This window comes from Argiope bruennichi, chromosome 1 (genome assembly GCF_947563725.1).
Source record: "Argiope bruennichi chromosome 1, qqArgBrue1.1, whole genome shotgun sequence".
NCBI lineage: Eukaryota > Metazoa > Arthropoda > Arachnida > Araneae > Araneidae > Argiope > Argiope bruennichi.
The window spans coordinates 67,713,046-67,857,224 of record NC_079151.1 but is presented as its reverse complement, the minus strand read 5'-3'; the positions used below and the strand labels follow the sequence as shown (position 1 = coordinate 67,857,224).

Sequence of the window (144,179 nt, the reverse complement as noted above, 5' to 3'; positions counted from 1 at the left end):
GCTTATTTGATTAAACCGAAACTTTCTCACATAACAAACGTCAAAAGTTCCATAATATGCTCACAATGGATATTAATCTGCGTTTTTTCACTAGGGAAAAGGGGAATTTGGCATTACAATTGAACATAAAGCAGCATATGCTTAAGCAATACACGGCATGCTCAATAAACTTAGTCATATGATTATAATGTAACATACACTGGGTTTATTAAATAACATGATGGAATTAGGATATAATTATGCAAGCAATTAATTAACTTTGCACTTAGAAATCTAGTCACTTCGAGTAGCTTATAATTCAATCAAGATTTATTTCGACATTTCTTTGCTATATAGAAACATATAATCCTCTCATTATTCCAATTACTATCAAGATTTATAGCTGATTTTTCTGCAATCGCCTTTGTTGTTTATTTCAATTAATGAACTGTATTAAACAAGGAGGGAGACAAAGAATTTGATGTCTCCTGTTCAAGGATTAGTAATCCAAATTTGTTTGAAAAAAGGAATTTTTAAATATCATTTTAAAGGAAGAGTGAAGACTTTTTCTGGTTATTACAAAAGAAAAAAAAAAAGTGAAAAAACCTGGTACCTTAATAGAGTAAGAAGTGTTTCTGATAACTTTCCAGAATCATAAGATTTTTTTATTAGTTTTTATGAATAAATAAACATCGTCTAAGATTATAGAGTTGGCATTAGGTTCACTAATCTGGATGGAAAAAATAAGATATTATATTAAAAACTGAAAGAAGAATAATGAAGTAACGTTCTACTTTCTCATACAAGAAGAGAAAGTATTGTAAGATTAAAATAAATATATAAAAATCGATCCTCCACATATTAGATTTCTCCGATTAACAAAAAAAAAAAAATAATAATAATAATAATAAAAAATAAAACACTTTCAGAGTTGTATCTAGCTAAATGTCAAAGGAATAGTAAATGGTTGCAAAGATGCCACGGACTCTAGTCTTTGTGGGTGCAATAGAGACAAAACATTAGTGTTTATTAGCTTTTTGAAATTAAATACAATGAGGGACAAAAAAAATAAAGCCCTTTTCCTGGTGCCACTGACTTTTGTTATGCCACTGATGGCAAAAGTTAGCGAAAGATATCATTTACATATCAGGCGCCATCTACTCTAGTGGCCTAACTGATGAATAAATACTGCGACTCATAAACAAAAAGCTAAATCAAATTTGATATATGAATTTTACCTCAAAGTTGTAGTTTTCTTTTAATTCTATGTGAAATTTAACAACAGAAGCCTGTCTGTTCGTCCATGTATATGCAAATGCAACAACTCAAACTTGAGATTAAAGGTGACATTTGGTCATTTACTAAAGTTATAGATATTCATCAAATTTTGAACTATATCTTTAATAAGGTTTACTGTCTGTCGATCTATGCATTCGAGCGTATTTGTATTCCATAGATCAGATACACAGCAAAAAAAAGAATGAAATTAAATATATGGGTTTCACATCAAAATTATATATATTAAATTTGGAGATATATCAATCGAAAGATGAATGAATTTCAAAATGAATGAAATAATGTACTGTATTTCACAATATTGTGGAATTAAACACAAAGGCGCCCGTATTGTGTAACTATTTTGGAAAATCGAGGGAAGAAATCTTCTTTGTGTTATTCTCTGTACCTCATTAAAATGGCTCATAAATGTACGTTATTTGCACAAAATGTTGTATGATATTTCTATGATGATGTTAGATATTTTGAAATCGGGACAATATCGTAAAAATGTAACAATAATAAGGGACGTTGCGAATTAATAAGATATGGCGCTCCTGTCATGTATCTCCAAAATGGGACATCAACCAAAGTAAAAGTAAATTAAACTTATTTTTCTTATCTTCCAATATAACTTCATTGCGATGAATTCCAGGTATTTAGAAAAGCATCCAAATTCTGCCCTTAGTTTAAAACATGCAAGCTAGTTCTAGGAAATGAATGCTTATAAATATTACTTTAGAATGAAGATTCAAAATGCAAGATAAAACGCGCATGGAAATTCAATTAAAAGAGATTGAAAAATTTAAGCGTAAGATAAGGCATTAATGCCAGGAGACTCACTGCAATTACTTCCGGATTACTGAAAATCCTACTGAATAAAACACAAATTGATTTGCTGAGATAGATTTTATGAGCTGATCTCAAGGAGATTTTGAAGAAATTGAAGGTGACTTTGAAGATTTAAATACATTTTGGATTGACCTTTTAAAATCTAAAAGTAAATCTTATGAAATATACACGTTGCAGCTGAAATTAAATGCTGCAATTAGTTTGTGTATATTATGTATTACTTACTGCAAGTCATTTTATTTATAGCAACGAATTCATTTTTAAAGATGTTCATATACATGTTAATTTTTAATAACAGTAAGTTGGCGCTCCACTTATTCATAACCAGCGGATGAGGTTTCCCCAAAATTTTCTCGCTATCCCTCTAATAAAGATATTACATTTAGCATGGCATTGGCGTACTATACTTATCAAATAATAACCTTTGGCATGAATTTAGCATTCTGACTGAATCGATCGTGTGATCCTTGACTAGTTTTCTGGCAAATCCTGTCCTTTGGCACATTTGGTTAAATCCCTGGTAGGAGTTTAGTATATAAAAATGGAATTTGTATTTTAGACGCATCTTTACCAGGCAATTGAAACAAAAATTTGAAACATAACTAAACTTGTAATCGAAAAAAGCAAGTAGTAAGTGTAGCAAATTTGATATATTTAAGTCATTACATTTTTGAGTTCACAGGTTTCTGAAAATACAGACGGACAGATGGTTAACCCCCCCCCCGTTGGATTTTACTCAAAATTTGATAGGGGTCTACACTATAGAAATTAAATCTGTGTACCGAATTTCATCTATCAAGTTACCTTTGTTTTGTACATATCGTGTTAACTTATATTCGAGTAACCGGGCAGACATACTCTCTCTGAACGGATTTTACACAAAATTTGAAAGAAATCTGCAAATTTAGGGTAAAGACTGTATACCAAATTTCATCCACCAAGCTCAAAGTGTTTTTGAATTATTTTTGTTGCACACAGACGGACCGATAGACAGGCATTTTTTAAAAATGTATTTTTCGAGCTCAGGTAGGTCTAAAACGTGGAGATTCGTCTAAACTTCGAGTTCGAAATTTCTGAAGATTACAATTTTTTTTCTATACGATAAAGTAAAAATGCAACTAGTGCGTTCTAGTTTAGGTCGAAACACTTATGATTTTAATGAAATGTTAGAATAAATAAAATTGCAGATAAATATATAAAAGTCACGGAACAGTCTTGTTGGAATTTGATACAAATGATGGCTCATGGTAAGTGCATCTGCGCATACTACCGTCGCGCCATCTGTATGAAAAAAGAGTTTTTATGTAAAACAGTGAGTTGAGTCACGACCCCCGTCTATCGGGGGTTGTGGTTGAGTGGCGAGCAGCCGGGAAGAGATGTGTGTACCATCGGCTCTTGTCAAATTGAGTGTGGATTAAAAGTGAATTTCAGTCATCTAAATGAGCATTAATTTATTTATTGAGTTTGAGTTCTTTTCATGAGCAACGACGAGAGTAAGGAATAATTATTTTTGTTACCTTTTTTCTTAAATATGAAATATACGCTTTTATGTCTCTGATTCAGGAATTTTGTGAAACCAATTGTTTGTCTCAACAAGCCAATGAACATGTCGATCCAGTCTAACTTTAGATGATATGTGCTCTGACGTTTACCATGTGATTACTGCGTGTCGCGTCATTTGACCCCATTCTAAATGTCTGGGATGGAAAAAGCAACCGCTTGTGACTGAAAATAAAATAGACACTTCTCTTTCCCATTTTTTTAAAACTTTATTTTATAGGAATCGTAAGTTGCGGCTGCAGATATTTATAAAAACTTGCATAATTCATTAATAGAAAGAAGTCTCAAATTATTCAAAGTAATAGTATACTCATGTGCTTTAATTGCTTCACTAAAAGAAAATGTTGATTAAACTGTTAAGTAAATAAATAAATAAAAAAACAAGAAATAATGGTCTCCTTAAAACTTTCTCGTTTACTCTCACATAAAGGTGTTATCTGCTCGCATAAGTTTGTGGACTTTACGCAACACCGTGAATGCCACAAATGCTCATATTTTTATTTTCAGAGTTCCATACATGACGATTTTGTTCGTAATAACATAGAAAAGGAAACTAAATATGCGTTTTGGTTGTTATATTTTCGAATGATCAAAATCTAAATTTGGCACAGAGCTGTAACTTTAATAGCAAGATAATATAACTTCATTTATCTAAATTATTTCGTTTTTTGGTGTATTGCATTCAAGTGAACGAAAATGTACAGACCAACAGGTGGTCAATCCACTAAAGGTTTAAAATCTAAACTCGTAAGGACTTCAGATGCTAATATTGTGTACCAAATTTCATCTAAGTTGTTGCATTCTTGAGTTAACGCATTTACATGGACGTGGAAGTACAAAACGACTAACGGTCAAACTCTTGATAGATTTCATTCAAAATTCCATTCTACATTTAAGCAAATCTTATCAATCTAACATTAAGCGTTTTGTAGATATCGTTTTCATCTTCACTTGGATAACTATAGAGGAGGACTTCCTGTCGATGAATTTTCGATGAACAAATTTGTTGTAAACATATACCAAACTTCATGTATCTAGCTCAAAAAAATTTGGAAGTCATCGAGTTCATGGACAGATAGAAATGAGTTTCCGAGATTCTGGGAATTCTTCAACATCTGGAATTCGAGTTTTGACGATTATAACATTTTCTCTTTGTCAGAAAAAGTAATAAATAAATAAATAATAGATTTAGAATATTAACTGCATTTTTGATATTTATACGATTAAAGCATTTAATGCGTCTTCAGACTGGGTTGTCCAACTTGGCAACTAGCAAAATTTCCTTTTTACATTCACCTGCATTTCCATTGCACCGAAACATAAGATTGCATAAAAATATTCTTAGAAAAATTCTCTTCTGACTCTGCTATTTTTCACTTTGCATTTGTCCGGATATGATCTTCCTCCTTTTTCAAAGAAAAAAATCATTTTAAGAAGTTTCCGCACAATGTCTTATGCATCTGAGGAAGCGGATATCACTGCCTTTTCTGAAATGATAATGCAGCGCCGTTTCTTAAGTAGACAATGTTTTTATTTTTATCCATATCTCACTAACTAGAGCTATCTGAAATTCGTTTTTTAAAATGATATTTAATATTTGATATTATTAAATCTTCAGAATAAAATGATATAATATAATATAGAAATAAAATCAAGTATTGAGATATTCATAACTGACAAAATGAATGGATTTATTACCTTTTTTTATTTTTTCGAATAGAAGAGAAATAGTAAGAGAAGATTTTAATTATCAAAAAATTGGAATTCGAGATTTTGACGGATCTCCACTTTCCAGATATCGTTGAGTCTGAAAACCAATTTTTAGAATTATGTTTGTCTGTGAACCAGATAATTCAAAGACGCTTTGAATTATATCGATGAAATTTGGTATATGATCTTAATACAAAATTTGTAGATTTCTTCCAATAAATTCCGAGAAAATCTGTCTGTCCGGCTGTTAACAGCATAGCCACAAAAAGTAAAGAGCAAACTAGATAAAATTTAGCACACAGGTTTAGATAATTATTAACTAAAATATTAATTCATATTAAATTTTGAAGAAAAAAATTAAGAAATCTACCTTATGTCCTTCTGTACTTTCTCATACTCGTATACGTAATAACTCAGAAAATTAAATAACTCACAGTTATTTAAATAAACGAAATTTGATTTTGGTACTACAATTGCAGCTCTGTTAAATCTTAGTTTCAATCGATCGGAATAAAGAATTCCAGAAATATATATTCGATTATCAGATACTTGTGTATCAACCGCATATTAGAGATTAATCGACAGAAACAAAATAACCAAAGACCTTATCTCTTGAGACGGTAAAAATTCTTGTCTGAAGCTAAAAAAAAATCTATATTTCGTAACTATTGTTCACCAGTGCCCGGCAGTGATTCAGGGTCTTATTCAAGATTCACAATTGTATGCGGATGGAAAGAGATAACATCCTTTTTAGAGAATATATGAATAGGAGACCACTACAGTTGAGAAAATATTTGGAAAATTGCATTTTAAATCAAATTCGAGGAAATTATTCTTTTTCGTAAAAATTTTAATGACTTAAGAGTTGTCTCACACATACTTTATTATTTACATGCTTTATTTCCTCTTTTGATTCTTTCTTCACTTATCTTTATTCTTACATACTTTTTTTCCCCTTTTGAAATACATTCTTTATTTTACCTCTGTTTACGAAATAAAATGGCTATCACTGTCGATCACATTTTAAGGAGGAAATATGAGGTTAAAATAGTGTTTCTAATTTAATGGCATTTAATTCGATTCATCTTGTGGGCCGCGGTGGCCTGGTGGTAAGGTCTCGGCTTTAGAACCGGATGGTTTCAGGTTCGTGACCCGTTTCCACCGAAGAACCGTCGTGTAAGGGGGTCTGTTACACGTTAAATCCGTCATGCCTGAAGTCCTCCCGCTGGTGTGGTGTGGAGAGGGGGGTGCCAGCTCAGGTATCGTCCTCGACATCTGACCGCGGTTCAAAATGACGAGGTTCGTCCCAAAATAGCCCTAGTGTTGCTTCAAACGGGACGTTAATATAACCAAAGCCAAAACCAAAGAAAATCGATTCATCTTGTTTCTAAATGGCCCCAAAAGAATTTTAATCCAATTTATTTTATCAGAATGGAACCTCAACACAGGAAAATTTGAGACTAGTTCAAAAAAAAACTTTGCAATATACACACAAAAAAAAAATCAAAAAGACTAGAAAAGAAAATTATTAAAATAATTGTATAAAGTAGGTATACATAAGTACGTATAGAAATAACTAATAAATTTTATTGTTATTCTTCATTTTTTTACTGATTAGAAAAGTAACAAAATGTAATGTAAGGGTTCTTAAGAAAATTGACTCCACTTGCAATTTACGCTACAATTGTGGCGAATTCACAAATCGTACATATGCACCCATTAGTTCGAGCCTTCTGTAAGAAAGAAGCATCACTGCTAGGAAAGACAGCGACACAAATGTTTTGAAATTTATTTATATTTTGAAGTTTATTATAGTGTGGTATTTAAAAAAAATATCGATACACTAGCTCTGCATGATGTGCACTCATTCATGCAGTTTTCTAGAAAGCAAGAAACTGAACTTTTTTTTTGAGACCTTTTGGAACCACCACTGCTAACATTTATTGTAAAACTCTATGAAAATTGTGGCATGCATTCCAAAATGAGTTGATCATCAAGATGACGCCGCAGTTTAAGTCGCATGCTCGTGCCAGCAGATTATTCATGCGATGCTCGAACTAACTGTATTCTTTTTTTTTTTGAGATTTATATATGTGTTTAATTAACAAGCATAAACTTCTTCTTAATGCTTCCTTTGAATAAAAATGTTATTTTTTATACCAGTTATTGAACTGAATATTATGGACAACATTCATACCAATATATATATATATGGATGGCTCAAAATCAGTTGACCATGCATCTTTCGCTGTTATTATTGGAAAAACTTTTTTCTTACAGGCTGTTTGGTTTTCACAGCGGAGGTGAATGCTGTTTTATATTCATAAGAGGAAACTTTTCTGACTTGCAAAAACATTTTATTATCTATACTGATTCGTTAAGTGTTTTAATGTCACTAAAATCATTTCATCTAAATCTTTATAATATCCTTTGATTTTAAGAGTTTTAGATACTTTTAATACCTTGATGAATTTATGGAATCCCATTGATTTATCCCATGGTACCATCGTATGTTAGAATTTTGGGTAATGAGAAAGAAGACAAGACCGCCAAATTGGCGACAGCTCCAATAAATTTGACTTTACCAGAGATCGCTTTAACCCCCCCCCCCATCAAAATAGCTAATACAGTGGGATCTTGAGATAGAGAACTAACTCCACGCTATCAAGCAACTTTTAAAGTTTTGGCCTTTACTAAAAAATCGAAAAGCAGATACGTTTATAACTCGATTACACATTGGACATATTAGATATACTCATCTTCATCTTTTACTCTGAGAACAACCACCAACGTGCTAGCGATGAAATTATCAAATGCCATCCACCATATTTCGTCTGAATATTCATGATTTAGTGCTCACCGCTTGCGATATTTTCAAACGCTTGCGATTTCTTTGTCAACTTTACTTAACAAAATCCCTCATAATAATGTTTTTGAACTTTTAAAATCCATAAAATCTTATTCTCTCATTTTACCCTTTCTAGGGCCGTGGAAACTATGCTTCCCACCAAAATTTATCAATTTTTGCATGAATTTATGTAGATTGGCATCAGTTCTGACAAATTTTTTTAGAAAGACAGAAACTTAGAGGCTAATAAGCTAAATGAATCCCTTTTCTTATTCTAATTTCAAGCCTAAAAATATTTTAGCATAATATGACTAGAAAAAAATGGCTCTTTAAATGGTTAAATTGTGTTTAATTTTTGGAAAGTTTCATCTACAGCCATTCTTAGTAACATTTTTACTCTCTCATATTGCTATAATCAAATAAAATATAATATAAAATATGCGCAAATAAAATATAAAAAAATCAAATCATTCATAAAAGGTGGTTGCTACGCAACGACTCGTTACAATCTTTTACTAGTAAGTATTTCATCATCCCGATTACAGTCTAGACCTCATTTCCTTTTGTTTTGTTTCCTTTTTTTTATTGGCAACATCCGCATGATTGAGAAGTTGCTACAAAATTATCTTTCTGGTAAGATATTCACAGGTTTCGATTTTATGAAACATGCTGTTTGTTACCAACTGTTTTTTATCACAAAATTTCACCACATTACTAATCGCCAATAAAAAAATGTATTAAATTCAATTTTATTCACTCTAAGTGCATTCTCCAAAAATATATTGACTTCTTCTCTGGCTTACTTCTCAACCAATCCTGTCTGTTTCTCAACAAAATAAAAATTAAAAAAACCCACTTTTCGCCCACCTTTTGAAAACCCACACTCGAAACCATAATGACACCCGCTGGTATACGCCCCTCCTCGTCATATCGACCCCTAGAAGAAAGTGTTGAAAGGGATCGACACACGAGAGCTGAGTGACACTCACACCATAATGAACTGCCAAACTCTTCTGGGGAATCCCATCAGGCTGTCAGAAATCGATTTTCCTGCAGGTGTGGGGAGGAGAGGCCGTGGTATTATCGTCTGGTGGGATGGGGGATAGTCCCATCGCGTGTCGTACAGAATCCCAGAATGGACAATAACTCAAAGCGGAGATAGACATTAGCCAACAGAATGTAAGGAGGAAAAATATCCGCATCTTGTTGAATGATGACGGGGTGGAGAAGAGGTGGGGAGGGAGAATCGATGGAGATTATGTTCGCCTTTTCCGGAAAAGCATACATTTTTTCCCGGATATCCGTAGTTACTCGGTTTTTGTTTGGTTTAGGTCAAGTGACCAGAAAACTTGAAGGAAGTGAAACAGTTTCGGGTTTCAGCTCTTTATTCTGGATTGAATTAAATGTCTCAATTTTCCCTCAACAATAAATATTTAATTTGTTATAAAATGATAGCTTCTAAAGAGTTAAAAATTGTTAGTTTCTAAAGAATTTTTTCTAAATCTTTATATGCACAGAATGCAGTTTTCCTGATATAACGATTATGGATGTATGAACTTGAGGTGGCGGGGGGGGGAGGGAGAGTAAGAATACGGCGAAATATATAACTTATCTCTTTCTGAATTTTTTGAAAATTTTTAATATAGTATTTCTGGATACTTTTTTTTTTTGGAATAATCTAAGACCGTTCATTTCCAACTAACATCAAAATTGTGAGCGTCCCATCATACAGCTGATCAACAGTCCGTCATGCCGTCCATGATTTTCTGTATTTTACAATGTTATTCATTTTTCCTTCTTTTTTTTTTTTTTTTTCGCTTCAATTAGTAATCTCTATATAGTTTACCCACAGCTAATGGCTTCAAAAATGTAAAGAGTTTGCTTCTGTAAACATCAACATTTCTCTTCAAATTCAAGCCATTGTCACCATTTGTTTTAAGTATTCTTGTTCCCTTCATTGAGTTATTACTTCGCCAAAACATTAAATACAGCTGTGAAATTCTTTGTGGGGATCCTTGGATGATTTGTCGTTTCTTTCTTTCTTTTTTTCCTCTTCTTTTCCTTCCATCTTATGCTCATCCAACTGGTTAGATAACTCAGTGTCACAGTCACCCGGGCACAGGATTGTGTTATGTTATTTTACGTAACATGGATACATCAATATTAATCTACCATATAATCATAATATAAATCTACCATATTTAGAACTTATTATTCTAATAAATTTGAAAAGATATATTATTCTGATCTATCAATAAGATATTGATTTGATTAAGTTAGGTTAGATCTCGGATTTTATTTTTATCCAAGCATTGATTAAAGAACCATTTCGTTATCTCTAACAATAACAAATCAATCACTGAACAAAGCCTGTTTACGACAATATGCAATGATTCATCTTATTCATTGGGAGAAAGCAATTATACTAAAATATCACTGTGTTTGTTTTGTTGAAAGAGATTTATCTTCTAGAACGATGGTGGCAAGACTATTTAACTGATTACATCGAATTGCCATGTTTTTAAACGCGAAACTAAATGAAGACAGTCGCATCGCATACGTTTAGATTAAGGAGAATCGTGGAATCCATAAATATTTCAGATGTTCATTTAGTTGATTCAAAGCATCAGTACATCATTTACTTAGATTGTGGAGAAATTTAAGCAATCAATTGGCTAATGAAGCAATCTCATGATAGAAATTCGCCTGTTCAAGATATCGATTTTGGTAAAGATTCGCTGCATATATTAGGATTATTTGATTTCCGTCAAATGTTTTAAAGTACCTTCGATGTGGAAAGGGAAATTTTCCTGGGGGATGTTTTAGTAATTCAGGCTTGTGCAAAATTTAAAGTCCGAAATATTTTATTGAAATAACGAATTGAATCGAAGGAATCCGGGATTTTGCAAATTGTATTTGTTGGAATGGAACTTAAAAGGGAATGGAAGATGATTTTTAGTAAATCTGATATTTTTCGTTGTACTATTTAATTATTAAGTCCAACTTTTCTTAATTACTCTACTATTTTGCTTTTCTGTTATTTATTTAAATGACATCTTTTTCAGAAATATACTGAAAAATCTGTGGATTTTTAATCGAATAAATTTACATTTATTCGATTGAAAATCCATAAAAAGCTTGATGTGTTTATAGATTATGTGCAGGTTTTGTATCGATTAATTCAGTTCATAAAATAATTTCAGTTCATAAATTTGAGATTGTTTCATGCTCATATGACGCGCGAGTAAGATGATTAAGAGGTAAGATAAAAATGTTCAATTTTTAATGAACCTATTGTTTTATTTATTAAAAGCTCAAATAGCAACATTTAATATATTTTTCTGAAGAAATTATTGTTCCTTTTCTCCAGAAATCAATATTTCAAATAATCTGAAATTTTTTACGTTCGTTTATTTAACAACCATTTGTGGCTTTAGTAATAAGATGGAATGATGCCAAAAATTAGATGATTGAGATTTTTCTTACATTAAAGCATCAATTTCTGTTTCAAAAATATAGTTGAAAAAAGTATATCGCTCCTCAAAAGAATTTTACATTTCAAAGTTTCTGGGAACTACGGCAATATTTATTCTCAATTTTTATTTAATATTTTGCTATTGATATTACAATTCCAAAATGCTTTTTCTTTATTTTTAAGCCCTAAAATTATTCTTAGAAATTATTCAGAATGAACTGTCGAAATATTTCATTTTTAAAAAAAACTGTTTATTATCTTCGTTTGTTCGAAATACGGTGAATTTCTCTGCTTTCGCTTTAAGAATTGTGCTTATCACAACTTTAAAATAAATAATCTTTCATTTTTTTACTAAAATATTTCTGAAATCCACGTTGTTTATTTAGCATTATAACTATTCTAATTTCCACAGAAAAGTTATGTTAATTATCTAATATTTTGTGTTGTCTCAAATATCGTTTTATGTCTTCCATTTTTTTAATGAATATCCGCATATTTTTTTTATTTCGCATTTTTTTCACATACAGAAATACTTGAAGAAATAATAATTATATTTGTTTAAGCTGCATACATTTTTGAAAACATTTACTGGTGAAAATCTGCTGATGTTTTGATTTTTCGTGACTAAAGCTTTGGTCATAAAATGCATTTCTTTATAACAATATAGAACATTTTGAGATGTCATATTTACTTTTAATAACTAGCATAATCATGTCTACAATGAGAAGATAACCAGGATTAGGCAGTGAAGTCCCAGTTTTCGGACCATACCGCATTTGTCTGAAATGTGAATCAAACACCATAAATCTGTATTTACTTAAAAGCAAATGATTCATACTAAAAAAGATAAACAACATTTAATTTTAAAATGTTAGTACAAGAATTAAAAACATTTATTTTTCTTTTATCTTTTATAGAATATAATCACCCGAGTATAACAGATGAAAATGAATCAGTCCGGAGATAAATAATAAAAGTACTAGCGAAACATATTGATTTTTTTTTATCTCTTCCTTTTCCTTTTTGATTTTTAACAGTTTGTATTGATACTATTTTTTACAATTCCTACTATTAGCTCACACTCTCGCTATATATATCTTGTTCAAATTTTCAATCGTTAATAAAATATTTTTTATTCATTCACTCAAGTTCAAATACATTTTTTAAAACTTTTAGGGGATGACACTTGATGTTAATACAGTTTTTTTCTCAAATATTAATTAATTAATTAAATTTGTCCAGTAATTTCTATTTGGTCCCCAAAGTCTTAATATTATAATTACTATAGCCACTTAATATTATAATTTTGTCATATGCATATACATATTTATATTAATTGTAATTATTTAATAAAAAGTAACTAAAATTTAAAAAAAATTTGTTGACCTAAGTAGGAATTGACTTAATATTTCTTTTTTTATATATTACTTGTTTTTTAATTTATACTGCTTTTGAATCTATATTAATTATCCTTACTATCCATCCTACACTAGAAGATGTATCGGGTTATTCTTATAGTATTACAAATTAAAGAAAAAAGTTAGTTTAGTTTAGTTACATTAGCTAACTAGTTACATTTTTAAAGTAACACTATAGAATATAAAAAAATATGGCCATAATTCTTTATCTGAGTTTAAAGAATTCACAACAATCTATTGCTTAGTGAACTAATTAAATATGAAAAAAAAAATTATAAAAATTAGTAACTTAATTTATTAACTTTAGTTACTAACAAATTTAATAACAAAAGTTACTGCATTTGAATTCTATAATGCCATAATAATCTATCTATTCACTATTCACCTAATGAGTGTACTGGCGCATATTTTAATAAGCTTGATTTAGATGCTTTAATATTAAACATTAACTATATGCCTTAACATTAACATTGCAACACAATGTTCTAATGCCGTCTATTCAAATCTTCCTATAATCGTTTTTAATCTGCAATGTAAATACGAATAACACTATAATAGAAAAAGATTTAGCAAGATATTACATTAATGAATATTTTTACGAAAGTAATTAAAAAATATTCAAAACGTCCATTTCTTTCACGTAATTCATTACATATACTGTTAGATAGGGAAGAAAATTTCGGTTTTGTCTCCTAATTATTGTTTAAGTGATATATGACTAATGAATTTTTTAAAAATATATAATGTAGCAGTATTTTTGCAAGTACATAGGAAACATGGAGGGAAAGTAAGTATTATCAACATAATGGATAGTTTATCTTATGACTTAAAACGAGCAATTCTTGTGTATATATAAATTTATTGCGTGCATTTCGGAAACTGCTCTAACGATTTAAATCAGGTATCTTTCCAGAAAAAACGAGATTCTACACATGATTTTTTTATAACTAAATACTGATATGCCGCCATACATGACCTCCGTACGCGCAACAGAGATGGAGTCGTGGTTAAGGTTTCGGGATTCCCACGCGCTTTTCTCATGTTCGCTCCTGTTTTTGCAATTCATTTAGATTTCGTTTATAACTTTAAACGAGCCATAAGATAGGATTTTACTTATAATTAAAAAAAACCCTGCCAATTGATGTTTGGTTTCTCAGGTATTAACAAATTGAATTCTATTTTAAAAATTTATTATAGCGTTATTCTTGTTATGAGCGTAAAATTTAAAGCGCTTCATGGCTAAATTAACCTAATATTCAATAAGTCAGCTAACAAGAGACATTCGTAATTATTTGTATTAAGCTTGACGCATAATCAATTTTTAAAACAAAATGTTTTTTTTTTTAACCATTTTAACAATCTTATAACAACTTTTAATCCACACATGGAACAAAACATTTTTCCTCCCTAAAAGCATGTTTTCCCTCCAAACTTATTTTCAAAACTTACTCTGTTCACCGTTTGCTTTTATCACTATGCACATGATTGCTAAAACACCATCATTTATTTACTGAAAACCTACTTTCCTCTTTCACTTTTCTTATACAATGTTATAGAACATTCTAGAATAAACAGGGAATCTAGAAAAACGCTCCAGTGATGGAAGGGATGCTTTGTCCTGAATGGAACAGATTAAAGTGACTTGGCAGATCCCCTGACTTTCCAGACCTTGATATCTCAGCTATTTATCTTAGTTGACTCTCTTCTAGCTGCGCCGCTTTGAACTCGACCAGCAATAGACCAGACGGCGGCCGAAATGGCGGATCGATGTTCATTTCAGTATTTTTCAAGGCGACACATCATCGCTCAGTCGCCACCTTCAGCGAACGGCAATTGTTCCGGGGAGAGGGAGGGATTTAAAAGAATATAATCAACCCATCCCCATAAATCTACCCATCTCACCTAATGCACACAGTTGGCGGTGGCCCATAAAATGATGGAATCGGGCTACCTAATGAATGTTTGGGAATTTCGAAATGGGACCGATGAAGAGGTTGAAGATATTAGAAGAGTATAAAAATATTGAATTCTGTTGGAATGCTTTAAAATTTCTATAAAAAAAATTAGTATTTATTTATTTTTTGGACTTTGTTAGGAATAAATTATGCAATATGTAATATCAGAAAATGAATTAAAAAAATCATGTGTCAAAAAATAAAATTTTTTTTTAATTATACATCAAACTATATTTAGAAATTATATGTAAGGTTTGATATTGATGATATTAGAATTAATTTTAAAATTTTGATATTGATGTTTATGATGGATTACCTGTGAAAAGTATAAATATTTATTATCTTTCAATATTAATAATTTTGAGATTTTTTTAACTAAGTTGCCAATAATAAAATGAATTAACATTTTAAAAACTGCCAATAATGATAGTGAAATAACCGCGACAAAAAACACATTTTATTGTATTATAATTAATTTATGAATCTGAATCTTTATTTGTATACTTCAGAAAAGATATACAATGGGTTTGATAGCAAAATCGTGGCCTAGAGCTCCAGACCAAGAGAGCTTCATTAAAGATCAAAACCCTTTTCCACCAAAAAACTGCAGTGTAAGCTGGCCCGGTGTTCATCAAATTCATCGAAGTTCAGCACTCTTCAGCTGGCTTGGGCAGGGCATTGTCAGGCCAGCTGTCGCCCACACTATCTGATCACGGCTGTAAATTACGATGTCCGTCTCAAAATAGTCGTGGCTTTTAAAAAGGCGTAAATACAATTAAACTATATTCTATGAATTATTTATTTATAGAATATATATTTACTGAATTATTTATTTACTAGAATAATGATAATAATAATAATTCTCAAGAATTCATAATGAATTAAAACATTGAATTAGACTACGACATTAAGCACAGCACACTCCTTATGATGTATGAATACAAAGGGAAAATATTTCCACTGGTTTAAAATTACTTCCCTCAAAGGGTTACATATGCTGAAGGAATATATAAATTTATAACTTAAAATTTATTATAAAACGATGCAAGCCAAATCAAAGGCATTACAGAAATAAAAGTATAATCTTAAAACTTTGATGCAAATGAATAGCAATTAGGAAATAAACACTTAATGTATCAAAGTTTTATCCAATGGTTTAAATCTTCGCCGTCCTTTAAATTTTAAAATAAGAAGCAACGCTCTCCAAAGCAATTTCTCGCTAATTGGCCCCATTAAACTTCGGTGAACAGGTACACGAATTGCTGCAATTAACTTAATTCCCGTTTCAAGAAACACACACCAGTTTTCAATTCGAAAACTGCATGATTAGTTAAATAAACAGGTGGTAGGTTTCCTTAAGTTTATCCTTACAGCATTAATAATTATTAGAACACTTCAAATATAACAGTGAGATTTATGCTGTCAGTTATTCACACGGCTGTATTCAAATGAGTTGAAAATGATTGAATTTTATGTCTTTATTGATTTGATGATAATTACACAGAGCAGGTGGAAATCACTTTGAAGTAGAAATTTATAGCCGGCATGAATCTAATGAGTCACTCAATAATAATTCAGAAAAGTTTTATTTGTTTAATTTAATATGATACGGATAGTTTCTAGGATATATGATTTCCCATTAATTTAAGAAACCATATATCAGTTTTTTCTTTTTGTTTCAAATTTTATATCACTTGGGAGTGAGAGACATAAGTTTATAGATAAGAAGCTACCATATTATATATAAATAGTCTTGTGTGTATAGAAATGTTATGGGGACGAGATATCTCTATTCTATTACGAGACCTACATCCTACAGAAGGGGCTGTGGCACGATGGTGATAGCCTTAAAGACTTCAACTCCAGTTCCCTCTACTGTGACGATGGTCATTCAGTTTACCCCAGTTGCCAAGGCAGTACATGGGTAGCTTTCTCGTTATCACTTTTTCATTCATAAAGCATGCAGTATATTATATTTATAAAAAAATTCGACATCGAGATTTTGATGAGTTTCTATGTTTTAGAAATATTTTGGTCAGAAAAAAAATCCTTTTCGTCACCTTCTTGCTTGTCTGAGAACAATGGGCATAATAGCTCAAAATCGAAAAAAAAATCTAGATGAATAAAATTTGGTATATGGTCTTAACACGAAAGCATTCAATTTAGACGAACTCTATTTAAAAGAAATCTATCTGTGTGTTCACTTTACTTCTTATGATTACAGTAATGTAACATAAATAACGATGTAAATATATAAAGTTTGACGTATGAATTTCTTATTAGAATAGTAAATTTGTATCGAATTTTGTACAAAATTTTTTCTTCAAAAAGTAAATTATCTAATAATCTGTTTATTAGTGTGTATATAAACTCTTACAATAAGCATAAAGTTAGATCACTAAATTTTAGTATACTGTTCTTACTTGAAAATTTTATATCTATATCTCATTTGGCAATAACGTGCTCTTCTGTTTGTTGTATTTGAATATGAAAAAGCAATTATTGAGTCATATTATTCGAGTTCACATATATGAATGAATTGAAAAACACAGTAAGTATAATTAATGTATTGGTTATTCTTCACTAAACTGCAATATTAACCATAAAAACTATAATATTTTTAAAGGATATATCATATTTTTCATTATTCGTTTTTTTTCCAAGTATACTTTTAGAAATATATTTTACAAAGCAATATAATTGGAAACAGTGTTTCTTGCATCCTCCAGTGCGTTTATTTGGCATTTTCTTAGATTAAATTCACAATAAGCTCCTCTTCTTTTCTTTCATCAAGACCAAAATTTTTTGTACAAAAGTTGTTTTCTTTTTTCAGGAACTTAATTGAAATGCTTTAAATGACTACTTGTACAAGAAAAATATGTTACAGCTTTTGGAACTTCTAAAATATTCTGTCAATGTTTTTGATATATCTTTAAAAAAATGAAACAAGAGAAACTTTAATCACTATGTTTTGCAGTTGCTACTATATGATTAAAGAATGAATTGAAATCCTTAAGGCAGTTGGGATATTCGTTATATTTCTTGTCTGATTCTTAAAAAATGAAAAAAGAAATTTGTGATAATGCACATCATTACCATCCACCAAAAAGTCATTAAATGTTCAAAGCAAGCTATTCTCACTAACTCTCTTTTGGAAATTGAAATGATCTGTTTCAATTCCCAATTTTGATGAAGCAAGTACAATAGTTACATTTCGTTTACAAGAAAGGTACAGACATTTGGTGGATCTTCCATTCTGAAGAGCATTATTGTCATTTAGCAATAATGGAGTCACGAAATAATGAAAACATACATTTGATTGATCGTAATGAAAGTGGTGTTTTCAATGAAAAGCAAAATTAAGAATTTATGATAAATCACCTTTTTTATTTATGTTTGCTTCTTGCTTAATTCGAAAATTTGTTTCTATATTCTACAAAATTTTATTTATTTTGATTTTTTATTTAAAACTATTAAATTTAACTTGAAAATTATTAAGCCATTAAATTAGCTATTAAATTCCTTAAATTATTGAATTTATTAAACTATTAAATTAAAACTACTAAATTAGCTATTAGATTGAAAAGTCTAATAGACTCACTAATAGATAATGATGCTTTATATTGCACAAAAAATGAATATATAATAGAAAATCACATTTAGAGCTTGTACAAAAGCAGCACTTGCAGTAAACAGCATCACACATATAGCAAATTGCGATTTATCAATCAAATAGAGCAAAGCTATTAAACATTTAAACTATTACATTTAATTTCGTTTAAACCTATGCTATTGAAAATAATAGGGATAAATAAATACTGATCCTACCTATTGGCCCTACCGAGTAGGGATTTTTAAGTAAAAATCCCTACCCTCAACAAAAGATTAAAGTTCAGACAGTAACTCAAGGCAGAATTTTATAGGTTTTAAGTAATTTGTAATCAAACTGATGAAAATTTCTTATCTACAAGAAAATAAAGGAAAAGAACTTTTTTCAAAGTATATTTAAAAGATTCCAAGGCGAAACAGCTCAGAAGTTGAATGTGCTTTGTTACAAAGAAAAAGTTTAATTAAAGGCGCTTATTTAATAAGACAAGGAAATACATGTTAAAATTTCATAAACTTAGTTCTAGTGTAGATAACTTTAATTAAAAAATTTATCTTCATCTTAAAAAATGCAGCAGATTTTTTTTGTGTTTAAATTTTATAGTAGACGCCGCTAATACCACAATAATAGACGTCGCTAGTAGTAATCCTTTTAAATTAAAACCAAAGTAGTCTCTATATCTACATCTAAAATATTTTTAAAATAATACAATTCTATATATACGCAAGGATAAAAGGAAAACAGACCAGGCAGCATCATTCGTATTACACATTTGTTTTAATTAGAAACAAAAAATTGATATCATTTGCAGAATTGAAAAATAATTTCATACATATTTAATTTTTTAAAAATTTCTTTAAAAGTTAAGACACTAAGTTATCAAGCGTTCTTTGGATAAACCTTTCATAAGAATATTATTCAGCAAAAGATTCAGCGCGTATTAGACTGATCTTCTTGATGGATTTACAGATTTTGTGGACTGTTGGTGGTTTCTGTTTAGGTTCCTCTTCATCGTCTTTGTCCTTGTTTTATGCCTTCATCTATTTCATTTATCTGTGCATGATAAATTTTTCTTCTGCAATTTTTAATTGTCTTCCAGTTTGCGTCAACTTAGAAGCTGGCTTCATAATGTTTTTTGGAAAGATCTGTTGACTTTTCAATGAATTAGGTTCATAATTTCGAATGATTCTAAAGAAACTTATATGCCAAATCGACTGGACATCGATATTAATCACCGATTGTTCGTTACATCCACGATCATCACAAACTAATCACAGATCAGCAATTACTTTTAAAATAATTACTATGACTTGATGATGTTAAATGCACATTAAACTTTTGTTTTATTCTGAATTGGAACTCAAAACTTCTGTTTCATTTAGGAACTCTGGAACTGAGTGGCGGGAAGCGAGATCCACACAATCAAACCTTCTGTACAATACTGTTGTTCTTTAACAAATAGAAAAATCGACGTTCTTTTAACTCGGCTACTAGTATAGCAGCTCGATGACTGCTTGAAGAGGCTTCTTGCTCACGAAGCGAGCACTAATATATTCGCAGTGCTACTATATTGTATTTATTTATCAGTTATAGTCAAAATACTCGAAATTTAATTCCCAAAATTTGCATTTTTTTTTTCTAAATCTGTTAAAATTTTATGATCTGAATTAGAAAACTCCATATGTTTATCTTTTCTCCTTTTTGAAATCCATAGATATTGATTTTTTTAACACTTTCATTGCGAGATACGTTGAAAGTGTATTCGCGAGGGATGGGATAACTCGTCCTCTACTCAAGGTTTTTATGTATTATTGCAGCTCATCTTATATATATATATATATATATATATATATATATATATATATATATATATGAGCTCAGAGGGTGGGACAAAGGCGCGCCATTGCCGCGATGAAAGTGTTAATTAAAATTAATATTTTTTGTTTAAAACTTTTGACAGAGGTTACAATGGCGTTGTAAGATTCAGCTTTTATCTTGAGATAATTTTTATGTTTCACCAGGTGCAATATAACAGTTTTTGAGCGGGAAAAAAAACAAGCACCAAATCAAACTAACTTTTTATTTTCTTGTATACGTAGTATAGAGGAAAAATAGTAATCGTCATAAAATTCGAATTCGAGATTTTAACGCATCTTCATGTTTTAGACTTCCCTGAATTCGAAAAACACATTTTGGGAAAATGTCCCTCTGTTTGCCGGAGACAAAGATAACTCAAAAACGCTTTGAGCTAGTCCGATGAAATTTAGTATACAGTCTTTATACTAAATTCGTAGATTTCTATCAAATTTTGAGGAAATTTATCTATAGGCTGTTCGAGTATAATTTAACAGGATAATTTCAAAACGTAATCAGCAGTGTAGAAAAAATTTAGTTCAACAGATTTAGCATCCATAATATCGACACCTGTCATATTTTGAGCCAAATCCAACAAGGAGTTGTGACATTTCTGTTGACTTGTACCTTGAAAACATTTAAATGGGGTAACTCACAAACGCAGTGACTTAAATATATCAAATTTGATATGGGAATTTGTGACTACAAGTGTAGTTTTGTGTCAAAGTTTTGTTTCAATCGGTTGGGAAAACACGCATCAAAAATACAAATTCGATTTCTGAATACTATTAACCTCATGCGTCAAAAAAAAAAAAAAAAACTCGTCAGGGTAACATGGTGCATTCAATAGAAATGTTAACACGCCAAAGATTAATATTTTGTAGCTATTGTACGCCAATGCCATGCAAGGCATTCTCTGGGATAACATTTTTAATACAGAATATGCGAGAAAGTTTTGGGAAGATCACTCCTGCTGGTTTATACTAGATATTTTTATTATTTTTTTTTTTTTGCTTCTAAAAACACATCTTTCAAGAAGTAACAACTGAATTACATAGAAATTACTTGTACGTTCTTTTAGGATAAAATAACATTCTAAAGAATGAATTAAAAGAAACAATTATTATCTCATTAATTCATTTATACATTTCCCCCTCTATAAGACTTTTGTAATGTATATACACTCAAAATTTGGAATAAAAACAAATTACTTATTTATTTATACTTATTGGCCTATGAAAAGAAGTTGTTGCATGGCAATATCATTTCCAGAAATCTCTCATCAGTCAAACACTAAAAACAATGTGAAATTTCAGCAGAAAACCGCTTTTTATTGAAATTTAAATAGTATATTAGCATGAGCTAATAAGCTTCTATGTGCCATTTAAAGTTAATCTTTAGTTTTAAGAGAAATTTTGTACTTGAATAAACAAATAAACTCCCTTTCCCGTGTGAACTTTTAACGAAGACATTTAAATTCATCATCATAATAAATGAATAAAAAAACGTGTGAACTTGCCTTTAAATAAAAACATTAATTCCCTCTACATCCCTCCCTTAAGAAGGAATTAAAAATATTGTCATTCCGCTTTGTGGCAGCAGTTCTTTCCTTAGGGCATTCCATTGCAACGGTTTCTGCTAACGTTAATCTTTTTTAAACAGTTTCACTTTCACTATGATAATTACCTAGAAGTGAAAAGCTGCCTTTAATATGGAGAAGATAACGAAAATGGAAAGAATGCTTCATTTAACCGAATGCGCGGAATTTAACGAGACATCACTCTTTCTTGACCCCAAAGTGAACGTGGTATCTTCTCATTAAACCTGAAGAATTGCTAAACACGACACGGTTTAAGTCGATAATTTTTCCGGCGCCTTAAAGTAATAAAGGAAGTGCCAAGTTTCATACATTTTGTTCAACGTTAGCTCACGTGAAGGATTTAATTGTTAGTTAGTTAATAAGTTTGAAATGATAACCGGAGATAAATTATTAAATGTTGACAAGGGAATGTTTATTTTAGTTCAGATGATTGAAAAATACTTTTGATGGAAATAAAGCGAAAATGTCTAGACTGTTATTTATTTATTTATTTTTCATGAAGAAGAATTTATTCATTCTTACATCCATCTACTGTCAATTTTCAGTCAAAATTGCTTACCATGATTAATGTCAAAACATAATAACATTGTGTAAAGTATTTAATATCAGAAATGTCTAAAATATTAATTAAAATTTCATTATTACTTTTTTCCTTAATCTCTATCTTTATTTTTTTCTATATCAACCACTAATAAAGATGATTCTCTCTCTCTCTGCATGTGTGTGTGTACATGTTGGTGCTCCTTAGGCCAGATCATTTGATTAAGAAAAATTAAACTTACACATATATACTACTGAGTATGGAAAATGTGCACCTTGTAGGGAAGCTTTTTAAAATTTTAATTAATTAAAAATTTACCAAAATTTAAAATTTTTTTCCTCTATAATGTCCAAAACTATTGCTGTGCAATAATTATTCTTAAATAATATGAAAATTAAAAAAAATCTGTCTTACATAACACCAATTATTTTATCAAATAATTTTTTCTTTATTGTTAATTAATTTTTAATTCATTTTAATTCATTCGTAGACAAAACTAATTAAATTTTGAATAATTTTTGTTAGATAGATAGGTTTGTACACTGTGTCTTAAAATTTACTCATTTATTAAATTTTATTTATTACTAGCCGCCTTTGGTGACCAGCCGGTTCGCCAATCTTAATGTTTGTTAAAATTTTAATAATTAAATATTTTATGTAATTCCTACTTTAATAGCTTCTTCAAATTTTGATAGTCATATAATTCACTCATAATATTATAAAAACCTTCAGTCATAACGTAGTATGTATCTCTCTAATTTTCTGTTAGCTCCCGTAGAATTTATACTTTAAATTAAAGTGAAAATATTTAATCTGCAATTAATATGATAATATTTTTTACTGAAATAAAGTATTTTTTTATAATATGATTACTGATAATAGAGTCACTGAGCGTTTAAACTTTATGGGCACTAAGGAATATCTTTCTTAATTTATATAATATTTCACGAATTTATCAACAAAAGTTTCTCTGATTCATCATGAGCAGATCGTTACATTAACAATATTTAATTTTAAATGCATCAAACACTAAGAAAATAAAATGAATCGTTTAAAATAATCGGTCGAAAACAGTTTTAAAAAAACTACTTAAAAAACGATGTACTTAAAACTATAAGCATATACAAAAAATATATAACTAACATAAATACAATTTAATTACAAAAGCATGCAACTAACCTAAAAATAATTTAAATCATTAAAAACAGGTTAAAAAAAACTACTTAAAAAACGATGTACTTAAAACTATAAGCAGATACAAAAAATATATAACTAACATAAATACAATTTAATTGCAAAAGCATGCAACTAACCTAAAAATAATTTAAATCAAGTCCTCAATCAGTCACAACAATCAGAACACAATGCGCATGCGTGATTTTTCAACGCCAGTTACGGTAACGCAAATGCGTGAATTTTTCTACGCCAGTTGGGGTAACGCTATGCAGATTAGAAATTTTTAATTTCCTTTATTCTTTTTTATTTTAATTCAAAAGTACTTTAGAATAAATATTACTCGATGATTACAAGTGGAATTAAAATTGGTATCCAGGCTGTTGAATCAATTCAAAATAAGTAATACTATCACCAAAAGTGACATATTTGGCATTAAGTGCAATATGATGTTATCAAGCGATGGCTTCAGAGCATTCTCGTTATTTTTATTCTCGTTATCTCGTTACTGCATCTGGGTTTTGATTTTGTGATATTAACGTCCCGTTTTAAAGCAACACTAGGGCTAATTTAGGACGGACCTCGTGATGTTGAACCGATATCAGATGACTAGAACGACACCCGAGCTAGCAACCCTTCTCCAAACTTCCAACCCACATCAGCGGGTGGACATTTGACCCGAATGGATTTAGTGTGCACCAGACCCGCTTACTCGATGGTTCTGCAGTGGAATCGGGTTTCGAACCTGAAACCCTCTGGTTCCACTGTCAAACCTCATCACCAGGCCACTGCGGCCCACAGGGCATGGGAAGAATTTTTAGGTAAAAAATATAGAGACGTGTAGTAGAAAGGAATCTTTACGTTCGGCGACAAGAACAGGGTGTCGTTCCTCTGAGCATATCACACTGCAAGGTCCTTTTGTTGTCGATTCGTACACATCATTCTTGGTTCAACAAGAATGAGGCTATGTTCTTTTTACTGATTAATCAAGATTCAGCACACACCCATAGAATCCAGTAGAGTGATACCCGCAGAACCTTTATTTGGAATGAACTTGGAGCTCGCTATCCAATACAAGGGAAATCGATCATTTTATGTCATCATACAGATATTTTAAAAGTTATTAGAAAACTTTGTTATGCACTTATCTTTTTAGAAAGCATCTCATTTCATGCTTATTTCATTTTTTGCAGACACGTATGGTGAAAATTCCGCTTTTCCACGTATAAAAGTAAACTTAGCCTTTTTATTTGAGCTTTTGTTAACGTGATGGCAGTTGTAAAATGCTCATTTCTCCTGTGCACACGTAACGTGCTCGTGCAGAATAAATTTAACTTTATTTTGTAGGAAATAAATTGCTGAAAAATATGCTTAAAATATTTTTCAAAGATTAATTAAAAAAGAAACTTAATTTACATGTTAAAAAATTGGAATCAATGAAAAGATAATCGTTTAAATTTTAAAATGACGTAAAAATTATTTTTTGTACTGAAATGTTTTCGGATGTTATTTCTGGAAAATGTCAAAATCATGATTAATTGTCAATTAATTAGAATTCTAATAAAAATTTCACATAATCTCTCTGAGGTGCACATTTCCATCTTCCAAAGTATATACATGCCAACTTCGGTAGCTGTATGGCAAACGGTCTAGCTTTCAATGCGCCAGTACACACACACAGACATATCCATCTTTATTATGAATAAATGTTGAAATAAGACATTTTCATAAAAATATTGTCGTTTTAGCAGTGCTTTTTACTTTTTAGTGCATGAAGTGTTTGAAGAGAAAGTACTATAATCGTGAAAAAATACGAACAAATGATTTTGACGAACCACCACCTTTCAGACATCTCTGAGAATGAAAAACGAAATTTTGGAATTATGATTGTTTCTCCATGGACACGATAATTCAAAAACGCTTTGAGCTAGATGGCTGAAATTTGGTATGCGAATTTTGAATGAAATCCAATCAGAGGAAGTCCGTTTGTCAGGCAGTCCGAGTACAAGTTCACACGATAATTACAAATCTAGGAGAGCTATGTGGACCAAAAACCTGGTACAATATAATTGTGTAAATATAATATTAATCAGAAATTTGTAACAGTAAAAATTACTTTTAAAATGACAGTCTAGCAATGTGTAGTTATAAAACACACGAGAATGTAACAAGAACCTTGAGAGCCAGCGTTTAATACGCCTCACCTGGAGAATCAAATAGTCGATTTGGACTTAAGGTTGGACCTTTCTAACAAAAATATAATTTTACTTCAGTAAAGAATTAAAAAAATAGACATCAAATAACTGTTGCCGTTTAATTTTTATATAAATAAAACAAAATGAACATGCTTTTATATGTCAATTAAGAACAGCGTATTAATGATGTTAGGAAATAAAATATTCAATGAAAACCAATGAGAAAAAAAAATGATTACATCAAGAAATATAAATATTCAAAACATATTTAAACGCAGGTTTATCATCGAAAGTATAAACCCATATAAAATTTTAAATCAAATCTGTTAACCGTTTGACTACAACAGTAGTTTTCAATTTTGATTTTAATGAGTCGGAAAAAACAATATTTAATATTAATAATGTTTGAAATAGTCTATTAATAATATTTAATATTAATAATGTTTAAAATAGTCTATTAATAATATTTAAAACTTTATAACTCGGTTAGATTTGGTCGCAAAAAAAAAAGAAATGTTTTATTCATTTAAAAATTGGACTGTCAAGAATATTTCAATGAGTATGATTCCTTAGGACCAAAAATCTGTACAAAATCTAGATTTCATAATTGTTTCAGAAGTAAATTTATTGATTGAAACAAAATAAAATACAATTATTTGTTTTATTCAAATTCTTTTGAAAATAAAGCTAAAAAATGAAATTTATAATGTTTTGGAGAAATTTTTATCGGATAATTCTTCGAGATATTTCATAAATTATAAAACAATATTCTGTAGTGTACGCAAGACTTCAATACTGTGTGATCCAGTTTCTGTTCTCATATTTGAAAAAAAAATATATGTGTTATTATATTTGTTTGTAATTAAAAAAAATTGTTGAACAAAAACATGTTTTATTAATTTAAGTTTATTCACTTCTGCTTCAATTTAAAGTTTTAATTTTACGGGATCTCACAGAAATTTAGAGACATATATAACCCAATAAACAAAATGGCGTAAGAAATCTATAATAACATGAGTTATACAACAATCAAAGTTTGAAACTTTAAAATATTTTGCTGAAGGAGCTAATAAGAGACTTAGTTACATGAAATATTTATTTGAATATTTTAATGACTGTTAATCCCGAAGAACCAGCTAGTCGCCAAAGGCTGTTAGGTTGAAGTACTAGTATCAGAGTACTAAGGCATATATCCTAACATGCCTTAGGACAATGCATGTCATACGTTGAAAACCTTACTGGATTTTTATAAATTTGATTTAAATAAAAAAAAAAATGTCTATTTTATCCTAATATTTAATGTATTTTTTTCAAGTATAAGAAAATGCCAATATAAATAATGATAAGTTCTTTTTATTTGGAAGAGTATAAATTTGGTTTAAGTGAAAAACCACATTTTAAAATGTCAGATTTTGCATTTAAAGTTGCAAATACATTTACATGTTTCGGCGATTTGTTTTACAGGCAAATAGTTGAATCCTAGACAATGCTTTAGAAAATGTGCAAAATTTTTTTATATAAAAAAAATATTTCGCATTTTTTTACATATTTTATAAATTGTTCAGACATGTGATATATATGTTTACGTGACATGTATTTTTTTCAGATTTATTACTCAATTTAATGTTTTCCCAGAGAAAGTGGAAGGACAGAAACAAACAAAAGAGATTCTGTTCCAAACGTTCTACCAAAATATTGAATGAATAAAAGCATTCATTTTATGAGCAGGGACAGACTTATAAATTTAACAGCTGATTAGTAATAGGATAAAAACGAAAGCTTTGTCAAGTTGCTGTAATAAATCAAAAGAAATTAAGCAAACAAACAAATTCCCAAAAGCTTTAATGAGATAGCAAATGAAATCGAAATGTTACTGATGAATCGGAATCTTATCTTGGCAAGTCTTGTCAGAAGAGCAACTACACTCGAAACTAGAAATGAGATGACATGTGATTACCGCATCAGGGTGAAAAAGAACCATCGCTCGAAGCACTCGATAAACGGAATTTATTTGTTATGCTTGCGGAAATTCTGGTATTAGATTTTTTTTTTCCTTCTGCGTTTTAGTTGGTACGATAACACGAAGGAAATTTTTGAGATGAGAATTTTTGAAAACGTCAATCCATCTTAGTTCATCTTGATAACTTGTTCATAAAATCTTGAGAGGTTTAAGGATCCTAAAAAAAATCTCTTATCAGAATATATTAATGAATGCTTTGTTTTTTAGTGTACTCTTGACGCTTTTAAAGCTCTTTTTAAAAATGACGCTTTCTTTCATGTCTTAATACGGTTATGTTATTTTTCTAAATTTTTGAAAGAGATGGTAAAAAAAGGAAAATAAAAATTTGTGATACGAAAAAGTTTGAATCACTTTTAATATCTGCCTTAGATAAATATTTGTGAAACTTTAATTATTAATTTTATTTTTAATTAATACTGTTTTTAATAAGGTTTTTGAATTTAATTCAATTTAATTTTATAATTCTATTTTAGGGTGCACCTCGTGAGTTTGAAACCATGATCAAGTGAAGAGGGCGCAACCCTCTCTCTGAACTTTCACACCTTACCAACAGAAGGATGTTTTTTGATAGGTTTTGCACCATGTACATAAAAATGCTGAATTTATTTGGATGTGTAATCTGGCCCGACACACGTCAGAATGGATTTTAAAAATGTTCAAAATGTGAGAATCCGATTTTCTTTCTTTTATTTTTTTATCACACCTAATATGAGATAAAGTTTCTGAAATAAGACAAAATGTAAAAGTTCGCTTGATTGAAAATTGTTTTTACATTTACGAACATGTAATGATTAAATAAATGACATTTAGTGAAATTATTTATAATGTAGTATTAAATTATATCGGAAAGTGTCGTTGTCATTTTTTCCTTTTTTGCAAAGTAAAAGGACATGTTTAAAATTATTATAACCGATCATTTCAATAGCCTGTTGCTTTGAAGTCTCTCTTGGAATTGAAAGGATCGAGTCTGTAATTCGAAATACCCAAATAATGCAAATGACACTGATATAGCACTTTTTTCTGCAAATTTATATTGCCGTATTGAAAAGAGGCAGTCGACTCTCCACGACCTAATGGTCTTAGCACTGATCTTTCAATCAAGTAAGTTCGAATCCCGCTAGAGGCAATGCGAATCTGTGTAAATCTAGAGTCTGTGTAAATATTTAATTCCTTGATTTTATGTTTTCCTTTATTTCATGTTTCAGAAGATTCTGGACATTTCTTTAGTTTACCAGACAAGTGTTCTGGACTTTTCTTACTGTCTCCAGAAAAGTATTCTGGAACTTTCCCTGCTAGTATAAAAGCTGAAGATCTGTCAGTCACTGTGTTCTCAGTTCAGAGTTGAGTTAATAAATTGGTTTAGCTCTACTTCTTGTGTGTATCATTGAGTTCCACACTAAAGAACCTACGTGAAAATATTTCTAGAAAAAAAAATTGAAAAACCCATCTCTACATAAAATGTATATTTGCCACATAAAGCCATTGAGCGAAATCCAAACTTGAAATGTCGATTTTAGAATCGCCATTTTGCAAATATATATAATGATATTGCGCAATAATACTTAAAGAACACACGAATTCTAAACTGAAAATAATAAAGATATAAGATTTAAACCAATGTTTTTCTGAAATTCGGACCTCAGGAAGCAATAAGCAGTAGATTCTGTTTAAAGTTTTTAACATGATAATGTCTCACTATTATTTGTAAATTGCGCCTGTTAAAAAGTGGGATGCAAAATTACATGATGAAAAATTCGTTGAAAGCGAGCTCTTCAGAGCAAAACTTTGGACCTAAAACTACTAAATGTAATATATAACTAATTTTTGGTGCAGTTTGTATTCACTTGAACCAGAGAGAAATATTAACCTTTGGCGTAAATTTAGCATTTTTACTGAATCTTTCCTGTGATCTTTGGCGAATTTTTTGGCGATTAATCCCTGCATGCGATTCCCAACGCGTTCCAGACGCGTTTTTTCCAACAGATTGTAACAAAAATTTGAGACAAGATTATACTTGTAGTGCCATATTTGATATTTGTTGTTGTTATTGTGCAGTTTTATTGGCGCAAGAGCCATTCTTGGCCATATTGCGCCAAGCGTATGTCATATTTGATATATTTCAGTCTTTGCCCTTTCGAGTTAACGGGTTTATGCATTTCTGAAAGTACTGATCAACAGACTGATGATTTTTAGTTGTATTTGGCTCAAAATTCGATATGCATTTACTCTATAAATGTTAAAACTGTATGCAGAATTTTATTCATCCAGCTCTCTTTGTTTTGTAATTATCGTGTTAATATATATTAGAACAGCCTGAAAGATTCCCCATTGAACGGATTTTGCTCAAAATAGACATTTGGAATAAAAACCATATATCAAATTTCATCCATAAAGCTCTAAGAATTTTTGAGTTATCTTTGTCACAGAGAGACAAACTGATAGACATTTTTTTTTTTCAAAAATATCTTTTTCAAACACAAAGAGGCCTAAAAAAAAGAGATTCGTCAAAATTTCGAGTTGGAATTTTTTGACGATTACAATACGAGAAACTGCATATGCGAGAAAGTAGAAAGACTTCTTTAAATAATTTTATTAGACTGTAATGATAAAGTAATTCAGCATCCTATCATTTTCTTTCATTGACTGAAAAGCGTATTATTGCACAAAATCTGGTTCTACATTGCATTTCAATTCCATTTATATTCACTCAAGCTGAGACGATACTAAATGCGTTTTTGTGTGTTCTTTATCACTTCCGTATAATTAAAAGTAAATTTTGAAAAATAAAATAAAGATAGAAGAATCAAAGCCTAAAGTACAATGTGATCACAAAGACGTTCTCTGAATACAAAAATTATTGTAAAATAACTATTATAATATGCCATATGATGCTGCAAAAAGTTTATAAATTTTTTAATAAAACAACTTATGTCAGCAAATTTCAATTTGAGCACTCGAAGCTCGAAGAATGGCCCGAAGAATTCGAATACTCTCCAAACATTGTGCAGCATTTCAGTTGCCACACTAATCACAGCATCTATGATTCTAACTTTGAGTGCATCAGCATTTTTAATTGGCGATGAAAACACTCCAACCTTTATGTAAGTCCTAAATCGACATTGTTATGGCCGAATGGAATTTATGGAATCAATAAACATTTTAAAGTTTTTTCTTTCGTTAACGCCATTATGATAATAATCGAATGAAAAGGTCACGTTTTTTTCAATAGTTGTGCTATCTGTTGAATAAAAAGAACCACGCCCATTTCATAGTAAAAATTTAGCAGTATTATATTCAATGGTTTTCTTTGTGATTATTTTTTATAATCAAAGAACATTTTTATGATCATCCTAAGTTATTATGCTACGATATTCTGGAGAATCTCTTTTGCTTTAATTTGTTTTCAGAATATGTGAAAAGCAATTTTATTAAACAAACAAATAAAAAAAAGAAAAACCTATAACGGTTAGTTTGCTAAAAAGAAAGGAATGACAAGATGTCGATAAAAGACAGGACGATATCATTATTAAACTTTCTTCTTTTAAATGTTTTATTATAAAATAATATATATATAAATATTTGCTTGTCGAATTATTTAATATTCACTTTTTCTCCGAAATATTTAGTTTAAAAACAGTTTAGAAAAATATATAGAAAGTTTAATAGATATCTGTCGAGTATTTCCATTACTTATGTTTAAATTACAGATTTTTATATTATTGGTGAAGAATACAACTGCTATTGTTTTTTTTTACTTTCTCGTATACGTAGTATAGAGAAAATATAGTAATTCTTTCCACGTTTCAGACTTCCCAGGGTTCGAAAAACACATTTTTGGAAAATGTCCGTTTATCTGTCTATCTTTGAAAGAGATAACTAAAAAATACTTTAAGTTAGACGGACAAAATTTAGTAAACGGATTTTACACTAAATTAATATCAATTTTGAGCAAAATTTGCCCATTGAAAATCTGCCTGTCCAACTATCTATATATACGTTAACACAATAATTACAAAAAGAAGACAACTAAATAGACAAAAATTTGGTATACAGATTTAACATCTATTGTGTACACATATATGCAATTTTGAGCAAAATCCAACAGCGAATTGATTGACTGTCGGTCCATACTTTCAAAAACATGTAAACGCGATAGCTCACAAACAGAATGATTTAAATGTATCAAATTTGGTGTGTGATTTTGTGATCATAAGTGTAGTTTTGAAACAAATTTTTGTTTCAGTCGGTTGGAAAAAATGCGTCTAACAGACAAATTCATTTTTCAAGTAATCAGGAATTAATTAGTCAGGAATTAATCGCCAAAAAACACGCCAAAGATCACACGAGAGATTCGGCAAAAATGTTAAATTCCGGCCAATGATTGATATATCATAATTATCGTAGCTAATGCCATGCAAGGTTTTCTCTGTGATAGTACATTTATTAAAGAGTATGCGAGAAAGTTTTGTAGAGACCATTCATGCCAGTTTTTCTGAGTTGATCTTTAATTCATATATCTCAGACGATTTGTTTTTTTCTTCCAACTAAAGTACATGAGAAATCCACTCTTTTTTTATCCCAAGTTACCTAAATAGAAGGTCCCAAAAATATATGTGCATTAAACACATATGAATTTATTAAATATCAAAAATATATACGATAAATTCAAGAAGAATTCATTTTGCATTTTACAATAAAATGTTTTTGATTTGTAAGAAACCGACCGCAATCGTGCGTAAAAACCCGCTTTAAATCTTACTACAACGCTGATTCAAGATTAACTCATGAGACAAAAGCCTACTTAAGATAACCGCTAGTTGTACAGCTTCCGTTTTCAGTGAATCATTCTGACCTTTCAATTCGCCTTTGGCTCGCTGCTGTTTTGTTTCAACTTGGTAACGGCTGAAGATCAACTCAGAAGAAAGGAGGATTTCTTTCCTCATTAGTACATCTTTTCTTATTTTTTTGCGTCTCGGTAAATATTTTGAAATCTTCGCAATCGGACTTTTTATTTTTCCGCCATTGAAATAATTTAACGGCTCTTAATGGTTGTTAAGAGAAATTAAATTTACAAAGTTAAAGCATTTAACTTTTATTTCTCTTTGTCTTTGAATGTCGACAGACGGTAGAGTACTAGCGAGAGAATAAACTGTTCGATTTTCGAAGTTAATGAGGTCTTCTTAGACTGAAACTTAAAAAAGTATTATGTAATTTTTTTAACAGAATGAGACAATCATTGAACTAGTCCGAAGGGCTTCATTAGCGATAAAAAGGGCAAATAAAACATCCCAATCTCTTTTGTTTACTGAAAAGGCGGTAATTGTGCGATCGCGAAAACTTAGGGAGTATAATACTTTCCTAATTGATTTACTCCTAACTAGGATTTAGTGAAGTTTTATTGCAAGAATTTAGAGAATTCACAATGTTTAGAGAATTTCATTAAGTGAATGTGTTTTATTTTTGGGTACAAGTTAATCAAAAACCTCATGAGATCATATTCATCATTTGATTTTAGAAAATAATATGTATATAGACAAGACATTCTTAGAATCACAATTTCGATTATAAATATTTTTTATCGCAATGCAAGATATATCAATAATTGTGAGATATACGAACCCACAATTATCTTTCGTATTTAAAAAATAAACTACAGCAATTGATACAAAAAACTTCGAACTCGGAATTTTGATAAATCTACACCTGAAATCTTCTGATTTCCCTGAGTCAGAGAGACAAATTTTTAAAATTATATCTGCTTATTTGTCTCTGAACATAATAACCTCAGAAAGCTTTGAGCTAAACGATTGAAATTTTAGGGGCAGTCTTTATACTGACGTTGTAGATTTCTATTAGATTTTGAATGATATCGACTCACAGAAAGTCTGTCTGGCTCATCTAGTACATATATGCACAATAGGTGCAAAACGCAAGTACTAGATAGATAAAATTTGGTACAGAGATTTAACATCTAAAGTGCAGCTCCGGATCAAATTTTGAACCAAATCTGGAGAGAGACTGACCATTTGTCCATCTGTTCTTTTGCATGCATGTAAACGGGATATTTCAAAACGCATCAGCTTGAATGCATTATATTAAGTATGTGATCTTATTGTTACATTAGCAATTCGCTGCCAAATGTTGGTTTCAATTGGTTAAAAAAATGTTCAAAAGATATATTTGTTCACTATAATACGAAGTACAATTCGAAACTCTGAAATAAAATTCGAATTCGCAGCTTTGAACACTCGTGGCATTCGCGGCTATAACAATGTTCTACAATTTTATGTAGGGAAGAAAGAAGGGAAGGGGGAGGTAATACTTTTCTTACCGTTATCAAAAAGTATGAAAACAATTTCAGACTGACAACTCCCATTGGTTTATTAAAGTAGCCATTTCATTAATGTTATTTGTCTACTTATTATCGTTCAAATAATGGATTCAATTCATGCTCACGTAATACACATCCAATATGCCACAAGAATTAGTTAGCTCTGAAAAAAAAAAGGATTTGATGTCTCAGCATGGCATTCTTTCTATTTTTAATTACTTGTTTTTAATATTTTAAGCATAATTTTCCATAATATATTTCATTGTTCAAGTGAAATTCTAAGTTCACATTGTTGCTCATAATATTTCCTCTTGCCTCTTCTTTTCCATTGTTGGGATCAAAATTTGAAAGCTATGTTTATTTTTCCATGTTGAATAGATAGAATTAAGACAAAAGATTTTAATAATTTTTTGATATTTTGATGTACTTAAAATTAAAAGTTAAGTTCAAAAGCAGACATTGGTGGAAAATTTTTGAAGTACTTCCCATTCAAAATATTGCTTCTTTTTCCTGTAATATCGAGAGCAAAATTTTGGCTTTGGATGGTTGTTGAACTAATATAAGGCTATGAAAATTTGAAGTTTAAAAATATTTTGCTTAGGAAACAACTGAAATCTTTAACAATCTTTGATTCCTAGCTCAATCAGCTAATCGCGAAAGGCGGCAAGTATAGAATATATTTTGCTTAATATTCCTAATAGTGATTATACACGAGAGTCTAAGAAGGCAGATTGACTATTCATTAAATGAAGGTGTTTTTTTTTTAAAAAAAGATTTAATATTTAAATGGTTTATAAAAAGTAGATTTATTTAATTATTTAACCAATTTCTCTGAAAACATTTTTTACCAACTAATTATATACAGCATGATCAACTTCTCAAATGCGATCAACCCTAGGGGAGCATTTCTTCCAGATCACAAAATATTTTCTAGGGCTGGGACCCCATGATGACTTTTTTGTACTAATGTACTGACTTTACTGACTGTACTGTTTCTTGTACTGACTTTTTCAGCACTCACTCGATGTGCCTCGAAGTCAGAATTTTAAAGTACAGAAAAATTTAGTTAAATTTTTTTCTGTTGTTTGGGATGATTTTTATCACATATTTGCCCGTAGTATCGTTCTCATTGATTGCAAGAAAAAAAACAGAGAAACACCTCTGTTGTTTTCTAAAAATTTTTAGAAAACAATTTCTTCTGAAACGATTAAGATTTAAGATTAAAATTAAAATTCTTCTATCCAACAATTTGATTCTGTTACCTTTAAAAAAATTATATCTTTATCAGATATTTATCTTTATTTTTTTAAAAAGGCAAAATATCTTTTTTCATTGATTTTTAATTAATTGTTTTCTTAATTTCAGAAATTTTCTCCTCCTCGATTCCGCTTCAAAGAATGTGGATCAGCTGGGTGAATTTTTACTTCGCCACAGTTTTCATTTTGTGTTATTTGTTTCAGTTTTTATTGGGTTCAAGTAATAACATTGTCGTAAATAAATAAATAAGGGACAATAATTAGTATTATTTTTTTCTGTTTCTATATCTTTACTTTGTGTTATTTTAGTAATGATATCACAACTTAAGCAGAATTTAAGTTTCAAATTTTTTTTTATGTTCCCATTTTATATCCATGTTTCCAGTACAGAGCTATATAAGTGAAAAAAAAACAAAAACAAAAAACAAGTTCATCTTGAAGGAAACTGTGTCTAGTAATTCTGTTGTAAGCAGCAATTTTTATATAAGTTAATGTAGAATAAAGCATTTTATAAATAAAAATAAATAAATATAATGGTGGTTAAAATAATAAATATAGTGGCTATAAATGGTTAGTTAAATTTAGAAACCATGCTTCTCATACATTTTATATTCTATCCGACTTACCAAATTCTATTCAACGTAGCACTTTTGGACAAAAAAATATTTATGATAGCATTTCAAAATAATAAAAAAATAGTACTGCTTTGTATATATTTCTAGAAAATTTGTTTTCAGAATCATCTAATTTGATTATTGCAAATTATATATTGCAATTTAATATATATTTAGAGAATAGTCACAGTTTTCAATCTATACTTATAATAAAGCTCAATGTGTGTGTGTGTGTATGTGTGTGTGTGTGTGTGTGTATGTGTGTGTGTGTGTGTGTATGTGTGTGTGTGTGTGTGTATGTGTGTGTGTGTGTGTATGTGTGTGTGTATGTGTGTGTGTGTATGTGTGTGTGTGTGTGTGTGTGTTGGCGCTCTACAGGCCAGACCATTCAACCTACAGCTACCAAATTTGGCACGTGTATACATTGGAGGCCGGGAATGTGCACCTGGGGGTTATTTTTTCGAATTTTTAATTAGAATTTTATTTATTTACAAATTAAGTGAAATTTTGGCGTGTTTCTGCTATAACTTCCGAAAATATTACCGCAAAAAAAGATTTTTACATGAAGTTAAAGCTCAAAAATTTATCTTTTAAATGATACCAATGTTTTAGCCTTAAAATTAAATTTCTATTTTTAATTAATTTTTAAATAAATATTTTAACTATATTTTTCAACAATTTTTTTCGTACAAAATAAAAATAAAATTTAAGCTGCACGAGCACGTTTTGCATGCATGGGAAAAAATTAGCTTTTTTCAAAGTGTTGCCATCACATTGATTAAAGCTCCAATTAAAAATAAATTAAATCTTTTTGGAAATGAAATCTGCAAAAATATAATTTTCGTCACGTGTCTGTAGGAAATGAAACAAATATGAAATATTATTTTTTCTAAAAAATAAATTCAAGAAAAAATTGTTTTATGATCTTTTACACTCTCTATATTATTAATCCAATAAATCAGTTTTATTTTAAGGCAAGTTTTGTTTAATATGAACAGGATATCCATTCAAATCAGGGCCACACAGCTAATTTGTAAACCTTTAGTAAGACACATATCTGCTAAAATGGTCTAAATGAAAAATGATTATATTTTATGTAACTTGATTAAATAAATGCTCTAATAAATAACGAATTTTTGATTTTACATAAAGCTTCTGCTGTGGAAATCACGATTAACAAAATGTTCTTGAAACACTAATATTTTAAATAAAAAGAGTTAATTTCCAATCAATTAAATCAATAATTTAAACTGACTGATTTATGAAAATTTGAATATCACTATTCAATAAAAAAAGGATAATTTTAGATTTTCCATCGATCGTTTCAAAGAAAATACGCCAATCAGCGCGCAGTTTTCTCAAGATTAACTGGCCTAAGATTATGAAAATGTTGAGTTTTTCTAAATTTTTAACATTCAAAACTTTATAAGTCAGTCTTAGTTGATCGTGGAAAATAGAAACATTCATTCATTTATTTAAAATTTGGTGTGTCCTGAATATTTCTCAGAATCTGATACCTTACTGCATTAAATTTAGACTTCATAAGACTTTTCTTATTTCTCTTTTCATTCTTATTATTCTTTCTTAGACTTTTTGAAATATATTTATATGTCGGAACAAAATATTATTATTGATTTCATTTCAATCATTTTGAAAGCAAAACTAAAAACTGAATTTTATGCTGAATCTGAGAAATTTTTGTTGAATTATTCTTTGACATATTACATAAATTATGAAAAATATTTTGTAGTTCACATAAGACTTAAACACCGAGCGATTCTGTTAGCAATACTCATATTCAATACTAATAATAATAAATAAATAACAATAAAGATGATAAATAAAATAAAACGCTTGGTTTTATTAAAAAATATCTTTATATTAATTGGAATTTCATCATTTCCACTTAAAATTAAAGTCGAAGTTTTACCGGAAATGACAACAAATTAGCAAAGTATATATAGTAAATTGAACAAAAACAACAGTATAAGTTTGGTATGACTATCAAAATTTGAAGATTAAAAAGGTTTTGTTTAAGAATCTATTAAGAGACCAGTTACTTAAAATATTTAGTTGAAAATGGTAGCTAGCGGTAATACTGGCGAACCGGCTGGTCGCCAAAGACGGCTAGTTATAAATAAAGAGTGCCAATGTCGGAAATAGAAAAAAAAAGAGAGAAAAAAAACATTTTTTTTATGTAGTAGTCATGTGCCATGTATTAAATTCAACGTCTTTCCTGTATTTTAGGATGAAGAAAGAGTATTTGCTCAGCCTACAAACTGATGATCTAATTCAAAAAATAAAACAGCACTAAAATGATATCACGAAAGCAACAGAGTCAGGATACTCTGTGAAAGCTTTTAGACAATTGCTTCATCCCAGAGGATCGATATTTTCTATCTGCCGTCCGATATTTTCTGCCTGATGCTGCACTTAAGGCTCCCTGAAAGTTTTTCTTCCTTTTCCGTGTATTTCAAGGATGCTTCAAAATTATTTGATTCCTCAACCGTCTTTTATAATTCATTTTTATCTTGATTTAGATAATTTGGCTGACAGTCAAGTCTTTCCTTATCCATTAAAAAAATTTTCTTTTATTTTCCACTTATCCTTATTTGGCAACGACCGGATTTCCCAGGAATATTTATTTTAAATTTCAGTTATCTCTATTACTCCTGATATTCATAATTCCTTCAAGACTATTTTTGTGCATCAAATTGTGATAAGCATTAAAATTGTGTTATTTTGATAGACTTACATTTTTCTGTTATTTATGTACATGAGTATTCCTTTTGGATTCAAGTCAAATGATATTATAATATCATTAATATCTTAAATTCATTTTTAAACGCACTTTGTCATTCGCGGTAGTTAGATTTCACATTTTGATTCAGCATGTAAACTGAGCAGATAATAAACAAACTTTTCACCTTCAAATTTCAATAATGGTAAAAAATCAGGTGATTAAATGTTTGATGAAATCTGGAAATGTTTTGAATTTCCTTTCAATAATAATTTTTTTTCTTTAAAAATTGTGCAAAAAAATATTATTTTTAAAAATTCTTAAAATTAAGGAAAAAAATGGCTTGATATGTTAATTGGTATAATTAAAAAGACAATTTAAAAAATGACTAGAGAAATTTTTACTTTAATTTCTCAAATGCTTTACTTTACTTTAATTATTTACTTATTTACTTTAATTTCTTAAATTAATTAAAAATCTAATTAATTTGTTTAAAATGTATTCAATATTATCTTTCAGAATTTATTTTTGCCATCTTGTCACAAAATTTATTTTTGCGAAATCTATATGACAAATTAACGTTCTTGTCTGTTCCTTCTGTAATGCAACAATAACACAGACAAATAAAAAAATCACAAGCCGAATTCTCATACACTAAAATACAAAGGGATTCATAAAAATTAAAATTAAAATTACCGAGAAAATATATAAAAATAGATGATATTCCCTGCAGCAGTAATCTAATCCTCTCGGAGTCTGTAATAACATTTATGTATGGACTCCCGGAAATAGCTACAATCTATTGAAAACGAAACAAACTCAATCCGCCAAAAAAAATCAGTAATTGAAGAGAAAAATTCAGAGAACAATGAATTTTGATTAATGACTTTTATTCATTTCAAAATCAATGTCGATTAGAACAAAATATACGACAGCTCAATTCCCGACAAAGCGGCTGTGATGTACTTAATCAAATTTTATGTAAAAAACAAATTTCAATACTTTTGTTGGTCTGATATCTTCAAAAGCCATGTAAGCTAATTTCCAAAAGCTATGTTGCAATAATTTACAAATTACTTTTTAAACAAAAATCTTGGAATATACTTATTATTAAAACAATCCAGATATTTTCATAAATAAAACATGATTATAAACTGAATATGTAAAAAAAAATTACAATTTCTTTAAACTTTTTGATTTGCTAAGTTTTCCAATGAGGAATATATTATGTGGAAACCTGTTGAAGAGATAGTCGAACAATAAGTTTGCTTTACAAAGAAGACCTCACGCTTGCGGACTATCATGACCTTCAAAGGTTTGCCGTCTCCATTCTTATATTATTCCGGGTAACATAAATTAAGGTGTTAGATTGTTTTATACGAGAAAGTAGAGAGGAGATTATTTTCACATGTTTAATTTAAATTCAATGCAATTTACATAGAAAAAAAGTCATAAATAAAAAATAATGCAAATGCAACATTAAAGTTCATTTGAACAACACAATGTATACAAAAATTTAGAAAACAATTCTTTTAAATTAAAATTTACGTTTAAATAATTTTTCCGAGAACCAAAAAGCTAAGAATGCGCCTTCCTTTGATGAATTTCCCCTACTTATTCTTTGGATTTGTAATTAAGTAGACTTCAAAAATAGTTAAAAATTTTGTTAATAACAATAGTTAATTAATTTAAATTCCATACCATTTCATAAAAAGGAAAACGATATAAATATTAGAAAATAATGCAAATGCAATGTCAAAATTCATTTGTAATCCAAAGTATGTAATAATGCAGAGAAATAATTTCTTTTAAATTAATGTTTACTTTTAAATAATTTTTCTAGAGTAAAAGAGATAAAAATGCACTTTTCTTTGATGAATTTTCCAATCTTATTCTTTGGATTTGTAATTGAATAGACTTAAAAAATAGAAAACGAGCTTGATTAAATTATAGCTAAGGAAGCTTTTTAGCATAAATGAATAGACAAAGAGCAAATTCAGCAAAAGTTGAAAAAATGAAAGAAAGGCGCTTTCAAAGGAATTGAAGAAATAAACTATTTCAACGAACAAAAGAATAGCAGGGATGCTTCGTAATTTTGTTTCCGATAACATCGAAATGCATTTCATTTCGAAAGTTCTATTTAATTTTGATTTTCCCTTCTAATTTAATAGATATTTTCCATATAAGCAATTTTTATTTTATATTGGGAAAATTCTCGAAGGAAAATGAATAAAAGGAAAATAAAAGAACGGAGAATTGCACTCGCGCTTATATTGAATTTCTTATTAAAATTAAAATGCTATTTTTCGATGTTTTTCTTTGTGTCACAAAGAGAATGATGCAATTTTTTATAAAAATTTATAAACGAAATATTTTACAAGCAATAATATTCTTTTGCATAAAGTCATGTGACTTTTCATAAATTTTAAATTATGAAAATTTTTTTAAAAAGAAATGCAAAAATGTCTGCTTGTAAACTGATGTATGCGTCATATGATATGTATGATTAAAAAAATTGTTCAAAACCCTCCTTAGATCAGATTATAAAAACATTAACTGCAATCAATAAACATTTCAACAGTTCTCTACCATTAGCATATTTCCTCTTGGCCATTTACACTCTTTTTAATTAAGAGTGTAAATGGTATTATAAATGGTATTATAAAATAATATTATATTAAGAGTGTAAATGGTAAAGTATTATTAAAAAAAATTACGTTTTTTAGTCATACCAGTTTGTTTCTTATATTTTAAAATGCTTTTGTGTGTAATGTGTTCCTATTATACAATTAAGTGCAAATTTCAAAAATAAAATAAAGATAGTTGAATCTAGCCTAAAATATTATCATGCTATGAGATTTCGGACCAGATGTCATTTTTCCCCCCAAATAATACCGCTACTTACGGATAGAAGTCTCAATTTTATATACCGTGCATGAAAAAGGCCATTTCAAGCCTGGACCGACTTAACCGTGAGTCCCATACTTACTGAACATGGCAATGGCGGACTTAGTGCAAAAGAGTTACTATATGTTATTAATAAAAATGATTCAGGGCGGCTTTTTTGAGAATTTTTTTTCTAAGAACAGAATCGTGATAGTTTTACTTTCTCATATTTAAAAAGTAAAAGTATTGTAATCGTCAAAGGACTCAAATTCGGGACAGATCTTTCTGTGAACACGATACTACAAAAATGCTTTGAACCAGGCGGATGAAGTTTGGTATATGTATAAACATCCAACCAAATTTGTAGATTTTTATCAAATTTTGAATGAAATCTAACCACAGAGGGTCTATCAGTCTAGCCATTCGATTATAATTGAACTCGATAACTCCGAAATGCAAACAGTAAGAGAGATAAAATTTGTAACCAGATGTAGCATTTAAAATAAAAACTCCTAACAAATTTTGAATCAAATCTGTTAAAGGGTAGTCCATCTATCGGTCTGTACTTACATATACATGTAAACACAATAAATCACCAACGCAATGATTTAAATCAATGAAATTCGATATGTGGTCTTACGATTCCGAGTCAAATTGTGTTTTCAACTGATGAGAAAAAAAATTGCGAAAGTGAATATTTTTACTGAATCTATCACGCAAAAATGTATTTTGCACGATAGATTCAGTAAAAATATTCAAGCCGAAAATCAACATTTCTTAACTATTATTCGCTAATTTCTGCAAGGCCTTAGTCAAGGTAATTTTAGGTGGGAGAAAAGATGAAATTTTAATTGGGGGAGTTTGCTAGAACCTCTCTGGCTGTTTGGCTGGTTTCATATGTTTCCTGAAAACTCAAAGCTCTAAAAAAAATTGAGATATACGCTAGTAAATCAAAATATTATGTGTAAAATTAAATATTACATGTAAAATCGATAATATTTAAACATCGAAAAAATGTATGAGCATTTCAATGGTTTTGTACGACCCATACCTATCAGTGACCATAATGAGTCAAGTATTAATTAAATAAAAACAGGTTTAATTTACTTAAAAGTACATTAATTACCGCATAGATAATTTCTTAAATATTTTATTAAATTTCATTTATAGGATGGTATTTTAATTTAATTATAGTAAAAATTATCTTATACATTAACATAATAATAATTTCTAAAATTTTAATAATTTTTATCTAACAATTATTTCAGATTTTTTTCTCTTTTTTTAAAAGTAAATTTACTTTTGTGTTAATATCGTATCCAATAAAATCAATGCTTCACAAAACCAACAAAGATGTATGTATTTTGATTCCTCGTGCACCATAAAATATTATAAATTTGACAAACCTAAGTGATATAAATTAATCCATAAATTTTTCTGATCTTCAAGCCATCAATAATGAAAGTGAAATCTTAAAATACAGAATTGGAAAAAAAAATGACCAATAATCCAGTTTTGAAACTCTGCAATGAATGTTAAATCTTTATTAATAATTCAAATTTTGAGAAATGATTAAGATTCACTGCAATAAAAGAAAGAATATTCGATAACGCTATACAGTTATAAATTAAAATTTTTGAAAAGAAATTCATAAATCACTCCACTTTTTATTCTGATTTCATAAATCTTTTTCAGGAAGCGTAAATCGTTCTCTTTCCAAAAGACGAGCGCGAAATTTACGCATTGTGATTGGTTTTCCGTAATCGTTTGGCAGGCTGCCAGAAATTTTGTACCATCGTCCTTTCGGCTCGGTCGCTACTTCACACCACAACCAGAAGGGAACATTTCTTCGTTTCTTTTCGCAAACGTTACCCGATGGAGCGATATGACGCTAAAGTGATATGCTAATTTGACACCACAGCGGAAATATTTGGATTATTCCACTGTCTAGGGAATTTTGATCCAAACATATTTCAAAGCTGGTGAGTAGTTTGTTTTTCCTAACAAAAAAATCAATTTACTTCTGTGTTAAACTGCATTCGCAATATGTGATTTAATTGTTGATTTTCATCAATATTCTGAAAAAAAAATTTATTATAAAAATTTAGAATAAATTACAAGGTATTCATTTTTTTTTCTCTTTGATGATATATTATTTCTTTTGAATTCTAGAAGTTCCAATCCAAAAACTCGGGAGTTTATTTTGTATTGGTAGGAAAAATAATTCGAACTTTTAAGCAATACAGTATTGAAAAGGGTTAAAAAAAATTTTTATGGCTTCTAAATTTTTTTCGTCTTGCTTTGGCATTATTGATTTTTAGAAAGTTACTTTTTCTACTGCAGTTCTTCTGAATCAAGTTACTTCTTCAAGAATATTCGTTCATAAAAATCGTATTAGAATATTTCTTAATAAGCTAGAATTATTTTTGAGAGTGTCGAATTTCAAATAAGATTTGAATTTAGAATGGTTCTCCCAGATATCTTAGAAATACAGCATTTGAAACGGATTAGAACACTAAGGCTTCGATATGGAAGTATTAGGATTTATGTCGTATATAAGAAGTATGCTTAGTCAAATATTTTAAATTCTTGTTCCTTTTATTATTTTTAAATTTCTTTTTCATTATCATTTATCTGGAGAAGATATACTGGAACTTCAGGAGTTTTTGAAACTTTTCAGAAAAATCAGAATTTTCAGATTCAGCTAATTTAATGGGCAATTCAATTTATTGAAATCTCAGTAACAGATTTTTTTTCCTTGGATTAGTATTAAAAAAAGAGATCTAACGAGTTTTAAAGAACTAAAAAGTATTGCGTGTTACAAAAACTTTTTGTCTAATCCGTGTTTATAAAATGATTTAAAACTATTGCAAAATGAAAAAGAAAACGATTTTTAAACTAATTTATTTATTGAAAAAAGGAAGCTGTAACAAACGTCTGTGGCAACAGATTTGTGTTCGTAGAAACATGCGATCCTTTAGAATTCTTATGCATTTAGGTTATGAATTCTTTAAATTCACTCGAAAATTCACATTTCCCACATATTTAGAATACTTTAGCTTTTATTTTAAGTTCTCTTTAAAATTATAGACTAAAAAAATTGTTTTTATTTAAATTCTGAGATTTCTGTTTCTTGAAGTGATATTTAATAATTCAGAAATGAAAATTTTTTTAAATGGCATGTAATAAGATTTAATTAATCATAGATATGTAAGAAGCAAACTATCATTGTGGAAATTTCTGATTCATTATTGCAAATTTTTCCTAAATATGTGAAGTTAATCTGTTGCATAATAAGCTACTTATTGCACAATAATTAATTATGGTAACGAGCAAACCTGGATTATTCTTTTCGGAAATACTGAATCTTAAAGTGCGTGTTTTGGACTTGGTTATTATTTGTATTAATTTCAAAAATGATTTATTTTATTGGAACATTGAATCCGGATATCCATTTTTTTAAATATGTTATTTTAACGCAAAATATATTATATCAAAAATCATACCACTAATAATATCTTGTTGGTATTGACTTCTGAATTTTCATTTCCTATCGCCAAAACTAAATTTTCGTTTCTTAGTGAATAAAGAACTATTAACTTCATTTCAATGTACTTCGAAACTTTTTGAAATAGAACCATTTTCTGCTGGCATACGAGATCAATAATAGATAGAATTTTTAAATGCAAAATACTTAAAATTTAATAAGAATTTGTATTACCATGTCATTATAGTTTCACAGTATATTTGTAAACGGATGTACTGGATGAGTTAGATATGAAAAGTTTGACTGACGCAATCTGCAGACCCTTTTTGAAGAAAACAATCAATTATGATGAAAAACTGGCTTATGCGATCTACCCATGTTCAGATTTTATTTTGGAATCCATCGTGGATTTTGAAAGTGAAATAAGGTTTCCACCATAGCAATACGTAAGATTCCGTGCAGTTAGGTGTAAGGTGAAATTCAAATTTGACATTTTCCATGTGAATGTAAGTCACGCGAATACAGATGATTACGTGCATGGTAAAATTAATCAAACATAACAGGCTATCCGTAAGCAGAATCCGTACAATTCTGAAGTTCCGGGAGGAATAGCATTCTGAGAATTAAGCAGTGCGTTAAAACTGAAAAGGCATAATTTTATTGAATATTTTCCTTTTGAAGAAATGGTTTTATTTGAAAAATTCTGTAAAAGAAATTTATAAATAAATTCATTCTTCATATGCAATAAACAACAAATAAATACTATGTTATAAAAATATGTTTATGTAGTCTATTGTAATTAAATGAAATAAAATAAAACCTGAATGAGGTTATGGAACATGACGGAGATGATTATCCTTTCAGTACTTCAACATAAACAACATGTGAAGGGACAAAACATTTTAAAAATTAAATGTGTGGAAATATAATAACAATTAGTTTCATAAAAGTCTGCTTTTTTAAAAAAAATTCATAAAAATTATAAATGATATGCTGCATATTGTAGAAATATTCTTTATTTTTATGTTATTAAACATTCTTAGTGGTTAATTCTTTTAACAAGTAAATTATAAATATTAAACAAAAAGCTTTAAATATTTATAATTAGGAATTATAAATATTTTTAGTTAATATCGATCATTAACTTTATGATTTCTCCATCAATTGAGAAATTAATAAGTCATTAAAAGTCATTTTTTTAAAGCATTAACTATTACAAGGATATATATATATATATATATATATATATATATATATATATATATATATATATATATATATATGCTCACAGAGAAACATATTTGTTTGTTTTTTAAATCTACTCTCGATAATGATTCAATGTATAAAGAAGAAATTGGGCAATTTATGGTGATAAAGGGACTGATCATATCTCTAGTATATTACCATAACAAGAAAAATGGCGTGCACAACAAATATAACAATTCCGAGGAAGCATAAAACAATGAAATAGTCTGGTTGATAATATCTCGTGTAATATTTATTTCTTTTCTCCATTTTTTTATTGTTATTTGTATTTATTTATGAAACGTAGCACTTGCATTTTATTATCGACTTAATTTATATTTTGCTGTTGTCCTAATGGCATTCAGTCAATTATTCAAACATTTAATACAGGAAGTTCCGTCTCTTGTATCTTTTTGTTGCCTTTGTTTGATCGTAAAATTTTTATTCCAGAAACAAAGAATAATCCTTGATACGATATTTGAATAATTTTTAGATATTTTCATTTCATATAATTCTTATGGGAAAACCTATTTTTTTGATGAAAAGGTTTCATATCATTTCTAAATTAAATTATTGGATGATAATTTAATCTATTATGGTAGTGCATAAGTCAGACAATTATTCTTATTGCTGTTAAAGCTTTTAAAAAAGGATCACCTCAAGTACAAAACGTTAAAAAAATTATACTGTCAGAATGAAAAAAAATTCTATGTTTAAGAAACTTCAGAAAAAAAACTTTAACTTTCATCAATCATATCAACTTTTCTGAAAATATCGTAACATTTTGTTCAATCCAGACACATTGGGACTAGGATATTTTTACCCTATTTAAATGAATGCCGCATAAAATGAGATAATACCCCTATATAACTTTTACTTCATTACTTTAATAAATTATTGAACAAAAATACAAGTTACAAGAAAGTAATCAGGATATTCTTTCTTTGCCCATTGATTATCGAAAATCGTTGATCCAACCATTCTTTCGACACGAAAACCTTCCAACCACGTAAACTTTTGCATATGGCTGTGTCCTTTCTCTAACGGTCGTTTCTTAGGCATTGGATTCATTTATTGTAAGAGACGCACTTTGGTAGATTTTGGTACATCATTTAGCTCAATGAACGCTTGTAATAAATGTTTAGATTTTAATGTCATCCAACAATGGAATTGTTCCTGAAAAATTTTAAATCCTTCTTTGATATTTGCAAAAGACAATAAGAACGATGTGAAACAGTTTGCTTTATATGCTACGCACGTTGGATGGTTTAATGCAAATTGTAAAATAAATTATTTTTGTTTCTTCCATGGGCAACGAGAAATGACTCATTAGCAGGTCATTTCTCTTTGGTCCAATAACAGGCTTGAATATACTGATACCCTTTGGTCAAGTAGCGACTTCAGAATCGGGCAATTTATTTGGAAATGCTTTTGGTTCTGTCGTAATGAAATGGTATTTCATTCCAATTGTACATTTAAATTATGCATTGGTTTATTAGTTTGAGATTCTCCTTTGTTATTTGGTCCAAATAAACGGCTACTTCAATTGATCGAACGGTTCGGATAGTGGAATTAATAAAATAATAATAATAATTAATAGACCCATTCGTTCATTTGATACTTGATTCAAATAAATTATTAATTCAATTAATTGGTTATCAGGAAAGCAGAATCTATAAAATTATATCAGAAATATTTTCATTCATTTCGAAAAGTTTTACTTCAGTAACAGTGGTGGATTTTAGCATTTTTAAGTCCTAGGCATAAAATGCATACATTATGATGACTCTTTTTTAATGCGTTGATTAGTTTTACTGTATGCTTCAGCATAATTTTTTGTTTTTCACTATGATTTTTTGGGTTAATCTTTTATTTTAATACAAGATAAAGCATAAAAATGTGCATATTATTGCTTATTTATTTATTATGACTACTGATTTAGAGGCATCTGTGGCAACTTCAGGGCAAAATCCTTAAAAAGGAAAAATCTAGCTAACGTCTTCCCTGCCCGATAGGGAATTCATTTAGTGTGGAGAAAAAAACATGACTGATTGAGTATACAAGCGGTAAATAGTTGATAATAATAACTTAAATTGGATCTAGACTTATTACCTATATGTGTTTGATATTTTTATATGTTGATTAGGTGTCGTTCCTGTGCCTGAAAAATAATTGCAATGATGTAATAAATAATTAAAAATCAAAATGTCTAATTATTTGAAACACGCAACAACAGAAATGTATATTTGACCAAGCATTACGTTTATTTACAATGTTACTTAAACAGACATTTTACGTCTTATAAATAATGTAATAAGAAAATACACATAATGAAACAAATAGGAATCTGATCTATTATGAGTGTTAAAATATTAATAATATCATAATATTTCATGATTCATTTTTTTTTGCAATTTCTTTTCTTTTACTACATTTTAATAACATTCTTTAATCGACTTGTTTGCCCCACCCCATCCCTACATGGTCTCTCTGCCGCTCAACGCTCTTGGCAACTGCCTGGTCGGAAATCCGCTACTGCTCAACAAACATCCAACAGGAAGATTTCAATTGCAAATGCAGTTTTAACGATTACGTTCTTGCTTATAAAATGCAACCAAAAAATACGGAAATATTCTCAATGTAATTCTTTGATTTTACTTTTTTATATTCGTAATTTATAAAAATGTAGTGTGGTGGCATTTCAGCATTAAAGTGCTGTAATGAATTAAATAATTCCAATTGCTTTGTATTGTAAGCTATGTCAAAACTTTCAAAAATCTTTTTATATGTAAATTTTTGAAAACTTTTACTTTATTAGCATTGACTAAATTTTTTTCCTTGATTTTTTTTTTTTGGGAGGGGGGACATGTAATAAGAGATTCAAAATACGCAGTTCCAGGATTGATATGCTGCGTATGATAATGGAAATTTCTGAAATGTTTTTATGCATAGTTGGCAAATAGTACTGGATTTCACAATTAGTATTAATATCTCGGATACTTCAATAGGACTATTTTTAATATTAACAAAAGTATTATGTTGTAGTCAAATTGTACAAGAAGACATGCATATTCTCATCCTTAAAAATCTCTAGCTTATTGTATTAGAATTCTATCAAAGATATTTTCGAGTAATCTAGGTTTATTCTATAAATGTAGTTTTTGTGATATTTTGCAAGAGAATTGAAATATTTAATCAGCTTGTTTAGCTTGTGCTAGGTGTGATTTTCAATAATATCTTATAGAATTAAAATTAAATCATATTTTCAAAAAGCAATTTATTCTTGTTTTCTGCTTTCATTCTTCAAAACAATTGTATCAATTTTTGATTTCAAAATATTTTATCTTTATTTTAATACGTTTATTTTGCTATTTATTTGATAGCGTGAATTTCTTTTTTTAATTTCAGAAAAATATTGGGAGGTATTTATTATTTTTATTATTAATTATTCCTTATTCAATTTCCAAAAAATAATAACTCTTTTATGTATGATCTTTTATGTACAGTTTAAAAATAAAAATATGTTTTATTCTCAAAATTTACTGACTATAATTTTTTATTTTTAACTGGCATTCCACCATCAAAAAATTCAACACTTCTTTATATTTCTCTATATTTTGTTACATTATTCTGTTTTCCACTCATTTTTCCTCTTTCAATACAATTTTGCTACTATTTGAAAAGAACTAAAATTATTTTGCGAATTTTCCAACTATACTCTTGTTGAAATTGGGAAGAATTTCACTTCCATTTGAAGCAAAATAAGCTTTTCCAAAAAGGTGTCCCTGCAATTTCCAGTACAATTTTTTTCAAAGGAATTCGATCATGATTTGGATGACAGTAAGACTTTTATTTCCCAAGCAATCCATTTTGTAACTATTTCCTTTCGGCGCCCTTTTTCTTCTGATAGGAAGTTTCGCAAGAATTACTTCTCCTATATATATATATTTTTTATTTTATCTTTCAATGATTTTTATGTGTTAGAATTTTTTTATTACATAAACGTTCTCACATCCAGAAAAATATAATTGGAAAACTTGTCGTTTGTTTTAGTATAAAAAGATATAAACATAAAAAGGAAACCATAAAAATAAAAAAAGAAATTGCTTTTTTCGTTTAAAATCGAAGAGCAAAGATTGAATATATTTCATGCTTTTTTCAAAAGCTTTGTTAAGTTGTAGACTTTTTGAATATTTTAACTGCTGACTTAGGAAAGTAATATGGACTTATTTTATAGAATTAATATTGAAAGAAATGCTTTTTAGAAGCTAAAAAATTGGAGTTTTAAAACTCTCCTAATCTTATTAAAAAGAGCAAACGGAAAATAAGTTTTCTCTTTCTTAATGCTAAAGATATTTTTCAAATTTCTTTTGCCGAGTTCCATTCAATTTTTTATAAATATTCGGTTTAAAACTGGAAGATTTGGACCTAGTGATAGATTTTGACATTTTTAAATAACTTATTGTAAGTATTTACAAAATATATTTCTGGAGTTTTTTATTATTTATTTAAGCAAGAGCAATGCAATTTTAGAAAGTAAACTGGCGTTAGAATTTATTTTTTAAAAGAATCGCTCAAACTCTCCATGTTTATGGAATCCTGCCATTTTGGAAATTGAACTTAAAATAATATCCGTTCTCTGAATAGAATTATTTAAACAATTTATATAACACACCAGCAGTAAGGCATCTGGATATCTTCAAATTTTTTATTTCTGATGATTCAATTTGTAAACATGAGTTGTGTTTTCCTGGATGTTTTATGTGATCTTTATTAAATTTCAGGGTGAAGTGATTTAATTCTCTACCGTTCTATTCTGAAGCGGAGAAAAATAAAGATAATTGAAAGCAAAACTTGAAAATTCTTTCCCTTTAAGTTCCAATAACAAAAATAAACTTTAAGTTACTGCCGAAGTTTCGATTCACTTTAAGAACAACAATGCCATAAATCTGGTTAATAAAATGATTAAATTGCTTAGAAAGTAAGGCTTTATGACTTTGCTTCGAAACCATCATGATTTTCATGGGAAATAAAATGGTTTGTATTCACCCCAAAAGAAACTTTCTTAGAATTCGTTATTTTATTAAGCCAGTTAGAAACGTTTCTCATCAAAGTTTGTTATAATATCAACAAGCTATTATTTAACTGACTTTTAATTCAGTTTCCTTTAGAGTTGCCATTTAAATATGACTTTGCTTCGAAACCATCGTGATTTTCGTGGAAATAAAATGGTTTGCATTCACTCTAGCAGATAATTCTTTAGAATTTGTTACTTTATTAAGCTAGTTAGATATGTTTCTCATTAAAGTTTGTTACAATATCAACAAGCTATTGCTTAAGTGACTTTTCATTCAGTTTCCCTTAGAGTTTCACTTTAAATAAATCTGCTATTTGTTACAAATTGTAAAAATGAAATAAATGGATTATTCTTCGTTATCAGAAGTTATTCAAATAATTTATTCTTGTTTATTCTATTTATGCAGACTCTATGGGGAAAGAGAATAAATACAATTCTATGGACTCGGAACTTTTCTCGCATTTGCATTTAAATGCCTTTTCAGCAACCCCGGGAACGGTTCTTTTCAAACAATGTTCTTTGAAAACGATTTGCTTCGCATACGTTTGATTATACTATATGCAGTTCTTTCCCCCGGGTCTCTTTCTTTTCAGTTTTCGCTGTTGCTCCTTGGCTGCTGAAACGACAGAAGCCTCTTCAGATATGGATTTTCCATTCAGCATCATTTTGAAGGAGAATGAAGATATATCTAGTATTTGTTTTGAATAGCGTATTCTATTCATAAAGATGCGGCTACGTCTCTTGTTTACTCTCTGTTTTTCGGACACGAATAGGAAATGATTTGGAGGGCAAAATAGAAAAAAAAAATATTGAAGTAATGATTCAATTGATGACAACATTAAGACGTGACTTTTTCTATTTTTCAAACAAAAAAAGTAGTTCTGTTTAACAGTTTTCCAAAAAAATAAGAGAAAGTGAATGGTCACGCGTTTAGGTTTCGTTTTTCGCTATTGAAAAGCTGCATAGGTTTGTTGAAAGGATATTTTTTTATGATTATAAACTTAACTCACATTTATTTATCTAATATTTGATTTTTTAATAAAAACAGATTAAAAAATTTTTAATGAATTGTATCGCACAATGAAATATTCCTGTTTTAAATTGATTAGTACTGTTTCTTTACTATCATTTGATTTCAGTCAGAATTTCAGAACATTTCAAATAGGGTTTAAACAAAAATCGACCTTTTGAAAAACCTATTTTCAAATTCAATATTTTCAAAAAATCGGTTTTAGCCGGTTTTCGGAATTTTTGTCAAAAAAATAGAATAGGGAAAAATATTTTATTTCATTTATATAAAATAACAAAAAACGAAATAAATATCAAAGTCAGAATATAAAAAAATGAAAGATTACATGTACATATTACTTACACAAAATATCAAAAATTTCAAATAATATTAATATTGTTTTCATTAATTTTAATTTCTCCTAAGAAAATAGGATTTTTAAAAACATAAAATAAAACAGTAGCTAAGTCTTGTTCTTATTTTGGACACATTATTACCCGAAATTAAAAATACTTGGTAACTAGGTACTGAGCTTGGTTTTATAGTTTTCATGGTATCAAATAACAAATCTAAATTTTTTGTTCTTTTATTCGTTTCCTCAAATAATGAAAATTCAGCGTTCTGTGTCTTTGAATTTGCAAGTTTTTCTTCAGGGTCTTCAAGAAATTTAAGAATTGATTTTTCCATAGTTTCTTTTTAAAAAGCATTACTCTGATGAGTAGTTTCTTCGATTAACTCTTCATCAGAATCGGCTTCCACATAAGAATTTGGAAATAATCGAGATAATATCTTTCCAGATAACTTAATAATTTCGGTTTTTGAAGCTAAATACACTAGATTTCTTCGCTGAACTATAAATGTTTTATGGGTTTCACAAATTCAGCAAAAGAGTTGCTAATTCTACTTGTCTTCTTTCTTGATTTCGTTCTTCTAAAGTATGTAATAATTTCAAACTTATTTCAGTTTTTAAAATTTTAGTTCATTTAACAGAAATTCACATATACCTTCACTTGTTAATAAATTGGCATTTCGTCGCCCTAAGCCTTCAGCTGCTAGACGGTCCTAACAGATAAAATTCAAAATATTTGTTTATTTGTTTGTTTTGAAGAAGAGGAACATCCAGGCATTTCGGAAACCGGTTTTCTTAATTTAAAATTCGGTTTTCAAATGTGACAAATTTGCTTTAAACAGCCGGTTTTTTAAAACCAGGTTTGAAAAACCGACAAACCCTAATTTCAAAAGTTAGCTAAGAAGCTATCTGAAGGGGCTTATAATATTCTCTTATCTAATTAATTTGATAAGATTAAATAAATAAATTTAATCCAGACCAGCAGGAGTATTCTCTCCTATATTATTATATCCTATTTCCTATATAGGGCAATATAGGATAATGGCCATTTTTTCGGTTTTTCTTATTTGGGTTGCGTTGATATCCAGATTTGCTGTATTAGGTACAAATTTATACTTATACTTGACTGTTCCTGCCGTTTTTGTTCCTGATACAGCAGGTAGCAGATGCTTTACCCATCGGAATCGAAGTGGGTCTGAGTGAATATCTGTTCCCCACTTGAGCCTAGACTATTTGCTTATACTGGCGAATGGTCAATCCCTTTATGAATTTGATTGCAAATTTAATACTATACTTCAGATATTAAATTTGTGCACCAAATTTAGCTCTCTTCAGTTTTGTAATAATCTTTTTAATTTATGTGCGAACAGCCGGACAGACAGACTTCTTCTGAATAGATTTCATTTAAAATTTGATAGAAATCTATAAAGTTGGTGCAAAGAACATGTACCAAATTTCTTCCGCCTCGGTCAAATCGTTTTGGAGTTGCCACACACACATCTGTGCCTTGTTCACAGATAGACATAATTCCAAATATATGTTTTTCAGACTTATGGATTCTAAAAAGTGGAAATTTTTCAAGATTCGCATTCAAGATCGAATTTTTGATTTCGAGTTCGAATTTTTTAACAGTTGCAATATTTTATCTTTGTATTCTTCGCATAAAGAAAAAGTAGAAATAGATACTGAATGATACAGTTTCATTTTTCATATAATTAAACTGGCACTTGAATTAATTCAATGCATTTAGTAAAATATTTTGATACTTATTTTACATTTTAATGATCGCTTGGAATTAGTTTTATTCCTTAGTTCTACAGCGCATCGTGTAGCCATTTGGCTGCATTTTTTTATTTCCATTTATAAGCTGCACATGGTTGATCCAAAGGGCCACAATGAATGCTTAAAAATACTTTTTTAAATGCTTTTTTTTATAAATTTTTTAGAAAAGACCGATATTAGGCAATAGCGGTACTAGAATTAGATTTAAACTGGAAACTTGGAAAAATACCAAGATGTTTATTGTATGAATACTTCTACCGTTAAAAATACTATTAAAATATTTTTATTTCGCACTATAATAAATATACTGGCAAAAAGAGACTTTTATTTTTATTGCAGATTTGTTATAATGTGACTTGTATCGATGGGACATTGTTTAATTCATAATACAGCCATAAAGCACATTTAATTTATTTTTTTGAAAATTTCATAAAAAAATAATTAAAAGTTTTTAAAAATAATTTTCCTAAATTATATGCAACTATTCATAACACAAATGTATTTTTCCCCAAATAAATAAAGTCACGCATTCTGAAATTAAAATTAAAATTTTGTGTTTTAATTTGGAAACTTATTTTTAAGTAGTTTTTAAAACCTTTTAAAACCATGGAAGAAAAAAAAAACTTTCCGAAACTCTATATTCAAACTCTCTGCTACGCAAATTATTTTAGCATGAAATCGATTAAAAACCTGCTTCAGTTTTTATAATTCTAAGAGCGATTTTTCTTTTACTTTTAAGAAATCACCTACACTTCATTGAATTGAACTTTTTAAGAACCTTAATGGATTCTACGGGGTCACTTTATTTCGAAATTGTAATTAAAGCGACTGACTTCCTTTTTTTATTAATACTGGCAATTCCACTACCTCATTAGCGACATCAGGTGAAGAACTTTCAGAAATTATTGACGAATGGTTTCTCTTCACACTAAAGTGTAATGGAGCGTTCTTCCACTTTTCCTCCCATTTCTCTTTTTTCGTTGACGCTTGATATAAAATTAACCATTAAAGTAAGTATGGCAATTTATTTCAGTAAGATTAATTTGTAACTCTCGCTCTCATCTCTTATGCTAAATTTTTAATGCAACTGAAACTCGGTGCATTAGGCGTAATATGTTTTTAATGAACCGTTTTTGCCGTAATATAGATGCCTCATATTTAAATCTGTTTTATATTCTTAAGAATTTCAAATATAGCATTGTGTCGATGGTATAATCATTTTGAATATTCATGAGCGTGCAGGTATCTAAAGAAATGGAACTAAAGGAAGAAGGGGGAAAATATGACTTGTTTTTAATGAAAGTTTTTCTTTTCTTTCCTTTGAATTCTACTGAAAATGAGTCGATCTTCCTTATTCAGTGAAATATGTCGTTTTTTATGTTAATTTTTTCAATACGAAGTATGTTTTTTTATGCTAGTTTTTTCAATGAGAAGTAGGTAGTTTTTTTATGCTTTTAAACTGCCATTTAAGTTTGAAAAAATTATGACAAATGGACTGAAGAAATAACGAGAATGGAGGACGCTGAAAGTACCATAATGCCAATAAATTTGCTTGGATTTTAATAGAAAACAAAATTTTGATTGATGTGATCATAAAAAAACCTATAAGAAACTTATTATCTTATGACTTTAAACGAGCAATATATATATATATATACTGAATGTGTGTGTGTGTGTGTGTGTGTGTGTGATATAAAATAACATGTTAAACTAAGTACATTCATGATATTTTTATTTAAATAAAAAATACTAGTTCATTTGTAGGTAAGATTGAAAATTATTCATATGTAATCAGTACGTGACTCGTATCTAAATATTTTCACCAAACAAAACACGATTTTATTTTTTTAAAAAGTTCTGAGTGAAGTTCGGTTTTCTAGATATTTAGAACTATTTCTGCTTCAAATGATAGTATCAGTAAAATTATGAGCCAATTAATTTCATAGTTGAGAATTCTTAATTCTGATTTCTTTCTATATCATAGAATAAGAATTGTAGTGCTTTAAACAAATGTGGATGCTTTTGACTAGAAATTTCCAAACTTGATGTGCACGCATCTTGGGATACTCAAAACTATGGTTCATAATAGTGAGGGAAAACATAAATGATTCAAATGAAAAAAATTTATCCAATTTTATTTCACAAATTTATATGAAACTTGAAAACTATGCAAGTCCAAAAGCCTTCTGGGTACTAGTGTAGGAAGCGTGCCAAGAGTGCAACGTTAAAGAATAAAATATTCAATATCTTTCACGAACATAAAACTTGTTGAAAGAATATATGCATCTTATGAGCATATTAATAACAGGTATTGCAATAAGCTTGACGTAGTTGCAGACATGAAATTACATTTATCTTCATTTGAAACTACTCGAATAGTTAGCCAGCAGAAATTGAAAAAGTTGAAAGATGAGAATTTTATATGAGACAGCAAAATTTACTTACGGTCGTTTATAATGTAGCAAAATTTTGTTTAAATTTTTCTAACAACTTGATATTTTATTTTAATATATTTCATGTTCATTTTTGATTTAAAACATTACTACCTTTCTTTTAAAAAAGCTGTATTCGAAGCAATTGAACTTTTTACAATAAATATATGTTTTTGTTAAAATAAAAAAAAATCGAGAGATGTGATTTAAAAGTTAATTTGCCAGCAAAAAGATATTTTACATTGAAAGGACTGTAAAAATGTAATCAAGAACTGTTAAAATGAGAAATAAAATTATTTATTGATTGCTGAAGACATAACAGATCAACAGGTAATTGTTGCTTCAAAACTCCTTTCCATCATTCGGGGCCGACATCATCATCATTTTAATTTTGAACTAATCGCCTTAGGCGACCAACTGTTTTATATAGTTGGCGCCGGGAATATTGGTTATATCTGAATTCAGATAAATCGTTTAGATATAATTTCATGTCCATGATTCCGTCAAATTGTTTGATACAAACGCCGTCTTAATTGTCTTGCTTAAGTTATGTTTATTGTGTATATGAATTATTCTAATGGGATCAGTTTCATGACATCGTGCCTATTAAAACTTTAAATGTACAGTTCATCTATTTTATGAATTTTGGGATATTGTAGCTTCACTTTTTTATCCATCTGGTAAAATATAGAGATATTAAACAAAACGAAACAACGAAAAACAACAACGAAAAAAAAATCATGCGATCAGATAGTTGATGAAACAGCTAATATTAATATAAGGCATAATATCTTCAGCAATTTTCATAAAAAAAAGCCAAAATTTCTCTTAATTTTTATTTAATTAAGATTATGGCGAATTTTTTTAAATCCTTCCGAAATGCATATTTTCAAACTCCAAAAAATATATGTGCCGAGTTTCTTAGCTCAAAGTCAGACAGTCTAACCTGTAATATGTTTTAATAACTTCCTTGGTAAAATATTTTGAAATTTCAGATATTGATAAACATATAAATTATTTTCGTCAAACAAAATCCACCAAATGTTACTTTAGAAGCCTTACACCAATATGTACATTTCACTATGCACTTCCCTAATTTTCTATTTACATTTTTATACATCCAATAATATCGAAGAGAAAAGCAACAGCATATGAAAATGGGCACCTTTTAATTTTTTTTTTACATTATGGCTTGATTCTAAAGTTAAGTCTTAATTTAAATACAATAAATTTCAGAAAATTTATTAAATTCATAACTTGTACTGAAATCTATACTACGCATGAAGAATTAAATCAATTTTTCTTATATTGATCAACAACAATAGAAAAAAGTCAAGATGAAACATTAATAGCAACAATGAAAATGATTATATTTTCATACCAACATTGAAATATATCGTTGTGCAGTATGTTTATAATATATTTTAATAATTTGTTGAAAAATGAGAAATATATACTTAAACAAAATTGGTTATTTTTGAAGAGATAATTTTTATAAGTTTTAAGCTTATGTAAAAATTATTTCTGTGTCATAATAATATTTTCAGAAGTTTTCGTAATAAATATGAAAATTTCATTTAGTTAATTAAAATTTTTAAAAAATACTTCGAGGTGCATACTTTCTCCCTTCAAAATATATAAGCGCTAAGTTTGTTAACTCTAAGTCAAACTGTTTAGCACAGTAGATTATTAGTAGTAAAGAAAATGTTGCTAATCGTATGTCGTGACACACAGATGCGTTTTTATTATTTTAGTCGTTTTTGGCAACCATCTGATTCGCCAGTGTAGTTAGTTATATTTAATTTCAGTTAAATATTTTAGAATATCCTCATATCCAGGATTCTGTCTAATTAGACCTTAAAGCCGTGTTATTTTAATTGTATTACTTATACACTGTGTGCATCGACATTTCTGCTGGATACTAGTCCTATGATATCATAACTTTATTAAAACATGTATGTGGCTCATCTATTTTCTAACTTTCACCATATTGCATTTTTTATTCTTCTTGTCATTGCATAGATATTAAACAGAATCTTTCATCTTTAGCTTTCAATAATGAAAAAAAAAATCACGCGATTAAACATTTGATATAAGAACAACAACAAAAAAAAAAACTCTTTGAATTTTCTCTTGTCTGTTGCAATTCATTCTTTCTATAGAACATTCTAAATTCAAATGCAATCTATTGTTAAAAATTAGGCAAAAAACCATTTTTTAAAAAAATTGCTAAAAATTAGGTAAAATTTGATTATTAAATTTGTATCATTAAAAAGAATTTTTTTTTAATTTTTAGGAAATTTAAAATTTATTTCTGTACAATAATATTTTTGGAACTTATATCACTTACAAAAATTGCGCATAGTTTTTAATTCAATTAATTTAATTTTTAATTCTAATTAAAATTTCAGAAAAATTGCTCCAAAGTGCGTGGCACATATACCTTCCAAGTATATATGCCAAATTTGTTAGCTGTAGGTCAGATAGTTTGGTCGGTAAAGCACCAACACACACACGCACGCACGTATACTTTTCCCTTTATTATTAGTAGAGTTAGAGATTACGAATTAAAAAAAATAATTGAGTTATGCGTATTTGCTTTCTGATCTTATTTTCAAAATTTAGTAAATGAATGTTAAATTCCTCAATTTAGTTTTATTTACAGCTGCTTATGATGTTTGCTCTTTCTTCGCAAAATTTTAACTTTTAAACTTTTTTAAAGTTTTAAATTGTGCAGCTTATTCTACTTAAATTAGATTCATTTGCCTTTTGATATATGTGATTTAGGTATATAAAATTTGCAATCGATGCATTTAATTATATTAAAAGACACTATAAATGATCTTCAGTTCAAAAATCTTTTTTTTTCTTTTTTCAAAGAGCCGTTGAGATTAGAATTTTGAAAAGGAAGGATGAATTCCAAATGACAGGATAGAAATATTTCAGAAGACAAAATTGCAACAGACACTTCGGAAGTAACAAAAAGACATTGATTTGATAAATTTTAATCCTAATAGAGGATTTTTGCTTAAAATAAACTTAGAAAGCATTTGAACTTGACAGTAAACTGCATGGGATGTATCTCAACAAAGGCATTATCTCCTGAGTTAGGTTTTTTTTTTCTTACGAAGATGGATCCGAAATTTGGAGCCGCATTATCATTTTTAATTTCAGAAAGAATTATTTTGCTGTTTTAACTTCAATGTGCGATGATGAAGGTATATTTATTAAGAAAAATATGGTTTTAAAATGTTTATCTGCTTCTTTCATTTAAAAAAATAAGTTTTTTTATGGAAGATTTTGTTTCGTATTAAATTCTACTTTCAATCGCTGTATGGTATCAGCGATATAGTTGTTTAATTATAACGTACTGTTTTGAAGCAATACTGGGACTATTTTGGTGTTAAATAATAATTTTTTCAACTGAGATCAGATGACGTGGACGTTATCTAAACTGCTAACCCCTCTCGGAACTCCTCTGCCACACCAATAGGAGGCATTAGATACTCAATATCAGATTTAGCGAGCACTATTCATACTGCACTATGGCATTTCGTTAGAACCGGATTTAGATTCTAGAATCATCTGATTGGGGAAACGAAAGCTTAACAGTCACTAATATAAAATTTTTAAATAATCAAACGAAATTAAAAAAATAGTTTCTTTACTTTGTACTATCCTTTATGAGAGGGAAAAGGAGTATATCTACAAAGTGCACTTTCATGCAATATTTGAATCTTGACTTTTTAATTTTATACAGTATTTATACACTGTATCTTTGAATCTTGGCAGCTAGTATGTATTGCTGCTTTTTTGAATCTTGACTGCTATTATTTATACACATTATTGAATAGTACAAACTAGTTTAAATCAGAACACACTCTAAAGTTTTCATGCAATATTTGTATGTTAAACCCTTAATACGTCCTTTTTGTTTTCTGATCTATCTTTAAAATTTAGTAAAGAAATTTTAAAAGTGCTGTTTTGTAATAATAATAAAAAAGAAAATCAGTCCCATTCTAATAGAAGTTTTTTTCTACTATTTTATTGCTAAAATAAAGTTATTAAGTTATATGCATGTAATGAAATTCCAGAAATTGCGTACATGCAATAAAATAATAAATAACTTTATACCTGCGAGTCGGAGGACAAAACATCAGTAGCTTTCAATTTTACATTTTTTTACATGTGGAATGGTATGTTTTACGCCTCCTTAGTTTGATTTGCTTACAAGATTTGACTTAAATCATTTTTCTGCTCTGCGAGAAATCAAGCAACCGTGATACAAACTGAATAACTCCTGTTTCTTTTTCCATCTAATTTATTTTTTAAAATTGGCAGCTGTCTTAGAAAACATCTGGCAATGGTTAACATGTTCCTGAAATTTGGTATCCAGTGAAAGCGATGGGCACGTTTTGCTTACATCATCTATATATTTATATAACAAATTAAGCATTCAAATTGTTTAGTTAAATTAATTATGTTACTTTATTTCTTTTTATTTAATCTTATTTTCTTTTTCTATTTACAGTAGAATTCCAATTGTCATTATTAATATACGAATAGTTGATAACTGAAGAAAAGAAAAAGAAATTAAGTTTTAAAAAAAACAAAATTTGCTTGAAAATTGCTTTTATTAACGACAATATTCTTTTCTTTTTTTATATTATTGCATACTACATTAAAATATTTTTTCTTGAACATATCAGTCAAAGTCAGTTGTTTTGCTTTTTTTTTATTCATTTTCACTCGGGAAGATTTTTGCTTAAGAATTTTTTTTGATTACCTCCTTCCTTCAAAGCGATTTGGATGGTTGGTGATCCAAATAGTTCGAGTTCAAATAATTAGAATTTCATTTTATTTTTTAAAATTGATAATAAAGTAAGAATGTTCTTGTATTTTCAACATGGGTGAAATAATTTATAATATGTTCCGTCTATGTTTCCGAATCTTAGTTGTAAAGGAATTTCATTAACATAAGCATTTAAACAAATGATATTTCTTTGTCTCTTTAAATAACATTTAGTTGGAAATTATTATTATTATTATTATTATTATTATTATTATTATTATTATTATTATTATTATTATTATTATTATTATTATTATTATTATTATTATTATTATTATTATTATTATTATTATTATTATTATTATTATTATATTTCATTTATTTATTTATTTTTACCGGCGTCCTTGTATAGGGGTATCGCATTTTCCCCGTGATCTGGGCGTCTTGGGTTCGAATCCCGGTTCGGGCATGGTTTTTCTGCATCTGTGTTCTATCTGTGAGGTGTGTGAATGTGCCCCCATGTAAAAAGGGGTTTTGCAAGCGAATGTGTGAGTTTCATCTTCATATGAAATAAAAGTCAGACTTCTGCCCTCGGGTGCTCAGGGGTTTTTACCCTCAGAAGCTACTGCATCCCCTTTTCGTGGTAACGCGGACACGACATCATCTTTATTTTTTTTATTAATTCTTAAAGAGAAATCAGTTATAACATAAATTTCTAATCCTTAGTTTCCTTCTGATAGCTTATCAAAGGAAATGGTTTCTTTTGTATTTTCATAGCTTTTTCAACAAATTTACTTTAAATTATTCTTTCAATTGAAGGTGCTTTTATTTGCCTTAAAAAGTAAGCATTAAGTATAGTGCACTTTCGCGCGTGTTTTTATATTTATGAAAACGATGCGACCTTTTAATCAGAGCCTAAAAGCTTTTCTGTAAGAATTAAATTTTATACTTAAACTGTGTAACAGACAAAAATGAAGTTTAACAGGATTTGTTCGATTGCGCATTTTTCTCATTCTTTCTATGATTCGTTAAGAAGATTATTTCGAAATATTCATCAAAAAAGATTAAAAGTTTCGGGTTTTTTTTTGTCTATCCCCGTACAAGAATAATTGAATTTGTCTTGGAAGAAGATTAAAAAAAGAATGCTAATGCACATTAATAAGGAATCAGATTCTTAATTTTTGTAGTTAATTTTAATATACTGAGATTAACAGAATTATCATTAAATGAATAAACAATTGAATTACATCTGTTCTTTTAATTCTCTACTGTAGAAAAGAATTAATAGAGTTAAATCAGTTTTTTTTCAGAATATTTCATTAATGATTTCGTATATTTTTATAAATATATTGGCGATACAGTGATATATCGTAATTAAGATCCATTCCATTTTATAATCTAAAATTTCATGTGATTTTCCGATTATTTTTTGTTGTTGTTATTTTTATGGCATTTATTTCATTAATTTTATGTGGCATCTTTGAGTTAAATTAACCCTGATATGGAAAGAAAAGAGAGATTTTTTTAAAAAAATTCTTGTTATTCTCAAGTAAATGATCCCAGCCTCCTACAAATCCGCTGTAATTTAATGGAAAAGTATCAGCCGGTGATGCATTCTAGGCACGAATTTTTATTCCTGCGGAGAGCGCCTTATAAACGGTTCTGTTGGGCCGCAGTGGCCATGGTGGTAAAGTTTCGTCTTCGGCAATTTAGTGTTCGAGACCTGATTCCATCGAAAAACCGTCGTGAGCGGGTCTGGTGCACATTAAATCCGTTGGACCAAATTTTCTGCTGCTGGTGTGGTGCAGAAGTTTGTAGAGGGGGTGCCAGTTCGGATGTCTTGTCATCTGACCGTGGTTCCAAATTAGGAGGTCCGTCCCAAAATAGCCTAGAGTTGCTTTAAAAACGAGACGCTACTATAACTAAGCTAAAAAGGTCCTATTGCATCGGGGTCGAACACTTTGTCGCTGATGTGGCGCGGAGACTCGAAGATTGTTCACAGGTATCGTCCTTATTATCTGACCTATAGCCTATATATTCTTACAGAAGAGGACATAAACCGAATTAAACGAAACTCCAAACTATTCCAAGGACTGGCAAGGAGAAAGGAATGTTAAATCTAAATTCTTAATAAATGCATTAAAATGGTTTGTAACATTGCTAATGTTAGTAAAATTTAATATATATATATATATATATATATATATATATATATATATATATATATATATATATATATATATATATATATATATATATATATATATATATATATATATATATATATATATATATATATATATATATATATATATATATATATATATATATATATATATAACGAGACGCATATTAAAAAAAGAAAGAAAAATTGATAATAAGGGAAAACGTCTGTCAAAAAATATTTTTTAGCAATTTAGATTTATCAAAATTTGTTATTTCAGGTAAATTATGCTAGATTAAAATTAATTTTTATTAGATTAGAATTATTTTGTTAAGAAACTTTATTATATCGCTTATAATTTGAAAAGTAAATTAATAATTAATTAGATTAGATCTATTATTAAAAATTTTGGAATGATCAATGTTATTTAAAAATTCGTTTATTTTATTTGAAATATATGTGTACCATTTTAAATTTTGAAATTCATTGATTATTACTTCTTTAATTCATCTAAGAAAATAAAGATGAAAGAAAGTAAGTTAGAATGATAGCATTGGATTTAAAACATTTTTTAAAATTATTTTTATTCAACATTCGTCCCTCCTCTTTTAAACATAGACATATCAGACAGAAATCAATAAAATTATTTCAGTATCGGTCCAATGAAAAAAAATTAATTGAAATTTCTGCTCTCCCACCAATTTTACCTCTGCTTTCTAACTGACCTTTGCAGAAGAGCAATTTTCCCCGAAAGTTAAAAGTAAACAAGAGAGTACTTTCTCCACCGGTATTCTCCTAACTGTCCTTCGACACTTCTGAAATCAGGAACATATTTGTTCACCGATATTAGTTTACACAAGGACAGCCTCCCGAACTCGTCTTATGAACCCCGCGGCGCAATCAGCAGATAAACAGACACCTCGACCACTGATATTGCGTCTCTTGTGGTATAAGGAATTTCCAAATCAAATATTCATTACGACTTGATTAACTTCACAGACGGTTGGGCTGGAAGGAGATTTCTGACGAGTGGGCTTAATTTATATATCAAAAAATTGCAGATGACGGTTTTCATAGTAATATTCATCTAAAAATAAAATTAATTGATTGCATGAAATAAACTTATCACATTCTGAAGATAACAGCTCAAATCTGCATTTTCGTGTTTATGTGTAATATATTCCTATTAAAGATTACAGCAAAACCTGGAGGCATTTATCTTTTTTATAGTTATCTGTTTTATTATATTTATTTATTTATTTTCATTTTCTGAGCTTGAATTTAATTTTATCATAGTTAATAGTCTCTGCCTTGTGGTTCCCGGTATCTTATCTACAATTGTTCATCATTACATGCTTTGTTGACATCGCACTTATAGCAATTCGTTGTATTTTTTTAGAACATTGAATGAATAAAAAAATATTTATTTTGTCAACACTCCTTTTTTTTGACAAATAAAAATTTTAAGAACTTAAATAAAATAAATATTATAGCAAGAGCATAAAAGGTTTGTTTTGAACTAATCTAGCAATACATTTCAAAATTAAAAGTACGATTTAATTTTGAAATTAATGATAAAAAGTATGTATTACTAATTATTTACAATCTTTTTCTAATTAAGAATTTCTTTGCATTTCAAACTTGCACTTTAATTCTTATATTTGAAACTTTATTATTTAATTATAGATTACATATTTTCAAATTATCTTCTTATTTAATTTAAACATAAATTTAACAGAAGTATATACTTTCATACAAATAAAAGTTTGGGAAATTTTATTGCTACAAGAGGTATTTTTGAAACCCTTCTTTATGTTGGAAAAGAGAAAGAAATGTCAATGACTATATTATAAATTGTACGTAAAAATAAATTTTCAATAAGGATGAAATATCACTTGATTACCACAGAAGTAAAAATAAAAAGATGCTTCGAAACATTGGCATTAGCGAACACTTGACCGTCCATTGACTACAGTATAAGCTTCGAAGTCATATACAATTTTAATCAATTAGCAACTGAAAATCTTTGGTACGAAATGATAATTTACGAACGTTCACTAATTAACACCCTTTATTTTTCTTACATTATCCTTAAATTCTCAGATTCATTTTACTGTAGTTTTACAAACCAATTACAATTCGTGCCTGTAACACCATCTTCAATTTCCCCTATATTGCCTAAATTTCATTGCATTTATTCTATGATATGTTCCTCTCGGTATTACCAAATTTTTTCATATTTAATACATACAAAAAAAATATTGTACTAAAATATGTGTCTGTAAGTGTAATTTTAAAATTTCGAAGAATATATATACGTTTTAGACGTTCCCAAGTTACACACATTCTTAAAATTTGCCTAATAATGAACAAGATCATTCAAAAAGATATAAAGAATATATCGCTATAATAAAAGTTGATTACAGATATAAAGAATTGGCGTAGATAAGTATAAAATATAAAGAATGATCTAAGAATTAACTCTATTTATTTGTATCAAATTTTGTTTGAAATCCATCTACAAGATGTCTGTCGGTCTTATAATGTTTTTGTGAATAGTAAAAAAAAACCAGATACAGTTAGAATGGTTATAGTTTTATCATCAGAATTATAGCCTGAGTAAAATGCTGAACCAAATTCGTCTGCAAGTTGATTGTCCGTCAGTCTGTATATTTATATGTATGTCAATGCGGTAACTTAAAAATACAAATTACATAAATGAAATTTGTTGTAGTAACTCCAGGAAATCTGAAGCTGCAATCTTGAGCCATTATTATAGATTACTGCTATATTTTAAATTTAATTGATCGAAAAGAAAGTATCCAAAATGTTTACTTGGTTTTTCTTTATTATATTATGAAGAAAAGAATGCGCCATGCAATTTTACTATACTCAGAAGTCTGAAGAAGGAGTGACACTCTAATTTTCAATGTTGCTCTTCTGCTTTTCACCATTCTTCGATTATGAAGGCAACTCCTGATCTTGTTCGAGGTCTGCAGATTTCACGCAAGTGTGTGAAACCTTTATTAAGAAATATATTATAAAATTCAAGAAAGGAAAAGTCAGGAAGAAGAATTATTTTTTATGTATGTATGGAAACGTATTCTTTTAATTCAATGAATTGTAATTTATTTTATTTTTGTTTCATTGATTGTATCATTTTATTTGATTTATTTCAAGTCTTTTCAACAACCTAACATATCCAATTAAAATAAGTAATTTCTAACATGAAATGAATTTATTTTGTAGATTTTTTTTATTAAAATGTCACAAACTTCAATTAATTGTCGATTATTTTTTATGTTTTATGAAAATGAGCACTTTAGTTAGGAAAAGCAAATTGAATATTAACGATGCTTCAGTCATCTGGGATGAATTTCTTTTCTAAACTTTTGCCATTAACTTTTGGCGATAAATGATTAAAATTTAATGACTTTTCTTTGTTTTAAAGCCATCCTTAGTACTAATCTCACTTTAAAATATATGCAATGAATAAAAACGATTGATTTTAAAATGCTGCATAATCTTGGAAAAGTAATTTGATTGTGCAATATATTTATTAAAAGAATTTAATAAATGCATTGTAATTACAATTAATTAATGAAGTTAAACATTAATTAATTTGTAACCATTTAATTAATGTATTACAATTAATACATACTTTGTAAAATTTGTATTGATTTTACAAAGCTAGAATGGTTATAATTTTATCATCAAAATTATAGACCTTATTTAATTTTTTTTTATAAAAAGCAATTAAAAGTTCTCAAAGAAGAGGATGAACTTTTAAACTCATGAGTCTACAGTATATATTTTTGTTATTTAATAACTACTGCATTGTTAATTCGGTGTTGTATTGTTAAAGAGGACTAGTGGGTAGCGTTACACATAAACAAATCACTACCAGCGGATTGATTTTGGACGAGGCAAATCAAAAAGGATTCCAATTCTATTTTTTAATATATATTTAATGCTGTAATTGCATTTTGTATAAAATAATTGCATTACAGAAATGCATTATTTTAAATGAACTTCTAATCCGATTCTTCTACTTACAATATTCGTTAGATCTCTGTTTGAATGTTTGCCGGTTTACTAAAAGTATACTTTATTTAGAATTGGAAAATATTTCTTCTTATATAAGATTTCTTCAGAACTGAACTAAAAAATTTTGAATGCTTTCTTCATTCCTAGTTGTATTCTGCTCTTTTCTTAATTTGCCTAATCGCAGATCTCAAAATAAATTAAGCAACAAAATGTAAGCAGACATGCATTGAAGAAAATTATATGCATTTAAAAGAATTATAAATCATTTGTGTCATGAAAATGAGTCTTTGAGTATTAAAAGCGCTTTGTATTTATCTTTTCATTCCCTCATTTTTAAAATCTATACATCTCATTATTTTCAATTCAACTATATTGTTTCATTTCAGTTAGGAATTTTAATTAAGCTAAAGGTGACTTTTAGTTTAAGAATTGAAGGTAATACTCAATCACACGCGCTTATAGCGCAGTGTTATCTTTATACAAGCAGAAAATTACTCTTTGTTACATTTGGCCTTGAATTTAAACTATCGAATAATATGAGATTGATAATGGCTTAAAGTGACGAAAGAAAGACCGATTACAATATGCGTTATTATTTAGCGGAAATGGCGGCAATTCTTACTAAATCTTTTTATGCATTCGTTTTTTGTCCAATTCCTTGAATGGACTTCAGATTGCATAAGGGCGTGAAATGCGAAAAAGATTTTATTAGCAAATATTATACTTTGTTCCTGGTACTCAGTCTTTGATGCGCATAGTCATAGGAGAAAACCACTGTTTAAATAAATGACTGAATATTTCATAGTACATCTGGCATCAAAACACATATAAAATATGTATAAGTAAGATGTTTAAAATCTGAATGATTTAATGAAAGTGAAAGAAATTCACAGAAAAAAAATGTCAATAAAAAATGACAAATTTCAAATGCCTCTTTAAAAAGTTTAAATAATAGGCAATGGCACAAGTTTTGATCAATGCAATTTTTATTTTTTTATTTTTAACGAAATTGATACATTTAGGAACACAATGATTCACTAACATATAACTTCTTTGATTTAAGGGGCATAATTTATAGAGCTGATTGCAATACTATTCCAATTATTTCGACAAACTTCATATATTCAATAGCAGTGCTGGGATTTCCTATAAGTTACGCAAGCTTTAGTTTATTATTCATGTTATGTATAATTTTAATGGTGTTCCTACGAATGTTCATGTTTCGAATACGTGAGGTTCGAATAAAGGACTATTCGAATTTTACAGATTCAGATACATTTATTTTTCACTCACATCACAGGGCATCACAAGACAGATAGATACACCACCAACTTACATCGTTCTACTAATAAACATGTTAGGCGCGCCCTCTAGTAGCGGAAATTCGGAACAAATGGACTTATAAAGAGCCCCATATCTCAGATAATCAAGGATCTTATCAAGTCTAAATCCTGCACTGTTCAGTAATGCATTATTCACTTAAAAATGCATTCTCTGATCTTGAAGAGAATAATTTAATAGGTTGACTGAAGCACTACCGCAACTGTTTCAACGTAATTCTCATATTCATATATTCAATCAGTGTCAAATATTTTCTTCGAGAGGCAATTTTGATGGGAATAATTTATACAGCTGAATGAAGCATTATGTTAACTGAACGAATAGAACGACTTTACTTCGTCTTGAAATTATCTAGTCCCAACTGGACGATTTGTTCTTTTCTCAACCAGGGAGGCTGTTGAAACCTCAGTCATCTAATTTTCTGTCACCACGAATGCCTCTTTATTTCTATGAGTAAGATCATAAAATGTTCTCATTTATCAGTTTCATGATATTATTTATCTTACTGTGGGTACTAATTATTATTAAAAATTATCTTGCTAAGCCATAGTGACGAATTTAGGAATTTTACGATCCTAGGGTGTGCGTTTTATGAAACCCTTCTTTTAATAAATTGGTCATTTTACTTTTACCTTTCAGCTCATTTTTACTGAAATTAGCATGATTAACATAATAATATATTAGATAAATGTTTTATTTTACTAACTTAGTGAGGTTGTCTATATTATTATTTATTATCATTCTTGATTGCGAGGAATCTACATTTGTATGCAATTATTTTCAAGCAGAATCTCGATGTTAATATTATAATAAGAAAGGGATTATAAAGTTTATAGAAAAAGATGGCACCTTACTAATTATGATTGATAAAATATCAATAATATCCTAATATTTCATAATTCACATAATTCTTATTTTTTCCAAATTCTTTTAATCAACCTACTTGAGGTCCCTTCTTAGCTCAGTGGCCATAAGCAGCTGCCTAGTTGGAAATCCGCCAATGACTACCTGAAACAATTGTTTTCTTACAACGCTATTTGCTTTTAATTTACCTGATAAACAATTGAGACTCAATAATTAATATCAAATTTTTAGTGATGATGTTGTAGTGAATAGTTTATAAGCCAGTTAACAGCTACGCTGCACGAGCAATTGTTTTTGTATTGTGGTCATGTTACTCGGCTGCAAACCACAAGGTCCCACGTTCTATCCTATCTGAATTCAATCCTCTACATTGGTGACTCCGGACAATGAACCTTCAACCTTCGTACAGCTGTTGTGGCGCCATCTACCCGCAACCAAAGTCATCAGATTCACTTGACGCAGCAACAGCATCAGCAACCACTCACCCACACACGCTCGCCATAACGCTTGATGCTACTCAAATGGGTACAGGTGCATTAGAATCAACAGCTAATACATCACCACTCAACAGCCATATCGTTCGTCTCACCTCCGACTCACTGAAGGGAGAGTCTGTAGTGAATAGCTTATAAGCCAGTTAACAGCTATGCTGGACGAGCAATTGTTTTTGTATTGTGGTCATGTTACTCGGCTGCGAACCACAAGGTTCCAGGTTCTGTCCTAGCTCAATTCAATTCGCCATAATGTCCTTGTAGTAACGTGGTATCTCAGTGTCAAGGTCAGAACATTGTTAGTTCCGCTAAGGTTTGCCTGATTTTTCAATTTATCTTCAATACTGAAACGGTCTCGTTTTGGCTTAGTATGAGATGTTAGAGAGCTTGATATCTTGGATTGAATGTTTGAAGTGATTATCATCTGATCACTTCAAAATGGCAAGGCTTCTCTGCAGAGTAGTTAATTTTTAAAATGTGATTTTTATCCGGTTAATCGATAACAAAATAACAACAATCAACAAAAATAATCTTTGTTTATTATATACTGCCTGACAAAAATCATAATGCAAAGTTCAAGAAATTCAAATCTAACGGAATGAAAATTCGAAATGCAACATTGAAAAAAAATCGATATGTCTTTACATTAGTTTATTCAGCAACTAGATTATACCTTTCTTGAAATTAGCAAAACGTTTAAAAATAATTTGTTCCTGTATTCTTTTTAATAATTTGTTCCCGAATGCTTTTTATTGTAAGAGAAGAATAGTGCATATTATATTCTGCGAATAACAAAGTCACTGCAGGATCATAAAATTAATTTGCAATTTTAGAAAAATGTAATAAAGTCAAAATATTAGGGAAATAATATTTCTAAATTCATGCAAACATCAATACCATGGTATTTAATATCCTATGAGTTGTTTTTAATGTCTATGGAAAATTCCAGTAAAAGAAGCACATTAAAAATCTACCATTTAAAAAAAACTTAAATATTTTTAATTATTTTGTTTTATGTTATTCTAATTACTGAATTGAAAATATATTAAATATAACTTCAAAATAAAAACGTTGTCTTTTACATATAATAGTCGATAAATAACTGTTCATTTCTATTTATGTATTATATCATTCCTCTTTATCATCTTTATTTTTAGTTTTTCTGTTACATCGGTTTCTTTTTATCTCTTTCATTCTGCAGTTATACCTTTACAAATAAGTTATCAGAAAGGACGTTTAGTCCTTTTCTGTACCAGAAGCTTTAAAGCAAATACGGATTATTTCACAGCTGTTTCGTACTGTTGCGCAAAAGTATTCTTTGGATGACATGGACGTCGGAGGCACACTTTCTTATGAAATGATTCATCGCGTCCGCTTGTTTTCTGGCTTTAATTCTTTTCCTCGTTCATGTGAAGAGTTAAGTCATCGGGAAAAAAGGAACGGTCGATTAATTTTTTGACTCGTTGTCCTCGAAAGCTGTTGAGGCCTTTCTTTTTTATTTTATTTTATTACTCACCATTCTTTTCTTATTTTTCATCGTCATCTCAGTACAAGTGTAGTTTTTAAGAAAATTGAAAACTTCGAATGTTTCCTCTTTTGTTTATCTTGATTCCCAGTAAAGAATGGCACTTACAGTGTGTGGTAAAAATGATTGTATTTGTGTAATGCGACCAAATAAATACATTCGACTTTCTTGAATATAATATTATCTAAAAACATTTAAATTCTTCTTTATTAAATTACATTATTGAAAAATATTCTTTACCATTGACTGCTGTTTTTCTATTAATGTTTTTCGTCATTAATTTCAGAAGATATTCTAGAAAAATATTTTCATACTATCATTAAAAAAAAATTTAAAAATTTCATTTTTAATTATGCTGGACTGAGTATTGAGCGTTTTTTAAAAATTACGTTTTTCTAATATTTGATTGTAGCTCTGACAGCACTTAGTACTGTATTTTAATTAAATTCATTCCTTTTTTTCTAATTTTTTACAGATATTGAGTTATACATTCTTTTAATTATTGAAATTAAAGAATTAATATTTCTTATATTTCAGTTTAGCCACTTCTGGCGACTAGTTTTTCCGACAGTAATTATCGGTTGCTAAAATTTTCAGTTTATATAAAATTTTCAGTAGTTCACTGTTAATGAATTCCTATTCAAGGTATTTTTAAACTTCCGTCAGACATATAGGATGTATTATTTTTAAAACTTTACACTGTTTTGTTTATTATGAAAAACATCTTTCTAATTTTGTGACATCTCACTTAAAATCTTAAATTTAATTTAACAGCGGATAATCCTTCAATTAATGCAAATATTTTCTTGCCGATAACAAACATTTTTATTTTAAATAAGAGAACAGAAAGTAGAATCGTTCAGCAATGAAGCTCTATGTGCACTATAGAATCTTTTTTAATAATTTATGCAATATCTTAGAAGATTATTCAATAATAATATCTTTCATTAAACAAAAAATATCTGCGCAATGCAATAACGGAGCAATGTTCAGGTGATAAGAACGATAATGCATTTTATGCACATTATTATATTCCACATTTGTGTGTGTGCTGGAAAGCAGAAGTGCTTAAAAATGGGCGCATTTTTTAAAAAAAAATATCCATCTTGCTTGATTCTGAATCGTAAATTAGAGCAATAATAACCATAAATAGAACAAAAGCTAACCTAAATAGAAAAGAATTGAACCGTGAATTAAAAAGAAGTGCAAAAAATTTTATTAAAAACTTCATATTGAGCGTTATTCAATGCAAAAAAATAAGTCAAATCTTCATTTTTTTGATCGTCAGAAATGAGAAAAAAAACCACATAAATATTAGTAATAACAATAAAAACGGTTTGAGTTTCAAGTTAAGAATAAAAAAATATGTTGATAAAATTATGTTGTTTTTAAATTAATTTATTTAAAATTATTCTACAAAAAATTGAAAGCAGTGAAAATACATTTTTTTAAAATTTAAATATGATATAAAAATAATTTTTGTGTCGTAATATTTTCGTGAAGAAACCCAAAATTTCGCTTAATTTGTTATTCATTTAATTTTCGCTTTTCATAAAAGTTTCAAAAGAGGTGCGTCGAGATGTGCATTCCTGCATTCCCGTACTCCAAATTATATTTGTACCATATTTAGAATTTCTGGATCTTAAGGTCTGCTTTGTAGAATGCTAGCGCACATCCAGTGAGAAAGAAAGAGAGGGAGAGATAAACATGAATATAAGCACACATTCGTGTCCAAAGACGCACACACAGACACAAACGCGTTCATTTTTATTATTAGTAGAGATATAAAATTCGATTGCATTCTTAAGTCAAGCTCATCTTTCTTTTTATTAATTCGTAATAATTTATTATTTCGTCATTCTCTGTTTATGTTTCTGAGTTCTGATACTTACAAGCGAGGTCACATACTTGCAAATATTACATCAAAAAATCATTTTTATTTTTATTTTTATAGGTTTAAAACATCGATATTCATCAAAATTGAGATATCAAATTTTGACGATGATGATATTTTTTATCTTATATTTAAGCTTGAATTTGCGCCCACTATCCAGCAATTTTTTCTTAAATTCTGTAATTTAAATAGTTAGTATCTATTTTTTAGAAAGAATTTCCTTTTTCTAACAATGCAATTATATCAACCTAATGCATCCTTTTTTTAAAAATTTTAGTTTCGTTGATATACATTTCATTCATTTATTTTTTTTACTGTTCGCTTTCTCTGTAATTATTTAATGTCTCTCTAAGAGACACACCCTACAAGTTAAGAATCATTGGCCTTATTTTAATGCAGTGGATTAGACTGTTAAACAAATGACTCAAATAATTATAATTATGACTCGAATAATAAGAAAATGCATAATTATGTTCTGATTTTAAAAGTATGTTTTAGTATGTTATTTCTTTGACCACGTATAGCTAGCTCATAATTGTGTCTATTATCATGATCGATTTCTTTAGAGTGAATTATTTTATTAAAAAAGCTGGGTATTTATCTTTAATGATTTCTTATTTAAATTAGTTAAACTATCAGTATTCAGTTTTTGACGAAATTTCATATTTTTATTTTTAAATATGACGAAAAAATCCCATTTTAAACATTTCCTCAATTTTTGATCGCAATGATTATTTTCTTAATAAATAAGATGGGAAATAGATTATTTTTCATTTTAATAATTTTTTAGAAAGTATTCATAATTACTATTTCATTCTAGAATTAAGTAAACCTTATGAATGGAAATGGAAAGTATGAAATGGAAAAAGTTTTATTCTTTTGAAAATAGAATACAGAAAACTTCTCAGTGACGCTTCAAGGAATCATAGTCATTTTTGTGACTATGACATAACATTGCATGGCAGGATTTTATTTCCAAATGATTTATTTATTTCTCCTGTAGACCAAGGCTTACTGTTTCATGTCTCTCTCGACGTGAAATATGATTGAACGATTGTGTCTACATCGGTGGGGAGAACAAAATAAAACTGTATTTTTTATTGTAAGATATATTCCAGTATTTTATCTACTATTCAAATGTAAGAAATTCTTTGCTTATTCAATTCTAAATTTAATTCTTATGTTACTACAAATTCTAATTTATGTGTCCCTATTTTAATTTTTATTTCTTAATTTTTTTTTTCTCATTTTGTGAAACATAATTGTAAATAATTTTATAGAGCATGCCTATATTGTATGTTTCGTAAAATTCATAGTAAATGTTTTATTTGAGATTTAAAAAAAGTAATTTTTTTAATTATTCTAATGACGCTATCTATATTTTCTTAAATTTATTCAGAGTTCTTAGTAAAGTTTAGTTTTTATGCAACCAAGTTTTTATAGTAAACGAAATCTATATAAAACAGTCTTGTAAAGAATTTTGTTATAAATGACAGTAACTGCTTTTTAAAAAGTATTAGTTAAATTTTCAATAATTATTTTTTGCACCTTACAATTTTAATAAATTTTAACTTCATATATATACTTTTGCAACTGAAACATCAATAAAACTTAGAATTTTGAAATATTTTATAAACTTTGTATTTTTTTTTTCAAATTTTTTTCTGTTTTAATTCAAAATTGTTACAGGACATTCGTCTGATGCTTTTTCCCTTAAAATTATTGTAGTTATGTAACGTATTCCTTTTAATAAGCTGAGTTCATTGCTAATTGATGCCAACGGAATCCTTTGATAAATCATCTCTAATCAAAATGCTAAATTTACAGCTTCTTTTAGTTAGACACTATTTATGTTATTACCATTTTCGGTAGTTAAAAATATTATGCGTATTTAACTGACAGCTGAATTTTCTCTTAAAATATTATTTTTTATTGCCTTTCGAACTAAACTGCATGCTTGAAATCTTTGAATATATTATTACGAATTTGTAATCATGCTCCCCTGCACGATTACTTTCATAGCAAAGAAAAATGATTTACAGATATTGCAGTGGAGTCCAGGTCAATGACCTCCGCAATTAGAGATTTCGAATTTGGGAGACTTTGGCGACAAGAATGGGGGTTTTCGACAGTTCAGTAATTAAATCGATATCTTTGTTAGGACTCGAGATCCGCTGACTGTTCTAGAAGATTCTGTGGAAGAACCTATGTAAAGCGAGGGAAGTAAGTCGAGTGAAAGCATTTTTTTTTTTTTTTTCTTTTTCTTTTGTGGAGTCGATCGAAATTTGCTGAATCGAAAATGGATGACAACTATTAAAAATTAGCATCGTTTTTTTTCTTTTTGTAATGATATCCTTAGTAAATCGCATAAACTTCTAAATTATCTATAAATAAAATAATTTCTCGATTTTTTTTTTTTTTTTTTTTTTATGATTCTATCTTAACTAACCAAATTTGTTTGATGACTTTTAGTATCTTTCTTATTAACTCTGTTTATTACGAGTTGAAAAAAATCGCTCTAGCTTATATCTTAAAGCATTAATAACACACCTTGATTTGTATTACTACATATTGACAAACATGTCAGAATTCTCATTAGCTTCCAAAAAAAAGAACACAATTTTGAAAATTCTTAAATATTATTTTTGGAGGAAAATTTTAAAATGAAATGGCATTTTTTTTTTCATCATCCGTTTATTCAGTTATTTATCTATTACATTTTATCTGAAATTCCGTATATTAAAGAAAAGCTGTAACCCTTTCAAGTAACTTCAGAAATAAACAGAAAATAAAATATATTATAGTAACTCAAAGGGTTTGGAATCTTTTGCATATATTAAGAAATATTTAACCATTTATTACCTTACTTCATTACTTACTCTTTTTATTTACTTTTCTTCTCGTGCTCTTTCATTGTGTTGGATTCAAAATTGATCTGTGATCAGATGATTAGGATAACCTGAGACAGCGTCTCATTCATCAGACTTCCAGCCAATCAATTCTATATAATATTCATTATATTCAATATATGAATAGAAACTGCTCGACTAGTATATGTTTTAATAGTTGATTTTAATTTCACACATTAATAATTCACATTTTAATAAATCTTCAGTAAAATCGAGTCTCAAAATAATTATCATCGATTTTCGTTGAAGAGAACAGTCACTGAAGTTTCTATATAAACTATATATAAATGCTGGATAGTTGTTGAAACAGCAACAATTTTAGAATACATAGGGGTTTGTAAAAAAAATTCCAAAACATCGCAGTATAATTATTTTTTAGACTTGATTCAATTGTCTTTAATTTTTATTTAAAATTTTCTCTCGATTATATGGCAGCAGGAACTGCATCAAAAAATGTATTTAATATCGCCGCTATGTTCATGTATAAATCTAGTAGCTAAAATAATGATAATTGTTGCTGTAAAATACGTTTTCTAATTATTAAAATTAGAGAAACGGTTGTATGAAAGTAAAATTAGTGTCAGTAAAAAATTTACGTTTTGAATATTAAAGTGGTGTAAAAATTGTTTTTATTTTATAAGTTACTCCGTAGTAATTGAAGATAAACATTATTTTTTTAAATATTTAAAAAAAGATTTAATTAAAATTTGGGATAAAAAGCTTCCCTCAACGAGCACTTCCTCTAAAAGAATTAATTTGTGCCAACCTGTAATACTACATTCAAAGTTTTGTCCTGTAAAAAACTTTTAATTATTTCTGCATCACGCCTGTCAGTGATCAGTTTACTCTTAACATATCAGTCTGTAAACAATAACGTGATATAACAACAAAATACATTAAGTTAAAATTAGCAGCTTCATAATGGAATTATGATTCTTCTCCTAACTTCTTAATATCTGTTAGTTGTCTGAGATGATGAGCTTAAATATTTTGTATGAAAAGCCTCCCCCACTCCGAACTTTGACCTTCCATCATTAATTGCATAATGCATGCGAAAGGAAATTAATTTCGATACGCTTGCGCGTTTTATTTCCGTTCTTGATTTCTCAGGCCGTCTCGGGGCGTTTCGTGGGCTTCCGTAAAACGTTTCCTGAAATAGTTTCCGTAATGTTAAAATCTCGTGCAGGGAAGGATTTCTGGCCGCATGCCGGTCTGTGTGGGAGGAGAAATTGTTTTCTCTATCCTACGGTGGAGAGGAAATGTGCATGCGAACGTTCACCCCCCCCCTCGCCGTTTAATAGTGAAACAATTTTGTGGAATGAGCTGGGAACTTCATTCTTGTGCGCACGAATAGTTAACTTGAAAAAAGTAACTCAGGACTAAAATATGCAAATGAGTTACTTTCCCAAATTCATTTAATTTTTTTTTTCATACCAATTTACTATAGGCTCAAAATAAGTTCATAACAGAATTTAGTTAAGCAAATGGTCAGATAAGTTATTTTCTAGAAAACTTTTTTCTAAGAGATTTTCATTATTAGAATTTTTACGATTGAATGTGTTCGTACGTAGTAGGATTTAATGAACAGTCGGTGGAATTCCAAACCAGATTTCACTATAGAAATATTTTCTCTAAATCAACAGATCTTGTTCTATGTGAATTAGAAATCATTATGAATAGTTTATAGTACCTAGCTTAAGTAAAAATTATCAGGAGGTTTCTTCTGGGTCTGCGTTTGTAAAGTCTACTGAGTTTTTCGAGTGTGGTTCTTATTATGAGCATACTTTTGCAAAAATTGTGATTAAGTACGTAATATTTGAAGAACGATTTGGAGGCTTTCATCTTTTATCATCAAATTTACTTAACTATTACTGAGAAAAATCCTGTTTTATAACAAAAACTATCTGGTGTAGGGATTTCACTTAATCCTTTAAAGAGCCATTTTTTTCTAGTCATATTATGTTAAAATATTTTTATGCTTGAAATTAGAATAAGAAAAGGGATTCATTTAGCTTATTAGATAAATTTAATTTGATTAATTAATTAATTAGGTTAATTAATAATTAAGTAACAAATCAAGACACATCATTTTGTGTAAGATAAAGAACTGAAGCCTCTAAGTTTCTGTTTTTCTAAAAAAATTTGTCAGAACTGATGCCAACCTACATAATTTCATACAAAGATTGATAAATTTGGTGGGAAGCATACTTCTCACGGCCCTAGAAGAGGTTAAATTAATTATATATTATTAAATACCTGTATGAATATCTGTGCCCTGTACCCGTGGGCTCCCTTTGCGTCTATTTATTTTATATATGTATAAAGGTGGGTTGACACTCAGCTAGCTACAACCCATCCAGTGAGACCACGTACAGTAACTGTACTTGTAAACTGTACAGTAACAATACTTGTCTCGTCGAGACAATGACTTGCTATTGTCATCTGTCTCAGCGCATGCGCAATCTTCTTTACGCGCATACGTGTCTTACTGGAATCTTATAACTGGCTGAGTGTAAATCCACCTAATGAAAAAACAAAACACGTGTATTTGTAAGTCGAACAGTTTATAGTCTATCATAAAAATGGAATTGATAAAAGTTATGATTAAACTAACTCCGATCATTTGATTAAAAATCAGGGAATAATGTCACTATATTTTTTAAAATTTGAGTTTATTTGAAAATAATATTTGTGCAGTGATTTATTTAGAAATTATGGCGTGACCATTAGAGTTACTATTTCGAACATAAACTATTGAATGTGTTACAAAATCCGCCATTTTAGCGTGAAGAAATCCGAAGCTATCGATAATATATGATGTCCTTTTCGTTCTTTGCTTGAGTCTTTTGAAAAATGACCATTTTCGTATTTTTCTTTCGCTTATTTTTTTTTCCCGTAGAAAGTAAAGTGGTATTAAACTTTCAATTCACTATCCGTTTTCAGTGAAAATGATTGCAAATCTTTGTCACGAAATAGAAATACTGAGAAGCAATTTTTTTAGAAGTGCCAAATATGATGCTTTTTTTTTATGTATACTGAGATTTTGGATTTAATACATAATGCATGCTTCATTATATTATAATTTTTTTCTTATTACATATAAACAAGTTAATTTATCAAATGAGTTTATTTTAATTTTTGACATTGATTTAAAATATTACTATTGCATTTCGTTACGAGCCCGGAATCGTTATATTAGTAAACTATGGTTAAAAATTAATCAAAACAAATATTAAATTAACTTCTGAAACCTAGCGAAAATTTCACAAAATTGCCCTTTCACAATTTTTGTCGCATCGTAAAAAAAAAAAAAAAAAAAAAAAAAAAAAAAAGTTTTACTTTTTCATTATGTTGTTAAAATTTCGTTTTAATTAAAATGTTAGGTTTCAAAAATATTTTATTAAATATGACTCATAGGAAGAGTGTTTGTAGAAAAAGCACTATTTGTCAGAACATTTATTGACTCAGACTGCAAAATATTAATTTTTACTTCTTTTTAACTATTTTTCCTTTTAAATATAAATCTTAATATGTTTAGAAATTAGATATTGGGGCCCGTTCAGAGTAGATAATTTGTATGTATAGAAACCATGTTTCCCTTAATTAATATATAATTTTTGTTTTAATTATATAAATATTTAAAAAATCACAGAAATTATGTCTTGCATTTTGCTTTCTGGAAAATATCATGTTTATAAATACGTGCTGTTTATAAATACGTGCTTTTCTAGATTTAGCTTGTAGGTGAGAGTCGACGGTATCTTTTAATTTGAGCTTTTGTTAACTTGATACCAGCAGATTCGTAAAAACTAATTTTTCTCACGCGCTTGTAACGGTCTAGTTCAAATTTAATTCAATTTCATTTCATTTTTATTTGTTCGAAATTAAATAGTTGGGAAATATGCTTAAAATGTTTTAATTACATTTTTTACATAAGTTACATAATTTGTATTGATCTGATTAAATAGATTTTTTTTAAAGTTTTGTTGGAAACTTTTCATTAATAATCAAAATAGTTTTTCCTTGAAATCCAAGAAGAAAATTAAATACTTTGAATAAACCAGTCATGTCAATTAATAAAATAACTTTACTTTTATAAGGTCTTACGAATCAGAAATTATTTGATTACTCATAAAATTTTACCAAAAAATGCGCAACTACTTCAAGAGAGATTTCATATTCTTTAACATGGAAACTTTTTCCTCTATAAGAATTATTTTCTTTTTAAATGTGTTTCTAGGAAATAGATCTAGTAGAGTTACTTTTTTATTTAATTTTTGTTAAAAACTTATTTAAGAAATTTCACTTGAAGTATCAAGAAATGAAAAGAGTCGATAAAATTATTTTAGATTCATCAGCAGTATATTTAAATAATCTTTTAATATTTTATTAATTTTTCATTTATATTTCCTTGCTTCACAACATTAAAAAATTTGCTACTTGCATTCTTTTTTTTTAGTACAGCGACCCTAAAATTTTATCGTCAGGGAACCGAGATATATCGTCGAGATGGTTGTAATATGAATTAGGGACTTTGGTGATCTTGGCGTAATCTGAAAATCGCCAAGTAAACCGGAAGGCAGCTATGAGATGCAAATACTATTTTATCTTTGTCTTGTTATTTAATCATACAAATATTATTTATCTTTGTAAAAATATTCTTGCAATTGTTAGAAAAGCTTTGTTAAAACCGTTATAAGTCTATTGAAGAATAAAAGAATGTTTTATTTATTACTAGAATGTTAAAAAATCTAACAATATTAATAATGTAGAATTTCCTTATTATTTGTGAATAAATTGATTTAATTTTGAAAGCTATTTTTCTTCAAAGCATTTGATTAAAATTTAGTAAGTGAATATTTATAATAAGGTCAAATGTTTTTGTTTATCATAAATTAGAGCACCTTATTATTTTATTTTGTAGTTCGGAGACTATGTTTGTGATTATAAAAACTCCAGAGACAAAAATGAAATCATCAAACATTTCTCATTCAAAACGAGAAACATGCGTTTATGGGCACCCCATCTGTCCATGATGGAAGATAGTCATATCAAATTTATAGCAAGGGTTTTGAAAAAATTCATAACAATATAGGAAACTTTTTCCCAAGTACAATTAGATCTCTAATTACTCTACACCACCAATTCACTACACCAACTTAAGTGAACTCAAATTTAAACCGTTCCTAATTTATTCCTTGTTTTATATATTTACCATTTTAGAATATAGTTATTTAAATGTAAAATTCAAGAACGAATACAGAAATAAAAAGAATTTATCCAGTTTATTTTCAAAAATGGGTCATAAGAAACGTCAGAAATTATTAAATTGCTCATGAAATAAAAAAAAATTGTCTATCTTGGCAATCTCCTATTTATAATTGGTAATATGGTATCAATGAGTATTTGACTCTCATCATAGCGAAGAGCTGAGGATTGATGGATATGGACGAACAAAACTCTACTGTCGAATCGCATGCATGCAGAAAGGAAAATGATAAATTAAAACTTAGAAAAGGGTGTATACTCATCTGAAAAAAGGTAGCAAACTTTGAAGATAATAGATTTTAATGAGGAGTATATTCTAGCTACAAGGCAGGGAATAAAAAATAAGTAGCTGAAAAAAACTATTAAAAAGCAAGAATTAAAGAAAAAATTTTGCGCCTGACTATTTCGTTTCAATATATATGATAAACTACGATTTTTTCTAAATATATTTTTCTGTTTTCTAACTTTTGCTTCCCGTTAATTATAGTTTGCATGCATTTATATGTAGAATTAGGTCTAAATTACATGCTATTCGTCGGCTCCACCAATCACATAATTTCGGAGTGTTTCTAAGAATTTTTTTTTTATTGTTGAATAGTCTCTTAACCATCATAATTTTTGTTGAATTGCAAAGTTGCCCAGGGAACACCACGTGGATGTGGATTTATCTCGTTTCCCACCTGCCAATTCCCTTTCCACTGCTGCATACAACGACAACTCTGCTTTTACACAGGATCTTTTATATTCGGCTTATGCCAGACGCATTTAATACATTATATATGATTTCACCTTAGGATCATAATTTGTGTGGATTCCCACAGAAGCCAATTGTTTTTACAATTCAATGGCTAGGTACAGCCTATAGACCATATAGCAGTGCATCACAGGAGCAGATGTTATTTGTAGCAGCAGTAGATCAAATTTTGTACTCATAGTATCTAAGCGAAGATCACCAAGATAGGTACAAGATACACTCTTAAATCAGCGAATTCAGGAAAAAAATGTTTAAGTGCTTCAAAGCTATCATAAAAATAAACATATCAACCATTTCTATAACCACAGAAGCTATTTCTATAATTACATCAGAATTTCCTTCAAAAATTCATTCCTCAGAAACGCACGAATACGAATTGCAAAATAATAAATAATTTTAACAAAATGCAAAAGATAATTCTGCTGTATTCACTGTACTGCAACAATGTGAAACATGGTTGCAAGAATTTGAGCAAATCAACGGTAAGAAGATAATCACACTATTATTTCTGTTAAAGCACTTTATTGTATGTAATACTTTAACAAGAGTAACTATTTAATAATTGACAATATTTAAATTATTATATTCTTCATAAGCTTCCCAGTATAGAACGAAATCTCACAATTAAATATTTGATGAAACAATGAAAACGGTATGAATTTCAGGTCAACAATGTAATTAATCCATTGTTGGAAATCAGCAAAAAAAAAAATTTAATTGCTAAAATCCTGGGAAGATTAACAAGACTATTAAATTCGTATCATTAAAAAAGGAATTTTTTAAATCTTGATACAGTGTAAAATTCATTGTCGTACAATAATATTTTTGAGGATTATGGCAGAAAGATACCAAAATTCAGTTCAATTTTTAATTAAGTAAAATTCTAATTAAAATTTCAAATATTTACTCCGAGGTTCACATTTCCATCCTCCAAGATTTATATACATATGCCACATTTCATAAGTTCAAGGTAAATAAAGTTGCCTTCATTGCGCCAACACATTATTTACGCACACATACTTTCATTTTTATTATTTGTCGAGATGGATTGTAATTGTATTTACGAGAATTCATGTAAAACTATTGTAGTTTTAAAATGGTAAAATGTTAAAAATATTATTTTTTATTCAAAATTTCAGCCATTGTTAATAATTCTTTTATCTTATTTAAATTCCTTCATTAAATATGTTTTGTAAAGGATTTGTTCTGAGATTTGATTATTTCATTTATATATAATAATTTTCTTTCTTCACAAAAATCTACATACCATATATTCTCAGTTAATAACCTAAATGCATTCCATGCTCCCTCAAAATTCTATTTTTACATGTGTCTTCTAGTGTTTTCGTTAGTCGCATCCACAGAGGGAATTTACCATACGAGATATCGTCAATAATATATTTCCGAGGCAAATTTTCCTAGAGGCTATTTGGAGAGTAACCTTTCATTTTGCGAAAAGTCCATTTTGATGTGTCTTTTGCAAATGAAATGCCCAGAAAATGAATGTGTCAAATAGCAAATGCATAATGCATGAACAAATAAAACACGAGTAGCATTTCTCAGACGCGGGAGCAACAGGCTCAAAATATTCTCTGTACTTGACGTGATTGCGCATGGCTTGCCTTTTATGAGATTTCTTTCCTTTCCTGGAGAATTTTCATTTTATCGTTGAACCTTGATATTTCTTGGAAATGACATTTTTTAAGGGGCTGAGTGCTTTCTGAACTCATTTTTTATTCTGTTCTTTTATTCCTTTCATTCCAGTCGTTTACAATCAAATCCTCCCCCCCCCCCTTTCCTTCAGATCGTTTTTCATCCATCTTGAGGTGCATCACACGGAAAGTAAAATGTGTAAATACTTTTTGGGAAATGCGTATCACGAGCTGTCTCGAGAATTTCAGTTCTGATAAAAAAAAATCCGTTTTTCTTATTTCCCAAAATGTATATCTGATCGATTCCTTTCTACGAGCAGCTTGCTTAATAGAAATATCCAATTTTATGGAGCCCATAAAAATCCTTGGCGTTGGACTCTCAGAGTTTGTAAGTGATTGGCATCGTTTTCTGGAAACTAGGTAATAGTAATTTTTATGTCAGGGACATGTTTTGATTCAGAATATGTACTGAAAAAAAAATACGAAAGAGAACTTAATTCCAGTGGCACGTTTAGTTTTAAGCGTTTTAGGTGGCTTATTTTTGATAGGACACTATTAACTGTTATTGAGTTATCCTTATTTGTTATCATAGACCTGTTTGTTTTGAAACAAGTCATCCAAATCATTTTTTTTTTCAAATCGATTACATCACTGTAGCTCGAGCTAACTTATTTCTTAATTTTATGGCTGAAATGCATTTAAAGGGTGCAATAGTATGTAGTAATTTGTAGTTTGTTTTACAAATAATTTAGAATTTTGAAAATTAAGTTAATATTTGATATTCTTTCAAGAATAATATTTTTTAATATTTGCTGCCCTTAATTTTATATGAATATATCAATATGTTCTGCAACATTTGAATTTCATTTTTTTAAATATTGTAATATCTTTGAATTCTTTCTTTAATTTTGTCTAAATCATTTAGTCATTCGCATTACTAGCATCCGATTTTTGTTAATATTTTTATATTTATTTTTTAGTTCTTAAAAATGTATTTAGTATTTGAATTCATCATGAAAATTTTTGTTGTTTACAACAAAATGTATTTTCTTTTATTTCAAAATATTTCCACAATTTTCGTTTTTTTTTCGTTAGTTATAAATATTTATTGCTGCATCTTGTTTTTTTTTGTGTGTGTGTGTGTGTTTTTTTTTTTTTTTACAGTTTGAAAAAAGTTTAATACACGTAGAAGCGATATGGGACATTAATCTGAATTCATAATATATCATTCTATAACAAATACAACAGATTAAACAATCGTTATATTTTGTTATATCAATGATCTATATTTTTTTTATTGATTGTTTTAAATATATAATGTATATGTCAGAATAATCAAAGTACATGAAGAATAAAGAATTTAAAGATATGAGTTATGTAAATATTATTGATCTAATTTAACCTAAATAAAAATTGTAGTAACTGACATCATCAATCAATTTGCGATAAAATTATCGAAATCAATCAAAAATAATCTTTATGCTGTAAATAATAACAAATTCACTTTTAGGATATTAGGTTTTTTTATATTACCTAAAAAACATTTAAAGTAGATGAAAAAATGAATTCAAATTCCTTAAAGATACTTGTTTGTTTTTACGACCTTTGTGTTAAATCGTCAAAAAAATGCAAACTGTCATCAACCATCTTGGTATCTAATAATATATAATAGAGCTTTGCGATCATGGTATAATCTAAAAATCGCCAAATGAAACCGAGAATTCAGTCATATTGGCGAAATTAAGCATTTTGGCTAACCTGAAAATCGCCAAATAATCCCGGGCTCTTAAAAATAAGCAAATACCTTGACAATAATAATAATTTATTTTGAAGGTCGAAAATGCAATTTATTGCAGAAGTGCTCCGGCAACAGATGATTTCGAACTAAAAGGCTACGCGTAGTTCTGCTGTAATTTTTAAAAATATTTAGTTTTTAAAAAAAGGAAAAATAAGTAATTGAGATGAATGGAACCATTATCAACATTTCAATCAGCATTGTTTCCTCAATTTTTAAACAAGTATAAATATTCATACTCAAATATGAATTTTGTTCCGTAATTATACATTCTGTGATTCTAATATGATTGATTTTGTAATTCTAATGTGATTAATTCTGTTATTCTAATATCAGTAATTCTGTAATTCTATTACGAATTCATTCTAATTAAAATAATTCCAAGTCTGTTTAATATTTCAAAACTCAATTTTTGCACTATATATTAACGATATTTTAAATTCGTCTTTGAAAAACTTGAACTTGAATAAATGAAACTTGGAATAATTACTCTGGGAAGTAATTTCCTTTAACAAAATATTATTCCTTATTTCATTAATTAAAAAGAATTGCTTCTTTGCAAGCCACAAGTGTGGAATTAATTTTCATAAGAATAAAATATTTTTCAGAACTTAATTAATTAAGAAGAAAGATGTCGGTACTCTGATATTTCCAATCAAACATTAGTTGGAATTAATTAGTATTCTTTAAAAAAGGTTGTAGATATAAATGATATGGAATAAAATATGCATAGCATTTTGTATTCGATACAGCATTCGAGTAAGTGATTAAAATTCTAATGATTTCGATTGTCTGCTGTCGAATATTACTGAGAGCGCCAAAAGAAAAATTCTATATAAGCTACTCAAAACTGCTTATTCTTTTTCTTCCAAAACGCTTCATTCTTTCCGCACTTGCATCATATGAAGTAACCAAATAATTGCACCAGTTATTGCGAAAGTATAGCATAAATTTACAAGTTATTAACATTCTATGCAGTTGTTTCCTCACGTTATTACTTCACGGGGTTTGAATACAAAAGGGACTAATGCGTGTAACAATAACTGGAATGCAGTTTCCACAGAAATGCTTCGATTTTCTATGTTTTCGTGCCTAAGATAATCAATAAACCTTGTAATTACCTTGTCCATACCTCTGTCTAAAAAATAAGGGTAAATATTTACGTACAAATTACCTTTGTTGTTTATTTTGAACAAAAATCTGTTATTTCAAATTTTGAATCATTGCTTAATAAATGAAATGCTTAAATGTAACCTTATCCATATTGAATAACACATATGATATAATAAAAAATTCAGTTTTGTAGAATGCTGATTGTCACGAATATAAATTTTCGTTTAGTAGAAATATTTTGGCCGGACGTGTAATCATGGTTGTATATTATAACGCTATCAAACCAATGAAATATCATCTCATTATGGAAATTGAATTTTTTATCATTTATATATCATTTTTATCAGCAATTACGATATATCTAGCTTACGACGAATCTACAGATAAAATTATATAAAAATTTTATAATATTCGTGTTGGTAAAATAACATATATAGCATGTATCTGAAGAGGACAGGTCTACTCTTCTTATATTTGAAGATTTAGGCAGGCAATGTATCAAAAAGAGAAAGGAATGGAACTTAGTGAGAGTCTCGAAGAAATAATAGAATATATTAAACTTGATATAATGTTGTTGTTTTTTAATTTCTGTATCTTCAAACTGATATAATGTCACTAGCTGTGTAAAGAAGGAATGAAAAGTAGTTAGATCTAGCAAATTTTGATTCATATTCTTGTTATAAAATTCATCATATATCGCATAAATCTTACGTCACACCAGTCAAATCATCAGTCAGACTGTACCGGCTTCGCAACGATCACCACTATCGAAACTTGACTATTGAGATAACTCTCGCTCAATTTTATATATAAATTCTTTTATAAAGGAGTGAAAGAATTGCTGTTTAGTTTCACTTGTTTTAATTTTGTAAAATATGCATTTTTTAATCGATTTTTTTCAGTTCCTTTCTGATGTGTAAAGTTCTCGAATTTTGTACGCTTAGGTATTGTCGATGACATTATTGTATTTACATGTTTTCAGAATTTATTCATCAATTTATTGATTAATTTGATTAAATTTTGATTCCATATAAGTTAAGGTAAGTTTGAGAAAAAAATTAATTTTAAGACTCTATAATATTCATAATAAGGAATTATCCATGAAACGGAACGGGGGGACTCTATTAGGCATTCTTGCGAATTATTCACTTAGAGTTATGAAATTTTTTGTGTTTATATATTTATATTTTTATTATATTATTTTTTAAAAATCAAAAGATATATAATTCTTTCAAATTTTAAATTATTTTAGGCGGTTCAATTTTTAATTTTTTTTTCTATTATTTTTTCCCTTATTACCAAATTTAAACTTACTTGGTATATGATTATGCTGTGTATGATTTTGTAATTCAAATTAAATGCTAATTTTTTAAAAATATTTTTATGCACACTTACTGAATTGTCATAAGAATTTTATATTTTTCGGAACTAAAATTGACTTTAACTATCTACAGAAAATCAAAATATAAAACGTATGCCCTATCTTTTTAATGTTTAACCGAAATCTTTATTACCAATTCTATTTATTTTCTTTAAATATTAAGACACCTGGAGCATTTCAAAGATATTTAAATCCAATTACAATATCATTTTGAAGAAAATAATTAAAATGTGGGGTTATTTTTTCTCTAAATCTTTGAAATATTCACTTTATTTTCATAATGATTATATTCATTAAATATTATTTTTATTTTCAACTATATATCTTATAACACTATTTTATTTGAATATAAGTATATATTTGGTGAGGAAACGATACAAATAAAATTTCTTCTTGTCAATTTTTGCTTATTTTAAAGTCCACTGTCTCTTAAAAACTAAAAGGAAGGAAGTAATTAAAATAAAGAATTCTGCGTTTTATTATATTTTGAAAGTGGTCTGGTAATGACTGTTTTTATTAAATTTATTATTAATTGTCGATATTTTATTTCAGGAAATTTGTCTGAACATTCAAAATATTTATTTAGAAACATCAGTGTTAATGAGCTTTTGAATAATGTTTCTACACTTTGTTTTTGTTTAGAGGACGTTATCATGTAACCTTCCCGGGGAAATGCTTTCTCTGTCCTTCCACTTTTCAGAAGTTTTTGAATATCATTGTTAAGTAAATTGCTATCTCAATTATAAAAGCACACATTTTTGTTTTTCAAATCGCACAAAAAAAGTTAAATGAATCAAAGCAAGTCACGTATTAGCGGTCATTCATCCCTCATTTCCTTCCTGTCCTTCCCAAATAATGGCGCGAATTGCAAAGATCTGAAAAGCAAGAATGCAAGGTCAAATAAATACGTTAGTGTAATCGATGGTAACTGCCTTTTCACTTTTTTTCAATGCTTACTTATGACATACGAGTTATGTTCAATTTCTATAGATTTCTTTTTTGAGCACAAGTGCAACCGCTAAAAATCTATTGTTCTATTTTATGAGAAACTTTTTCCTTGTTTCTTTCATCTGTTTTGTAAACGTATTTTACCTATTCACAGAATACTTCAGAATGCGTTTTTCAAAATCATTTCTATTTCTAAATCATCATGAAAGAATTTTGAAGCAATAATTTTTATTATTTCATAATTTGATTGTAGAGAAAAATATTTAAACTGTAATTATGTTAGATTCATATTTGTGTAGTTTTATCAAAGCCATGCCACATTATGATTAACTATATTTTTTGTGTTGATAATAAAGAATTATCTTAACATTTACGTCTCTATTTCTACTTATAAGAAAGACAGCACCCTACAGGCTAGACCTTGTGACCTAAAGTACCCATACTTAGCACATATAAGAAGATGAGAATGTGCACCTTGGAGCGGGGTTTCTTTTGAAATTTTAATTGGAATTTTAATTAATTAAAAATAAAATGATGTTTTAGCTTTCTTTCGTAATAAATTCAGTTAAAATTACATCGCAAACATGACTTCTATATCAGCTTAAATTATTTTTAATGTCATTTCAGTGATATATATATTATTTTACCTGTATTGTATTTTGTTATATAATTTTTTCTATTTTTAATGCTTTTAAAAAGCATAACCAGATTTTCTTGCAATATATTTCATATAAATAAAAATGAAAACTAACTTATACTAGTGCATTATGAGTGTATAGTAAAAATATCTTTTATGAACGTGTTGCGATCACGTTGACAAAAGCTCAAATTAAAAGATGAAATTAAATTCCGATTTAGATTAAAGCTAAAAAGCTATTGTTTTCGGCATATGTCTGTATAAAAGGAAATAAATATGAAATATGATGTTTTTTTGAAAAATAAAAGCAATAATAATAATAATGTGGTAACTTTTCATGTACTATTTCTGCATAGGTGGTCATGATTTCCATGACTCTCCTCTTGTATCCACCCCCGGCCTCTACAACGATCTTAAGAAACATTTGCAAATTGAAATTTTGCACTATTAAATTACTTTTGTAAATTGTTTCATATAATAAATTTGTATACTACTCCTTCTATTTTGATTAAACAGTTTAACTAGATCACTCTTACTCGTAAAATTTTTTTATCGTTTGTTTTATGTCTCAATTTTTTATTAAATGTAACTGATAGACTGTATAAAAAGAACTGCATATAAATAACTTTTCATAATTACATTTATTAATTTCAATGACATAAAATATAAATTCTTTTCATCATAACTATATATCAATGGCTTAAATATTTGCTACTGGGCAGTTATGTTTTAAAATAATCTTCTAGTCACTCGAATTAATTTAAAAAATATTTTAAGCGTAAATAACAAAAATATCTTTCATTGTTATAAAGAAACTTTAATCTTTTCCATTATTGCTATAAATATTTGGTTCTGAATTTTTTTTTTCCTTTATTGAAGGTGAGATTATGAAAATGACTTGTTTTCTCAGAATTCAGTTTCAGTTTTTTTCAGTTTCTGTTTAAAGTGTACTTTTAATATAAGTTTTGAAATTTTGTTGTACTTACAGCGAAAATTTAAATTCACAAATAAATAAATAAAAATTTGTAAGTGCACTTTTAAAACTGGAGCTCTTTCCTGGAGTATAATTGGATGCATAACAACATATTATGGTTCTTATGACTTGAAAATTGCTTTCCTTTTCTAGTAAATTGGATTTTACGCTGAATCAGAGAAATTTTTATTGTATTATTCTTCGGGACACTGCATAAATTATGAAAAAAAATTGCAGTGTGACTTCAGTGCTCAGAAATTTTATTTTCTGTATTTATATTTTAGAGAAACGTGTATGGCTTTAGCAAAAAAAAAAAAAAAATTATTCCAAATTAAAGTTAACATTTTAGGAGAGATGACAGATAATATGGGAAATGCATAGTACATTAACAAAACGAATTTAAAGCTTCTATAGTAATTTGAATCATATGACTAACAAAATTTGAAACTTAAATATAGTTTACTAAGTAAGCTATTTTGATCAAATTACATAAAATATTTTATTGAAAATCTTAGCGACAATTAATTTCGACGAACCAATTGATCGCTAAAAACAGCAAGTGAATTAACAGTATTCAAAGTAAATAATTTAGATTCATATTTATAGCATTTATTAAAAATCTATTTTACAACAAACGGGAAAAATTAAAATAAAAAGTATTAGTTAAATTGTAATGGTATAAGGTCTGATTTCAATCTTCATACATAAACAACTATTTTTATTAAAGATTTTCTGTTCTTTAATGTGATAAAACTTTTCATTATATTATTGGGAATTGAGGTTAATCAGTCCTATAAAATACTATAATATTTTGAACGGATTTTATTTTATTTTTGAGGATTTATAGTAGATACTGAAATTAAAAAGACTCATAGCCAATTGTTTGCTTCTGGGCAACTCGCAGGAAATACTATAGAGAAATGAATTTAAAAAAAAAGGGAAAATTCATGTTTTGAAGAAACTCCCTTGCAAGTTATACTATAATGTAGCTCTGACGATTTGGCTAGTGACCTTTCATCTTAGACAGAGAAAGCATTTGCTGAAAGGGAGAGAAGTATGAATCAGAGAATGTTACCAAAGGAAATAATAGGCTATAATAAATACGATTGCGTTGATTTCGATGCATTTTTTCCTATTGTTTATATTTGATATATCTTCAATCTCATATTATAAAGGAACAAAAAGTAGCCAAATCTGGCAAACTTTTGTTTCACGTTCGTCTCCTGATTTATCATAACAATATGATATCACTCAACGCTTGTGATGCAAAATCATCACACTCAATTCCTCAGAACCAAATATTAACAGTATTTTTTTTTAAACAAAAGTAATATGTATGTATATTTGGCTTAGCTCATTTTGAAAAGATTAATTTGAATTAAGAATATTTTTGGCTAAAGAATAGTTATCTGTTTTTTTTCCCTCTGAAATTGAGGCAATACAAACTTTTTCTGTTTGCTATGAAACATTTTTAAATGTAATTTTCGTCAGAAATGCATAACTAGATAAGTATACAATCATTATATGGTCTGGCTGTTACTTCACGGTTAAATATTTTTGTGCTTAAATTATCAACGTTGAGTTGAATATTTAAGCAGTAGTGTTTCGTTTAATAATGCTTTAGCACGCAAGCTTGTGAAGTAAATAGAGCAAAATAGTAAAATATTCCACAGAAAAAGATATCATTTAAATATTTGTATTATATGTGAATTTTCAAAGTTACTTTTAAATATAATACTTGGCATAATCGAAAGATATCATGATTTCGATATGGCCACTTACATCACTTGTTATTCAAATAATATATAACTGCATCCTCATCTAACTTGTTATAACTGCATCCTCATCTGTTATGTCATAAAAATAAGTGAACACAGAATTTATGTATATTTTTGCACATTTTAACTCTCAGCATGTTATTATTTCAAATAATTTTTCTAAGTTGAAAATCTTTGTAAACGGCTTCATCTTAATATCATTTTTTATCTGCTTGTAAATTCTGTAAAATAGTAAATTCCCGTAACATGCCCACCAAACCATCCGTGACCAAAGTGGTCACGGATTCGGGGGTATGAGACGGCGTTCTGTTCCGTCATTCAAATAAGACAAACTTAGCTTAAGATTTGGCACAATAAAATAAAATAAAAACTATTTTAATTCCATTTAATTATTATTAATTTGTCATGACAATATAGTTTCTAAAAAAGAGGATGGAAACTAATCTCAAAAAAATGTTTTATACATATTTTGTTAATGATGTTAATAATTGACATTCCTACTAATTATTAAAATCATTAACAAATACTAAAAGATAATTGGTGATGAAAACTTACTGATGAATTACATGACTATTAATTTTAGTAACTTTAACTTTTTCTTTGGCTACTGACAATTTTTAAAAAAGAAATTAATTTAAAAACTTAGAAATTTCTGCTCTATACGAAAGGAATTCGTGCATACATTTCTGAAAGAAATAGTTAAATTCAAATAAATTCTTCCGGTAATTTTGAGTTTATCTTTTGTTTTTAGAATTTTTTTATGAGTAATAAAAGTTTGAAATCAATTATAATGATTTGTTTGTACCTTGTTTTGCTTACATATCTGCATTCAACTTAAATAGCGTAGCTATGTTCAACTATAAACATGTATTAAATTCCTGCTGTTTGTTCTATTGCTTTTTTTTTAAATTTAAATAATATAATTCACGACTTTTTGGAATTTTTAAGCTAATGCAACATACTCAGTTAACGTAAAGCTAAATTTGTGATATGTAAATGGAAGACATAATCAGGAATTTAAGGGAAACTTGTAATAAAATATAAAAAAATAACAAAATCATCGGAAAGAAGTGTGTTCTTTTGCCAAGCAGTTAATTAAATGACATCGTTTGTTTATACAGTTTTTTGTTGTTGTTTTTTATTACAGAAATAAATTCTTAATCTAACAGTTATATTTTACGGAATAATTGAATTGAAGAAATAGTGAGTGTATATTAATAATTAAACCATTAACGTTTTGAATATTGAATATTCTTTAGTAATTACAAAACCTCTTAATTTTATTCCCTTTTTTATATACCTTCTATTTATCACTATTTTACTTTCTCGTATGATGAAAGTATAATAATCGTCAAAAAATTTGAACTCCAGATTTCGACGAATCTTCAGGTTTTAGACCTCCCTGAGGTCAAAAACACTTTGGAAAATGTCCGTCCGTCTGTTTGTTTTTGACAAAGATAACTCAAAAACATTTTGGGCTAGATGGTTGAAATTTGGTATACGATCTTCACACCAAATTTGCAGATTTCTATCAGATGTTAAGTAATATCTGTTCAGAGGAAGTTCGAATATAAATTAACTCGAAAATTACAAAATAAAGAGAGCTAGATACATGAAATTCAGTACACATATTTAACATCTATAGTGTCGACACCTGTCAAATTTTGAGCCAAACCCTAATTATGGGATGACTGTTTGTCAGTATGTACTTCAGGAAACATGAAAACGAGATATTTGAAAGCGCAGTGACTTAAATATATCAAATTTGGTATGAGATTTTGTAACTGCAAGTACAGTTTTGCGACAAATTTTTATTTTAGTCGGTTGAGAAAAACATGTCTAAAATACAATTTTTTTGGGGGGTACTCTTACCACATACCAGGGATTAATCGCCAAGCATGGCAAGATGCATTGAATAAAGATGCTATTTTTACGCCAAAAAATATTTCGTAATTATTGTACACAAGTGCCATGTAAGGCGTCCTCTGGCATCACAAGTTTATTAGAGAATATGCGAGAAGGTTTGGGGGTGATCACCACCACTGGTTGTTGTACAAAGTTTTGTTTTCAGGCGCAATCCTGATATGTATCCGTTACAAGGTTTCAATATGTTATTAAATTTGATTTCAGATATCCTTACATTTTTATATTAAATCAAGGGAAGAGACATTAGCTCGTTACAATAATCTCAAAGAAAGAACCCTTCTTTACTTGCCGCATTGGGATGTAAATCAAGGTTGGTTAAGGAGGAGTTTCTTGAATGCGATTTTTCTTCCCGCAAGGTACAAAGCTTCTTTCAAGAGGAGGCTCATTCACGGACGAGCAGGATATCAGCTTATCGCTGATTCTGGAGTTGAAACTTCTTTTGAGGAAGAGGGGGAAAAGAAGAAGCACTTAAGTTCTGTGTATCAGCATCATCTAATAACGGAGATAGGGCACATGCTCTCAAAACGATGAAAAATTCATCGAATGCTTTTATAGGCATGCTTTTAGTAGAAAAAAATATAATAGCCATTACTGCTTAATTCAGGCTATAAAAACTAATAGATCGCTAAAAGATTAAAAAATCTGAGACGTATTTTTCTAATTTTTTTTAAATTTATTTTCGATAGACTTAAATTTTTATTTTATCGCCACTTACATAAATCTTACAGCATTTTCCGTGCTCAGTTAGCAGAGCACTGAACTGTTAATCTTATTTTCTACTGTCTGAGCCAAAGAAGTCTGATACAAGGATTGGCATTTGAATTAAAAATGTTGTATATTTATTTTGGTAATTCTAGATCTTTTTTTTAAAAAAATGGATAATATTCTAGAACAGGATTACCTAAACTGTGGATTTTTATGCACTGATGAATCGGTACAATGGCGGATTCAAGTATTTTGAGACTTTAGACAGTACATCTTATGTGTCCCCCCCCCCGTTTTTTTTATGAATCGGTTAATTTAGTTTCTCATTTCAGCATGTTTTTAATTTAATCACATGCTAATACTTTATTTTAAGTTAATTTTTAAATTTTGGCAGCGATATTAAACATATTTGTTATTATTAATTATTTATTCTAATTCAAAATTAAATAGCATTTATATTCGTACATAACATTATTATCAGGCGCTCGCTGCTTATCAGCGCTGTAATAATAAAGTAAAAGCAATGAAATAAATAGGAATCTGACCAATTATACTTTAAAAAGTGTTAGTATTATCAGAATACTTTATAATTTTTATTATTTATATTTTTTACGAATTTTTTTATTTGGCGACTAGACTAATAACATTTTTGTAATTGATCTGCCTGCAGTCCTCTTTCGCCAAGGATCTCTAGGCGTCTGCCTAGACTGAAATTGGACCATTGAATCGGGAGTCAATCTTTGGTTACTGGCGACATTATATCTTTCCATACTTTGCAAAATTATGAGGTGGATTTAAAATTTTCAGCAAGTCATGAATTAGAAATATGTTTTATAAAATTATTTTTAGTGATAATTGATTTTTTTCCCCTTTCTACACAAATCCTTTTATTTTTCTACACAAATCCTCATTTATTTATTTTCCCTGATTTTTTTTTTTTTTTTTTTTTTTTTTTGGGGAAGAATGTGCGCTGTTCGTTTCTAGAAAAACTCAATGCGCCAAAAATGGTCGCTATTAATTGAATTTCTAAAAGGTAGATCGCAATGTTCAAAAGTTCAGAAATTTTTGCTCTAGAATATTTCATAAATGTTAAAAATTTTGACAATTTCTTTGTTCCGTTATGTTTTAAGATACTTCAAGCTGATAAATTCACTTAATAGCTGTGCTGTATTTCACTATCTCTTGCATCTTTGTGAGAATATATTTTAAATAAGAAGAATTTTTCTTATTACTAACTTTTTATTATTCATGATTTTCATGAAATGCCATTTCATTAAAGTTTGGAATAAAAAAAAGTAAATAGTTGTGAGCAGATAAAAAAATGTTTGCCTATTTTATAATTACGGCAAAAAAATTTTAGTCATTACATTCTACTTAATTTTAATCGCCGAGAAAACATACTTGATTTAATTAATGTCATGATTAAAATTGTTTCATAAAAATGTCATAAATTTCTAGTATTCTTTGAAGGTTTTAAGAAAAAGATAGTTTAATTATAAAACTTTAAAACACCATTACACATGAATTTGCACATTATTTTCAAGAAAAAAATTATTTTATATTCAGATACATTAAAATAGCAAGATATTTAATTGATTAATAAAAGATTTAGAATTCCATTTTCTCTTCTATGAAATAATAACTTTTTTTACTTTTCAAAATGCATTAAAAGCATGCATTAACGCATGCATTAAAATGCATTAAAAGCATGCATTTCATGCATTAAAAGAAAATCCATTTGTCGCATTAATAGCAACTATCGAATTACAGGCCAGATTCATCCGCCACTCCTTGATCGTTTGTATGATTTTGCCAAAGAATACACACTACTCATTTGATCATGATAAACATGGAAATTTTAGATCATAATTTAATCAATTACCGTAACTGCTTGGAGCTACTTGCTTGGCTGGATGGATATTGAAAGTGGCGTGACGCTTGAGAAATGATGACGTTAAGAGAAACCTTTTCGCTTCCGGGAACGTCGAAATACAACTGATCGGATTAATGTTTGGGGATTACTTCCGCTTCAAGATCATTTTTACTCGAGTCAATTGGAGTGAATGGAATTTTATCTGTAATGCGAGCTGTCGCTAAGTCATTTTGGTTTGTTTAACATTACATTTAGAAATTACAGAATGAAAGTTTGGAGAACTAATTACTTTTCTCTTTGATCTCGATTTTTGAAGTAATTAAGATGTTTCTGATATTTTTTAAATGTAATTTGAATTCAAAGCAGAAAAAGAATTTTGTCATTTAGAAGCTCAGAGCATGAAATTTTATTTTCCGGACTTCAGCTTCCTCGTTAAAATGATCATGAATTAATTTAGAATATCATAAGTATTAGGTGTTCGCATTTATTTTGATCATTTTTTTCTCTTTAAAAAGGTATTTATTGAGAAAAATTGGTACTATGTATATCAATCAAAATTCTTTCCATCATTTTCTACAACTTTTCCCCATTTTTGTTCAATAAATCTTGCAATTGATTGTCTCAAATTTTTTTTTCTTTCGGGCAATTCTTCATCCTTGACATCGAGATCACCACTCTTTAATTGTTAAAACCAAAACCGACAATTGGGATATGACGAAGCAGCATCACCATAAGTTTCTAAAAGTGTCGGATGGGCTTTGGCAGCAGATTTTTTCAAATCAAACAAAAAAAGAAATGAATGTGGAAAATGCAATTTGGAGCGTTCCATAATTGGAGTCTTTTTATTGGAATTTTAAAACTTAATATGATTTTTTGACTTTAATAAATTTTACCAACTCCTTACAAACTGTTATGTTAACATAATTTATATCAATTTTTCTGACAGCTTACGTTAATATTTAATATTGCTATATTAATTATTTTGTTAAATATTTATGTTCATATTGTTTAAAAATATTAAGTATTTGTATTGCTAAATATTAATATTCAAAGCTGGTAATGTTAATAAATAATTAATTTTTCTATAATAAATTTACGGAAGTTTCACATTTATTCTATAATACGGGAAGAAATTAACGTTAAGTAAACGTTTGAAGTCCATTCTCTTACACTGTAGAATTCTTTTATAATCTCAGGAATGTTACTTTTCTATTTCTTTAATCAATTTTATTTGCACAATTTTCATTGTTATTTTTTACTTAAAAATGAAAAATTACTGAGCATTTATTAAATTTGAAGTGTCTCGCCTTTAAAAATAAAAAACGCGTTAACATTTGCAATGATATTTCACAAATTAGAATGAATAAGAACGATGCTATTTTTAATGTAAAATAAGAACTCATATCAAGCGAGATATGAATTACAATCAAAATTATTTTTGTCACTTCACGTTGAAAGCGGAAAATTGCTTTTATTTAATGAATTTCCTAGTGACTGCTTTATCAACATCTAGATTTGTTGTTAAAAAAACCGACAGGGAAATCTTCAAATTCAAATGCAGGAAATCTTCAAATTATTTATGATATGATTGCAAAATAAATTTACAAAGAACTTTAAGAAAAAAATTAAAAAATTGATTTCTCGTTATTTAATAAATTATTTATAATGGTAGTCGATAGTTTCTGTTTATAGAAAAGATATCAATCGCGAAGGATTTCGAATTTTCTTTTTATTGAATTTTTCCCTGTAATATGTCTTAATATAATAAAGTTTTAATTTTGCAAAAAGCAATCATATTTTATTTGATATAAAAATTAAAATTATAAGCAAAAAAGCTTGAAATTATTTTACAGATTGTTAGTTTTAAGGTTTGTTTGAGTTTTTTTTTTTATTTATTTATTTATTAATCTGAATAATTTATTATCATAACAATTTGTTTAAAACTTTCTGCTTCATTTTCTATAGAATAAAATGCCAAAATTCGAATCCTATTTTAAATCCGTATCGTTGTTTTCATAGTTAAGAATTTCTTTGTTCTCCTTCCATATTAGCATGAAATAATTTTGTTACGCCTGAGTGTTCTACCGATAACGGCAAAACATGTTTTTGAATCCATTACCATGACAACCTTGCCTTTGTCACGTGATTTGAAGACAAATCATCAAAATGATTTCAGCTAATTTCCGAGACATTGTGTTCAACTTAAGTAAACATGTATTGCAATTGAGTTGAATCGAGACATTTTATTAAAACAATCAATAAAAGCAGTCTGAGAAGATGCATTGTTTCGCAGCTTTCACAAAATTTTCTTCTAAAAAGCAGAACTTCGAAGCAGCAACTTTTCGTTATTTTTATTGCATGTAGAGAAAGAAAAGCTCCAGACCATTGTTTTATTAATTCTTAATTTACTAATTTTTTTTTTCATTATTTTACTAATTCCATTCTTATAGTATTTCTTTCATTATTTTTAAATTCTACTTTTATTATTTTTACTTTCTTGTTCTGTTTTTGCTAAAAAATTTAGGCGACGTTTTTCTCTCGATTTTCTCTTATACATCTGTACAGACTTTACTTATATGATTAAAGGGATTTGTACTATACAATTTTATACTTGTTTGACATAAATAAATCGTCTATAAATATCCAAAATTGCCTTTACATAGAAATCTTTCCACTGTCAGTATAATTTTTTGGTTTTTATCTATTTGATGATACCAGTTTGTGTGTTATGTATACATGCTCTGTTTTTCGCAATTTTTAAAGAATGTTTATAACCGTAAACCACCACAATTTGCACGTACAAAATGTATTTATTTATTATTAACTATATTTATTGCCAATACATAAGTAAATGAACGCAATACTTAAACCACGAAAGTGGTTTTCCCGATACTATTTAATATACTCTCTAATAAATGTACTTATGTTTATTAACCTCATACTATTGGCAAATGTCACGTCTCTTAAGAGCAAATAATAGTCAACAACCATTTAATGCAATATGTTTTAATAAGTAATTAATTGCACACATCACAGGTACACATATATAAAAGATATAAAGTTATTTCAGCATTAAATGGGCCGTTTGTTAACAGTTTTCTGAGAACACATCACACAGATAACGTCTTACCACATAGTACCACTCATCCTCACGTCACTCCATCACAGCTTCTCGCGTTCTGCTCTTTTCTTTTGAGTTCATACATCGAGGACGCTAGTCAGTACACAAACAATAGTTGCAAAACAGCCTATTAGCATTTAACTTTTGGCGATTAATTACTGGAATGTGATTAATACACAAGCAACAGAAAGCCAAATGTATATTTTAAATGTCTTTTTTTCGATCGATTTAAACCAAAATTCGACATACAATTGCAATTTTAGTGACAAAATCACATACCAAAGTTCATATGAGTCATGCATTTGCGTTACACGTTTTTGCGTTTCTGTGTTCGCATTCTTATAAAATTCCAGACATTCAACCTCTTAATTTATTTCATTTCAAATTTGTTTAGTATCTATGCTTCAGATGTTAAATATGTACCAAATTTTATTCATCTAGCTCTCTTCGTTTTGTAGTAGTAGTGTACTATTCTGAAAGCTGGACAAATGAACTTCTTTTGGATGGATTTCATGTAAATTTGATAGAAATTTACAAATTTGGTTTAAGATCATGTTCCAAATTTCATTCATCAAGATGAAAGAATTTTTGATTAATTGTATTCGCAGAGAGATAGAAATACATAATTCCAAAAATCCATTTTTCAAAATCAGGAAGGTCGTAAAATCTTGCGATCGAATTTGTTGACGATTACACTATTTTTTCTTTATAGATTTCAAATTTTGAACGCAAAACCATATACCAAATTTTATTTGTCTATGCCAATACGTTTTCAATTATTTTTTCCCCCTTTCACATACACACAGAAGCATATAAACCGAAAGATGGACAACACTTTCTCGTATTTGGTCCAAAATTTGATCTAAAATTGTAATGATAAAATAACACGATAAATTTCATCCATATGAATATTTGTGTTCTTCAACTATGTTGACATGGCTATGAGCAGACAAAAAGATAAATTTCCTGCCAATGAATTTAGTCCAAAATTTGAGATATATCCGATTTTAATGCAAACGCCACATAACCGAATTTCATGCCTTGCACTTTTGAATTTCCTATTCACGGATTGACAGACAGTTACACTCAAGTCCAAAAAAAAGTTTTTTCGGATATAGGAAATTCTTAATATGGAGCTTCGTCAAAATATTTAGGTCGAATTTTTTGACAATTACTACACTTTCTCTTAGATTACTATTCTTCAAATACGAGAAAATAACAAACCGTTTCTTGATTATATCTCATTCTAAAGTTTGTTAATATTATATCCCCTTGTTTGGTGATAAAGAATGTGAAATGTGTGAAAATTTTGGTGGGTGACAAAAAAATGTGCCACAAAAAAGAGGTGAGTTATTCTCCACCATTTCTTGAAATCAGAATTAAGTGATACTATATAGAATTATTTATTGAACTGTTTGTTTCAATAAAGTAGGATTTCAAATTTATTTAATTTTCTTCATTCAGATGTTTATTTTAAAATATTAGATTACATTTATAATAATTACAGTATTTAATTTCCTCATGATAGTCCTTTCTTGTTGTAAATGCACTGAAGAATTTTTTTTATTTATTTTTTTTATTTATATGCTGCTTTTAAGTTTAGAGGTTTGCAACAACAATTAGAAATAATATATATTTAACTACAAAAAGAACCTTCTTCTTTAATAATTATGTATTAGCGCTTGTTTTATCTATTTGTTGAAACGAAAATTTTAAAAGAGAAACGAGAATTTTCGTTTAAATTCGCTTTGAAAATTTTTTTTCAATAAATTTGACATTTTTCAGCTAAAAAAAAAGATATATTGCTCACATATACATAAAAATCCCTTTAAATATTTTTCATTATTTTTTTAGCATTTAAGGAAAATTATTATTATAAAACTTTTTGCCATTTTTTTGTTATTAAAAAGGTGTTGCGAATTAGGCAATATTGGCATAAATAAATCTAATGGATCTTTAATGCAAAGTAATAAAATAGTAGTATCCTTATGTCATATTTGGCTGCATTCCTTAAACAGATTACTTGTTGTACATCTTTGAATATAAAGCATTTATGATAAAAGTGATATTATTTAAAAATCAAATTTATTTTTGTTACTGATACTAAAACGAATCTGTAAGAAAGTCAAATGTAAACTGTCCAGATTTACTTTAAAAAAAATTCTCAAATTACTTTCTATAGATTTTTTTTCTTTTATTAAAATACATTTATAAAAACGCCTAATTGGAGAGAAAACGCCTTAGCTAAAGAACAAGTCATTTTCATGAATGCAGGCTTGGCTACGAGAACCAAGTTGGCTCGAAAACGTATTTAAAATAGTTTTAGCGATTCTCTAAAAAGCGAGTCGCTGCTTCTGTTTTTGGCACTGTCTACTAGTAGCGTGCAGTATTCTTTTTTCATTCAAGCAGGTGGAGTGATCTATATTTAAACTGACTCACGTGAATGCCTTTGAATAGGAGGAAGAAGAGTTTCCTATTGGATCTGTCAAGGATTCGCACCTTGAAGAATTTCAGCTGATTTTGTTAAATACATTTGCGGGGTTCTTGTTTTGCTTTTTACATACTTGAAATACTGTGGCAAATGTAGGTCATGTTCGTATTAACTTGAACTCTTTTCTTTAAAAAAGTAGCTTATTTATTAATCCTAGATAATTCAATAGTTTTTTTGCCCTAAAAAAAGCAAACTAAATTAACAAACTCGAAAGAATATTTAAAAAATGAATTAACTTATTTTGAGACAAAACTAAATACGGAATACACATAAAGTTTAACCCTTGCTGCTTCAATTGCGAATTCATTTTTGCTCCTATTTAGATGTCACATTGGTTTCGTCTAAATAGGAACACAAATTGAATACAAATATCCAAAATAAAACACATTGATTTTTTTTTTATTTTGGACATCTATTATTATGCTATCTATATTAGAATGAAAAGAATGCGGCAGGTAACTTGTTTTCTCTTTTACATTAATTTCTACTTAAATTTAAATATTTATGTTCTAAATTCGATGAACGAGTTTGATGCGTCATTTCAGTGCAAGTGTTTGATAGATCTTCATTGACAGATCAATAATACTCATAGTTTAAACTCATTAATAAGTAAATTTAGAGATATATATGACAGTAAGACTGTGTAATTGGGCATAAGAGAGATGTATATGTAAAATATTAACTAGCATTTTTTCAGAAAGTATTGCATATCTATTTAATTACTTCTTCTAAATCTATTCAGTAAACTATATTTAATCATCTGATATTTAGGATTTCAGTTTGAATATTACTTATTTAATGTGTTTTTGTTTTTCGCAAAATTTTAAATTTATCTTTCGCTAAGTTTTTTTTAAACCTTTCCCGCCAAAATCACTTAAGCTTGAAAGATAGAAAAAAAAGTATTTGCTTTGAAATCTTCATCCCTGTTTATTCATATCAACATTCATTGAAAAAATAAATAAATATTTTTAAATGAACTCAAGAACTATTGTACAGAGATTTAACGAGTTCCTTTGGTACGCACCATTAATTGAGATCATCAGAATCTGCAATAAATAGTTTCAAGGAAAGGTTAAAGTCACTAAAAATAACCCTCGATGAAGCAAAACAAGCAGAAAGTCTCTCATTATAATGATCAAACTGCAAGACTAATGATGCTTCCCTAGAGTATATAAAACCGCTGTATAAATATCTTTTAGCATTCTACCTTCAATGTTTATTATAACTAAAAAAAAATATTTACGATATTTTTTACCAAATTTCATATATAATCATTGAATAAAATAAAAAGAAATAAACGAGAAATCCTATGAATTCATTTTATGATACTATAATAAAATGAATTACTAAAGTAATAAATCGAATACTTTTCTTGATAAGAAATGTACTATAAAAAATTTGTTCATAATCTTTTTTTTTTAAACAAATGAAATGAGAATTGACTATTTAATTAATATAGGATTGCTTGAAAAATCGATTTACAATTGTTATTATAAATTTTTAACTGAATATTTAACATCATTCAATCAAAATTCATTTTAAATATTAAATTAATGTTTACAATGCTTGAAAATGCAGTTCCTTTTCTTTTAAAAAAAAATCATTTTGGTAGCGTTAAAATGATCCACAAATCAAATCGATTAATTCATTTTTGAAGTCACACAATGTCGTCTGTGTAAGTTCGCTCACCTAAAACGTTTATTTAAAAACAAAAAGACAACTTTGGAAGGCAAGCAAATAAAAAAAATGTATGCAAACATAAGTATTAAAAAAAGGCATCAAAACTGATATTCAAAGCAAATACAACAATATTATACAAATAATAATACACGTGAAATTACAACAAAAGAATATTAAAGAGAAAAAAGAAGAATTACTCAAATATATAAGGACACACGGAAAATTCTTCACAAAACTACTTTTTAAACTAAAAACAAAAGAATACGAGCAGTATCACAACCCCCGATAGTCTATCGGGGGTTGTGGCAGTATAGGCGTAGTATACTTTTCTAATTTTGAATACATGTGATAGAAACATTAAAATCCAAATAATCTGTCCTAATAATAACCGGAAAAGAATTAACACATGCCCCTTCCAAAGGTGAATGATCTAGACGCTATGACGAAGCAGGACCTGTAGTTGAATCCTAATGACTATCATCGGCCATGGTGCGATCCCCTTCCTGAGGAGATACATGTGGCAAGTAACTCTACTGGTAACTAACTCTCTGTGGCATAGTTAATATGTCCATCAGGCCAGCAAGAACAAACCACCTTATTTGAAATTTCCCATTCATATATTTATGGTGTCTTCAATGGGATCTGTCCTAACAAAAAAGTTAAAATTGCTCTATAGCAAAACTCGTAACTGAACTTTTATTAATAATGGAAATGCTACAATATGGAACACATCACAAAATATTTAAAATATTAAAAATAGCACAATAACGTCGGAATTGGCTAAAATTATATTTGAATTTAATCCTATTTATCTATCTGTGCTTGCATTTAAGACTCCATCTTAGACAGCAATGCCGTAGAGTTGAGTCTTCTCAATAACAATTAATATCAAATTTATTATAAATTTTTAGTCCTTCCTCTTCCATGATTTTTTACATTTTTATTTTGAAATTCTTCAGCTAAAGTGGCTGTTTTTGAAATTGATATGTCTATTCCTTCAAAACTCTTTCAAGTTACCTTGATGGGAATAAATAGATAATTATTTACAATTAGTGTTTCCTTATTATATTAATAGACATTTCTAACTCTTCCTTTTAATTACGCATATATATATTAATGAATTTATAATGAATACTGATATCTCAGAATAAAAATAATAATGAAACTTTCTAATTATTCTTAATTTCACAGGTAATAAGAGTTGGCCATAATTACAAGATAATTATTAATAATCGTATTAAAAACACATTGTTTCAGGGAAAAGTTCATTTGAAAGCTGAAGCTTATATGAAAGATTATTAACCTTTCCAGTTATTTTTTTTTAATTAAGTAAGGAGGTGGAGGAGTTCTGAACAAAATCTGATTGCAGATCCAATTCCTATCATTGTTGCTGTCGAAAGTCAGATCAAATGTTGCTGTTATTATTTAAATAATAATATAAAATTAAGAAGTCAATAAATTATATATGACGCTGCTAAAAAATGTTAATGATAGAACAATTAGGAAAAAATGAGTATCTCAAATTATAAATGAAAAGTCAATAGTAACAGAATTGTATTTTTTCATTTTAAAAAGTAAAAAACGAATGCAGATAATGTGATTGAGCGAACTTGCTTTTTCCCGGCTTTGTTATCATTGTGAAGTGTATTTCTGTAAGGAACTTATAAAAAGAACGGAAATAGTGAAAGAAAGAAATATAGAAGTTCAGAGCAATAAACTTTTAACTAACTGAAAATTAAACTCTCCATTCAATCCATTTTAAATAAATTTTGCTTGTCCAAGAAAAAAATGAATAAAAATTAAATTTAAAATATTCATTCATAAATTTAAAATTTAAAATATTATTTTTCATTTGAATTAGCCGCCTTTGGTAACTAGCTTGTTCGTTTAGATTACTGATTTTTTAGTCTGTTAAAGAATTAATATGTGGTGTTATTTGATGCGAACGAAAAACATGAATTCAATTCAATCAGTTTACTGCAAATTAAAAAAATGTATGTATATATATATATGAAATAAAGCAGAAGTAAAACTTCTATTACGGGTTTGTAATTAGCAAAAGCGCACGATTGATTTTTTTTTATGGATAAGTTTGAATTCTCTCATAACATTTCAAAAAAGATTGTGTGTCAAATTAAATTGAAAAATATTATTAAAATTAAAGAGGAAAAATATGTGGTATTCAAATTAATATCATTAAAAAATAATGTTTTGAATTTTGAAAAATAATTGTTTTGAAAGATATGAACCTTGATTTCCATAGGTAATTACAGCAACTATTTCTCTCGCGATTATTAGGCCTATTTTTGAACTCGGTTAAACTTTCTGGACTGAGTTCTCTTTTTGGCATACAACCTCCAACGAGTCTCCTCCAGAAAATTTCTAATATCATTTTGTAGCTCCATCAATTAGCTAGAGCGAAGAATTAAATTAATTATGCAGCTGCAGAAACGTTCACTGAAGCAGTTTGAAATGTTTGTATGATGTTTTGACTGTTGCCATTCGACAATAGGTAATAAGAGCGCCACGTACGTATATAAATTGTTAAAATGGATCTCTCAATTTCTTTTTAATTCTCTGAGATAAATTTTTAATAACTTTTTTAAAAACTGAAAAACGAAAACTATTATTTATTTATTTTCCATTATTTTATTTATTTTTCGTGAAAGTCCGATGTAAAAACATTATAAATAATTCTTATGGATATAAACAAAACATTCTATTTAAAAGAAATAGTAGAATATTCTTAAATTCCTAAAAAGTCGAACAGAAGTCTTCTTCCTTCGAATATTCGCCTCAATAAAGTTTCAAATATTTATAGCCATAAAAGTAAATTTTGCATTGATTAGGAACAGTTCTCCTATAAGCCCTACAACTTCTACTACATCGCCCATAACGAAAAGTATAATCTAATTCTTTATTCGCTTCTTCCATAAACAAGCAAAACGTGTTTCTCCTCTTTTTTGTTCTCTCACGATCCCATTATCCATCGTAAGGATAAAATCTTTTGAAATATTTCATCTTTAAAGCGTATAGTCGTTATACTTCTGGAAAGCATTATTAAATTCTTTTTAGTAGAATGAAAACGGTGTAATTTTTTTAAAAAATAAGGCTATAAAGGCGTCGGTGGAAAATTTTTTTGAAAGGATTATCGTGTTTACCAAATCATTTGCTGGATTTTGGTAAATATTTGCCACTGCGAACAACTTGTTGTTTCGTCTGCAAAATATTTGCATGCATTTTGAACGCTAGTTTAATCATATATATCGTTTCCAACTTTAAAATTGCATTTCTGATGTAACAAATAATAGCGGAGGCAAAATATGATTTAAAGTAAAACTTTGTTGAAATATAAATAATAAAAGTTAGTTATTTTAATAGTGATGATATTCATATGACTTGCACATGTTGTAATTTCTCTATCGGACTTCCAGATATTTTTCCTGTTAATACTTTTCTATCAGCTAAGTAATTTTAGAATTGCCTCATTTGTATTTTACTTTTTTTATTTCTCCCACCGAAAACACTTTTACAAATGTAAGAAAAATAATTTAACTTCACAATATTTGCTTATTCATCTCGCTTTCATTTTTTTTAGTTGCAACTAAGAAGATGCGACAACTCTTTCTTCTTGTTTATGCATATTTTCTAGCTACACATTCAAGTATCAAAAATGTTAGCTTTTTCCTTTGAATGAAACTACCACACTGTAAAAATTACTTATCACATCTCTTAGGACATATGACAATTATATCATCTTAAGCTAATCAACTGCCACCTCAAAAGTACACCGCTTATTGATCGGCGATTTCCTCAAAGGTAGTCATTGAGAATATCTAAAATCGTCTAAAATGATGGTATTCAAATTTTTATAATTCGGTCCTTTTTAGTAGCAAAAGATTGGAACTTTTTTTACTTAAAATTGAAAAAAAAGCATGTAAAAATATTTTACTAAATATGATTACTAGAACTGAGGGAAAAGGAGAAAAAATGGTCTTCTTAATTTTGTCAACTGTGCATTTATTGATTTAAACGATTTAAAATATAATTTATTCCTTATTTAAAATATTTTTCCATGTTTTCCTATCTAAAATTATATCTGTCTCTAAAATTTTAGAAATTAATTATTGTGCCAGGATTTAAGTAAACATCCTGAATATAATAAATGGAAAAGGAAATCACCTTGATTTAAAAAAATAGTATTTAATTTATGAATAGATAAATGTTAAACTTTCGAAGAAATCCATTGATAGCGATTGTTTCAAATTAAAATTTTATATGTGACCTTTTATTGAAAATCAAAGATCCCAGTGCTGTTATATATGTATAAAACATGAATCTACTTCTGTGGAAAATATCATGCAGCTTTAAAAGAAGTAAAATTAAGATTTCACCATAGTTCAATGTCTTAAAGACATAACTTTTCAACCATGTCATTCATTTAAAGAAGGTTGTTTTAATTTGTGTCTTATGAGAGCATCCTTCGTTTCAGATATGATTAGTTTTTTTTCACGAATTTTGAATCACTGGTGCTTATTTTGTAGTCTTTAGCTTTGTGAAAGATTTCCAGGAATAAATTTAAAATTTTGTTTCATTTATGTTATAAATCTTGAGAAAAATTTTATTTTATGTAATAAATCTTTATTTTGATTCTTCAACTTTATGCTTTCACTAATCAGAGTTGCTTTCGAAATTTCAGGTTATTGAAACATTTTACGCATTTCAATCGAATTGCTATTGAAGAACATTTTGTAATTTATAGTTTCAGTATACTGCATTGCTCAAAAATCTTTCAAATCCTATAACACTTTTTGGCCGATATTTATACATTGTTTATTGATTCATTTGCCACTTTCTATAATCGTTATCTTCAATTTTCAACTTAAGAATTACTTTAAACCGTTTAAAAAGTAATTTGCATTATTTATGTACTCTTATGATTGACTAACATGTTTAGTTATAAGAAGCAGCATTTAGCAATGAAATATATAATTCGAATAATTGTTATTAAAAATTTTACTTAAATATCATTTGTACGAATAAAAATGCCTTTTGTAATAATATTTAAAAAAAGTGCATTTTCTGTCCTGATTTTCACCACTTTTCCAAACAGAAAATCATATTCCACGACCAAAACTTATATAAAGCGTTTTGAAAAACATTCATAATTGTGATCTGTAAAAAAAAAATTTTAATTTAAAAAAATTTCTGTTAATACAATTGTGTTTTGACAAACAATTCCCTTTGTTACATAGGATGTGATATGATTAAAAATTTTAAAACTTGCTTCAATATTTTTCAACGATTTGTTCTAGGGAGTTGGGGGGATTGAAGTTGAAAAAAAAGTATTGTTAAAATAATTTATAACATTAATGACACTTGCGATCTGAAATTTTTTTTAAAAAAATAGAAAGATTTCATTTTTGGCATTGATCTCAGGAAACTAAAAAATCTTGCTGCCCATTTTGGGGTTTATAGTTTTGTCACGTTTCATTTTTCTCTTTCACCGAGATTTTATTCTTGGAAATAAAATATGGGCTGGAGTTTTTCCAAAAGTATCACTTGAACGGATTCATTTGCATATTTTTTTTTTTCAAACCTCGTTTGTGGATCTTCTGCGCACTTTGCCAGAAAAAAAGAAAAGAAAAGAAACTTTTTCTTTCATATAATAGAGGCAGAGTGATTGTTGCATTTTTATCCATAGAAATACGAGTCCTATTTTGACAAGCATACTCATAGCATCGCAATTTTTCTATTTTATTTTACAATCACAAAATTCGGAGATTCTAGGGAGGTTATTGTTGAACAATTATGATAAAATTTTACTTCCCTGCAACAGTTAAAAACTGCAGAAAATATACATCTACAGAAACGCTCATATCGGAACCTTACATTATATTCGTTGATAGCCATATTTTAAAATAATTGAGGCTTTGCAGTTTTATCTTTTTTATTCTTTTATAATTTCCATATAAAGTTGATTTAAGGACAATAATTTTCCATTGATGTAATTAGAATATGTATTTGTTAGAAATTTTTCCAGCTTCAATGAAAAACTAAACACATTTTATTTATCATATTTTAAAAAAATGTTGTCCATAATCTGATAAAATTAGAAGTAAATAAAACGAAATCCACAGTTTAATCATCAAAACATTATGATGTTTGTATTGTTTTATTTATTCTATTACATCGGAATTTATTAATTATTTAACAAACACTTCTAGTAGAGATATTAAATATGATTAATTTTAAAAATTTTAATTTCAAACAGCGGAAATCTGATCATTTGCTTTGAAGAATTGTAGATCAGAAAGTCAAATCTATATTTAATGAGACATATTCTTAATTTTTATTAAATCTATTGAATTAAAATAGTAATAGTACTACTTTTCTCTAATTATAATGTTTGGGAAGGAGAAGTAGAAATTCATGTTTTTTACAATTAAGAAATAAAACAGGTTCAAAAATAAACTCAAAACTTATTGTTAAATCCGAATACGACTGAGGCATACGCCTACCGAGGCTTGCAATATCACTCACGAAATGCTATGATTTCAATAGCGTCTGAAATTGCCACTGTAGTAACACGTTTATTACTATTTATTAATATTCGTAAACTGCTTTGCATTTTGTACATCTGATGTTTTCGATTACATTTAAAATACACAGATGTTGCATAATTTAAAGGGGGGAAATATTGAAACAAGTTTATATGTATGCAATTTTTTTAAACCATTAATTACATTTTAAATCAAAATTTGCGTCGAACAACATATTTTTCTCAATTTAATCAAGCAGCAATCCAAAATTTAGACGACGAAGACAGTATTGGAAATCAATTTTCAAATTTAGAGATTATCCATTAATGTTGAATCTAAATTCTAATATGTAATATATTAACAAATTATGCATTAAGAAATTATTATTATATACTATATAATATTATACATATTATATATTATGTATATTTATATATTTTTCCTAAGAAATCTTTAGTTTTATTTCGACTTTCGACAAAATCATTGTTTGCGAATTTAATTCACCCTCCACAATGTTTTTACGTTAATATTATTTTAAATTTTAAACAATTTTATGCTGAAATTTAAATTGTAATTTTTTTTAATTTACAAAATATGAAAAAAAAATACTTATGAACGGAGCTGTAGTAAAGTTGCATCGTGCTTCTAGTGGGGATGCTACACTCTTAGGTAGTAAAATAAATGATCCCCTTATTAATACATAGACATTTATATTTATATAAACTCACCCTTTGTATACATCCACAGGAAAATATAACCAAATGCAAGGAGATTTGATATAAATTACAATAAAACGCGCTCAAACTTATTCATTTATATGGCATTTCATCATAGCTCCGATTCATTTGTATTTGTTTTTAATATTAAAAGTATTTCGTTTATGCGACGCAAAGCTTCGTTTACTCGTCGACTACCCCGCTCGTTTCGAGATCATTTTCAAAGAGTATGTGAATTATGATACCGATATCATGCCTTTGTAATCATTCATAGTTGTTTGATTAATTGAAAAAAAAATTTGGCTGATACTAACTTCAGCGATCTGTAAAAGAATGTGAAAAAATTATTTCCTTTAAAGATGTAATAGACTACTTTAAAAAAACTTTGTATTTATTTTAATTGTCAAAATGTTAGTGAAAAAACTTTCTATAAATATAATTCGATTCATGATGCAATGCTTATTACTCATAGACAATTAGTACATCATTTGACGATTAAAAAAATTTTTTATTAGTAGTAATTGCCTGCTTTCACATACATAATTTGTTTTTAAAACTGTATTTTTTGGACTTACGAAAGACAATGAAGTTATGATTTTTCTCACTTTCTAATAATGCTATCTTTAAAAAATTGAATATTTTATATTTTAAAATAAAATTAACTTTATTAACATTACATTTGAAATAAACTTTAGTTTTTATTAAATTTCTGATTTTTATGGGTTATTTTATGAGTCATTTTAAGCCAATCGCTTGGCTGACGTATAAATGACCTTTACTGCATTCATTATTTTTTAAATTTATTAAAGCATTTAAAGAATGCGAAAAGGAATAAAATTCAAATATATTTATTATTATATTTTAAGCATTAATAATTAATTTACATTCTTAATTTTCTTTTACAATTTTAATTAAGTGCATATTGCATTATAGTATTTATTATGAGGGGAGGAAATTCAACCAACAAATGAACATGTCACTTGAATGAGTAAACGGTCTGTTGTTATATTGCCCTTTGGCAATCGAACACGCATTTTGAAACGTGCAAAAACAAACGTATTACATGTTCGATTCCTGCAGTTCGGTGATTCAAAGAGGCCATGATTATGTTCGAGTAAACAAAAATCAATTATGTAAGAGGGTATCCCCGTATATAATTTTAAGTACATGTAAAGTTATTGAGCATTCATTTTTATTTATAAACCTATGCTCTTTGTTTTATGCATCTGAGTTTTGAAATTTTAGAACACATAAAAGATTCGTCAGAAAAATGTGTTTTTGGAAGAAATGCAGACTGCATTTAATAGGAGGTCATTTTTTTAAATAATTAATAAATAGAGCAAAAAAATATTTTAAAATATGTTGATGCACTCGGTAATTTGTTTAAAAAAAATAATGTATCTAATAAAACAGAGTAGAAATTCTTCATCGCTTTTTATCGTTAATTTCAAATATATAGGATTTTTTGCCGCATGTTCCATATTTTTTTATGCTTGTAATATGTGTATTCTTGTCTATATATAAAATTAATTTCCAATTCTATTTCCATTTTGAGAAGCTTTTCTCAAAAGATTTTTTCTTTAATTTAATTCCATGTTTTCTGGAATATTCACTACAATTAACAATTGTTGCTAAAAATCATTTGTTGTGAAAATCAGTAATTATAAATTAATATATATTATTTATATATAATTTTAAAACAATTCGCCCTGATAATTTTATTAAAATATTCTATTCTTCAAGATAGCATTTGAAGAAACGATACATTTCTATAAAAATTTGACTTAAATTTCGTTATAAAATAGAAGAAAATATCACTTATATATATTTTAGTGATATTTCTTAATGCAATTTCATAGCTCAGAAATTACATTTTTGCTCTCTCTTTCACTACGTAATTCTTTTTATATATATTTCTAACTTGTAGATAGAGTCCTATTAAATTAACTTTCGGTCAAGAAGGTCAAATTAAAGGTCAAACCCTTAAAAAAAATATCATCACTCTCCAGAAAACTAGAGCAAATTCAAAGAGAAGAAAACATTGTTTCTGTGATTGCTGAAAGTTTCGCTAGATGGCAGTGCCAGTGTTTTGACCGTGGCATTGCGGCATAAGCAGACCTATGGGAAACTATCGTCGCTTCCGAATTTGTGTGATATTATAGTTGTGATACGCTTTCAGTATTTAATAATAGGTTTGTTGATATTTAGCAAAGAGTGTTTTTACTCCCTGTTAAGGTTAGTAATATTCATTACATTAATTTGCAAGGAAGTTTAAATTCTTTTTTTATGTAGCTTACTCATCTCCTTAGTTGTGAATTTTGATTTGGCTGCCAGTTTAAATTTCATTAAATCGTGTTCATCACATAATGATATTGTTAGTCTTATTTTAATTGAAGTGCTCTTTTAGACTCTGACTAATTAGATGAATCTTGAATGTAAACACTATATTGTGCAACTATTGTATATGATATTTAATATGTGAAATTTAATTCCATGTCATTTTCCAAGGTTATAACATAACCATGCGCGCGGGACGTTCAAGAGCGGTTAATGTTGAACTGGGTTTTTAAACTCTAGATTTCATTAACTTTCGGCTTATCTTTCAACTGTTCATTATCTCGATTCTATAATTTATTTAAAATGTAATCTGAAGTATTTTGTTGTTAAAATTTGCAAAAATAATTCGTGAAGGTTTAATTCTGTCGATTAATAAATAGAAGCATCTTAGCAACTTTAGGTTTTCTATTCTATATGAAAGTATTTATGAATTAAATTTGAATTGGAAGTAAAATTTAATAACAATCTCTATTTAATACTTAAAATAATTGAAATGAAAACTTAAAAATTTCTGTATCATTTTATCACTGACTAAATTTTCTTGAGTCACTTTTTGTTGGAATAAAAAAAAAAAATATCACAAGGGGGGGGGGAATATTTATGTCTGTACTTTATTTCACAGAACCTAATAAATTTTAATAATTTCTTAGTATGCAGATTTTCTTTTTAAGTTTCTAAGATACTGAGAGAATTACTACAATGTTATACTTGTAAAAATGTTTTTGTATAATTATAGATCAACTTTTTATTACATTTAGGGCATTAATAATATCAACTCGAGAAAAATGTGAATTTGTTATGATTTGTCATTTTTATCAAGTTATTAATTTTTATAATTTGTGAAATATTGTTATTCTTAAGTTTCGCCCAAAGAAATTCTGTATAATTTTCCTTGAATATATTTTGAAGCAATTCTTAATATCTCAAAATTTCTTTTTTGGAGGAGGGAGGAATTTAAAAAAAGCTGGCTTTCTCTGTCATTTATTTAAAGCATGTCAGATATAAAATTGATTACTTTCTGATAAGACAAAAAAAAAGTGTTAACATTATGTATAACATATCAGTTAAAACATATGCATATCTAAGAGTTTTTAATGAGAAAGCATATATAAGTTATAGTCATATACTAAGTTTTTTTTTTTTTTAAATTTGAAGTTTTAAATTGAATTTATAACATTTTACATTTTTTTAGACTGATACTTTTATTTTTCATGCTGCATTTGTGTTATTGATTTTCTTTTTTCTTTGAATATGTGGTATCCATAATATATAAGTGAAAATTATTGAAATGAATTCAGTTTTAGAATTATTATTTTGTATTAATACTAAGTATTTTAATTTTTAGTAACCCTCCCTTGCCTGCAGAAAGTCTACTCTTCTTGCTGTGATTGAAATTTAAAAAATACAACGATGGCTTTCGCAGGTCTCAAAAAACAAATCAACAAAGCTAATCAGGTTTGTATAGCTATGACCTAATGTTTAAATTATAACAATATAATACACTTTATTTATATATATTTACATATTTTTTATTAATTATATGATTACTGACATTTTATATTAGAATATTATTAATAGTATTACAAAAAAGTCATAAGTAAAATAAATACAAATAAAGTAAATGAAACTTCATTTATCAAAAGCATCAATGTATCTGTTAATTACTTTTGGTGAATCTTCTTATATATTTCATTTATCTGAATAAGCTGAACTACATTGTTGATTATTATGTTATCAGTTTTGATGTTCCCTTGAAGCCGCAGTTCTTCCTTATCTTTAAATATCTATAGGTTATCTACAGTTTTCTTGCAGTCCGTAACGGCATTCATCATATGCTATTTTGATTTGTCAATTTATTCAGGCGTCTGAATTTAATAACATTCATTAGCTGACAGTCATTTAGCAATATGTTTAACAAATATTCTAATAGGATTGCTCAGGTTTGTTATTTAATTGCCTAGAAATTAATTTTTTTTTATTTAGCAACTCTTTGTGTTTTCAAATTCTGATGTTATATGTATAGTCATATATTTATATCTTATTTATTTTAAATGATGGAGTTTTTCAATGATGTACAGTTTTCAAATGATCTTGTTTAATTTTAATTTTCTTATTCTAAAAGAAAAATTAAATATCAGTTTTTGTGTTAGAAACATTTTACTAATAGTTTTTATTAAAAAATTTTGTGTAAAAAATTATGTTATTAGCCTTTTTTTTTTTTTAAGTATTACATTTTCTCTTAAGTTGGAAGTAAAGGGAATTTATCGCCATTAAATTTTGTGTTACTCAAAATTGCATACCATAAAACTAGAATATTTTTGCTCTATCGGTTAAAAAAAATTACAAAAAAAATATGTATAACTAGTTAATCTATCAATCAATCAATTCTTTAAAAATGAATGTCTTTTTAAAAATTTCTATAATAGTCAACTAACAGATATTGATAGGGTGTTGGGAAAATAAGTGATAGAAATAATAACTTGTTGAAAAAAATTATGAATAATTTTTCTTGATTAGATAATTAAAATAATAGTGATATTTGTTACATATTTGCCAGCATAAATTATGTTTAATTTGTTAATTTAATTGAAGTATATTAGGCTAAAAGTTTTTTTAGTGTATGTATATCTGGTATTATTATATAATTTATATCTCAAGAGTAGACCATGAAGATATATAAAGCTTTTCTTATTTATGCATCTGATATTTTCCAGTTATATTTTGAATTTCGTTTACATAATACATTGATTTATAATGTCTACTATAATAGAGTGCAAGCCATTTATGCGTACCTTAGCCAATTATGTTTCACATTCATTGATTGCCTAGGTATAAAATGTGATTTTGTTGATGGGTTTTTTTTCTGCGAATTTCAGTTGAAAATTGGCTATTGTTTTCACAACTTTGAAAACATTCTCATGTATGATATCCTTAATAAGAACTAAAAAAGTTATATTAAAATGTTTAAGAATTTTTTTTCTTTATAAAAGCATTTAATTATATAACCTATTTTTTAATGTGTTTGTTTTTATAATAGTATATGAGTGAGAAGATAGGAGGAGCAGAAGGAACTAAATTTACTGAAGAGTATACGGAGATGGAAAGAGTAAGTGATTCTTTTCTTCCTTTGGGAGAGGGGATTGCAGAATTTATCATATTTAATATGAACCTTAAAATTACATTTATATATTCTTTTGATATTGAGAAAAAGTGTAACATTGCAGGTTTAATCATAGTCAGTGGATTCATAATATATCTTGGATACAGCTATGATTATTAAAAATGTTTTGAGTAAAGAAACAAATAATTAAAAAAAATTAACATGCATCTTTTGCATCTATACTTTTGTAGATGCTTTTTATATTATTCTATAGTATAAAATGTTGTATGCAAAATTATATACTAACATCACTGTTAAAGGCCTATCTTGGCAGTTATTTCATTAATAGCAGTTATTTAATAGCAGTTTAGCTTGGCAGTTATTTCATTGTTCATTTTTATCATAACTTTTCTTTATATTGAACTAGGGAGATACTCATGTAGTTCATTCATGTCATTCTAAAGCGCTACCTATCTACTTTCCCTAATACAATCTGTTAATACTTCACCCGGGGAAATCCCCATTCTATATATATGTGTGCTAAGCAGTGATGTTCTGATAGTTGTTAGTGAAATAAAGAATTTATTTTTCTAATAGCAATGAAATGCTTTATACAACACTCTACATGAACATCACCAAAAACGCCTAAGAAAACATGAATTCCAGGAAGTATTTCATAAGGCCTTATAATTTAATGTAAGTGCCATGACTATTCAACGTTGAAGACAGTTCCAAAATAAAAAAGCACTGACACTGTTTTTCTATATTCCAGAAATACAATAAGAATTTTTTCCACAAATTGTGAACATCTTCCTATATGAACTAATATTTAGCCAACTAAAAAGTAGACATTTCTAGAAATACATTAAATGGTAAAAATATGTACAGAAGACGATGTAGGTTAGGCAGCACCCAATCAATAGACACCGTTTTTAGAGGTGTAGGTGGTTGGGTAAGATTGTCAAAGGGGAAAAATCTTTGACTTTTTAGCATAAGCTAAAAGCTTTTAGAATAAGCATTTCTTTTGAAATATTTAATAAGAAATTTCATATGGAACCTATCAAGGAGCCATAAAACGATTATTGTACTGAAATTGTATAAGGTCAAACATTTTTAAAATAGTGGTAAATAATCTTATGTCAGAAAAAATGTTTTAATGCTATTTTTTTATATCTATATATAATTTCTTAAGGATAGGAAACCAAATATTTATGCCCGAGAGATAAATATTTTAATGCTTCTTTATGAAACACTATTTTTAATTGATTTACCAAAATGTAAATATTCTCCTTTCAACTTCAATAACCAGTGATTTTGATTAATTGTCATCTACTTGTGAACATACATTTCTGCAGGTAAATAATAATCATGGATTTCTGATTTATTTTTAGAAATAATTATATAATTAGCATGCATATTTTCTTTCTTTGTTAATTTTCTTATATTTTCTACATTAAGTACATTATGCATCAACCCTTATAGTTTTATTATAGTGTATTTTTAAAGAAGGCAACATTATTTTGCATCTTTAATATTCCTTATTTAGAATGCCATTATTGATTGCTTATTTTGTATTTAATCAAAGAGGCAATTGCTGTATGATAATGAGATCTTGGCTTTAAAATAAAAAAGTTTCAAGTTGGAAACCTTCCATTTGTTATTTGTTGCAAGTTAAATCTGATGTTAAGGGTCAATTCATCCTATTGATGTGGCATGGAAAATGGGGTGTTGAGTCGGGTGTCAGTTTTATCTTCAGATCATTATGATTTCCAAAGTAACCCTTCAAAATAGAAAGTTAATATAGCCAAACCAAAATTTTATTGCATCTGTTTATTTCACTAATTTTACCCCTTCTTTTTTTAAAAAGAATTCTTCTGTTAAAAAAATTATTTTATTGATGTATATTTCAGAAAACAGACTTGACAAATGAACTTGTTGAAGACCTTCTGAATAAAACAAAAGAATATCTGCAGCCTAATCCAGGTAAAGCTTATTTGCCATGACTTTTTCAATTGTAACAGCTCTACAAAGCAAAGGTTTTTAATTAAAGATTTTTTTAGCTTCCCGAGCAAAATTGATGGTAAGTTCAAAGCTTCGCGGAGGAGCCAAAGCACATGCATATACTCAGCCAGAAGGAACTCTAGGAGAATCTATGGTGAAATATGGCAAAGACCTAGGAGAGGAATCACCCTTTGGTAATGAATATTTAATTATCTTTGTTGCTGTTGTATATTGTTGAATTAGTTTGACAGCCAATTTAAGAAAATGCTTTTTGTGAGAGATTATAAAATAAATATGATATTTAAACAGATTATACACTAATTAACTTCATTTAATATTCTAGATAATTATATAATTGCTATTACATGTGAGAAATTTTTAATGACAAAGTATTATAATTAATAACGTTTTTCAATAGTTACAAGAATTTATAGAAGCTTATTTAAAAATTATTCTTGTTTATTTTATTTTGGAACAGCTTTCTGAATTCCTAAGTTGTGCAGTATCATTCATTAAAAATTCCATCAAATAATTTGAAAATTGACTTAAGCATTCCTGGCAATTTGTTTGGGGGATATTGCTCAAAGTATTTAAGTAATTAATTTCCACTATAGGAAGAAAGAGTTTCAAGTATTGAAATTTATAAACAAATTACTTTCATCCCTTTATTAACTAAATTACTAAAAAGCTGAAGTAATCAAAAATTAAGCATATGTGTCACAGAATATTTCATTTTCTTTGAGGAAGAACTCTACCGATTTGCTTTATGAATCTAAGAACATTAAAACTTGAAAATCATTATCTCATTTATTTGCATGCTTTACTTCAGATTTAAAAAATTTATTGCAGCATACTGTATTAAATTCAAAATATGATTTTTTTCAAATTAAGCTGAGTAATAGAATAATAATAATGAAATAAAGCATATTTTAATATTATATCATCAAAATATTTTTTTTTCTGCCACTATCTTTCTCAGTCTATTTATAATTATAATACATTTATATTTTTACTTAAAAAAAATCTGTTATTTTTTTTTTACTTTTGCAGGTCTTAGTTTGATTGAATGTGGTGAAGCCTTGAAACAGATGGCAGAGGTGAAATATGCACTTGAAGATAATGTGAAGCAAAATTTTCTAGAGCCCTTGCATCATTTACAAACAAAAGATATAAAAGATGTTATGGTGAGATTTTCTTTTTAGTTTTATTGGATAGTTAACCTTTAATAACCACTGCCCTATTTATTAGAGAATTATATTTCTCTTCCATGGCTAAAGCAAACATGTTTTATTTTTTTAAACTTTTTCTAACAACTTAATATGAATTCCTAAATAATTTGTAATCACCCATTAGCTAGATTTTAATTTATAATTTTGAAATTTTTTATTTTATTTTCAAGGTAAGGTTTTTGCAAAAAAAAAAAAAAAAAAAGTGTGTTTTTTAATATTATTTTTCTAATAAATAAATAGAATTTTTAATGATATTTCAATAATAAATATATAAATTTTTATTAATTAATAATTAAATAGAATTTTTTAATGATTTTTCAATAATAAAATAGAATTTTTTAAAAAAAATTAGTGAATTTTATTTTATGCCCAGTTATCTGAATCTCAGTGTTTTTCATTGAATTGAAAAAATATTTACTAAAAATCTATGCTTTAATTTCGGTATTTGAAGGGTAATTGTTACATATAATGTTTTTGATCTTTTATCTCCCCACTAAAAAAAAAAAGATATAATTCAATAATTATATTTGTAGGAAAAACTCATTTTTACTTTCATTTTTAATCTAAGATTTGACTTGATATCTTTACTGTTTTCATATTAATATGCATCTCTAAGAAACTCTTATTGCATTTGAATATGTTTAATATTAAGATATATGTATATAATTTCTATGTAATATAATTTCATCTTGTGTATAAAAATTTTCTTGTATTATTGTATTAATACTAACATTTTATTTGGTAAATAAATAAATTTTAAGAAATCCCAAATTTTAAAATGTTTATTTCCATTTTTTGCACTGAGTAATATCTATAAGTTCATTACAATAATTTTGTAATATATTTTTGATAATTCTTATTTTTATTTAGCATATTTTTAATTTTGTACATATGTGTCATGTGGTTTATATATGAATATTTATATAGCAGCATAGAATTTACAAGGATATTCATTATGTAGTTATATTTATAAAAGTACTGAACAAATGCTGTATATTAAAAAAAAAATTAAACTTGCTGTAATCAAAACTCATCTAAAATCAACAAAGAGGCATACATCTTATTTTCTATCACACATTCTTAGTATAGTCTGTCATAAAACCCTTAAGTAACCTTAACGTTTTCTGTATAAAATAGTATGGACTAAATGGATGTCAAATTTATAACGCTCAAAAGAAAAGTAAAGTCACAATTCACATTTGATAATCCTTCAATTTAAATCATAGCTACTGTTGAATAACAAGCTGTAAAAAATGTCTTCATGTTGAATGCATGAAAATCCCATTGTCAGTGCTCACTGTAGCTTGTTTAAAGAATCTAAAATTCTCAACTGCCAGAGCATTCAACATCATGTCTGAGGATACAAGTAGTAGCTTGTTGAGTTTGACATATTTTACAGATTTCTTATATGTTTCTTAATATTTTTGTACTCAATTATTTCATGATAAAATATAAAATATTTTTTATCTGCAATTTTTTAAAAATTCCTTTGGCTGTATGAATTTTTAGTATAATTATTTATCTTCCAATATTTAATCTTTTTTTTTTTTTTTTTTTTTTTTTTAGTCAAACCTCTAAATTATAAATGAGCTTTCCATTATTTAGCTAGAAAAATATTTTCATTTATTAGAAATTGCTTTGAGAAATCTTTATTGAAGTGTTTTATTTTTCTCAGCATCATCGTAAGAAACTTCAAGGAAGACGACTAGATTATGATTGCAAGAAACGAAGGCAAGCAAAAAGTAATAATGCTAAGCTTTTTCAATTGGTGTTCATTCATCTGTTTATATTCTGCTTTTTCTTTATTTGCTCTGCTCATTTTACTTTTAGTGTTTTCTCTTCCTTTAAAATATGTTTATGTTTATGTTTAATATTTAAAATAATTTTCAGTAGTTTTTTTAATGAAAATTTGATTCTGCCATTGCTTTTTATATGTACGCATGTCATACACATTGCTTTCATATAACCAGTATGGCATGGAAATTAACAAAACTGTTGATTACTTATTTATTCACTATAAGATATTCTGCATGTTTTGTCTTGAGTTACTCTTTTAAAATGTTCATCTTGTGTGTGAATTTCTGTGTAATTATGATATTGTTCATGCATGTATCTATTATCTGTATGTGAGAATATTTAAATCTATTTTCTTTTTATTTTTTATGAAAAGCTGATTCATCAGGTAAGAATACTAAAAAATATTAAGTAGAAAACTGAAAGAAGCCAGATAATTGATTCCAAGACTATCAATGCAAATTTTGAAAACAATTTTATATATCTGTTGTAATATAATTATCTTGCTTCTTTCATTGTTAGACAATTAGTGAATACTTTTCATTTAATAATTAGATTGAATTTTTGATGCTTTAATTAAATGCTGATTTTCAATATGCTTTAATCTAAGCAGTTTTGTAATAAAATATTAGTGACTTTTTAGATATATAATATGTTAATCTTTTAAATCTTTTATGTAACTGCTTAGTGTCTTGTGCAGTGGGGCTGCTTTTGTGTTTTTTCTGCTTTAAATTTAGATAATAAATTGTGGTCTTAACTTTTACTAAAATATTAACATGTTTATTGTTTATTTCATGTGCTGCTCACACACCTAATGCAGCAGGTAATTGACATTCATTTAGATTACCCATTTTTTTTAATTTCTAATTTGAGTTTTAAATATACTGTAATTAAAATAATGTAATTATTTTTATTGAAAATAAAAGTAATTTATTTGTTAACATCTTAACTAGTTCTATTAGTGTATCAAAAGTATATTTGTTTATTTCAATCAAATTGTATTGCAGTATTAAGTGCAAGACATAAAAATATGAGAAAATTTAGAATATCATAATCTATAATTTTCCCCCCTCCCTTATTTCCAGATGATTTATCCCTTTGCTGTTTATTTTGTTAATATGAGTACAGAAAGAAAAAAAAAATCTAGACAATCTTTCTTCATATCATCAATATTTGAAAAGCATCTACCACAAAAGAAAAGATGCTTTCTACCTAAAGTTTGGACAGTTTTGGCAGTGGATATAGTAAACATTGTATTCATTCAGACACCTTATTTGTGTTGGGTCATTTGAAATACAGGTTGCAGCATTATTCTTTTGGAACAGTCTCGTCTCAATTGTTCAAAATATATTTTCTCTTTAAAACAGTGCTTTTATTGTCCCACTATTCACAATAGAAAGCAGAGCAAACAAAATGATAGTTGGGTTGAGTCTCAAGGTAAATGAACTGACTCAAAATTTCAATTAACTCTGTTCATGTACTTTTTTTCAAAACAAATTAACATTCTTGTTTTGTAACTGGTTTGGGCTATTTAACTTGCATCTTTTGTGTCTGGATTTTATTGGTATATTGCTTCTCATCACATGCCATCAAAAAATGAACTGGAGGAACATCTGTAAAAAATTTTTAGACTTTCTATTGACATTTTATCTGTTATAAGGTCAATTTATAAGGAATCTGTCTTAATTATGTATATAAAACATATAATGCTCGAAGCATAATTTCCTTGGCATGCCCAAACTTTTATACAAGTTTTCTGATGCTAATGCAATCAACCAGATGCAACCTCTCAGCTACTGTCCTATCACTTCTAGATTTGAATTCACATATCAAGTCTCAGATGTTGAAATGCTTCTTACATTTTATTTCCACACTTTATCTGATCATTAATTTCATCATACTATATAAGTATTATGATAAATTTTGATGGTTGAAATAATATTTTCAGAGGGATGAAATCCCTATATATATATCATCCATTTAATCATAAATTTAAAAGAAATCTGAACAAACATATATACCTTTTAATTAACATAAGTTTTCAAATGTTAGATACAAGCTTTGATATACGAGCTTTCAAAAAAACAAAAATACTTTTGATGCACCTAATATTTTGTTAACAGTGTACTTTTTTTGTTGCTGTTGTTTTAATTATGTATCTAACAGACTATTTGATAATTGTTTGTTGTATTCTTCTCCTCTGTTGTATTCTACTCCTCTAAATATGTATTTTCTTCATAAACACTTATGTTATAGGACTTCCTATTGTAAATTTTTAAAAATTTTAAATACAAAGTACTGAATAATTTGCATGTCAAGTAATGATTCTGAATACTGAACTGTTTCAATTCATTCACAAAATTTTATTCAGAAGTTTAACTTAACAGTTATTGTGAGATGCTGTAAATAATATTTTGTAAGTTAAAGTATGCTTTTTCTTACCCTTATGAAATAAAAAGGTTTATTTTTTTAGAATCTAGCATAAAAATAATTAAAATTTCAAACAGTGACACTTTGATTTGAAGATATTTATTCAGTTAATTAAACTATACAAACAAATCTTATTTTTCCGATCAAATTTTATCTTCTATTTGTTTTTATATCTTGTTAAAATTCTTTATTCATATTATATTTATTTTTTATTAAAAAAAAACAAAGAAAGAGAAATAAGTTCTGATTCATCCCCCCCCCCCTTTGCTGTTTCTTTAGAGTGCAAAAGAGATATTTTGTGATACGCTAAAAACTAAAATTATCTTATTTATTGCAATCTTGTATTTTTAAATATTATTTCCTGGTAGTGCTTACATATACTATTTATTCATATAAAAACAAATGTGCATTTCACAGAATGGGCTATCTGATTTTGTTAGTGCATGCAAATAACATTTTAATTGTTGTTTAGAAATGTTAAATAAAAACTGAAGAGAACATTCACAGTATGCTTTTCGATGTTTTTAATTCAAATATCTCTTACAATGAAATTAACAGTCTTCCACTTGCAGTCCAATTTTTAATTATGTCTTTATGTAGATCATATTTTAATAACTGTACATGCACTCAGTGGATTAATTTTATTGATGAAAACAATTAATGAAAAGAATGAAAATAAATGAGTATTAATATAAGGAATTTGAAATGTTTTCAATTCATGACTAAAAGATCATGTTGAGAATCAAGCATAATCCATCTTTTAGTGAATGTGATAGTCTAGTTTCAGAAATTAAATAGATTAGATATAAAACACTGAATAATTAGATAGAATAATTATGTCTCTTAATTTTGAAATCAAGATCCCCCTCTTTAAATTTTTTTATTAAACATTTTTAAATAAATAAATAAAACTTTAAAAATTTTCCATTACATGCATGCTCTTGCTCTTATATAGGGGCACATTTGAGCGAAGAAGAAATTAAACTTGCAGAAGATAAATTCGAGGAGTCTTTTAATTTAGCATCAATGGGAATGTTCAATCTTTTAGAAAATGATGTGAGTATTTGTTTTATAAAAGGTTAGTTTAGAAACAATATTATAAAAGGATTGAAGAGGAATGTATTTGTAAATGACTATTTTCTTAGGTTGAACAAATTTCACAATTGGCTTCGCTGGCAGAATCTTTATATGATTATCATAATCAATGTGCAGCTATCCTACAAAGTGCCGTAGAACGACTAAATGAACAGTAAGTAATAGTTTTTATCTTCATTTCAGAATTTATAGCAGTTTCCCTTCATTTCTGTATTTTATAATAAAAATATGAAGGCTATACAGATTACCCTTAAATAGCTTTGAGAAACAGAAAGACAAATCATATTTAAAAAGCATCTAAAATTCACATTGGAGCGTATTATAAAACCTTTCAAGGATACTAAATGTCCTTTAAAATGATTATGCAATACAGTGATGGAAAAAGAAATCAATCAACAGCGTTTTTTTCTAAAGAGTAATGCATGTAAGTAAAGTGTAATGCATTAAAATTAAGAAGTAGATGGGGGGGTCATGGCCATTAGCACATACAGAGCTTCTACTTTTGTTCCTTTCTTAAGCTTTTCTCAAAAAGAAAAAGTAAAAAGTAATTTATTAATTTTGAGTCTCCCATGTCTAATCAATGAAACAACAGCAGCTGTTCGAGACACTTGGATATCACTGGGAAAAAAATTTCTGGTTCTTGACACTTATTATTTCTTGAATGTCTATGGCACATACTTTGTTCTTTATGGACTTTCACCCTGTTGCATTCGGCAGGCAGGTTTTTTTTTTTTTCTTTATTGAGAATTCTGAAAGGATGTTCGAATATACATTTCCTTAATATCTATTAGTTAAATTACATCTTTTGCATATTAATGTCTTAAGAACATGGAATGTCATTTTGAATTTAAGAGGATAGGGAATTCTTAACTTTGAAAGAAAAGCATGGGTGTACCAGTGTTCTAAGGTACCTAAACTCGAATTATCTTGGGAATGACAAAGTTTAAGCTTATAGACACAATCTTGAAATGCAAGAAAGAATTATCTAGAAAATTTGACAAGCCATTGATTAATTATGACTTAATTACATGGAATGTTATATGTTCTTTGAATTAGTTGATATTCATCTTATATATAACATGTTAACTACACTGAGATAACAAAAATAATGGGATAGTAATATGCAGATAGTAGTAGTATTTCTTACAAAATGTGTAAATGAGCAATGCACTAATAGGGCTTTCATTTGTATTCATAAGATTTATTTGAAAAGGTTTCTGATGTGATTATATCTGTATGACAGGAATTAGTAGACTTTGAATGTGGAATGGTAATTGGAGGTAGATGCATGGGACATTCTATTTCAAAAATTAACATTCCAAGACCTCAGTGTCAAGAATGTATTGCGAATAATTAATTTTAGACATAACTTCTCACGGTGGACATTGCAGTGCCTATGCTTAATGATCGAGACCAGCAATATGTGCATAGAATCATAGCAATATTGCATGAAATAACAACAGGAATTAATGTGGGACATACGACAGGTGTGTCCATTAAGATTGTGATGCAAAATTTCGTTTAAATGGGCTATGGCAGCAGTAGACTGGCTCGAATGCCTTTAAAAACAGCACAACATTAACAGCAGTGCTTCTCTTTGCCTTGGGATCATTCCAGCTGGACCCTAGATGAATGAAAATTTGTGACTTGATCAGGTGAGTCACAGTTTCAGTTTATGGTAGTATTCAAGTGTGCTGCAAACTCCATGAAGTCATGGGGCCATTGTTGTCAACAAAGCATTGTGCTAGCTGGTGGTGATGTGGACTGTTTCACATAATGGCGTGGGCTGTTTTTACATGCAATAAACTTGGTCCTCTGGTCCAAAAAAACTAATCACAGGTTGGAAATGGTTATGTTCAGCTACTTGGTGACCACTTGCATGCACTCAACATCATGTATGTAAGGAACAATAGAATTTTTATGGATGACAGTGACAATGGCAATTTTGACAAAACAATGACAATTTTTATGGATGAACTACTGTGACCAGGCCACAGTAGTTCATAATTGGTTTGAAGAACATCCTGGACAATTCCAACAAATGTTTCTACTTCAGGGGACTTTCAGCAACTTCTTGAGTCAATGTCATATTGATTTGCTGCAATTCACCAGGCGAAAGGAGGTCTGATACATTACTAGGTGGTATCCCATAATTTTTATCACCTGAATGTATTGAGGGTGAAAAACAGTACAATTTACTGCAAGAAATATCCTAATAATGAATGCTTGATTCAAAATATTGAAATATCTATACCATGAATTGTGTAGAACAGATAATGCAGAATAATACAGATTTTGATAGCTGATATAGTAGTCATTGACATTTGCAAACAGAATTCAACAGTAAAAGTGTATAATTTGAAGAAATTTTAATATTTTATAAATGATTGATAAATTAATTTGCTTTTAACTGATTATGATTTGAAACTTTTTATTTTTTAGGAGAAATGAAGCTGCTAGTCGTCCAAGGGAAACATACCAACCTAAGAAACTTCATGAATTAAATATACCTTCCTTACATGATGACATATCTCCACAAGTTGAATATGGAGGTAATTTAAATGGTGGTACAGTAATCCCTTCAATAAAAGGTAAATAGTTATTTAAATAAAAATGCAAAAAGCTCTTGCTGGCCTTCATCTTACTGTACAAATCTTTGCCTGTGCGCTTTTTCTAAGTTCAGTGCTTGGGCACGCCTTCATAATCAAACTTCTATTCATTCCCCACTGAGGTAAATATGGGAAAAAAAATCTACTTATATAACTATAAGTTCATGTTCAGTCTTAATTTGAAAACATACTTTTTAAAATGAAATTTAATCAATTTAGTTACTCTTTATTTGATCCGTAGTATTTACTAGCACTCAAAGATGGCTTATGCTGCTTGCAGCCTGAAAAAGTAATGCATCTTTACATATTTTTACCTTTATTTTTAAACATGGTTTTCATGTTAAAATTATCCTTAAGTATTTATGCCTTTTAAATATTTGTTAAATTCCTGAAATTCAAAGACATTTAGATCTTTTGGAATATTATACTGCTAAATTAAGTGCTTTTACATCTTAAACTTTTATCAGAACATTTCTGAACATTTTTTTTTCTTCTTATTTTATATAAAATATTAACCTTTTATTTGACTTGAAACCCTAATTAATCTTGAAATACAAAATTCAGAACAAAACTTTGCAATCTATTATTAGTTATTTCTTTTACACTTTAAATTGAAATTTTAAAATTCACTTAAAATTTAATTCAAAATATAAACTCAATTTTCGGAGCATTTTTAAATTGAGGATTTGAAAACCATGTAGATAATTTAGCTAATTAATAACTTCTACACCATCAAATAAAATCAAATAGTAACTAATATGATTTCCCTCAGCTTCTCCAGCTCGTTCTCCTGCCGGCACTCCTGTCGATCATCCACCTCATAAATCTCTGTTTCTTGGTGGCCTTACTGCTGGAGGTGGCCAAACTTCGGCCACCTCACCTGGTCGCTCTCCTAACCGTTCCCCTAACGGTACTAACGTTCCTATTTCATTACTAACACTATTTTCTGTGTTTTATTATGCAGGGTTTGTACTATCTCCATAAGTCTTTTCTAGCACTTACATTACTTATGCGGAGTTGCATTGTTAAAACTACTTGAAAGGATTATAAACGGTCCTTCATTTTGGGCAGTTGAAATGAGTTTCTGTTTGAAATTAAATTGGTTTAAATAGTTAAGAACAAAATTTTTAATACATTTTGATCAGAAGTACAATGTTTACAATACATTGTGACAAAATCTGTCATGTGCAAGCCCTGTATTAAATGTTGCTTTGTTAAATTAATTATTGTCTTTCAATTCTTGCTTTTATAATGTGTTTGGAAATCCTCTGGTATTCCTTTATGTGTTTAAAATGATTAATCAATAGTTTGCATTCCTACTAGTTTTACTTATTCCAAGCTTTATTAAAATATGTATTGAATTTAAACAAAGACTTTATGCATTGGGATCATGTATTAATTATTAATTGTGCATATTATAACTACGAAAAAGCTTATTATAAATTCTTCTGATTGTTCTAAAATTTCATAAATAACTTTTTAATTTGTCTTTTTTTTTATCTGATCTACATCTAATTAATATATCTTTATAAAAACGTACTATGTATCTATGAATTTTTACACTTTCTTTTCTACTTAAAAGCAGATAATATTTTATTCATTATTATTTTTAATTTATTCTTTTTAAAAAAAAAAACTTTACAATCTTTAGCTTGTGATTTCAAAATAATTCTGATTATAAATAACTAAAGTTTTGTAAAGTAACTAAGTAAAATAAATATACCTTTTCTAGTATTCTTTTGAAATTTGAATTACATAAATTCTAAACATTTTGTTGAAAAGTTAACTGTAAGAATGCTTTTAACCTCATTACTTATGCACCCATCCTCAATATTTTTTTGTTTAATCAATTGTCCTATAGAGAGTACTAACACTAATTCTTATGAATAACAATGCTAAATCTTAGACAAATTCCATTTTTTTTAAAAATCAATAATTGCAGAGCAATATGAACTTCTTATATTTTCATTTGCAAAATCAAAGACAAGTGCCTTCCTGGTATTGTATTCATACTGTCCCTTATTTTTATTATAATTTGTTCCTCTAAAAATATTATTCAGTGTTTTATTTCTGATTTAATTTTTACAATCTGAAATATTCTTGCTCCAAGATGGATTGAGGTATTAGGATCATTTTAAGTATAAATGGAATGGTAGGGGTGAGAAGGTGATGGCTCCTCATTTCGCAAGTCAATTTACTAGTGTTCTAACAACTGTTGAGGTATAAAACATGCAGGAAGTTGGTATAAATTTCATTCACTTAAAAAAAACACTGGAAAATAGATAAATAAAGCGTTAGTGATAGAAATAAAGGATTATGATAGAAAATTAGGTTTGCTTTTTATTGTGTTTATAGTTATTTATTATTAATAAATTTTCCTTGTTTTACATTCATTTCAATAGGAATAACTAGTAGCATTATTATGAAAGTAAACAATTTTTATACCCATTCTTTTCTTGCTTCCGTCTGTCTCATTCATCAGAATCTACTTTAAATAATTATGATCTTTAAATTGCGAGTTAGTAACCAATACATACAGCTCTTTTGGAATACACTAGAAAAAAAATAAATGTTCTGTTTGTTTTTTTTGTTTTTTTTTCCCCCTACATTTTTTTTATATAGTACTCAGAAATATCTCTTTACAAAAACCTTTGAAATAAAATGAAACTATTCAATTGGATAAAATATATTACCTTTTTTTGTCAGTTTTGTAGTTAATAAACATTAAAATAGGCTTGAATGTTCAGTATCTTATACAAAGTACGGAGTTGTAAGCAGACCCTATATCCCAAAATTGTCCTAATATGGTCTTTAAAAATATGAAACATATACGAAACACAAGTTCCAGATTTTGAGAATTAATTGAGCCGAAAGTAAAACTGGCTAGTGCAAAGATTATTTATTATAATGGGTTTCTCAGCATCGCCACTACCCTCTCCTGTTCGTTCTCCAGCCAGGACTCCTGTTGTGCAACAACCTTGTGCTCAAGCTCTCTATGACTTCGAACCTGAAAATGAAGGAGAACTGGGCTTCAAAGAAGGTGAAGTTATTACATTAACTAGTCGTGTGGATGACAATTGGTTTGAGGGAACCATCCATAATCGTACAGGCCTTTTCCCTGTCAACTACGTTCAAGTTCTGGTGCCATTGCCATAATTTCAGGTAAAAATGCTTTGATTGGTGAAATCATTAATAAACATTTTCATAATTTTCATTTTTTTTATAGGAAATGGTGTGAAAGTCTATTATTGTAAAGAAAATTTATATATTTTATCAGATATTTTACCAAGCTAGAAATAATTATTTTTAATTATTGAAGTTATTCAGTAGTTTGTGCTTTGCTAAATTTTATATGCTTCATGATAAGAATGTACTGATTGTTGTTTCAAGTGGATCTATAGAATCTTTACTTGAAAAATTGCATTTAAACAGAATTGGAATTTAATAAATCTTTGATTTGATAATACACTATAATCAATCTGTTTTAATAAGTTATGTTTGTATTCTACAATATTATAGAGAAACAAGTGCTTTCCTATGAAACTTTTATATCAAATAGTAAAATTTTCAGTATAAACAAATAATAATTCATTGATTATTTTTAAATGATTTTAAAGCACATTCAAATATCTTTTATTCTATAAAGATTTAAATCTATGTAGTAAAAAAATAATTCTGCACATTATGATCATTTCACATATGACTTGCAAAATATATAACAAGTATTTTCTTTAAAAGTTTTTGAAATAGATTCATAATAAATTTTTGTCATTAATCGGGACGAAATGGAATTCATGGAATGTGCTTCCGACATCGAAAAGCACATATTGAAAAATTTTCTGAGATAAACACATTTTTAAAAATTTTTCTTGACAAGCTAGGAGACAAGGGAAGATTCCTTTTCATCTTGTTTTTGTCTACCTTAATGTGTTTTTTGAATTCTCTTTGTCTGATTGTCTGCCATAGTGCCAAAAATGCTGTGTTTTCGGATATTGAGGTCCGAAACAAAGAGTTTCATCGAAATCTCAAATTTGAATTTTTTTAACCATTACAATACCTTCTCTACAATTCGTATGTGATAAAGTAAAAATGAAATATTGCATATTGAAGCAATCATAGATAATGTTAATAATGCTATCAACAATTCAGTATTTATTGAAAAATAAATATTAAAATACAAACATAAAAATAATATACAAATCTAGGCTTGTTTCAAAGTTTGTATTAGTTGGCAACAACTGAAAATTTATCTCTCCATTTTAAACATATTTAAAGAAATCAACTGTCGTTTGCAAGTATTCTTTCAATTAAATGCAAACAATAGTGTTTCATGATCTAAAGTATTGAAGATTTTAAAGTGAAGATCAAGTTTGATTTTTCATTTATATTAGAGAAGAAAAAATCGTCTGTTTTTAATTAATATGAAAATTTCATCTTATTTTTTGCACATTTAAATATTTTAGTTATAACTATTAATTAGAATAAAAGAGAATTTATTATCAGTTATTTATTATCATATATATATATATATCAATTTATTTATATATATTATTCGTCACTTGTGTATTAACTAGATGATGGGGGCAAACTTTAGGCTCAACTAAAGTCATTGATGAGCATAGTCAATATACTAACATGATGTCTTTGCCGATCTTTCTTTTTTTCCCCCTCGATTAATCGCTATTAGTCGATTAATTAAAGAACCTATCCTTCAGTTAAACCCATAACAGTTGTGTTTTATTAATACAATATTTTTTAATATATACACTCTCAGTAATGCAGCAGACATCAAATCAATGAGCCATCAAATATATATAAACTCCAGATTAACAAGATTTTTTTTTTTTTTTAATATATAAGGATCTAAAAAAAGAAAAGGAAGTGTTTAATTAGTTTTATTGAAACTTTTGAACTTTACACCACAGGTATTTAAACTATTTCAGTTTAAAGAAATAAAAGAAGTTTTATTTCATTTTTTTTTTTTTTTTCAACTGGCAACATAAATTGTTGATGTTAGAAACATTCAAAATTAAGGTTTGAAAATTACTTTTTAGTCCCTAACTTTGAAGCTATCGAGAAACTTTAAATACAAAAGTTATTCATCTTAATGAGGTGCTAATTTGGCTTATTTGATTTATTTTTCTTTCTTCAATATTAGAAAGTTATAGAGAATGAAAAATTCAAACCCGCCTCCACCATCTTTGAACTAGATCGTCCATCTCTGAACTCATCCAAGGTTTTTACATTTCTTGCAACTTATTCCAAGCTGGTTAAAATTGAAATAAAATTACTCTAGTTATCTTGTACTCAAAATAATATGAACAAAGTGTTATATGCATATATATGTATGTTTTGGTTGTTTTAAGTTCCAGAGATTAAGATCTCCGAAGAACTGCAAAGATTTTTCCCGAAATCTTACCATGAAAACCATTGCAATAAGTACTCGTTATATAGAAATTGATCTAAAAATGAATATATATGTATACATAATATAAAATAAAGTCTCCTGAAAGCGTCTATATGTTGAAACCTTAAAAACTCAAGAAATACTTAATTTTGGAGATATTTGTACCATTTTGTAGGGAATTTATTGGAGAAGGTTTTAGTATATTGAAGTCGTATCAAAATAAAATAAAAAAGGAGTTTTATAATTGTGATTTTAATTAATTTCCTACTACGTTTCACACATGCCTAAAGCAGCAGTATCTGTGCTTTGCACTTATCCGAGCGTGAGCGGCAATCTCAAACTTCGCATGTACAAATAGCAAGAGCTGTGGTATTCATATGCGATACATGTCTTTGTTTACATCTGATTTTAAACAGCGATTCAAATCTCATTATCCCCAAAAGAAGGAAATTCAACCTTGGCCGGAGCACTTCGTTTGTTGTGCAATATGCGATAATGAAAATATTAGCGAGTATCAGAGAAAGAATGTCCGCACTTTCTTCAAAAGAGATTCTTCTGCTGAGTTAAGTAACAATCTCTCTTTAAATCGCACGGCAATTGAATAACAGAGAAAGAATGAATCTCCCCTGTCTGTTGACAGAGACAGAAATTTAAATTTGAGACACAGGAGAAGAAGTGAAAGAACAAACGTTCCTGATATTTGGTCTGAAAAGGAGTATACCGCTCTGAATTTCGATCCATGTGTGAATTACAGAAATGATGCCTCGGTTTCAATAGGAGCATTGTCTATAGCCTGTGCATATTGTTCAGCTGTACAAACAGCTTTGATATACAGTCATTTTCGCCAAAAAAATAATTTATCGCCAAATTATAGTGAACTGGCCGAATGTTGCGAGAACGGTAGCAATAGGGTAACGCTAAGAAAAGTGACACCGAAAAATTGCCAACCTTGCAAAGCGCAAAATGACAGTATATCAAAGCTTAACCCAGCTTTAAAACAGAAAGATGAATCAAAAGGCATGTGCTGTTTACAAGGGAAAATTGAAACTATTTTAACAGTCTAAATATGGAACAGCATTGATATATAGTCATTTTCACCCAAAAAGTTTATCGCCAAATTATAGCGAAATGGCTGAATGTGGCGCGAACGGCAACATTTTTCCAATCTAAAGGTACCGAGGAACGCTGCAGCAAATTTACGGAAATATAAAAGAAAAAAGTCAATAAATGCAGTAAAATGAAATGCATGCAAAAAAATGTAATCGAAAATAAGCAGAAGTATGTGCAACAGGAAAAAATCAAGGGAAATGAACAGGAAAGATCGAAATACAGTAACATGAAAAAAATGGCAACCATGTAACCCCAAACAAAGCGCCACCGAAAAATTGCCTACCTAGCAATGTGCCAAATGACTGTATATCAAAGCATAGCCCTAAATATTTCTGAATATGTGCTATAAAAGAATTGTTTTGTAGTTATTTTTGATGATTTCTAAGTATCTTTTTGATCCCGCATGACATTCCCACGTCATATCGGGTGGATAATTTTTCCTCTTTTTTTTTTTCCAAGGCCTTGTCATATCTAATCTAACTTTCGCTTGAATTTTTTCACAAAATATAAATTAATTTTCAATAGTGTCGAATTAAATAGCCATGATATAGTTTCATGTCACCTTCTTAATAATGACATTTGTTTCTGTTATTAGTTGATATGCAGCTTTCAATTTCTGTCTCTTGAAAAGCAGGCTGTTCATTTTTTTAACAATATGATGATTGTTTGTTCAAATCGCATCATTTCTACAGATATATGAAAACTGGGCTTGAGCCCATGTGAAATAAAAACTTCCAGAATGAGATTTTATATGAAGTACAGTACACTCCCGATTATCCGCGGAATTGGGTGGCGCGGCCGTCGCGGATAACAAAAATCGCGGATAATCCGAAAAAGGCTAAAAACGGGTATAGCAAAACAGAAAATAGTCATTCCAACTTTGAAAAATCGTTTTATGTACAATAAAACGTAAAATAAACAGCAGGAAATGTTTAACTAACGCTTAATATTTTAGTATATCACTCAAAATTAAACTAAAATGCATTTTGTTAATGAAAACAGAAAAGTGCTTTGTACTTACGAGAGGCGTCAAGGATACACAGAAAAATGAATACATATGTACTGTTTTAATACTATAATGTATTATGTAATTACAAAAGCATAACTGTAAAACTACACCTTTTTGAAGAAATCAGTCATTTGTGTTTGCTTCTTGCTTTGGAAGCCTTTTCTCTTTGATTGGAAGCAAAAACAAACACTTAGTGCGGCAGGCGCGGATAATCGGGAGTCTACTGTATCATCTTTCTCTTTTTACTATTATGACATATAACTCTAGTATCACTAGTGTAATTTCAAAATCAGACTCCAATCTGAGATAGAAAAAGTGATTGGGTACCTACCTACAAATGGGTATTAACTGCTTATATAAATATAGCTGTTTGAGATATGATTGGATACACATGAATGTGTTTAAAATGTAGTTTTCTATTTTGACTTAGCTTTAGAAAATATTTAAATTTCAGATGGTTTTGTTATTTAACTCTAAAATGCATGATCAAGTTTTTTATCTATTTATTTTTCACATACAGTTCCAAAATGCCAGATTCCTGCTAATATGCACATTTTTTTTTTTTTTAAAAAGTCCTAAATTTTAGATAATAAAAATTTTATCACATATGAAGAAAATATTTTATTAAATTCTGATTTCTCATTGCTAATAACAAAGTAAATGGCTAATTAGGAAATTCACAAAGGATTAATATAATTCTGAATGCTTTAGATAATAGTAACAAACTAATCATTTATTTTATTTTATCATGATTGTTGAATTATTTTTAAACAGTATTATTCTATTTTCAGATCTTTTATCTTTTGAAATTAACTATTGTGGAAGTGAGATGCCAGTGAAAAGTAGTTCCGAACTTATTTGTGTTGATATTGTTTGGTTTTCTTTTTTCAAAACAGCCTTGCCAAAGATGTTTGCAGTTTTACATTTAGTAACTAAACAAAGATGCACTTATTTGTGTATGGAATACATTTATTTCTGAAATAACAAGTTGACTGCATCATATTCATAAATATTCATCTGTATTTTTAAGAATTGCATTTGTACATTAAATTGTTGCACTGTGCTCTTGTTTTTGTGTCTGAAAGTTCCTTTGTGTTATTGGTTTGTGGCCAGTAGTTTTGCTCTTGAAATGCATGCAATGATTTATGATTTTGTTTTCTCTAATTTTACAGTATTACATTACAGATGTTTTACTATTGACTTAAATTTATTTATGTTAATATGACCACTATATTCTAACTGTAAGTGGACCTATTTTATTTATTCATAATTTTAATAGTGATCGTGAGACAAATTATCATGAACTTTTTGATATTTCAGATATAAATTTTCATGTTTCAATTGTTATAAGTTTTTGAAATGTGCTGATATAAATTGAATGTTGTGTTTATTCTGATGAAACATCTTCTTTGTCTGTGGAATGAAAATATGTGTCGATTCATAATTTTGTTTTCCTGTTTTTAGCAATTATTTATTAAAAAGTATAAATTTTTCATCATCACAGTTTTCTCCTACCTCATTTCATTGTTTAATTTTTGTGCATGCTAATTTGAAACACTGTCTGAATAACATATTATTAGAAATCTCTATATAATAAATGTATTTATGTATAAAATTTTAAAACTTATTAAATTAAAATATGTTACAAAAATTTATTAATTTGCTGTCTCTTTATGTGTATCACTTTTCTTGTGTGGCTGGTCCACTCACAGTTATTTCATATTGCTAGAAAAATTTAAATAATGGCATTTCAGAATTGAATTTTTTTGTATGTATTGAAATTGTGAATTTATTTTTAAAATTTGCTATAGCTATATAGCATTGTATTTTAAATTGAATACTTCATTAATGTAATATTTGATCATTAGAAGGAAAAAAAAAAAAAACCTAAAGAAAATGAGCTCTTGTTAGAAACTGTCTCAGGTTACTTAATGATTATATCATAAATAATAAATTAGTTCAAACAAGTATTGAAATTGATCATTGTAAACTGCATAAGGAAATCTATAAGATAGCACTCTACACCTGAGACGCTACTTCCTTCCACTTCTAACCTTCTGTCCCTCCATTATTTACTGCTAGTTTGTGTTGAAAACAACATTAGCTTTAGTGATTGAAACAAGTCATAATAGGGGGGAAATTAACGAACTTTTAGAAGTGAGGTAATAATCAATTTTGCCATATTTTTGTGGAGTTTTTGATTCTTAAATTGTATAGAAGTTGTGTTTGAAAGATTTATTTATGTTATCGTAAAAGTATGATTTAAAATATAGTTTTAGCTGTTTTGTTCTCTTTTTTTTTTTAATCTAACAAAAATCATATCATGTTAGATTTTTAAAATTGTAATTGCTTGTGAGGTGTTTCTGAATGTTCTTAGAAACAATAAGTTAGTTATGCTGTGGCCATGATCGTATAATGGTAATTTAATGTTTTAATTACTTTACTGTAACAAAATGTAAAGAGAGATGATAATTCATTTAAAAATTATTAATCACTGTTAATTGTTTGTAAAATGCACTAATTTTCATCTTTCTTTTTATATCTTCTATTGCATATGGAGGTTATATATGGCTTTTGTTTTTAATCAAAGATTTCAGGATTCCATTTATTGAATAACATGATGAATTGGAATGCAGTAAAGGAAGTAAATGTGACGGTTTAATTTTTCCGTTAAAAATTGATTATGTCTATATGTTATTAGTGCTAATTACAAACAATAAAATTATCTTGTTTTTATGAAGATTAATTTCTTGATGTTGTAATGCTCTCAACTCATTCTGCAGCTAAACAGTTTTCAATTTTTTATTACCTGTTATTGTGATTTAAATCTTTGTTTAAGATCTCTCGCATCAATATTCAACAGTTTCATGAATGAAAGAAATTTTACTTTTCTTATGAATATTTCTCTTCTGCTGATGAGCTATTTGTCATTGTAAAATATATGTGTAGAAATTCACTTTACTTTCGACAAAATACTGTGTATGTTATCAATCATAGATCTTTCAAAATAGAGGTGTGTATGGAATGCAATTTGTAGTTTTCTCTAAAATTCATTTAGACTCACGAATATATTTTCAAGGAAGAACCTCACTCGAAGTCCGTGTCCCTGTCACTTTTCCTGTTCTTATGCATCTAGGTGTTTACTCTCTAATCGTCTCAGAAATAACTCTCTTGGTGTAGCAATGTGCTTATCATACTTGATGTCTGATACAATGTTCTATGGTATATATTCTGATGGAACAAACAAATTGAGCCATTCTGATAGAAGCAGAAGTTTATAGTGGTGCTTTAAGGATGGTGATTGTCAACATTTGCCTTCTCGGTGTCTTAACTTTCCTTCTCTGAGGGTATTGTTACTGAAGCAGTTTGGGGGATTATTTTACTAAGCGTTGTTTAGAAATGTATGGTTTTATATTTAATAATGTTTGTTTTTAAGTTTTAATGAGTCTCAATGTTAAGTTTTAATGAATCTCAATAGTTTAACGTGGTTTCCATACTTTTTTATTAATTTCAGTCAGTTTTTACCCATTTTAAAAACTGACACATATAGAATTTGTATTTATTTTGAAAAAAAAAATTATTCATACTGATTTTGATCTATTTGTAACCAAAACTTGTCTAAAATTATATTCTAATATTAAGCAGTTAATAGAGAAATAAAAAGGCAGGAAAGAGGAATAAGAAAGTTATTCCTGCTAAACAGATAATTTAGTTATTAACAAAAAATTTATATTACCCAATTAAATACAAAAATTCTAATTTTTAGATTTTATTCCATTTAAAAGTAGTATTTTGATTACTTCAAATTAAGGAAACCGCGTTTAACATATCTGTTGATTCTGTCCTAAGACCTGATAGTTATATGTAATTTGTGGAGTACACAAAAGGTTGAGCAATAATATTTTTCATGTTTTAATGTTAAATTTGTTTTGATGTCATTTGCTGTATATTGGTCTGGTTTTTGAGGAATTGAATACAAATAGATAGAGAAATATTAAGGAAAGTTTTCAGTGTTGATAAAGAAAAATACATGTTGTGCATTCTTTTCTTAACTTTTTGAAGCTTGTATTTTACAACTCAGAAGCAATTTTTTAAATTTGACACTTTATTTTTTTGAAACGTTTCAAATGAATTATCTATTCCCCTAAGCAGAACTTTGTGCCATTTGTATATTGTGTGTTTTAGAACGTTTCAATAGAATGGATGTTATTTTTATTTGTTTTAAACTGGGGGAAAGTGCATTGATCTTTCCTAGAAATTTGCAATACTCTATGTAATTTATGTGTCATTCTTTTGGAGAAGTTTATTGTTCAAATATTTTTCAGCAATAAATATTTAAGATATCATTCCCACTGATCAAGTGTTGTTACATCCACTAAAGAAATTTGATTGTTGAGTGAAAGTGATGAAATAAATCTTATGTATTTAATGAGCATTTATGTTTTTACTTTTTCTTGCACAAACGATTCTCACTGTATTCTGAACAAAAATTTATAACTGTTAGAAATTCTTCAAATCAGCAAAACCATTCATTCATACTCATTCTAATTACAAAAATTCAGCATTCTGCAGTTATTTCTAAAATTTTATTCATTCTTCTTTCCCATTACCATAAAACATTTTCTAAGACTTATTTTAATGTTTATATAATGCCTGCAGTTCAGCACTAGTCAATCTCAAATTGAATTTTAGGTGAAAGAGTGACTACAAAATCAGACAATTTTTTTTTCTCCCCAAATTTTTACACCCTTGATTCTAATATTCTCTTAACTTATGATGTATTATTTAAGTATTATGTTTGTTTTGTAACAAATCAGTTATTTCAGATGAAATTATTATCCACAAAAAATGTGCATATTATGTATATTTTTACATTAGTGCCCCTGCGTTATTCGGGGCAGAGTAGATTAAGCAGATTTTTGAAACAGCACATTTCACACTGTTAAAATGCTGGAAATTTTAAAATCTGACATTGTATGTAAAATTAAATAATTAATTTAAAGGCAGTTTTTGCTTGTAGCTTGAGTTGCTAATTTGCATATCTACACTGCTTCACACCTCATTGTTCTTTGCAAAAATTAGAGATTAAGATTTTATTTGCAAGATATAGTTCGTCATCGATTTCAACTCCACAGCGATTTGACAAATCTAATATGAGCTTCTAAAATCCTTTCTGTTATGAGTCTATATGTGCATCAGTCTGTCTTGTTTGAAGATAATACTTATATCGACAGGAAAGTAGCCGGATAGCTTTGTTTAACGCGATTCTGAGGTGCTTGATCCTTAATTAACGAGATTGGGTCTATGGAAAAATTATGGGGTCACAGATGGAGAGCAATGACATCGATGAGTAAGTGGAAGAAAAAAGTGAGAATTACCGAAGAACTTTTGGTGCTATATTCTCGAGTGGGGGAAATAAAAGCATCACAGAGCAACAACCTTTTAGTGAAAATAAGGGAGATTCTGAAGACTTGGGAAATTATAACATCAGAAGCATCACCATAATGCTGTGTTTCATTATCATCAAATTTTGAACCTAATTGAAATGCTTAACTTCTTAATAAAAAAAACATACATTACCTCTACTAATAGTGTGTGTGTTGGCGCATTACAAGAAGTGTCTTTTTAAAGATCCCAATTATATAATCGTACGAATTGTTGCTCAGTTTTGACAATTTGTTTCATCAAATATTTAATTACGTGATTTTCTTCCATTGTTGAAAACTAGAGTTTGTTTAGTTTAGTTATATTAACGTCCCGTTGTAAAGTAACACTAGGGCTATTTTGGGACGGACCTCGTAATTTTGAACCGCGGTCAGATGACGAGGACGACACCTGAGCTGGCACCCCCCTCTCCACGCCACACCACACCAACTAGAGAAGAAGGATTCTATTTGATATCTGCGTACTTTACTAGACGAATAAAAATGTGAAAATACAGTATAGCAAAAATTAGAAGAGCAACAATGTCATGAAATTGGTCTCCATTACAATTCTCATGTGCACAATAAACAGAACTTAGTTAAGAACACGGATTTTATGTCATACAGTGTGGCAGAATTATGGACATGAAATTATTTTTCAACGGTTTATCTGAAACCAAAAATAATTAATATTGTCTGCGAACCAGCTAGCTATCTGAGGCAAAATGTCAAATAATATGGGCGTGAAAGAAACTTCTAAAATTCATAACTTAGAGAAAAGGGATTTCATAGTCGCTATTTGACAGCAGAATTTTTTTAAATATATCTATTTGCGAGCAAACACTATTTATGTGAACAATTTTTTGTCATTTTATAAATGCATAGAAGGAAAAATCAATGTAATTGCAAAATGATATTTCAAAATTTCTTATTATACAAAGGCAATAAAAAACAGAGAGTATAACTAATTATTTATTTAATTTTGTATGAAATAAATTGGTAGAAAATATAATTAAAATATTTCTTAAAAATTCATTAACAGTAGAAACTTAACTTATGGGTTAAAACATTTATATCATTGAGAATACTTTTTTTAAGGTATCCGAACACGTTGAAAAGGTCGATTTTCGCCAAAAATGACTTAAAAAATAATTAAATCTTTTATTGTATAGACCAGTCTTTGAGCTATCCAAAACATGTTTACTTTTATCTCTACGTTAATTAGAAGTCAATATATTAATATTTTCGTAATGAACAATAAACCGGAAGTTTACATTTAAAAAACCGGAAGTGCCGATTTAAAGGACCAAAAACATGTTAAAAATTTGTATAAACACAAATTTAGTTTTAAATACGGTACATTTTTTGCACTGCAAAATGAAAAATGTCAATGAGAGTTTTAACGATGTTTTGTGGAAATTCTACCTAAAGATGTCTTTGTTGAGCTCCGAACCCTCAGATTAGGGGCATTTCTGTCTATAATACATTTTAACGAAGGTTTTATAAAATTACTGAATGTTTTTAAGGTTATTGAAGTGTGTAATGTGCAAAAGCAGTTAGAGCATTCGCTGAACTCGACAAAAACAGAATATACGAATCTAGGCGGCATTCATTGCCAAACACAAATATTGCCAGAAAAAAAAATGACTAAAAAAGGGAAATTATCAAATGCTGAGAAGAAGGTATAACCTATAAATGTGGTGAATTTTAAGTATGTACACATAATTTATTATTAAAACATGTTAATGTATACTTAAATGCATTTTTCTCAAAATTGATTTTTTTCGTATTTTTTGCTCACTTTAAATCAAATAATTATCATATTACTATGAAATTTAGTGGACTTTGTCTTTATACTATTTTCTAGGGAATAAACTAAAAGAATTTAGATTGAGGGAATATTTTTTATTTAATTTACAGCCTATTGTTTGAACAATAACGTCATAAATTTACTAAAAATTTATGATAAATTCTTCCACTGGTTC

General features: G+C 28.1%; 1 protein-coding gene across 13 annotated transcripts; it reads left to right on the top strand.

Annotated features, from left to right (window-relative positions):
- The first annotated feature begins 43,708 nt into the window (after nt 1-43,708).
- On the top strand, nt 43,709-141,206 carry LOC129963436 (endophilin-A-like). Of its 13 annotated transcripts, none has more exons than XM_056078007.1 (14): nt 43,709-43,871; nt 116,333-116,442; nt 118,025-118,093; nt 119,998-120,070; nt 120,148-120,282; nt 121,139-121,272; nt 122,993-123,059; nt 123,914-123,934; nt 126,497-126,597; nt 126,687-126,790; nt 129,079-129,227; nt 130,018-130,155; nt 132,166-132,407; nt 137,563-141,206. In XM_056078007.1, the coding sequence occupies exons 2-13, from the start codon at nt 116,398-116,400 to the stop codon at nt 132,399-132,401; spliced, it is 1,272 nt and encodes a 423-aa protein (XP_055933982.1). In that variant the 5' UTR covers nt 43,709-43,871; nt 116,333-116,397; the 3' UTR covers nt 132,402-132,407; nt 137,563-141,206. The 13 variants fall into 13 exon arrangements, with proteins under 13 accessions (XP_055933982.1, XP_055934219.1, XP_055933818.1 ...); XM_056078244.1 differs by having other exon boundaries at nt 122,993-123,061; nt 123,910-123,934; nt 129,079-129,188; XM_056077843.1 differs by having other exon boundaries at nt 122,993-123,061; nt 123,910-123,934.
- The last annotated feature ends 2,973 nt before the right edge of the window (nt 141,207-144,179 follow it).

What these genes read in the sequence shown, in the direction of transcription:
- LOC129963436 (XM_056077843.1), top strand. Translation starts at nt 116,398, where the DNA reads ATGGCTTTCGCAGGTCTCAAAAAACAAATCAACAAAGCTAATCAG. An exon ending in AAATCAACAAAGCTAATCAG is followed by an intron (nt 116,443 to 118,024) that starts GTTTGTATAGCT and finishes TTTTTATAATAG; the next exon opens with TATATGAGTGAGAAGATAGG. An exon ending in TCCTAACCGTTCCCCTAACG is followed by an intron (nt 130,156 to 132,165) that starts GTACTAACGTTC and finishes TGGGTTTCTCAG; the next exon opens with CATCGCCACTACCCTCTCCT.